This window comes from Prionailurus bengalensis, chromosome A3 (genome assembly GCF_016509475.1).
Source record: "Prionailurus bengalensis isolate Pbe53 chromosome A3, Fcat_Pben_1.1_paternal_pri, whole genome shotgun sequence".
NCBI classification, from domain to species: domain Eukaryota; kingdom Metazoa; phylum Chordata; class Mammalia; order Carnivora; family Felidae; genus Prionailurus; species Prionailurus bengalensis.
The window spans coordinates 127,062,691-127,185,742 of record NC_057354.1 but is presented as its reverse complement, the minus strand read 5'-3'; the positions used below and the strand labels follow the sequence as shown (position 1 = coordinate 127,185,742).

At 37.2% G+C, this 123,052-nt stretch overlaps 2 protein-coding genes and 1 pseudogene across 2 annotated transcripts; 1 reads left to right on the top strand and 2 right to left on the bottom strand.

Moving 5' to 3' along the window:
- Window positions 1-5,566: 5,566 nt before the first annotated feature.
- Window positions 5,567-83,692, bottom strand: SMC6 (structural maintenance of chromosomes 6). Its single transcript, XM_043604489.1, is given in 28 exon segments — window positions 5,567-6,077; window positions 6,925-7,022; window positions 10,952-11,104; window positions 13,816-13,921; window positions 17,444-17,569; window positions 21,333-21,478; window positions 22,473-22,610; window positions 36,217-36,387; window positions 37,722-37,802; window positions 39,273-39,408; window positions 45,161-45,321; window positions 47,218-47,332; window positions 50,627-50,831; window positions 52,150-52,328; window positions 52,666-52,783; window positions 52,786-52,829; window positions 53,009-53,097; window positions 53,370-53,516; window positions 56,311-56,409; window positions 56,512-56,631; window positions 59,480-59,581; window positions 60,545-60,625; window positions 64,495-64,556; window positions 65,185-65,321; window positions 71,197-71,302; window positions 73,427-73,544; window positions 75,460-75,602; window positions 83,472-83,692. Coding segments are annotated over 27 exon segments (3,291 nt in total). The 5' UTR covers window positions 75,598-75,602; window positions 83,472-83,692; the 3' UTR covers window positions 5,567-5,962.
- LOC122497437 lies at window positions 25,627-26,809 on the bottom strand (annotated as a pseudogene).
- Window positions 83,693-91,637: 7,945 nt separating the features above from the next.
- On the top strand, window positions 91,638-116,608 carry GEN1 (GEN1 Holliday junction 5' flap endonuclease). The gene is made up of 13 exons (XM_043604488.1): window positions 91,638-91,932; window positions 92,617-92,803; window positions 96,601-96,777; window positions 98,155-98,265; window positions 101,075-101,148; window positions 103,595-103,686; window positions 105,610-105,760; window positions 106,063-106,099; window positions 106,191-106,271; window positions 107,909-108,039; window positions 109,389-109,450; window positions 110,807-110,947; window positions 111,709-116,608. Exons 1-13 carry the CDS (start codon window positions 91,772-91,774, stop codon window positions 113,022-113,024), a joined length of 2,721 nt encoding a protein of 906 aa, XP_043460423.1. The 5' UTR covers window positions 91,638-91,771; the 3' UTR covers window positions 113,025-116,608.
- The last annotated feature ends 6,444 nt before the right edge of the window (window positions 116,609-123,052 follow it).

Below are 123,052 nucleotides of genomic sequence, written 5' to 3'. Positions count from 1 at the left end.
AATTTATTTGCCACATGTGGCTAATAGTTACAGTATCAGACAGGGCAGTGCTATATATTATTCACTTTTTATTCCGTGCCTTTTTTTTTTTCTCTAAGTACTCTTCCTTTGTCTGTCTTAGGATCATTAAGTCAGACCAGAGACCAGGGCCTAACGATTTCATGCAGCCATTCAACAAGAAGCTGTGAGCAAGCACACCTCACCACAAACACTCGGGACGCCGATGGTACCTGAAACACTGATAGAACCGTCCCAAGTGCTAATAGAATGTCCTTCGCCCCTGTGCTTGGTGAGTCCAAAGTGGGGGCAGGGAGAGATGGGAGAGCCTCGGTGCCCCCTCGATATTCTCTCCCCCTACTAAGTGACGGGGAGGTGGGGTGAGGAGCCGGGGAGGCTCCTTAGAATGGTACTCGGTTAAGTCAGACTCTGGCTATGCATTCATAGCAAATCTTCATTGGCCACACCCTACGCACCCAACGCCCTTCTCACGGGGGGGAGACAAATGATACCCAAACACCACACACACACACACACACACACACGTCCACCTGTAAGAACAGCGAAGAAAAGAACCATGAGCTGAGAAGGATGGGCAGCGAAGGCACGTAGCAGTAACTATTTGTGACGGAGTAGTTAGGTGACATGTAGAGGAAGACCTGAAGGAAGGGAGCCCCCGAGATGTTCAGGGCAATTATGGAGAGAGAAAAACACCCAACCGTCCAGCAGCCCCACTCGTTCTTTTCATAAATACAATGTGGGGACTGGGCCAGCAAGTGAACACGGCACCGGTAGTGTAGACGGGTGCAGCCGAGCTTGGCTAGAGCAAGTGCGCGGGCGCTCTGGGAGGCAGCATGCTCACTTCTGGGTGTATTGCCCGAAGAAGTGCTCACAGACCTACAGGGCGCCGTAAGGGGACATGTCCCAGGATGTCTGTGACAGCATGTGGGGGAACTGCAGGCAACCTGGCGGCTCATCGCTGGAGGAATAGGTAAAGTGTGATCGATGCATCCTAGGCGAACTACAAAGTGGCCAGGAGCAACAATGCACGCACAGCAACATGCCGAACAGGGAAAAGAGAAATAAAATCTCTTGCAGGGTGTAATATATAAATGTCAACAACGCATTCTCACGGTAAGAACACTGAAGTCATGTTGAAACAAAAGGAAATATCACATCAGAGTAGCTATTGGGGGTGGGGAGTAATGGGAGTGGTTCAGTCACCAGTGTTCCGCAACACCTCACCCCCAACACCTGGTGGCTTGAGATAGAAGCAATCATTTTACTATTTCCGTGGTCTGTGGGGCAAGGGTTTGAGAGAGGTGTGGAGGATTCTGGCTCGGGGTCTCTCCTGCAGTTGCAGGCCTGTGGCAGCTTGAGCTGACACAGGGGTCTGGAGCAGCTGGGGGTTCTCTTCCCATGATCTCAGGGCTCCCCCCCCATCTGGGGCCAGTTTGTGCTTTCTCACACCGCGGTGGCCTCAGCGACTTTCATGGTGGTTCAGGCTCCAGCTCAAGTAGTCCTAAGAAGAGGCTGGACGTTTCATAGTTTTTTCTGACCTGACCCCAGGTCATGAAATACCACTTCCACAGATAGCATTTTACTGGTGACAAGAAAGTCAAAAACCCATCCAGAGTCAAGGGAATATGATTCCATGTCTTGCTTTTTACAAGGGAATCCTTTTGTTTGAAGAAATTATATTTCCTATAATTCACTCATTTGGGATAACAGTCTCTGGATGAATAATATGAACTTTCTTTTCTTTTTTTTTAAAAAAAAATTTTATGTTTATGTTTATTTTTGAGAGAGAGAGTGTGAGCAGGGGAGGGGCAGAGAGAGAGACAGAATCTGAGCTGTCAGCACAGAGCCCGACACACGGTTCAAACCCACAAACCGTGAGATCATGACCTGAGCTGAAGTCAGATGCCTTACTGACTGAGCCACCCAGGTGTCTCTGAATTTCTTTCTTAAAGAGCAGAATTTTCTCCACACGGTTGGAAATAATGTCAAGAAGTAAAACACATGCTTAAACAGATGTGTTCCGAGAGCCCTACGGCAGAGGATGTGTAGGGCTATGGCGAGAAACTGATAGTCAATTAGAGCCTCTAAATACAGTAGCGTGGGGTTCCCGTAGGTCCTTTCTTGCAAGCAATTACGTTTCTCCAGTATTCTGGGCACACAGTTTGGATTTTTCTCAGCATCTTGCAGGTGAACTATAGATCTTCAGACTCTTAAGTGGAGTTTTCCATTTTCACACTCGCCAGCGTGACTTTCCTCATCAAGTAGCAGTGTGCTGGCCTCCTCGTCCGCTCCTTCGCCTTCCTTGTGAAAGGCACCGTATCACCTTAGGTTTTAGGCCCCAGGCCAATTATCCTTGATTCTTCTCTCACAACTCCCCAGTATTACCAGCAACTCCACTGCCTCTAGATCTCAAATTTATTTAAAAAAAAAATTTTTTTTTCAACATTTATTTACTTTTGGGACAGAGAGAGACAGAGCATGAACGGGAGAGGGGCAGAGAGAGAGGGAGACACAGAATCGGAAACAGGCTCCAGGCTCCGAGCCATCAGCCCAGAGCCTGAGGCGGGGCTCGAACTCACGGGCTGCGAGATTGTGACCTGGCTGAAGTCGGACGCTCAACCGACTGCACCACCCAGGCGCCCCTAGATCTCAAATTTAAATGCTGCTCCTCCCATTACTTTGGCCCAAGTCCCCATGACCTCTTACCTGGACCACCGTCAGGGCTTGCTTTCTGTTCACCACGGCCCAAACCCTACTCTATTCCCACAGCAGCCAGGAGGAGTCTTTAAATAGGTTTACTAGACCAGGTCTGAAAACTTCCTTAGACGTCAAATGATCTTTCTTCTGCCTACCTCTGAACCTCATCCCCTTTGCTCATGAAGCTGTATCAACATGAGCCTTTCGATTCCCGGACATGAAGTTCATTCTCGCAAGAGGGCCTTTGCCCTCATTTCCTCTGCCTGGAACTGCTGCCCTAGGTCTTCCCATAGCTCGTTCTCTCGCTCGTTTCAGGCTCTGCTTAAATACCTTCTGCAAAGTCTTCCCCTAACAGGGCTTCTGAGATACCACTCCCCTCCACTGTTAACTCCTTACCCTGCTTTATTATGCAAGCAATTACAGTTACCTGGAAATTATAACTTTCAGCTCCATGAGGGCAGATTTGGTATTACTCACAGGAGTGTCCCCCGTGCTTTAAAGTGCTATAAGCACATGGCAGGAACTTCATCATTTTTGCATGAATTAATCTCTACATTCGTATACTGCAGAAAATCAGGGAGCAACAGCCCTCTAAGCTTGCTGATCAGTGAGTGTTCTCAGGCCACAGTTGTTTCTATGGATTCTATCCAGATGCCCCGGCCAAAATGTAATAGGGTAGGTATCAATATTATATATAATTAGGACAGAACATTTCGTTTGCTGACTCAAAGAAACAGCGAATTTATATCTACCCTATTAGTTTACCACTCTTTAATCAAAAGCTATTCCTATTAAATACTGTTTTGGTGAATCTTCAAGTCCACAGCCATTTAGCTCCTGTCATGAAGTATCTGTTACCCTATGAACTCATAGAACTCTAAGTTTCAAACCAGTTCTCCAGAAAGTCTGAGCTGGCTGAGGTACATCTATCTGTGTTGACGTAAAACCAAGTCCTAAATCTAACCGGAACATTACTGACTCGGGACACAATACTTCGTACTAAGTTGTGTCACACCTGCCTGTACAAAGGAAATCGGGATCCTTGGGGCTCCACCAGTCGAAAACACTTCTGATTCAGCCCAAGTCCTAGACAATAGTTTCTTACTCAGAACTGAGACATTTTGGAGACATGTGAAGGAAAGAAAAAAAAAAAAAAAAGCAGCACTAGAGAACGGGAGAAGTGAAAATACTTAAACAAGAAGGCAGTGACTGAATCTTCAATATTGAGTAACTATTATTTATATCTTGGTTTACTAAAACTCATCGTATTTGTCATCTTGAGACTGGTTTTAATCACGTCCACCCCACGGATTTGAGAAGGTAGGATTGAAGAGTCCGAGGGAGTATGTGCCCCTTGTTTCCCGGGATTTCATTCCTCAGTTCAGCCCTGATGATAAACCAGGGGTCGAGGAACCCTCTGATGTAGTGAAGTCACCCCATACATATACGTTTTAAGCTTTATTTTTAGAAGTTACGTATAGTTAATTTTTTTTCTTCTTTTATTCTAATTAACCAATGTTACTATTAATTAGAACATTAATTGAGATTATTTTCACTTATGATAGTTGAAACCAAAACTTTGTGAGGCTAAAGCAATGAATAATCTTCAACTCTTAGCAAAAGATATTCAGATACTTGAGGATTTTATTTCCCACTCTGCACTCAGAACCGTAACATTCAAAAACTATCGTTAAGGATTTAGATGCAAAAATTATTTAGCTAATCTAAGTTTATGCATTTGGTATATTCTTCATTTTTTTTATTTGAAAAAGCACATGTATGTTAAAAAATAGTTTTGATACAAATTAGTTATAAACATAACTTGAAAAGGTCAGACTTTGGTTATGGAGGATGTTTAAAACTTTCAGCATACATCTCCTCTTTCTATAAATTCTTAGATTAGAAAAGAAGTTTGCCAACTGATCTCACATTAAGGCTAAATCAGACTCCCTTCCCTAAAATAAAAAAACAAAATCCATTTTTTCTCAGTAACAATAGAAGTGCTGTTGTTTTTTAAAATACTGTTTTTCTTAAAATACGTCCTTTTCAATTACATAAATATTTATTGCTGGCAATACAGGAAGTGCTTCTTGAATACCCATGTCTGTCTTAAAACTTTAGCACTTACCCTAGTATCAAACACAGAGAATCCAGGCAGAAGTCCTATTCATGCCTTCTTAAAAAAGATTAAAAAAAAAAAAAAAAAAGCTGATAAATACCATTTCCTACAATATGCTAGATTTTATCATTCCAAGGCCAGCTCTAAAATCAGGAGAGGTCTTTGATAGCACTGATGTCAGTTCCCATCAACAGGCTGGCCTTTGGCTCTGGGCTGCTTTCCTGCTCCACAGGGGCCCCCAGTTCTCCCAGACCTTCTTCCCAGCCTGGGTCCTCTCAGCTGAGCCAGAGCCCAGGAGCCCCAGGCAGCGGACTGAGGGTTCATAAACCAGGCAAACAGGCTGCAGGTCAGGGTGCAGTGCTGTGTCACAATCCTGTTGTGACACAGGTTAGACGCTTAGCTGGGTGGACGACAGGGGACTCTGAAAGGCACTGTGTCAGAGCTGGTGGTGTTCCAGGGCTCCTTCAAAGTGCCATACAGACAGAGGGCATCCTCAGTTTGAATGAGATATAGTAATTAAAAGTACAGCTCAAATCTATAGTTGTATCTCTAATGGTACAAAGTGACCTGTACAGGGATTCTGACCAAAGCTTTATACTCCTGTGCAGGCCCCTCATCATTAATAAGCACAGACAGACAATAAATCCACTGTAAACTGGTCCCCGTCCCCAGACCACCTGTGCACCACCTGCGATGAGAATGTGATATTCGGGAAAACAAAACTAAATATAATCAGGTGCTCAAACTTTTATTTTAATTCTTACAAAATACTATAGAAATGAACCCAAACTAAACAGATATGTACATGTACATATGTACAAAATTTTACTTCTGAAAAACAATCTATAAAAGTAGATGGTTAAAAAAAAAAACTTAAAAAAAAAAAAGATTTAAAACCAGTACTATGAAATTAATTTTCTCAAAGTAAAGTAACAGTAATTTTAAATTGCTGGTTGTAGTAGGCTTTCTAGATTTATTTACACATTTTATTGGGGCCAGATGTATAAAGGAGCTTCTTTTATTTCAGAATATCTTCAGTTTCATTTTATTTCATCACAGACTCCTGAACTGTTTCCCTTTACAACTCTTCCACGTGAGGATGCAGCCCGTGGCACCAGCGGCTACAGATCAGCTCCGGTCTTCTTCCTCCTCATGAGTCACAGGTCGGAAAGGCAACGTAGTCTGTCCTCTTTCAGGGTCAGACATCCGAAGAATTCTAATCAGTTTACTAGATGGAAGTGAACTAGAGGAAGTAAAATTAATTATTCAAAACGTCTAGGAAATTTTTTTCACATTAAAAAAAATTCTATTCCTACCTCATGAAAACACAAATCTACCCTATCTACTAATGTGGGATATGTTGAATATCAGGAGTTCTAGGAGAAATATAATTTGCAATCAAGAAATAATTTGTTTTCATTTTTAAAAATTAACTTCCTGCTAAATGCCAGGGGCTTTCAGTTTAGAAGAAAAAGAAAATGAGATTTATATACCAGCTCTTTCTAACTCTTGTTCTTCTTGTCTTGCCAGGAAATTCTGTCTACCTGAAAATTCCCAGTCACAAACTTAAATCTTGTCTACCTGAAAATTCCCAATCACAAACTTAAATCTCCCTAGGACCAAGTGACCGCTTTAGAGGCAGAGTATCAACTCTAAGTAACACCATGCCGACTGCCAGCAGGGGAGAGCTCCTTATTTAGAAAGACTGGTAGCCGTAAGTCACCGGGAAAAGAGCCAAGACTAGGGAAATCCTGAATTGTGTCTTTAGTCTAAACAGAATTAGTAAAATTAAATTGCTTTATTAGTTGGTCATGATAATCACAAAGGAACAGAGTCAAAATGGAAATAATAACAAGTCAGTACTCATATTTAAATCAACTTGGTTTTGTTATGGAAGGGAGATAATAAAAATACAATTTTAAGTACCTAAAAAGGAAAAATTATCTTAGATCTCCTGACACAGGAACTGATTTATTTCTTAATATTGGTGATTTCTGTGTTTGCATTTTAAAAATTTAGATTATAAGAGATTTATTTTCCCCCTTTATATCTTGATGTATATATTCACAGAAGAAGTTTTTCAAAGTTACCTCATGCTTTGAGGGGTAAGCAAGATGAACTGTCTGAAACGCTGGGAGTCCGCCATCTTGAGTATCATATCCATGGCAATTCTCCGGTTAACCATGTCCTAGGGAAAAAAGTTAGGGTCACTGCTGCATTAATCACGTTCCTGCAGAAGCAGCATTCTGCTGGCTGATACCAACTGCTGCATTTTTATCCAGGGATCATCTACTACCTTATTGATGATGCCAAACTATTCTTACAGGGAAAGATAATATCCAAAACTATGAGTGGAAAATGACAATACATGTCTCTTCCAGGTAATTTCTATAGTCAGATTGTTTTAGTAAACATAGCTCCCTACCTCAAATATATTTAGCAATTAAAATAATCAACAAATATCCCAAAGACACAACTAAATGTTACAAAATGAATCTAATTTTTACAGTAATAATAATTAATACCTCAGGAGAACAACATAAAAAATGACTAGCTATAAAGTTACTAATTCTGTCAAAATGTCCCTCAATGATTAAGGTGTTTTAAAACCTCTGACCCTGCCCCACCACTTTCTACAATGTGTGCAATTTGAACCAATGTAAATTTACAAACCAATTCCTCCATTCAATCTTTAAGTTGAATAGCATATCAGTGTATAGAAAAATAACGCTTCATTATAACAGGGATTTTTTAATTAATTTTTTTTTCATTGTAACAGGTTTTGAAACTAAATTAAACTGTGTGCTTACATTTTCTGAGTTCAATTATCAGAGAAAGAAAAAAATCAAAGTACTGCTCCCTACCTTGAAAATTCCTGAAAAGTTGAAAACATAAACAAATGTTATTATAGGCATATATTTTTAACGGTCTATTTGAAAATTTATGTGGCAGTACAGCATGGTGGTTAAGAACACAGTGTTTGGGGAGCGCCTGGGGGGGCGGTTAAGTGTCTGACTTTGGCTCAGGTCACGATCTTGAGGTTTGTGGGTTCGAGCCCTGCGTCAGCCTCAGTGCTGATGGCTCAGAGCCTGGAGCCTGCTTTGGATTCTGTGTCTCCCTCTCTCTCTGCCCCTCCCCTGCTTGTGTTCTGTGTCTCTCACTCTTTTCAAAAATAAATAAACATTAAAAAATAATTTTAAAAAAAGAACACACTGTTTTGGAGGCAGACAGGTTAGTAACATCCTGGTTGCATAGCTCAATGGCTTGTATTATATAAATTCTTCCCTCAGACATATCTGTAAAGCAACCTAACTTAAAGTTAACAAAAATAACGAGAGCTTGTTCAAGTAGAATGCTTTCCTTTCAAAACACTGCCCTGGGGAGGCCTATCATTTGATAACAAAGCCACCAAACCACCAAAATGTCTGCATTTGCTTCCAATTGGTTTTCAGGACTTAGGTACATTTTTCTGAATAGTTCCAATGGGGCAAAATGCCATTTTGATTAAGAACCTCTAAGTTTCCAGGGGCGCCTGGGTGGCTCAGTTAGTTAAGCGTCTGACTTTGGCTCAGGTCATGATCTCACAGTTCATGGGTTCAAGCCCCACGTAGGGCTCTGTGGTGACAGCTCAGAGCCTGGAGCCTGCTTCGGATTCTGTGCCTCCATCTCTCTGTCTGCCCCTCCTCTGTTTGTGCTCTTTCTCTTTCTCTCTCTCAAGAATAAATAAACATTAAATTTTTTTTTTTAAAAAGAACCACTAAGTTTCTAAAAGAGAAAGAACAGAATTAAATTTGACAAATAAGAGATAAGGCTGCAAAATGGCATTTTGGACAAAATCACTGCATGGAAAGAACAATCATCTTCTGCGATTTGTGAATTAGCTCTGAAGCCAATTCTCAGAAGAATTTCTAAGCAATCACAGCAATGTTATCACGGGGAAAAAATGACACTGAAGGATTAAACAGGATTAAAATGTTCCATGAATGAGCATTTTCTAAATACTTATGGGCCAGGCATCAGACAGGTAGAAACATGATCAAGCCATAGTTGGTAACTTCCAAAAAAGGTATAATTTGGTAGACGATTCAGACATGAGAATAGGAAATGGCAACAGAATGAAAATGTACAAAAATCGGGGCGCCTGGGTGGCGCAGTCGGTTAAGCATCAGACTTCAGCCAGGTCACGATCTCGCGGTCCGTGAGTTCGAGCCCCGCGTCAGGCTCTGGGCTGATGGCTCGGAGCCTGGAGCCTGTTTCCGATTCTGTGTCTCCCTCTCTCTCTCTCTGCCCCTCCCCCGTTCATGCTTTGTCTCTCTCTGTCCCAAAAATAAATAAAGAACGTTGAAAAAAAAAAAAAATTTAAAAAAAGAAAATGTACAAAAATCTATGTAATAGTAAATGTATACAGTACAAATTACATAATAATATATTCTATAATATAAAAAATAAAAATAACAGTGTGAATTGGTGTAGGGTGGTGGCAAAGGAGTTCTGAGGGTTCCTAATTCTGCCTGGTGTTCACAAAGGTGACATAAAGGTGACATCCGAACCAAGCCTTGAAAGGTGAGTAGACAAAGGGGGGCACAACACGCAGAGGCACAGTGTTTAAAAATCGTAAGTAGTTAGGAAAGCCACAAAGTGGGTAGATACTCCATCAGGAAGGGTCTCACAGATACCCAAAGAACTAAACCTTTATCCCAGATAATTCACCACCACAGAGTTCCAAACAAGTGAGTGACCATAATCAGATTCATTTTAGAAATATAAACCTGGCAAAACAGTGAGGGAGGAACCAAGGAAGAAGCAAGATTAAAGTCTGGGCGTCTGTACAGGAGGCAGTTATGACAGGCAGGGGGTGAGGAGACAGGGACAAGTAACAGGAAGGAGCAGAGACTCGAAAGGTCAGATGTGACTGTGACAGGCAAATGAAAAGGAAGGGAGGATCACAGATACATCAAAGGTCTCCTAGCAAGGTAACTGGGCGGGTAATGGCTATTGGCCACCAATCAAGGTAGGGGATTCAGGAAAAGGAAGAGGCTCTGAGTGGAAGACTTGCTGAGTGTGAGGCGTGGTCATGCCAGATGACATCGAAACTGTTGGGCATATGGGTCTGGAGTGCGAGAAAGGGGCCAGGATGAGACACTCAGATTTGCTGGTATCCAAATGTAAGTGGTAGTGTTGGTGGCTGTTAGAGTGTGTTTGTGTGTGGGGGGGGTGTTGGGGGGGGTGTAGCGTGAAGACGTACGCAGGGTATGGTATCCAGGAAAATCAACAACAGTATCAAAAACAGACAAAGAGGACCTCACACATTTCAGGAGAACAGCAGCTTGGAACACACCAGAACCAGGAAAGAGGAGAGCAGAAGCTGGCCAGAATGTACATTGTAAGAGATGCAGGATAGGTCTGTGGTGTCAACTCCTTCAAAGAATTAAAATAATACTAAAAGTTCATTTGTGATCTTTGCTAAACAAGTTTTGCTAGAGTACTGTAGTCTAAACCCAGATTATAGTGGGTTTAGAGGGAATGAGCCAGGAACCATACAGAGGCCGGTTAACAGCCGGTTTGGGAGGGCCTACTCCGTGCCTCCACCTTTGTAAGTGCATTTCCACGGAAGACCTCACTGGAGTCTCACCATAACCCTCTGAGGTAGGAAAGATGAGTAATATCATTTTATACATGAAGAAATTGAGACCCCCAAAAGGATAAATAGTTTGCCTCAAGTCCTTCGGGTAAGTTAAGTCTTAATCTTAGGTTTTTAATTTCGAAGTCAAATGTTCCTGCCCCTTGTGTTATATCTATTGCTCTTCCAAAAAGCGTAGCTGTGAAGAGAGGGAGAAAATCAGCAGTGGCTGCCGTTCGTCCAAACAAGGAATTGCTTGTAACTCTGTGTTAAAATGGAAGATGGAAATAAACTAGGGAAGACGCTGACGGCCTGGATGGGGTCTCTAGGGCAGCAGGGAGAACACTAAAACTCTTTGTTCCTTCCTACCACCTATCACGGACTGAAGTGTCAGGCAGGATCCCTTCTACTGTGGGTAAAACTAAACAAAACATTGCTTCCTTTCAAAATACACATTTCCAACAACAAAGATTACAGAATTCAAAATTTCACACTACCATATAGACATCAAATTCATCCAAGCATCTGAAAGGAGACTCAGCAATGGACCACAGAGAAAGAATGAAGCAAACTGTGGAAAAAGAACGTTCTCCTCCGGATAAGGCTCTCATGTCATTGAAAGCAGCCCTGTTTCCCTCTCCAGGCTGAACCTGCCAAGAATTAACAAAGAAACAAAGTACAGCAAAAGTCAGACTAAAGTCTTTACAAAAAACATTGGCTAGAATTAGAAAGAATGAGTTTATAGTAAAAAAAGAAAAAGAAAAAAAGAATAAAATCATTTAGTGATGTGACATCTACTTAACAATATTAATTCTGATCCATGACTGTGGGATACCTTCCCACTTATTAGTGTCTTCTTCAATTTCCTTCATCAATGTCTTGTAGTTTTCAGTGTATAGATCTTTCACTTCCTTAAATTTACTCCTAAATATTTTATTGTTATCGGTCTTGTGAATGAGATTGTTTTCTTTATTTCTTTTTTCCAACATTTCTAAGTGCCAAGATAATCTTACATTACTTGAATTACAGTGACATCTAGTGGTTAAGCCGCTTTAAAAGTAATTACTGAATGTCAGAAAGGCAACAGGACCAACTTCGAGGCTCACACTGGCCAAAGAAGAAAAGCAGCAATGATTGAAACATAAAATCTCTTCCAAAAGAGATTCAAATGGGGACGATAAAAAAGCAATTAATAAAATTAAAAACAAACTCTTTTACACAGTATGCTGGGAAGACAGTATAAAATAACATTAGAGGGGTGCCTGGGTGGCTCAGTTGGTTAAACAGCCGACTTCATCTCAGGTCATGATCTCACTGTTTGTGGGTTCGAGCCCTGCGTCGGGCTCTCTGCTGCAGCTCAGAGCCTGGAGCCTGCTTCAGATTCTATGTCTCCTTCTCGCTCTGACCCTCCCTGGCTCACACTGTCTCAATCTCTCTCAAAAATAAACATTAAAAAAAAAGTTAGAAGGAATTCTATTTTCATTTGGATAGAATTCCAGACATACATATATACCATACCCACAAGGTAAAAAAGCAGAGCACCATCAGGTTTTCTATCATAAAGTTTTATCATGTGCTTTAGCAGACCTGTAGCTTCACATACTTTCTCTTCCACTCTTTGAAAAATCACCTCTCAAGTAGCATTCATATCAAAGGGTTATAAAAACATTCTGAAGTTACACACACTGACATTTTACATTTATTATCCATAAGTCTGAATCTGTAAAAATCCAAATGAAAAAGCAACTAAGTAGTAAAAAACCAAACCCACCCAACCAAACAAAATGCCCCACATAAAAGCAAGAACTAAGTAACTAGATACTGTCTTTTGCTCCCAAACTGCATTTTACATCAATCTAATAAATGAAGCCCTAGATTAATTGTGGAGATCTAAATTTTACCCCTGATCCATTACTAATTAGGTTTTAGTTTCCTTATTTATAAAATGAAGACTAGAGAATTTAAGGATTCTTAAAACAGTAATATTCTTTTGAATAACAGGGATGATGATGCAGAAGGAATAGCTTCAGTTGTCCTGCACAATTAGCTCTGGGGATAAATTATCCAAACACCCCTAATATTTTCTCTTTTTCATTTTTATTAGAGTATAATTCATATACAGTAAGGAACATAAAGCTTAAGTTTTCTGCTCAATTACCCGGGTAATTACTCAGATCAAGACCTAGAACATTTCCACCATCTCAGCAGATCCCCTGTGCTCTCTCCCAGGCACTATGAAATCCAAAAGGTAACAACTATTCTGACTTTAATCATCACCATTCAATCAGGCGAATTTTATCAGTTTTAGAAGAGTTCTGAAGAGTGGAATTGCTTTCACAGACACTGTGAGACAGGTTTCCAAATTAGTTCTATCAAATTATACTCCCACCAGCCAGGCATGAGGGTTCCAAGCCCACAGTCTCACCAACACAATATATGATCGGTGTTGAGTTTTAGTCACACTGCTAGCAGCAGGACAGTCATTGTTTATGACATAAATTTGTATTTTTCTGATGAAAAACTATATTGGACACTTTTTCATGTACTTATTCACCATTTGGATACTTTATGAAGTTTCTATTTAAGCCTTTTGACCATTTTTAAATGCACAGTCATCCTTTCTCTTAATTATTATTATTCTTTAAAAATTTAGATAAGTCTTATATACATGTACTGTAAATTATTATTTATCCTAAGTATAAAATGAAGTATAATTTTTTTAAAAATGAAGTACAAATTTATGGCAACTAAGAGCAGTAAGCAATTACTTAAAAATTTTGCCCCAATTATCTGGTTGCTCTTGACTTGGCCACACAATTTTTAATGCAATATCCCATACTTCCTCTTTCAATGCATGCAACTATGAAGGATCCACAAACACAGACACCACAAAGTTGAATACGGTGGCTTTGCTTATCTAATTGAGGCTAGATCTACAGACGCATTCAGAAATAAGTAAGTACAGACAATTACATGGGGTAGAACATTCTTCTGAGAAATCCTTTCTTGGATTCCTATAGTGGCTTCCAGAGAATATGGACTTTCTATAATATCCCACATAATTTAAAATGCTGTATGAGTTTTAAAAAGAAACCTGTGGAGTGGAAAGAGGGTAAACATTTGTCACTGAAAATAAATTTCCTAATTATCTTCATAGTGGTTTTCAGGGGGGATGTAGCTAACGCTACAATGGCAGCATTAGCTAGTGATCAGTTTAATTTTCAAACCTCTGGCAAACACCAGCCTTAAAAGTAAGTTCTTTTGTTTTCCAAAGATAATAGATTAAAACTATTAATGTATTATCAAAAGAAATGCAGCAGCTAATTCTAACGATTAGCATACAAAGAGTTAAGATACTTACTGATATGCTAAGAGTTTCATTCTTATGGTCAAAATTCATTTTCCCACAATAGGCCCGCTGAGATAATAAGTTGTCAAAGTATAATTTGCATCGTAAAGTCAAACATCTTGGAATAAAGAAATGGGGCACGTTAAGAAGAATATAAAGATATAAAAACTGTATATTCAGCATTATCTTTAAACTAGCACGTAAGACCAGAGAGGGATATGCCGAAATGTTAACACTGGTTGCCCATTTAATAGGTAGGATTCTAAGATTTCCCCCCTCATCTTTATGTTTTATTTGTGTCTCCACATTTTTACCACTTCATTTCCTTTTACAATAAACAAACATCATAAAATGAATAAAGATGTTATCCCACATTTAATATAGGTCAGCGAGTCCATATGAATATATCAATCATTTAAGCAATTTACATGAGACATCACCCTAATACAGAAGACATGAATCTTGCCCTCGAGAGATTAAACTCTAGTAGTGTTAAGATAATAAATAAATGGCCTATCCATGTACTTATCTCCTCTTAACTTTATGGTGACAAAAAAGGGCTCAATCATTCTGTACCTATAATACTTTACCCACAGCCTGGCACAATGCAGACTCCATTAGATCACATGACATTCCACTGTAAGGAAAACTTTTCCCTTCTTTCTCAATTATTTATTTACTTATTCACTTTTCCATTCATCGGGATGGAGTCACAGATTCTTATTTTATTCTCTGGATTACCATATTCTTGCCCTCAAACAGGCAGGCCCAGGTTTCGCCAGTGGGAGCCTCTTCAGGCTGCTTCCTACAATCTTTTATCATGACTCTGTTTCTTCCAAGCACCTCCTTACTTTCTGGCGTAGCAAGAGGCTCACGTTTACCTTCCCTGCCCAGCTCTGGAATCAGCCATTTCTCCAAGGAGGGAATGGTATTTAGAAAATAAGATCTAGATGAAAGGAAACTTGGTATTTTTCTTAACAACTCTGTTCCCTTAATGAGTCTAAGGCTTGCTTCTTCAGAGTAACTATCAGTTTATTATTATCTCTCCTAATTCCCTTCCTAAATTACATTCAATCTCCATCCCAGAAAATACTGATAGCTTGAGTTTTCTTTTGTGACACAGCAATGACTGCTAGCTGGTTTTCAAAATTTTGTGTTGACATTTCTTTCTTTCACTACTGATATTCATCATGGGATGTCTAAGAGAGATCGTCCTCATAAAATGGCAAGGTTCTTGCTATTTGGTGCCATTTTGGTGGTGAGGAAACATATCAAGGTAATAGACTGTAAGACGAAAACTTTTACAGAAAATATTTTATTTTATTTTTTAAATGTTTATTTATTTTTAAGAGGACAGACAGAACGTGAGTGGGGGAGGGGCAGAGAGAGCGGGAGACACAAGCCAAAGCAGGCTCCAGGCTCTGAGCTACTGGCACAGAGCCTGACACGGGGCTTGAACTCACGAACTACGAGATCACGACCTGAGCCAAAGTCGGACACTCAACCGACTGAGCCACCCAGGCCCCCCCACCCAGAAAATATTTTAAATACAATACAAAAACAAATCCTACTGCTACTGGAAAAGAGGCAGAAGTAGGCACTGGATTTACTTAGCCTGAAACAACCAAAACATTGTACAAAATAAATGAAATAAGTTTTCAGACTGGACATGAGATAGTGCAGGCAATTCCAGTCAAAATGATCTCTAAAATATGGGAAACAAATGAATTGGGCCTTATAGATGTCCCAAGTCACTACTTACAGAAAGAGTGAAGGGGGGCGGAAACCCAGGCGGAGCCCAGAGCTTTCCCTGTTTGAGAAGATGGAGCTGGGAGTCTGGGGAGGCCAAGGCACTCGCGTTCTTAAAGCCTAGAGAGTGCAGCACAGGGAGAATTCTAGAGGCTAGACACAGGGTGGACAGAGGGCGCACTAGTCTCAAGCTGACAACTCTCTCTGCATATGTGAGGTTGGAGCAAGAAACATCCCAAAGCAGCAGAAGTGATCCCCACAGACTGTCCAGAGCCAGAACAGTTCACGTTCCCACAGGCAGAAGCTTCCTACCTCACAAGGTACACTGCAGTGGAGGTCTCCGAAGGGCGCTGCCTCACAGGCAGGAAAGAGCTGGCCCTCGACTAAAGGCTGCTCTGGTCCCACTTAATGGAACTTACAAGCAGCCTCACAAAGATAAAAATAAATCCTACATAATTGAAGTCCTAATAACATGCTTACAAAACTGAAGCACACATCTCAGGGGCACCTGGGTGGCTCAGTCGGTTAAGCGTCCGACTTCGGCTCAGGTCACGATCTCTCGGTTTGTGAGTTCAAGCCCCGCGTCGGGCTCTGTGCTGACAGCTCAGAGTCTGCAGCCTGCTTCGGATTCTGTGTCTCCCTCTCTCTCTGCCCCTCCTCCACTCACGCTCTGACTCTCTCTCTCTCTCTCTCTCTCTCTCTCTCTCTTTCTCTCTCTCAAAAATAAACATTAAAAAAAATATTTAAAAAAAAATCTGAGGCACACATTTCAAAAACTAACCTATAGTTTAGTTAAGGAACACAGGCCAAACGTGCAAAGCCTATTTCTCTTTATGGAATTATCTGAGTTTCCTCATATGCACTAGAACTAGATGTATTTCTTTAATTCTATAGTCTCATGGGGCTGGCTGGGTGGCTCTGCCAGTTGAGCATCTGACTCTTGATTTCGGCCCCGGTCATGATCTTGTGACTCATGAAATCGGGCCCTGCGTCGGGCTCTGTGATGACAGTGCAGACCCTGCTTGGGATTCTCTCTCTCCCTCACTCTGCTGCTCTTTCTCTCTCCCAAAATAAAGAAACAAACTTAAAAAACAAAAAAAACACTCTGTTAATTCTATAGTCTCAGGATTATGGAGTTTGGGTATAAAGACTGGTAAAAAGCAGGTCACTGAGGGAATACCACTGGGGAAAACAGAGGTTAAGTGGAAAAAGACTAGGACTGCCTTGGATACCAGTAGGTCAAGAGCCATCCCTTCCTACAACCTATCCTCTGATTTATTTCTGTTGTTTTGAATTTTTGTGTGTGTGTGTGTGGGGTCAATCTATCCCTGAAAGTATGAATATTTCTAGGTAGTACATCCATTTTTCTGATCCTGTGTTCATTCTTTGAACCAATATATTAGCAACTTCCTATTATATTTCAGGCACAGTAGTAGGTCCTGGAGACACAGCAGTAAACAAAACAGATTCTACATCCATGGAGCCACATCATTCAATCAGATCATAAACTGAGATACTGCCTCAACAGGTCCCATCAAAACTTGTATCCCTTAAGAACATGCAGTGTCCAAAAGTAAAAGAGGCTGTTTCAAAGCCAGTGAGCTCCTATTCAAAGGACCTACATAAGCAGTGACTGAACAAGCCATCTCGAGTTATCTAGTAAAGGGATCTAATAGTGGAAAAATTGGATAAGCCCACTATGCAAATCCCTTCTAAGCCAGAATTCTGATTAAATCATAGGACTCTATGTATCAACCAATACAGGAAGCACTGCAGTTTCTTCTTTAACTGGATTGTATAAAGTTCTTTCAACTGAAATTTATTTATAAAGGACAATGTGAAAATGAAAGTACAAAATTATATATGTGGTAATATTTTTAAATGCACCTACCGTCTAAATTGTTGATATGTTTTGTATCTATGAGTCATTATTTCTTCCAGCAATTTAATAAATCTTTTTAAAGTCCTTACTTTATTATCCAGATCAAGATAGGTTTCTCTTGCTTCTTGGTACAGCCTATTTTATGAACAAAATATTAAGTCAATAAATGCCATTCAAAGAATCACAAAGAAAAGTAAAATCTCAGATGTATTTAATGGGAGGAAGGGAGAGTGCAGGGATGCCCAGGGGATCAGCGATTGCAGGTATCCTGTCTCCAGGCACAATACACCCCCAGAATGAGCATGTGCTGCCCTAAAGTGGAAGAGCTGTTAGCAGGGCTGGGCAGGAGAAAAGTCCAGGCCTTGCAGAAAGCAGAGGAAGTAAGTGAGGGAAGTACCCAGCTGGGGCCCAGCGTGGCAGATCTTAGAAAATGCCAGCAAATATACACCTTCTAAAAGTGAAGTGATCACACTGGAAGGCAAGAAATGTTTCCCTTAGTGACAGATGGCAGTGCAGGTACAGAGAACACAGGGTGAGTGTTAGCATCCGCCAAGCCCAGTCTGAATAAGACAAGGTCAAAGAGGCAGAGAAGGCATGGCCACTCAGCAGTGCTATCACAGAGCGCGCCCGCTCACTGCTACAGGAGTCTGAAAGGCCTGGCCAAGGCTCCACAGCTACCCACCCCATGTTCATTCAGATGCTCAGACCAGGAAAATCCAAGTAAAAAATGACTAACAAAAAAGGCACAAGCACAGAATCCACATGCAGATATTTATAGAAAAAAAGCTTGGGAAAGAGCAGAGGACACTCCCAACAAAGAAAGCACATTAGTACAACGTGGTTACAAAGCAGACAAAAGCTATAATCGAAAATCATGAATTAAAACAAAACAGAATATGAGGTAAGTGCTACCAGGAAGGGATGCCCCAAAGCAGAAATAAAAGAACTGCAATAGACAAATCACTCAGAGAACAGACAGGTAAATAAAAGAAGGTGATAAGCGGGTTAAGAGGAGGCGGTAAGCAGGAACCTGCAGAAGCCACGATGGGGCAGGGGACACGAAGACAAAGTGAGAAGATGCTGCACAGAGACAAGAGACAAGAGACAAATGCAGAAAACACTGACAGACACAGAGATCGGGAATGAGAAAAGCAAAAAACTGGGGAAAAAAGATAACATGGGTCAGACAAAAGAACTAGAGAAGACAAAGGACATACAACACCTGTGCAACAAAGGCCTAAACAAAGACAACTAAACAAGAGAACAGAAACTATTTAAAAGTAAAATACAAAAAAAGAAATTTTAAGAAATAAGATAAGCCTACAGATTTAAAAAACCACAGCATACACCAAGAAAAGGATCACGGACTCTGACTCATCAGAAACAGATACTCAGGAGAAAAAGAATTTTCTATCAGGCTGAACTATCCTTCAAATTCAAAAGCTACAGACAAACAGTTCTGAACATGCAAAAACCAAACATTACTCCACATGGCCATTCTTAAGGAAGCAATTATAGGAGAAACAGAATTTCAAACGGCTACACAGCCCTTCAGAAAGAGGTAAAATACAATCTTCACACCAAAAAAAATCACAGAAAAATGAAAATACATAAAAAGTTCGCAGAAAAAGATATAAATAAATGGTCCTTAAGACATAAATAGATGTTCAGACTCAACATAAGTGAAATGGAAATTAAAATTACATTGAGCTATATTCTTAAGGAAATCTACCTGTCAGCAGAAAGAACCAAAGGTTGTCACACACTGTTTACGCTGAGGGGAAACCAGCCTCAGATACACCGCCGATGCCAATGGCCGATGGAAGTGCAAACACGCACAGTCCAGGGGGCGGGTGTGTGGGGGTGGAATCTTCCAACATGGAGTTAATCCTGTTAAAACACCCTGACTACACAATAAGACACATGTGTGCCACCATTTATAACAGCAGATTGGACTTCAACTACCCATCAGGAGATGATTAAATACCATGTAATTACAAAAAGCAATAAGAAAATGCCTATGTACTGATAAAAAAAAGTCTCCAAAACATACATTAAAGAAAGCAATTTGTAAAACAGTTTGTTTATTTAGTGTGCTACCTCTTCTATCTGGCAAGAATGAAAAATAACATACACCACTTTGCACTTCCGTAAACAATGAAAGCATATTTAATACATTAATTTATCAAGATAAAAAGAGACAAAAGTGCTGCAGATGATGAGACCAGAGAGGAAGTCAACACCTATCATGGCCTCTCCTTTACACTGTACTTAAAACATGCGAGGTAACACTCTCTCAGGTCCTCGCTTCCAAGATGAGCAAGAGGAGGACTTAATCATGGTCATGTCACACAGGGCCGCGGCTGCCTGCTACCTATCCGCTGCACCCTGGGACAAGGCCAGGAAGAAGTTGGTTACTCAGAACATGGCAGGCGCCACTGCCATCAGGGACATTTCCGAAGCCAGTGTCTTGGACGCCTGCATGCTTCGTGAGTGGTGTGTGAAACCGCATCCTGCGGGAGCTGGGCCATTCACAGCAAGGGAGCCTGGCGCCGTTCTCCTGAGGCCCCACAGGGCTGAGCACCTCCACCCCAATCTGGGCCCGCGGGTACTGCCCCACGACCTCCCGCAAGGCCCACATGAGGAGCCAAGTACTTAAGGACTGAAGAGAAACTGTTTTCTGGAAAAAAACTAAACTGGAGATTATACTTTAATTTTTTTTTTTCAACATTTTTATTTATTTTTGGGACAGAGAGAGACAGAGCATGAACGGGGGAGGGGCAGAGAGAGAGGGAGACACAGAATCAGAAACAGGCTCCAGGCTCCGAGCCATCAGCCCAGAGCCTGACGCGGGGCTCGAACTCACGGACCGCGAGATCGTGACCTGGCTGAAGTCGGACACTTAACCGACTGCGCCACCCAGGCGCCCCTATACTTTAAAAACCAAGCATGTGAGGTACTATTTTAAAGAAAAACTTCCATTTTTGTGTTTCTTCCCATTGGTTCCCACTGTTTTTGAAAACAGGATTGAGATCACTCCTGTTCCTGAACTATTGTATTAGGAAAAGCTCTTCATAAAGTGTAATAGCTGTAATTTTCTCCATAATTCAATCAGCATCCTACAGTTGTACACAATTCCTAATTTTTCAGCTTTATAAATGACGCTACAATAAACATACCTCAGTACAAAATGCTTTTCTGATTTTGGATTATAACAAAATTACTTGGCCAAATTGAAATTTTTGAAGGTATCTGACAAACTGCCTTAATGCTTTTCAGAAAAACTTTAATCATAATCACATCTAACGTTTTAGGAACCCTACATATTGTTTTATCATGGACTAACTCATTTAATCTTTATAGCAACCCTATAACTGTAAGTACACATACGTTACACGTTACAGATGAGAAAATGAAGATTCAGAGAGATTAGGTAATTTACAAAAGTAACATAAGTAGGTAGTACAATTACAGTTCAGACCAAGGTACTCTTGCTTGAGAAACTGTGCTCTAACTATAGTAGAGCCTCCATTCTTACCAGTAATATGAAAATATCTATTTCACTGAAATCTCCCTGACATGAGACTATTTTTATCATCCTGACATATATGAAAATGGCTTCTAATAGTTTTGGTTTGCATTTCTTTTAATTGCTTGTGAAACTGAACATTTTTGTCTATATGAATCTTAAAGGTATAAAATGGCATTTATGCTAAAATATCACTCCATAATGAGTTTTGTTTCGACCCAGAAGAAAAAAAGTTATTAATGACACATATGAAAAACTAGTTTGACCTGTAGCTATATCCCATAGCAATACTATGTTTATAAACATAGATTTTTTTATGTCTTAATAATATGTATGAGTAATAAAGTAGAAAAGCTACCAACCACGTACCTCATTATTTCCTCTCGATCTCCATGACTAGCATGTTCAGCTTGTATCTTTTGTCTTAATCTATTAATTTCTTTGTCCAGAATTGATGCAGATTTTTTTACTTCAATCCGTTCTGGGCAGATTTGTCTCGCTTGTGACATTTTCTCCTAAGGTAACAGATGTTTAGTATCTTTAAAACTTGTCTTTGACATAATTCATTGTACTACTTGTGTCCACAAACACAAAGTAAAGTTCTGAACTTAGAATCAGAATTTTAGATGTGTTTTAATTACATTTAGTATCAATGTTATTTCTTTACACCTTATATTGAGACTAGTCTAGACTCATTATAAATCTTCAACAGAAAATTGCATTACTATACATGACTTTAATAATTTATAAGAGCTCCATATGTTCCTAGGGAAACAAATTTCAAGTAACAGTAATGAAAAGTTTGGCATTTTTATGAGCGAGGTCAGACAGCTTTCTGTATGTTTTAGGATGGCCTCTGAACACCAAATAGTACTGAAAACACAAAGAAAAAGATCTTTGTATTCATAAATAAAAAAACCAAAGCACTTTTACACACAGTAGTTTATATTCATAACATTCCATGTAATAAGTCATGAACAAGTAAGATAATAGATCAGAATTTAAGCGTTCTCCTAAGAAAAGTTAGAATTTATCTCTTCTAGTTAGAGCAACAGTGCCCTCAGCTTCTCTAAAAGCAGAACAGGGCTGCTGCTGACGGCTGTTAACAAGGGTATGTAGTAAGTAGGGGCTGAATTCCAGCCCAGCCCACACCCAAAGGAAGAGGTGCCTTTTTCTGACATAAAGCTGCTAACCACTTGCCAAGCTGGGCATTTAAGGAGCTATGTTAGCTGAGTGCGAGTCATTTTCCAAATCACTCAAGAGGCAGGAGATCAGGCTTGCAGACCAAGCCAAAGTCCTCTTTGTGGTAGGTGGTCTGTTTCAGTGTCTACACCCTGAGAGTTTCCAAGACTATTCCTTTCCTTGATTCACTGAAGCACCTGTTATGCTACATGAAGTGGACAGCCATCGGACTGCTGGTCTATGTTTGGAAATGTGACATTAAGGAAAACACCTGAAGAGCCGTGACTAAGGTTATAAACAAAACATAAAAGAAAAATGATGGATAACCTCCAGTTCTTTTTCTTTCATATCCAGTTCTCGTTTCTTTTTATTTAAAGTATCCAAGTGCTCCTTCTGCTTTTCTTCATAATGCCGCTTCCCTCGTTTTTGATTATCCACTTCAGAATCAGCAAGGTTTAATTCATCCTGTTTGAATAAAGCCAAAATAATCTATAAAGAAAAGACTGTTTTGAAAAAACTGCCAGCATAGGTATAAAACTAACTGACAACTCAACAAAGTGGACAGGGTTATTATGTTGCTTGCAGAGCCAAGTGTCAGAGCTCATATCTAGGTGTATGAATAGAAGTGAGGGGTTTCCCTAAATTAAGAAGTCACATTATTATATTCAAATCCTAACATGAAGCCTCCATATGTTACGGTGCTTTCGACCTTTTTTTAGTAAACAAGGTAGTTTTGTGGAAAGCCACATTAGCCTGAAGAGACCTAAAACAAAGAAGTGTTGGATATTTACAGAGGTAGTCTGGGTTTTAAAAAGGTGAGTCAGAGTGGAAGAGAAAAGGATGCAAAGAGATTTACCACTAAATTATTTAGTCATCATTCTGGAAATATAACCTCACAATTTTGGCACAAAATTTAACTGTAAAGAAACTATCTCAAGATCACCTTAAAAATAAAGAGTAGTGGACTATGAAAAGGTAAAGATGCATATTATAATGCACAGTAACCACTGGAAAAGAAAAGAGTTATGGCTAAAAAAACTACTAGAAGAGATTTTAAAAAAGGAACACTAAAAATCACTTGGCTAATTCCAAAAGAAAAAAAAAATAGAGAGGAAATAGGAACCAGAACAATTAAAACATAAATAGCAGCTAACCATTACTTTCAAGATTAAATGCTCTCTTTTTAAGATCAAGTACAAGACAAGGATGTCTAGTTCCATTGCTTCTATTCAACACTATATTGTAGGCTCTGGCTAATTCAATTAAAAGTTAAAAGAGAAATAAAAAGCAGTGAAGATCAGAAAGGAAGGGTAAAACCACAGTTAAAAAGAGACATTATTTATGAAGAAATTTCAAAGGAAAAGTTTTTAAATTAATAAGTTTAGAAAACTCACTCGATACAAAGCCAAAATAAAAATCAGTAATATTTCTATGTTTGGAACACTTTAAACATTAAAATCTATAACATTTACTACAGCACCAAAAACATCAAATATATCCCTGGAATACATACAAAACTCTTAAAACTCAATAAGAAAGGCGTACAATGCAAGTGAACAAAGGGCAAAGATTTGATCAGACATTTCTCCAAAGAAGATATATAAATGAGCAATAAAAACATGAGAATTTGCTCAACAGTATTAGACATAAGGAAAATGCAAATCAAAACCACAACAAGAACATTTCACATTTAACAGGATGGTTAAAATAGAAACAGCATACAATAGCAAGTGGTGGTTGGCAAGGATGTGGAGAAACTGGGACACTCAAATGTCGATGGTGGGAATATAAAGTGGTGTACTTTTGAGAATAGTTTCAAAGTTTCTCAAAACATAGGATAAGTGTGTAGCCTAGCAATTCTACTCCTAGGTATCTATCCAAAACAAAATCATGTACATGAATGGTCATAGCAGCAGTGCCCAAATGGCTGTCAACTGATGAATAAATAAATTCAATGTGATATATGATTGTGTTTCATTAGACAATACAAAGGCACAAACTACTGATAACATGTTAGAACAGGAATGAACGCTGAAAACATTATACTACGTGAAAGAGGCCAGTCACAAAAGACCACATATTGTATGATTTTATTGACATAAAATGTCTAGAATAGGCAAATCTATAGAAACAGAAATAGTGGTTGCCAAGTTGTTGTATAGGACACAAGTCAAATCACCTCTTTTGAGGAACTGTGAATGGCGTTGTTTTAATTTCAGCCTCCATGTGTTCATTGCTAGTGTATAAAAATGCAATTGATTTTTGTATGTTTATCTTGTATTCTGATACCTTGCTGACCTTATTTATTAGTTCCAAGAGTTTTCTTATAGTCTCCTTGAGGTTTTCTAAGTAGAGAATCATGGCATGTCAAATGGAGACAGTTTTATTTCTGTTTAATCTTATTTATAATCTGTTTAATCTTATTTCCTTTTCTTGCCATATTGCATTGGCTAGAACTTCCAATATTAACTACATTAAGTAAGTGTGGTGAGACAACCATTTTTACTTTCTTCATGTTAACTAGGTTTGTTGATGGTCTTTAATCTGTTGAAGAAATTCTTTATTTCTATATTTTTGAGACTTTTAAAAAATCATGAATGGGTGAATATTATCAAATACTTTTCCTGCACTGATTGATATATGATTTTCCTTCTTTAGCCTATTAATATGATGGAAAGAGTCTTGCATCTCCAAAATAAGCCCCATGTGGCCACTGTGAATAATACATAAAAAGGATATGTATATTATAATTTGTTTTGTTTGGTTTTGCAATGCATTCATTTAATCATGAAATGTAGACAGAGACACATGGATGTAATGGTATCAAGGAAAACAGCCTATTAAAATCTTTTCACTTTTATTAAAGGCTCTGACAACAACAGCTTCATAAAATGTTATGAAACTCTATTTGCTATACAATGAACATCTATTTCTGAGGAGACATATGTCATATAAGCAATGATTTAATGTGTAAAATAATCCTGAATTCTTACTATAAAAATATTTGGCTAAAACATGAAATATCTTTGCAATAAAAATGACAATGTAGCTTAAATGAGACTTCAGAAATGTCTCCTGGAAAAAGTGGGAATGTTTCCTTTTGCCAGGCAAACTCTGAACAGTTAAGGTTAAGGTGCCATAAATTAGACAAAGCTAGAAAGGAACTCCATGTTTCTAGAAAAGAACAGCATGCAACGTGAACTTCTTCCAGGTCAAATTGGCAACCACTTAACAACAACTTATCATACATAGGAAAAATACAATACACTCATCAGAAGGAAATGGTATTACAAGATATAAACAAAACTCTTACTGAAGTCTTGAATAGCTTCAGAGAACATTATCACAGACTAGGTAGAGGCAATTTTTATGACATTAAAGGATTCCTTTATATTATGATAACTTCCTTAAATATAAATACAAGTCAAACAGACCTGTAACTCTGTGATCCTCTTAATCAAATATTTGTTTACAACCACACTCAGCTACTAGAGACTTTTGGATGTAAAGGTTTAACTCATTCTAATCTCGACAAGCCAAGGCAGAGATTCTGATTTGGAGCCAGTAGGCTCCTGCTACTGTTGCTGCTGCTGCTTCCAGGTATCACTGGTGGGATCCACTTAGGTTTTCAGCTTTCAGTTGATGGATTACGTATTTGGAATGGTTTCCCAGTGGCCTCTGAAGACAAAGAAACCTTTTTGGATGAAGGCTGAGATTCTGATTTCACAGACCTGGAGCAGAGTCTCCTGAAGTCACTTACAAAGAATTGTATTCGGATTTATGTTTCTTCTTCAACTGAGGATTTAACCTTTACTTCTTTTTTCTTAATTTCTTTCACTTTATTTGTCCTCCTGGTGAAGACTTCATCATTATCTTCCCTCTCACTAAAATCAGACTCTTCACCAGTTGCAAAAGTCTGGTTCAGAGTCATTAGCGCTATCGCCATTACAGCCTTCCAACCCAACCATCTTCCTCTATTGTATCACTGCCTTTGATGTTGCTTTTCTTTTCCCTTGAACACCATGAAAATCATCTTCCCCAGTAACCTTAATCCAAATCTAAATAATCACTGGCTACACTGCAACTGGAGATACGCAGGGACTTACTCGTTGCTTCAGTTTTGCCACTGCCACATTTTTCAATGCTTTTATCGCCTTGTCCACATCAATGGTGACTGTTGGAAGTTCCTTCACTGACTTCTAAGTCTCACTGGTAGAGCTTGTCATCTAAAGTCATCCTTTTTTTAAGAGGTTTTCTTTTGTAGTGGAATATCTTCTTTCTGGAGATTCTTCAGGTTTGGTTTCCTTGTTTCTAGTTTTAACTCCTTTGGTGTTGTTCTGGGTTTCTTATTTAAAGGTGTGGTTGCAAAGCCCTCAAACTGAGTAATTGACTGGTTATTTATGTATCACAGGCAGCACCATAGCCCCCTCCAAAGCTGAAAACGTGCAGCTTTGAATTTCTTGTTCGCAGCAGTCTGTATATTGTTTTTATAATGAATTGTTTAGTGTCATAAATTTCCTTCTCAGCAATGCTGTATTTATCCATAAATTTTGATAAATCATCTTCATTTCATTTGGTTCAAAATATTTTAAAATTTCTCTCAACACTTTCTCTTTGGACCATGGGTTATATAAAAGGATGTTAGTTTCTTTTTTTTTTTTTTTTTTTTTTTTAACATTTATCATTGAGAGACAGAGCGTGAGCAGGGGAGGGGCAGAGAGGGAGGGAGATGCAGAATCTGAAGCAGGCTCCAGACTCCGAGCTGTCAGCACAGAGACTGACACGGGGCTCGAACTCACGGACCGCGAGATCATGACCTGAGCCGAAGTCAGACGCTTAACCAACTGAGCCACCCAGGTACCCCAAAAGGATGTTAGTTTCACATGTTTGGAGATTATCCTTCTATTAAAAGATCTTTAATTGAGGATCTATTAAAGATTTCTAGTATGACTGCATTATGATTAGGAAACACATTATATAATTTCAATTCTTTTAAATTGTTGGGATTTTTGTTTTGTTTTGTTTTGTTTTTAATGGTCCAGGAGATGATCTATCTTGGTATACATGAAACAGGCACTTGAAAATAAGGTGTATTCTACTGTTGTTGGTAGTCTTCTCTAAGCATTGATTAGGTCCTGTAGTTTGATGGTGTTGTTCAGTTTTCTAAATCCTTATTGATTTTCTGCCCTATCAGTCATTGAGGGAATTCTGTCACATGTTGCAGCTCATCTGGTTGGTGCAGCTCTGCTGTTTGGTGCATACATTTAGGATTGCTGTGTATTCTTGGTGGATTAACCCTTTTGTCATTATATGATGTCCTTCTCTACCTCTGGTAATTTTATTTTGAAGTGTACCTTATCAGATTTTAATATAATAAATATAAATTATATTTATATTATATATATATATTTATATATATATAATATAAATATTGTATATTTATATTATATATATTCCACAACATAGTCTACAAGTCATAATTTTACCAGTTTGATAAATCTTCCTTTCCAGCTTTTCAGGCTTCCTTATTTTAATATAATTGTCTTAAATATTTCCTCTACATATTTTATTTTATTTATTTTTATTTTTATTATTTTTTAACGTTTATTTACCTTTGAGATAGAGACAGAGCATGAACGGGGGAGGGTCAGAAAGAGGGAGACACAGAATCTGAAACAGGCTCCAGGCTCTGAGCGGTCGGCACAGAGCCTGACGCGGGGCTTGAACTCACAGACCATGAGATCACGACCTGAGCCGAAGTCGGACGCTTAACCGACTGAGCCACCCAGGCGCCCCTTTCCTCTACATATTTTAAAATCATCTCAGATATTATAATTTCATTTGCTTTCTGAACATTTTAAAAATTCAAGAAAAGAAGAAAAAGGCTACTGAATTTGGCTGTATGTTTAACTTGTTTTTCTTCTTTCTTGGTGTTCCAAAATTCCTTCTTTTATTGTTTTCTCTCTATGTAGAGAACTTTGAGCCATTCTGTTAAAACAAGTCTGCTGGCAACAAATTCTCTAAGTTACCCTTCATCTGAAAATGTTTCAATTTTTCTTTAACTGCTGGAAGATATTTATGCTGGACTTAGATTTTGGGTTGGCTGGTGTCTTCATTCAATACTTGAAAATGTGCTACTTCCATATGGTCTCTATGGTTTCTGTTGAGAAATCAGCTATCATTCAAATAGTGTTTTTTCCCATATAGGTGATGTTTCTCTCTTGCTGCATTTAAGACTTTTTTTTTTTTGTCTTTAGCTTTCAGAAGTTTGACTATTATGTGTTTTATGGTGGGTTATTTTGGGTTTATCTTGTTTGGAGTTCACTCACTTTCTTAATCTGTAAATTCAGACTTTTTGCCAAATTTGAGAGGAGTGTGGTTATTCTTTCTTGGAGTACTTTTTCAGCCCTGTCCTCTTTCCCCTCTCATTCGGGGACTCCAATGATACAAATGTCAGATATTTTTTTTTATATAATTTCACAGGTCTTTAAAGCATCATTTATTTTTCAATCTTTTTTTTTTTTTTGGTTTAGTCTATTTTCTCTCTGTTGTTCAGATTTATAAAGGACAAAAAGGAAAAATTATGAACTACATGTTCAATACATGTGATAAATGTCAATGAAACAATATAGTCCCTAAGTAGAAAACTTAAATAGCTCAGTATCAACTAAGGAAATTGAATTCATAAAGAAACTACCGTCCACAAAGAAAATTACAGGCCAAGATAGCTTTGCTGGTAAATTCTATTAAACATGTGAAAAAGAAGTAATTCCAAATCTACAAAAACTTTCAGAAGAGGGAAGGGGAACACTTCTAAACTCGCTCAATAAGGCCACTTATAGGGGAACCAGGGTCACTCAGTTGGGCATCCAACTTTGGCTCAGGTCATGATTTCAGTTTGTGAGTTAAAGCCCTGTATCAGGCTTTGTGCTGACAGTGCAGAGCCTGCTTTGGACTCTGTCTCCCTCTCTCTCTGCCCCTCCCCCACTCATGCTCGCTTGCTTGCTCTCTCTCTCAAAAATAAACATTAAAAAAAATTAATAAGGCCAATATAGCCATAATAAAAAAAAGCCAAACATATCACAGAGAATCAAAGACTAATGAATAAACATTCACTCATATGTGGAATTTAAGAAACAAAACAAATGAGCAAAGGTGGGGTGGGGGGAGAGGGAAATCAAGAAACAGCCTCTTAATTACAGAGAACAACTTATGGTTACCAGAAGGGTGGGAGGTGGGTGGGGGGATGGATTATAGGTGTTAAAGGAGTGCACTTGTCATGATGAGCACCAGGTGTTGTACGGAAGTGTTGAATCACTATACTATATACCTGAAACTAATATTACATTCTATGTTAACTGGGATTTAAGTAAAAACTTAAAAAAAAATCTTCACTAAATTTTTGGCAAATAGAATTGAATCATTTATAAAAAGGAAAATAATTATGATCATGTAGGGTTTGCCAAGCTTTGTTTAATGGCTGGCAAAATAAAATCAATATTATTCTCCATATTAATGAAAAAAGAAAAAGAAAAACTAGATGATTATGGCTTTTAACAGCAATCCCACACCTAGGTATTTAACCAAGAGAAATGAAAACTTCATTTCACATAAAAACCTACACTTGAAGGTTTATAGTAGCTTTCTTCATAACCATCAAAACTGGAACCATCCAAATGTCCTTTAAGAGGTGAATGGATAAGCAAGCTGTGGTACATCCATATACATTTCAAATACACTACATTACATGAAAGAAGCCAGGCTCAAAAGATTACAGACCATATGATTCCATTTATATGATGTTATGTAAAAGGTAAATCAATAACGATGGAGAACATGACTGCCAGAGGTTAAGGGTGGGGGAGGTTTAACTAGAAAGGGGCAAAAGAAGGGAATTTTGAGGAGGACGACAGAACTGTTCTATATCTTGAGGTGTTAGGTACACAATTCCGGATTGTCAAAATATGTTAAGTGTACGCCCAAAGAGTGAGTTTTACTGTTTGTAAATTAAAAGACTCATTTTCAAAAGTACTATTTGTAAAATAATACAGATGAAAGAGGAGATCAGGAGCTCTAGAAAAATGTGTTACTCAACTACTGTAATTACTCAAAATATAGCTCTGTCATGATAAAGATGTCAAGGTTGAGGACACATGTGAAAAGTTACATAAAAGTAGTTCATGAAATGTGAACACAAACCAAGCAGTATTTCTAGTATTTCTAAACATTAAATATAACACTTACGTGATTCTGAATTCACGTATAGCTAAAAGTTAATAAACTGAATGTCATTAAGTTTGCATTTACTTACTCCCCCTCATTAATTCATGTGAATGGTGGCCAAAACACATTCTCCCTGGTTATTGTGAAAATGGAAATGTGCCTTATATTAGGGGATGCCTTATATGCCTTATACATATAACATGCAATTTCTTCAGAGAATGTGTAGATTGGTGAAAGATTTTAGAAGATGATATATGCACATAGCCATTAATTATGGCAGCTCTCTTAACAGATTACATTCTAGTCAATTTGGACATTTAAAAAAATACAGATTTCCAGAACTCACCTCTGGAGATTTTATTTTAGTTGGCCTGGAATCCATGAATCTCAATTTTTAAAATGGCTCTTGATTTAAGAACCCCCAAAAGAAAGTTCAGACTGGCAGACAGTGTTTTCATTTAGTTTGATATACAAAGACTTCTACACTATTCCTCATTGTAATAGCTCCCAAACTGGACACCCATATGGTCCATCAATAAGTAAATGAATAAAAAAAATATGATATATCAAATACAATGGAATACTACTCAGCAATACAAAGGAGTGAATTACTGATTCAAGTAAAATATGAATATCATAGTCAAAAAGAATAATTTTTTATTCACTTTCAAACTATAGTATAGACATTATGTGCTAGACAGTGTGTTATGTTCTGAAAAAGGTCAAACCCCCCAAAAAGTAAGAGTACATAATGTGTGATTCCCTTATATATAATTCTACAAGATATGTAGAATTACACAGAAATTATACAGAAATAGTAAGCAGATTGGTAATTGGGACAAGGGGTACGGGTAAGGAGAGAGAGATGACACATGAATATGGGGAAACTTGTGAGTGTGAAGGACACGTTCCTTTCTCTAATTGTGTGGCTTCACAGGTTATACACGTGAAAACTTATCAAACTGTACACTTACATGTGTATTTACTATACATCAATTATATCTCAATAAAATGTTTTGTTTTTTTTTAATATCCTGATTTTAAGAACCACCAAATTAAACTCCACTCAGTTGTTGGTTTGATTTTTGGGCCCAGCATTGGTCATACACACTGTGATTATCATGGTCAGCCTCAAGAGTGACAGTTATAAACAGAGAAAAAACACAAACTAAGACAGCAATAACAGCATCATGAAAGACAGAATATGTGGAAGTATCCCAAAAAGGAAAAGAACTTGTGAAATATCTTAAAAATTGAAAACATTTGCCCCATATAATGCAGGATTTAGGCTACCTTCTATCATAAGAGCACAATTTACTGCATCTTGTTCACACTGCTGAATAACTATCACCCATGGTAGATGTCTGATTATAAAAGAGTTCTAGTAAAACTTCCACGGAGGATGGAGATAAGCTGTTCATTTACTTCAAGCAGTTTATTTGAATTTTTATGTTTTACGTAGTAGGAGACATTACAATTAGAAAATAGAGTAACTTATGAAAGAGGATGGTTGAATGCTAAGTTTTCTACTCATTTGTGGTAGGAACTTTGAAACGGTCCCCATATTTGCTTCAGGGAGCCAGAGGGGTAAAATGACCATGAGATCAAAGTGACCTGAGCTGAAGTCGGATGCTTAACCAACTGAGCCACCCAGGCGCCCCGTAATTTTTTTTTTAATGTTTTATTTATTTTTGAGAGAAAGAGCACAAGTCGGGGAGGGACAGAGAGAGAGGGGGACAGAAGATCTGAAGCAGGCTCTGTACTAAAAGCAACAAGCCTGATGTGGGGTTCAAACTCACCAACTACAAGATCATGACTTGAGCCAAAGTCAGACACTCAACCAACTGAGCCACCCAGGAGCCCCTTATCTTGGAATTTTTAAAAGAAGAATCACCTTTGATCCAAACAAACTCTCTATATCAGGCCACGTTTGTGCTGGTTAATCTTCCCTCCTGGCAACTGTGGAAAGTTACACACTTAACTCATAAAACAGGATGAAAACAAACTCATACGATGTTACTATCCCTTTCTCCACACTTATCATAACAGACTTCTCTTATGTACTTAATAAATTTATGTCCTAGGTACCATCACATTTAAAACTAAAAGGGAAGCAAGAGAGTATTTTATTTCATTTCATCTTATTGATGACATGAAGATCAAGAGATTTGAACAGTTAACATTCACCCTGGGTTAGATGAGAACTAGGAGGGATTAGGTCTAAAATTAAAGGCTGATGTAGCCCTAAGCCTATAGCATTTCTAAGCTTTAAGAAATTACAGCCTTTTAAAAATAGGCTGGGGTGATAGAAGGAACATAATCCTCAAAAAATGTCATTCTCTTGGATGTCTAAGTAACCAGTTTTATTCGGCAACATTGGACAAACTGCTACAGCATTATTACTGCCACTTGCTTCATACAAATCTATATTCATTATGAGGTTTTAAAAACCTATGAAATATTATCTTGTAATTTTTAAATTTTATTTGTTTTTTTAAATATGTATTTTTCAGAGAGAGAGAGAGAAAAAGAGCATGAGTAGGGGAGCAGCAGAGAGAGAGGGAGACACAGAATCCTAAGCAGCTTCCAGGTTCTAAGTCAGCACAGAGCCCGACACAGGTTTCCAAACTCACGAACTGTGAGATCAAAGTGACCTGAGCTGAAGTGGGACGCTTAACCGACTAGCCCACCCAGGTGCAATTTTTTGGTAATGTTTTATTTATTTTTGAGAGAAAGAGTACGAGTGGGGGAGGGACAGAGAGAGAGGGGGACAGAAGATCTGAAGCAGGCTCTGCACTGAGAGCAACAAGCCTGATGTGGGGCTCCAAGTCACGAACTATGAGATCATGACCTGAGCCGCAGTCAGACGCTCAACCAACTGAGCTATCCAGGTGCCTCTTACTTTGGAATATTTAAAAGTACAGCCACCCTTGATCCAAATAAACTCCCTATATCGGAAACTGAGAGCCTCCTACTCCAATAATGCAGACCATCTATCTTTGCAGGCTCGATGTGGGCCACACTCCTTGTCTGACAAATTTAACTTGCAACTAAAACTGAAGCATCAAATTTGCAGTGTAAATCAAAACAGACTGTTTAAAGTGAGAAAAATATTCCTTATACCAAAATTTCATGACCATATATCTAAACAGAGTACTTTACCCCTCACCACCCTTGACACAAAATGAACTGTCCTACAAGGAAGAAGATGACATCTTGAAGCTGCTAATATATCACGATGGCAGTGTCTCAGGAATTAAATTATTTTGTTAGCCATATCCTGTTGGTCCTGCCGTTATAGATGGCTAACGTGACATGATACTGAGGAGGAAAAGCCTCCTGGCTACCAGCTGACTGCATGCAAGTTCACCGAAGGACTCGCCTCCTGGCTTTCAGTTATTTGCAGCCAGGGCAAAGAGCTAAGATCAAGAATCTTTACTGCGTTCTGCCCATATTTTCTGCTCTTAAACTTATTCAAACTCCCAATCCCAGGAGTTGCATTAGCCTAGAGATAGATACCTACAAGAACAGAACACAGCTTATTCCTCATCATTTCTTGTTTTGAATTTTAAGTTGTCTGGGATGAATAATTTAGGTGCAATTTTACTTTTTCTAGATTAACATATTTCATCATTTTGATTTTAAGTCAGCTTGTTCAATCCCTTACCCATTTAAAATATCTTTTTAATCTTACTTTTGTTGTAACTTCATTGCTCTAATTCCTGAATTCTGAATTCTACCTAGTCTATTCTTGATGATTTTAATATTTATCTTACATCTTATCATTTTCTTTTAAAAACTAATTTTGTCTTTTTTTTATCCTTTTGCCTTTTTCTTATTTCCTGTATGTAGCAAATGCTTTCTTAATTATTTTTCTCAATATTATCTTTAATACATTTCTCTTCCTCACAATTTTAATATTTAAACTTTATATTCTTCTTCATCAGTTAACTTATCAGTCTGTTTTCCGATTTTTCATTCGTATCGCAAACAGAAAAGAGGTAAGCCACCCTGGGTTACAGAGGCAGGCAGGACCCCAGCTCCTGGGCAGCATCTCCAGAGAGACCACTGCAAACAGGGTGTTTGCAGGCAGCACATGTTGCACCTTCCTTTAATATTCTCCCAACCCTAAGTGAAGTCTTCCAAAATTTTCAATGGAGACAAGTAGAGTAAACCTTACATGCACAATTCTTTTAAACTATTAAAATACCTAAATCCATTTTGATTCAGCATACCCCCTTCAGATTCTTTTTTTTAAGCTTATTTATTTTGGAAAGTAGAGAGAAAGCCTGAGGAGGAAAGGGGCAGAGAGAGAGGGAGAAAATCCCAAGCACGTTCTGTGCTCTCAGCTCACGGTTTGTGAGATCATGACCTGAGCAGAAACCAAGAGTTGGACACTTAATCAACTGGCCCACCCAGGCACCCAAGATGCCTCAGCCTCTTAAAATACACTATTCCTTCTTCTCAGACTCTTATAAATAACATTTAAAGTTCTGAGAACAATTGAGCTATTTGTAAAAATGATAATGACAATAATCTATTGATAACTAAGCTAAACAGGGAAAGGTATACTATTTAATTGTTAAATAATTTTATTTCCCTAAATTTGGTTTCAAAGAGAAAGTGTTTAAAAAAAAAAAAAAGTTTTTTTTAAAAAAGACCAGTTTGGGGCGCCTGGGTGGCGCAGTCGGTTAAGCGTCCGACTTCAGCCAGGTCACGATCTCGCGGTCCAGGAGTTCGAGCCCCGCGTCGGGCTCTGGGCTGATGGCTCAGAGCCTGGAGCCTGTTTCCGATTCTGTGTCTCCCTCTCTCTCTGCCCCTCCCCCGTTCATGCTCTGTCTCTCTCTGTCCCAAAAATAAATAAACGTTGAAAAAAAAAATTTAAAAAAAATAAAAAAGACCAGTTTAATTCAGCCTGGAACATAATAGAAACATGTCAATAAACAAGAATTTAGTAGCATGCCATTTCAAGTTGGCTTTTAAATCTAATCTACAACTTTAAAAAAAAATTTTTTTTTTTAGCATTTATTTATTATTGAGACACAGAGAGAGACAGAACATGAGCATGGGAGGGACAGAGAGCGGGGGAGACACAGAATCTGCAGCAGGCTCCAGGCTCTGAGCTGTCAGCACAGAGCCCAACACGGGGCTCGAATTAACTCATGAACTGTGAGATCATGACCTGAGCTGAAGTCTGACACTTAACCAACTGAGCCACCCAGGTACCACTTTAAAAAAATAATAATAATGTTTATTTTTGAGAGAGAGAGAGAGAGATAGCGTGAGTGGGGAGGGGCAGAGAGAGAGGGAGACAAAGAATCTGAAGCAGGCTCCAGGCTCTGAGCTGTCAGCCCAGAGCCCAATGTGGGGCTTGAACTCACAACCTGTGAGATCATGACCTGAGCCGAAGTCAGACGCTCAACCGACTGAGCCACCCAGGCGCCCCTAATCTATAACTATTTTTATACAACTAATCCTTGAATTACTGAAGGAAAGCCAAGAGAGACAACAGAGTAGGTGAGCACAGAAGCAGGGTGGATGGACAAGATATCCCTGCTTCTGGTTCTAAACAAGGAAGAAAAAAAAAAATTCATCACAAAATAAAGAGGAAACAAAAGCTGTAATCTAGGAGAAACAGAAATTTTTAGCAATTTATTTTCCTAAAGACATGAACAGAAGTGTTTAATTCTAATTGGCCTACTGATGAAAATTTGGTTTGTATCCCATTTTATTTGGTTGCATTTACATTTAACCATAAATTCTGTTAGGGCAGTATCTAGCAAGTACAGTGTGGATACACAGCTGAAACATAAAATACACATATAACAACAGAGTAACAGTAACATACCTTAAGTGGTTCTGCTAGGTCTGATAGCTGGTTAATTTTCTGTTTAATCGCATCATACTTGTTTTCTGCTTCTATTTTCAGATTTTTAAGATGTTCCATATTTTCTTTTTGTTGTTCCATATTTTTCTCAACCATTTTCATTTTGATTTTATTTTCTTGAGCTTCATCTTCCTGGTCACATTTACAGAACGTAAGGAGTTAATTAAAATACTTAAGTATGAAACAGAAAAACAGTGCAAATGATTCTGAGAGAAGAGAAACTACAGGCTCCAGGCGATCCACTGAAAGACAAATACAAAGAGCACTAGCAAATTTTCATACCCTTGGTGGTAAATCAGAAAGTAGAAAATGATTCAACAGTAAGAAAGACTGACATATGGGAGACAAGTGAAACTATACTGTGCTTGAGGTCATAATCGTAAGTAAGATTTATTTTATCTAGTTACTTTTTCTTTCAAAATGCAGTGTGCATATATATTTATCATGTGCTAGACAATATGTTAGATACTGAGTAAACAAAAATAAGACATAGCCCATACCTTTAAGAAACCTAAGGAATTAAAGCAGAAAAATAAAAAATGGAGAATAAGATCACTAATAAAAAACGAAGACAAATAACTCATTAGCTTAAAGCTCCATCAGTGCCAAGACTTTGTCTGGTTCACTGTTATATCCCCCAGCACTTAATATGGTGCCTGGTGCAGAGTGGACATTCAATATACATTTATTCATTTTAACAAGACGGTAATCTATCTACTGCACTGCTTACTGTAACTTAGAGAAGCTAAGCTGAATGTAATAAACAGTTGTCTGAAAAATAAAAGACTAACAAATGTGTGATAAAATGAGAACCAATGTCTTAGGGGGAAAAACCTCAACAATGAAGAGACCAACTGCAACTGACTAAAAGATATCCATTAATATTAATGCTGATTAACTCTGAACAAAACTATACTAGGCAGTCTGGTTTGAAAGGCCACTGTTTAGAAGCATGCTGTTCAAGTTTTGATAGCTTTATTACATGTAGTAGAAGACAAAATCAATTATCATGCATGCAAGTTGCACATACAAAACATTAAGGAACTTGAATGCTACAAGCCAGGTAGTGTTGACCTTATTTGGAAATAAAGATAGCAATTACAAAAGGTAGCATCATATAAAGGATTTTAAAAAAAGCTTAGAGTACATGTTATTAACCTAAATGACAGCTTTGTATTTCATTTTATTTTTAATTTTTTTTAACATTTTTTATTTATTTTTGAGAGAGAGATAGAGAGAGAGAGACAGTGTGAGCGGGGGAGGAGCAGAGACAGAGGGAGACATGGAATATGAAGCAGGCTCCAGGCTCTGAGCTCTCAGCACAGAGCCCAATGTGGGGCTCGAACCCAAGAACCGCGAGATCATGACCTGAGCCGAAGTCGGACGCTTAACCAACGGAGCCACCCAGGCGCCCCTGGCAGTTTTGTATTTTAACATTACATGTAAATCAAGGAAAAGAATCTTACCAACGTTGCGATATCTACAGACTGGTGTTCTTCTATATTCTCAAGCTCCCGAATTTCAGAAATACTTTCTGTTATTTTTACCTGAAAGAAAAGTATTTCGATTTTAGTAACATAAAATAAATGAAACAGGCATCTGGCTGGCTCAGTTGGTAGAGTACACGACTCCAGATCACAGGGCTGTGAGTTCGAGCCCCCACACTGGGTGTAGACAAAGGAAGGAAGGAAGGAAGGAAGGTCCCCCCAGAAAGGATGTATTAATCCACAAAGTCCTTACTCTGCTTTTGTTACAGAGGATTTTGTGGCAAATGACAGAGACACATTAGTATTGAATGAACAAAAGGAAGCTGCGTATAGAGTCTGTCACGATCATCCTTATTGCTAATCCAGTCCCATGAAAAAAGGATGGAAACACTCCTCCTTAGCGTTAAAATGATGACAGTGTTGACCCTATTGAGAAAACCCTTTTCTGAAAGGTGGAGGTTATGGCAAGATTACTTCAATACGCTGCTTCACAAAGTACAATCCAAGCATCCCCTGGTGCTTCTGAGATTCTTTCAAGGGGTCATGAGGTCAAAACTATTTTCACAAAAACACTACATTATTCACCCTTTTACTATCACTTTCTCACGAGTGTGCAAAAGGTTTACAACTATATGATGGGTAATTACTGCAAGAGACTGACTGCAGAAGCTGATGTGATGATTCAGTTGAGTTTTATCAAGCCAGATATTAGAGGTTTACAAAAATATAAAAATGTCAAGTTTCTCACTATTTTTGGTTTTGGAAAAATATAGCTATTTTCCATCAAAACATTATTTTTGTGAACACATAGTTGTTGTTTTTTTTTTAAAGTTTATTTATTTATTTATTTTGGAAGAGAGTGAGAATGCACAGGAAGAGCAGAAAGGGTGGGGGAGGGCGGTGGACAGAGAATCCCTAGCAGTGCTGACAGCTGTCAGCACAGAGCCCAACACAGGCTCAAACTCACGAACCATGAGATCACAACCTGAGCCAAAATCAAGAGTTGGACGCTTGACCAACTGAGCCACTGAGGCACTCTATAATGAGTTTTGTTTTTTGTGTGTGTGTGTGTGAACCAATAAATATTCTTAAAGTTTGTTTTAATTTTTAATAATTAGGTAAAACCCATATAAATGAAAGCTTTTTTAGGGCTGTAAAGGGGCTTGAGGCCAAAAAGTTTGTGAACTGCTCCTCTAACTAAATAAATGGTAGGCTCTTAAAAATAACTTGGAAGTCATTAAAAAAAAAAGGGGGGGGGTGCCTGGATGGCTCAGTCCGTTGAGCGTCTGACTTTGGCTCAGGTCATGATCTCATGGCTCATGAGTTCAAGCCCCGCATCAGGCTCTGTGCTGACAGCTCAGAGCCTGGAGCTGCTTTGGATTCTGTGTCCCTCTCTCTCTCTGCCCACCCTTGCTCATGCTCTGTCTTCTCTCTCTCTCTCTCTCTCTAAGAATAAGTAAAACATTAAAAAAACCCCAAAACTTGGAAGTGAGTAAGTTGAGCAAAACAAAAGGACATTTTTTTCCTTACCTTTAACTCTCTATAATGTATTTGGCGCCTTCTAAGAAATTCTTCATTGCGTTTAATGTCCTTTTCAAGGGTAGACAAATGTTGCTGAAGATTTAGTATCTGAGCCTTCTTATTTTCAACTTCATTCTCCAAGTCACTAGACACAGACAAGAGGATAAAAAAACACCTCAAATCTGTTTCTGAATATTACAAATACTTTAGATCTTTACAAAGGAGAGCTTATTTGTGATAGTTTATTTGCAAAACTCTATCCAGTTAAACCAGTTCTATATTCCTACTAAGTTATTAATAACATGAAAATACAGAGATTTCAAAAGACATCTAAACTAGTCATATTTCTCTTACTTCATTAAGAAATATTTTTGACATGATTTGTGTGGCACACATCATGCACAGTGACAGGCAGAAGTGGAAACAGAATTTTGATGTGAAGGAATCAAACTAAAAGGAAAGAAAAATCAGCAAATAAGCTGTAACGTTAAATTGTGAACAGGACACTTTACATCCACAGAACTATGGAAACAGAGGAGTGAGTCTGGGAGAAGTGACAACTGAACTGTGTTCTCTAAAGCTTTCCTCAGTTGGACCAACTAGGAGAGAAGACGGAAGGACAGACACAGAAGCACAGAGCAGTGAAACATAAACCCAACAGCTCAACATTTACTGCTGGTAGATGAATGCTCTGAATGTGTGGGAGTGAGAGGGATGGAGAGAAGACAATGAAAAGGGATGGAGGGAACAGCAAGTAGAGGCCAAAGCTATCCGTGACAGCGGTCACTGTCTTCAGAAGTCACCTCTTCCTGCCTCACTGACCCAAGCACCTATCTCCCAAAATCGTGTGCCTGGTGGGAGAGAACCCCTTTGCAGTTAAAAACTGGTCTCGAATTGATAAGATGCATATGTTTCCCACATTTTAGCATCTCTGAAATCACCTTCCACTCCACGGTTGAAATAACAGCACTTTTTCTTTTTTAATAACAGAGCAGCTTAAATTTGATGAAATATTCTGGGGCGCCTGGGTGGCTCAGTCGGTTGAGCGTCTGACTTCGGCTCAGGTCATGATCTCACAGGTTGTGAGTTCGAGCCCCACATTGGGCTCTGGGCTGACAGCTCAGAGCCTGGAGCCTGTTTCAGATTCTGTGTTTCCCTCTCTCTCTGACCCTCCCCCGTTCATGCTCTGTCTCTCCCTATCTCAAAAATAAATAAACGTTAAAAAAAAAATTTGATGAAATATTCTAACTGCACTACCTTGCCAGAATCCTCAAAATTAGAAAACGACTCAATAAATGTTAGCCGAATGAATGATGAAAATGAAGAAAGAAGGAAAATAATGATGGTATTCCTGGTAAAAATGGGGCGAGATACAAAAACTTAAGATGGTTCCTCAAGATTAGTAAGAAATATTTGTTTTATCATATATAAATCTAGACCTTTATTAACAGTAACTTTGCTAAAAAACCAAAATATTTACCAAGTAAACAAACTCTGAAACCTAGAGTCTAAAACAAAAATAAAAACCGATGAAATAAGCACAGAAATAAGCACCGATGAAATAACAATAATATTGTTATTAAACAATTTCCTGCATATTTAGAATAAACTTAAGCAATCAACATAATTTATATAAACAAAACGGCTAAATTATACAACTTTTTTTTGCAGGGGAGGGCGAATTCTGTTACACACTTTCATACAGTGTTCCTCCTTAGTTTTTAATTAATTTTTCCACGGAGCGAAAAACCTGTGCTACTAAATGAAATGTGCGAGCACGTGCACGTGGTTTGTGTGGGATACACACATGCCCCGGAACGGCCAAAGTAGTACACTCCTGGGTCTGCAGCCCTCACTCTGCTGTGTTTGTCTCCATAGCACTTGGCCTAGTTACAGTATTCATCTAGTCTATCTCCCCCTTCCTAATATTAAGCTCCAGGATAGGGAATTTCTTGTACTTTATTTTGTGCCATGTCTTGTGCCTCGATCAGGGCCTGGCACAGTAAGTATACATGCGATATCTGTTTTAAAGAACAAAGGAAAGAATAAATTTGAAAAATAAACTTTGGAAAATTATATTTAAGCTGTTAAAATACTTTGAAAATTCAAAAACCTACAGGTACATTTTTTTTTTAATGATCTTGTATATAAGCAGTTACTGCAATGGAATTATTCTGAGAGTTAACTTACACATTTCTTTTGCTCCTTGCTTTGTACTTTCATCATGGGAAACCACACAGGGGTAATCAAACCAAGTCAGTACCTGTACTTAAAACTTAAAACCCTTTCCCTGTTAAGAAGCCACTCTGTTCATTATGAAACTGTGAAATAAATTATAATCTCTTCATTTAAATTTCAGAGCCATTTTTCATCAACAGGAATCTGTCAGTGATGAGCTGATGAGGGTATAGAGAAGCACCCTTCACGTATTCCTAATATGATGGGAAACTGGAGAATCTTTCTGGAGTCATCTAGCAATCACTATTAAATGGTCAACTTACATAAAAATAAAATGAAAGTGTTGAATTATCTATTTTAATAACTATTAGAGCTCATTTAATATTGTACATATTAAAAATATTAGTATTGCTTAATATTATTAAATATTTAAAATCAAAGCATTACTTGTATAGTAATACATCCATTACAGTCATTTGGCAACAGCTATTAAATAACTTAAAAATTCACATATCTTTTTACTTAGCTATTAAGAATTTAAGCTATATACTTTCAAAACTATGCCAAGATCCATGTATGTGTGTTCTCACTGCAGCACTGTTATAAGAGAAAATGGCAAATAACTCTCATGTCCATCAACGGGGAACTGGTTAACTCCTGGGGAGCTACCAAGAGGTAGTTCTAAATGTGCTGACATGGAAAGACTGCCCAGATTTAACACTGAGTAGAAAAAAAAGCAAGATACAGAAACCATATGCATACTTACACACAGCTCACACTTAAGTGGAAGAAGCCAGACACAAGAAGTTGCATAGTGTATGTTTCCATTTATATGAAACATCCAGAACAGACTAATTCATAAAGACAAGCCCAAAAGTGGATTAGTGGTTGCCAGGGGGTTTGGGATTGGGAGAATAATGGCTTATGGATATGGGTTTTCCTTCTGGTGTAAAGAAAATGTTCAGGAATTAGCTTACACTGATGGTTGCACAACCTTATGAATATAATAAAAATCTCTAAACTGTATGCTTTAAAATACAGTGAATTTTATAGTATGTGAATTATGTCTAATTTAAGTCACTGTACAAGGATTCAAACTATTTTGGGAACACATATAAGAAAACACGTGTAAGAAACTGCTAAACTGTTACCTTACTTTTGAAAGAGAGATGAGAATGGTCTCACTTTGTATACTTTTCTGCGCTGTTTGGACTACCTCACCATATGCACAGATTCCTTCCTTTCTTTTTCTTTCTTTTCTTTCTTTCTTTCTTTCTTTCTTTCTTTCTTTCTTTCTTGGACTATCTCACCATATGCACAGATTTCTTCCTTTCTTCCTTCCTTCCTATCTATCTATCTATCTATCTATTTTTGAGAGAGAGAGTGAGCGAGCAAGCGAGCATACATGTGAGCAGAGGGAGGGGGTGGGCAGGGGAGGGAAAGAGAGAGAAAGAGAATCCTAAGCAGACTCCATGCTGAGCGTGGGGTTCAATCCCAGGACGCTGGGATCATGACCTGAGTCGAAATCAAGAGTCAGACGCTCAAATGACTGCGCCACCCAGGTGCCCCTCTTCTAATTATTTTTTAAAATATCAATAAGGACTATGGAGAAACAGGATCATGAGCTACTTTTGTTTCCCAATTTATACTTTTCTATATTTAAAAACCACTAATGAATTTTTTTAAACTTGCAAATATACTGGTTTGGGTCAAAACAGATGACACAAAAGTCATCTAAATATCATTAGAACTTGGTATATTCTCTTTCTGTCTTTTTTTTTTTTTTTAAAGCTTGGCTTTTTTAAGCTATTAGCTGTTCTCTCTCTTTTTGTAAATTGAGGTGTAGTTTACATGCAATATTACATTAGTTTCAGGTGTACCACAAAGTGATTTAATATTTATATACATTATAAAGTGACCTCCACAAAATCTAGCAGCCATCTGTTACCAAAGTTAACATATTAATATACTATACATTACATCTCTATGACTTACTTACTTTCCCACTAGAAGTCTGTACCTTTTAATCCCTTTCCTCTATTTCACCCAACCCCTCATCCCTCTGCAGAGACACTGTTCAACCACCAGATTGTTCTCCATATCTATGCATCAGTTTGTTTTCTTTTGTTTGCTTGTTTTTGTTTTTAAGATTCCACATGTAAGTGAAGTCATACAGTATTTGTCTTTCTCTGTATGATTTATTTAAATGAACATCATACCCAGAACTTGGCATATTTACAATCAATAGTTTATTGATTCCCATATTATTTAATAGGGGAAACGATTTTTGAAAAACCGGTTCACCTGACTTTTAAAACAAATGACGTGTCCACTACACATTAGTACAAATACCGTTAGCTAAAAATTGAAGCCAAATATCAACTCGAAACCTTTATTACTAAAATACTGGAATACACAAAAGCAAAAAAAATAAAATAAAATAAATAAACTGTTGGAATCAGAGATCCCAATTTGCTGCTGAGGCATACTTACAATCTTTTCCAAAAATGTCATCCTTTTTTTTTTTTTTCTTTAACACTTGGGACATAAATACATGAGGCAATTTTTATCGAAAGAAAAGTGTGAGCCATACAGAGTAACATCACTATGGTATTTTTATATATTTTACACTAGTGTCTATTGAATACCATATCATTTAGTCTTACCTAGTTAAGAATCAGGAAGGCTTGATTTAACTGTCATGGCACAATGGACAAAAACTTACCACTTTACAGGTCACGTTTATACTGGCACATTCCCACATCTATCCCGTCAGAAAGACTTGGTGTCAATACAAAATGTGCATTCAGTGCCATGACACCAAGTTGCTGGTCATTCAACTTTTCTCTGTTGCTAAGAAAGAAGTTTTACCAAATGTTCTGGTATCTATTATAGCTATTTTTCTTTATGCTGCTCTCATGACATAAAAATGACTAATACTATTTGAAAATGAGATCTATTTTGACGAAACTCTCATTTCCCCTACATATACAAATTACTTAGAATACTTTCACTTTTACTCAATTTTCTTAGATATTTATTTTACTTAAAGTTTTTAGTTCTTCTACTGAAGGTTTTCCAGGTCACTAATTCAGTTCCAAAACCCATCAATTCATCAACTGAATTAGTTTGGAAAATCATGGCTTTTTGGTACCCAAAATCCTTTCTGCATGCTTGTGCATCTCATTGAATACACTTACTAGCTTGTCATTCAACTTCTCACTTAGTCTCTTCTGGATGCTCTGTTTTCCTAGATTTATGTTCTAATTCTGCCGACTGATCCTTTTAGAACAGTGCAACTCAAAATACAGTAAGAGATGTTAACAGGGAACTTGAGCCAGAATGTAAACCAGCACACCTATACGCTCACTGAGCAGAGTCACAGCTGAACACCAGAACAGTGGTGTAGCTGACGGACACTCTGGGTTCAGCTCTCATCTCCATGCAGACAGGCAGAAAACGATGTGCAGACCAGCTGGTCAAGGGAACACACTTGTGTTCTCCGTCCAAAATACTGTTGTCAAAGTGATGATGGGAAACAACCATCAACCCAGAATTCTACATCCAGCTAAATGATCTTCAAAGCCCGAAAATATTCACAATCCTTCCCTGAAATAACTGCTGCTAGAGTAATATGAAAGGAAGCACACTGCAGGGCGCAGACAGAATACCACAGGGAGCAGTCAGAATACCACAGTAAAGCTTGCATTGACACTAACCTTATCTCAGAATCCACATCTTTGCTTAGGAATTTAGGTCTTGTATTTTCAGATGAATAGTAACGTCCTGCAAAGACCTGATCGCCATCAGCAGTAAACGCTTCTCTACAATTCTTGGGTGGCTTTTGAGACTGCATTACTGCGCGAGCTACAGAATTACTCTAAAAAAATAGAGGGAAAAATACATTTTTTAAATTATGCCATAGCCTTTCTGATGCACAATTTCAAAATGCTACCTATCATTATAAGATTCAAGTATTTTTACTTAAACATAAATAAAATCATTCCAGAAAGTTAAAAAAAAGAATTTCAAAAACAACTCAAGATTCAAAGAATTAAAACTACTGAGAGTCTTTAGAACACCATAGTAGGGGTGCCTGGGTGACTCAGTCAGTTGGGAGACCAACTTCAGTTTAGGTCATGATCTCATAGTTTGTGAGTTTGAACCCCACATCAGGCTTTGTGCTGCTGACAGGGTGGAACCTGCTTCAGATTCTGTCTCCCTCTCTCTCTGCTCCTCCTCTGCTCAAACGTGCCTGCTCTATCTCTCGAAAATAAATAAACATTAAAAAAAAAAAAAAAAAAAAGAGGGGCGCCTGGGTGGCTTAGTCGGTTCAGCGTCCGACTTCGGCTCAGGTCATGATCTCACGGTTCTTGAGTTCAAGCCCCGCATCAGGCTCTGTGCTGATGGCTCAGAGTCTGGAGCCTGTTTCAGATTCTGTGTCTCCCTCACTCTCTGACCCTCCCCCGTTCATGCTCTGTCTCTCTCTGTCTCAAAAATAAATAAACGTTAAAAAAAAATTAAAAAAAAGAACACCATAGTGCATTGTAAACAATGCTTTAGGACAAACTAAGTTCTAATCCGTTTAGAATTAAAAATTATTTTATGTACATTTTCATGTGGGAATATTCATTTTAGATCAGTTCATACAAATCTTTTTCTTTTCTAAATGACTTTTACAGCCTGGAAAGATGTGAGTGAACAGCAAATTACAGTAAAAGATTGGTATACTGAATTACGTGGGGAAGCCTAGAAATATTTAAGCCCTAGAGAAAAGTAAAAAAGGGATTAGACTTAATGGAGGCCTAGCCAACCTCTAGTGACAGACAAGAGGACTTCATTATTTTCTTTCAAGTATCCTTTTCTTTTTTTTTTTTAAGTTTATTTATTTATTTTAAGAGAGACAGGAACAGCATGAGTGGGGGAGGGGCAGAGAAAGAGGGAGAGAGAGAGAATCCTAAGCAGGCTCCTCACTGCCAGCCCGAGCCCCACGTGGGGCTTAAAATCACGAAACCACGAGATCATGACTTGAGTGGAAACCAAGAGAGGGATGCTTACCTGACTGAGCCACCCAGGCGCCCCTCAAGTATCCTTCTAAAATATGAGGGAGCCAAGCCCACAAATAATTACAATATTACTTTGCAACATATATACTATATATACATTTAAATTACTGACACCATTACTTCTCAATTTCCAATAATGAGAAAAACAAACTCTACTATGCTTATTTTGGTTAGATCTCTGTTTTGAATTTCCTTGTTCCTTCTTAGCAAATTTATGTCAATAGATGAAACACAGTTTGGTGATTTAATCCAACAAGTACATAAAAATACATACATAAATGAAAAATACTGACTTATTTTACGATACTTTCAAAATTTTAAGAAAAAGAACTCATGAAATATCAAGTAGACTATTTGTTTAAAAAATAGAATAATAACATACTTATCTGTAAAGGTAAATAAAAAACGGATCTGGCAACCAATCAAGAAAGAAAGAAACAAAAACAAAATTATAGCATCATTCACCAAAATAATATGTATTTGTGAAATGATTTACTGAGGAAAAGCCAAAAGTTAAAAAAGTTCTCTCAGGCAGAAAACACACAAACCACCCAGTTCTATGTTATTCTATAGTGTTCTATGAGGTAAAAGCACAATGGTAAAACATATTAATAACTCCAGAATACAGAAGGGGAACAGGAATTTATATAACCAATTTCAATTCTGGAAACTGAAAAATAATACAAAATACAGCAAACATCTTATCTTACTTTGATCAGAAGCACCGTCTCTATGCTTCTCATGTCAATCAGGCTGTTTGCAACAACTGCATTATCTATTTCTAAAGCAGTCAGGACTGTTGGAAAGTCTGGATGATAAGCAGCTCTAGAACACAAAAATATAGAAATATCAACTTATCAAACTTTACTATTATACATATATATATTTTTGAGAGATGAAAGAGAGTGAGCACATGAGTGTACGCGTGGGGGAAGGGCAGAGGGAGAGGCAGAGAGAGAATCCTAAGCAGGCTCCATGCCCAGCACACAGCCCGATGATGCAGGGCTCCATCCCGGGACACTGGGATCATGACTTGAGATGTAATCAAGAATTGGACTCTGAAAGGACTGAGCTACCCAGGCGCCCCTTATGTATATGCCTTTTTAATGTGTGACTATAGATAACAATGGAAAATATCTGATAACATTTGAGAACATTTGTAATAGATTTATCTTATTTAAACAGCAAACGTTTATATTATGCGCTAGGCATTCTAAGAATATTATAAATATTAGCTCACTTAAATCCTCAGAGTAATTACATGCGATTGATAATATTACTCTCTCCCTTTAAAGGAATTTTTTTCTTTAAGTTTATTTATTTATTTTGAAAGAGTGTGCGAGCAGGGGGGAGGGGTGGAGAGAGAGCCAGTACTGTCAGTGCAGAGCCCTACATGGGGCTTGACTCTGTGAACTGTAAGTTCATGACCTGAACCAAGATCAAGAGTCAGGTACTCAACCGACTGAGTCACCCTGGTGCCCCAGTGAGTTTACTCTTAAGATGGAGGAGGAAAACCACTGACCTAAGATGTTTAAAGGGGAGAGAAGTCAGTGGAGTAGGAACATTTAAAGTTCAGGAGAGAGTTGAAGTAATGAAAAGAAATGGTTCACAAATCAGGGAAGAAAGCATGTAATTCAGAGCCTACGGGGATTAATAAACAGCTTTAGAGAGAAAGAGCATCTCCTCTGTTGAGTGGGAGAAGACGTACAGACGCAGACAAGGTTGTGGGTGGTTAGCATGCTAAGCAGTTCCATATCCTCTATTTCCTCTGAAAAGAGGGAACAAGGCCATCTGCAAAGGAAAGGAAACTACTCCGAGTATCTCCTGGGAAGCTATGCACTTTCCCGGGGAATCTCTGTTGAGGTTCCTCAATATAAGCCTAATATTCCTTATTCATTCTAATATTCCAATAGTGTTTCACTGTTCTTTTCTGCATTAAAATAACATGGACAATTTTAAAATTTAGCATTTGAACCACAATATATACTGATAAAGTTCTTCACAAGAAAATCATCCCTCCAAAACGTCTGTAAGGCAGCTAAAGTTGAGAGAATATTACATGTACCCAACTTGTCAATACTCTGTCAACACCTAAAAGTAACATCCAACTTCCTCTAGTACCCCACCAACTTGAACTTCAACATAATACCCAACTACTCTGAAAGGCAAACACGGACTCTGTCATACTCTGGAGCCACTCCATTACTCTAACTTCCCACTGTTACCACGAGCTACAGCCTTCCTGGCTGACCATGCCTGTCAAATCTGCTAACTTCCTGCGGCCCACCTACAGGTTTTCTCCCAGGCCTCACTTGCTTTCTTCTCCAGCCAAAGCCGCATGGCCAGTCATGAACTACTTTCCCAGCAGCACTCTCAACTGCTTCTCTCTTCTCCTGCAACACCTACCCACTCTAAAAAATTCTAATGCAGTATTAATCCAACAGTACACATTCTCTCTACTCAAACCTACTAAAAAATAAAAAATCCTGCAGCTACCACAGGTGTCTGAATCCTGAGTAGACTTTGGTTCAGCTTCCTCTCTCACTCTCTCAAACCTACCCAACTGGTGAGGCCCTCATTCTCAGCACATGGATTCACCTACTTCTGAGAAGTGACCTCAGGCTGCACAAACGTAGCTCTCACTCTGCACCACCTCCCAGGATGTGCTATGCTGCTAGGAGCCAGGAGCCACAATCCCTGGGGAATCTCTGGGGACACAGCATGCCAGTAGGGCAGCACCAGGCTTTCCTACTCATGGCAGTCCTCACAGCAGCTCACGGAGCCATCCCGACAGTTCAGGACCCAAGGTCCTGGTCCCCAAATGACAGTGCCAGTGAAAGAGGATATTCCTCACAGAAGTCAATCCCCCAGGGGCAGTTTCCAAGGTCCCCTCAGGGAAACGCCCAATTATGAGTCACCATGCTGGAAGACCAGGTGCTCAGAGTTGTCCCGCTTCAGATGCAACTAACCTGTCAGGGGTCATTTTTTACCATAAGCAATGCTGTCTGGTAGCACACCGGAAATTTCACTTTTATCAGGTCTTAGAAATCAGGAATCAAAGCTAGAAACTAATGTAGGGTCAAATTTTTCTGCAGATTGAGAAAACACTTCACTTCCAACTCCCAAATCCTTATACCTAGCCTAAAAGCTCAAAATGGACAGTTCCAAAACAGGACTTATCCTCTTTTGACAAATCCACTTTTTCCTTGTACTTCTCCTGAACCACACACCTGCTAGGCACTCACTCCAGCCAGAGACCTGGAAGACATCCTCAATTCTTTTGTTTTCTTACATTCAAGTGACAGGGTTTATTGATTTTGTCCTAAATAACACTTTTAATCTGTCCCTTACTATCCATAATGCACACGCTATTTTTTTGCAGAATAATTTATGATGCCGTGCCACCATACGTTTTGCACATAGAATTCTATTTGCCCACAAAGCAATTAACCCTTGTCTGTCACTAGACAAACTCATCAGTTCAGGAGACTAATCATTTGTCCTCTTTTCTTGAATTTCTTCCCTAATCTAGCTACTAACATCTAACGTGTAATTACTTTCTCATCTGAACTACATCTGCATTTTGTGATCTAATTTTATCAAAGCTGAAGATTAAATTAGAAAATATGTATTATATTTAAAAGTAAAGTGAGTAGCTAGTCAGCAGTTATCAAAGAGGCCAGTTTGGGTACTGGGCCCTTGAGGTTTATTAAGGTCATCAAAGAAAACAACTATGGTTCTTTAAGGGATCTGCAAAGCACCTTGAGAGTTGAACCGTTGAGTAATGAGTGTCAAAGCTCTTTGTTAGTACACCCCCCACATACCCCTTAATTTGCCTAGGTCTGTATCACTTCCCTCAGCATTGGTTCTATGCCACACTGCATCTCTCTCCCTGTTCTGGCTCCCACAACACACCTCGTGTAAGGAGCTCAAGGCCAGGGAGCAGGTCTTATTTACCTATGCATCTCCAGTGCCTAGGCTGAAATTAAAGAAGCGGCTTGATGAAATTTCATTAAGTCAGTACTACATATTTGGTTAACATAAAATTTTTTTAATTCTTTCTGATCTTGGACACGATTAAGCAATTCCAGAAATGGCACTTAACTAGTGATACTTTACCTGTGTCTTACATCGTACATCTCATTCCGAAACTCAGAAACTATTATCTGTGGCCGTGAGGTCCCTCGTGAATAAAACTTTTCCATCAGTGCCTGAAGGACTCTTTCATCAGCATGGTTATGGCAACAATAGGCTTGCAGAAGTCCCTTTAAGCAAGATTCGATAGCCAAAGCAAGCTCAGGGTCCCGAAGATGAATGCAAGCTCCTAAAAGTGAGAAAATTATTAAAAGGCCCATAAATCCTTACTTTGAAATATTAATGTAACTATCTTTTTATAACAGTTTATAATTGACCTCAAAATATTTTCATATAAAGTATAGATGACATTACAGATCTTTTCTTAACTAAATGGGAAATCCCCACTTATCCGTTGGATACACTGGAAAGACAACTCATCAAATCCTATGAAAAGAACTGTTCCACTCATTCCAATGTAAATCAGCAGAGGCCTTTCTATGTAATCAGATACTATTCCAGCCTCTGAATGGCATTTTGAATATCAAACCAAAAGGTTTACATACAGATCCTTTATTATTTTCTGTAAAACTGATTAACATTGGGATTTAAAAACAGAGAAGAAATGCCTCATCCATTGAAACAGATCCTGGTACAGAGGTACATATCATTTACATGAAGAGACATCACCATAATATAGTATGTAATGCCACATTTCCATAGTAAATATATTTAGTAATAAAATATATACATTTATCTTTACAGCATCATTTTCCCCTAATGATATTACAGAATTAGAGATAACTTCTCAGGAGAATTCAAAAGACATGTATATATTTTTAATCTTCTGTATATATGGGGATAATGAAATAAACCCAGGTTTTCCAGTTGAAAAAGGACTTAGAAACAATCCTAAATAGAAACTAAGAAAAGATAAATCATTGTATAAAAGTTACACAAAACTCAGGTGGTGAGAATTCTTCTATCTTGATGTCACTGGATTTTCCAACTAATCAATTATATTCAAATTAGTTAACTCATTTATTCATTCATTCAGGAAAAAAATCTGAATCAGATTATTCAACTCTATAGTTACTTTTCCTAAGTTATCTTGCTTTTGGCTATTTTATGCTTTAAAGATACAAAAGGAAAATTATAAAGATTTTTGTTATTATTTCTTAAAATATATACAATTAAAATCCACATACAATTACATAGCCCTTTGATAACACTTTTAAAACTAGATTCAAGAGGGGTGCCTGGGTGGCGCAGTCGGTTAAGCGTCCGACTTCAGCCAGGTCACGATCTCGTGGTCCATGAGTTCGAGCCCCGCGTCAGGCTCTGGGCTGATGGCTCGGAGCCTGGAGCCTGCTTCCGATTCTGTGTCCCCCTCTCTCTCTGCCCCTCCCCCGTTCTGTCTCTCTCTGTCCCAAAAATAAATAAAAACGTTGAAAAAAAAAATTAAAAAAAAAAAAAAAAAAAAAAAAACTAGATTCAAGAGAACCTTTCCTGAAAATAAAACCTTATTTCTAATGTTCCTTGTGTCCTGACCAAATGGTGACAAATACCTAAAGGGCCTATGGGTTTACAGGTAAAACGCCCACGCCTATAGGCATCATCTATTGCTTCAAGAAGAGCTGGCACATGAGGCCCAAATCTTTTCAGTCGATCGGTTTTACTATCTTTCAGTTCTTTCAGTTGCCTCTGATTATAGCTCAGTGTATGCTTCACATCTAGTTCTTCTCGCCTACAAAATAAAAGCAAAAAACCAGAATAAATATGTGCTACAATTATACAGGAATATCCAGCCTTTCCCCCCTAACACCTGCCTACCAGTGAATGACCCAGCTACCCAAAAGACTAAAGGCAGATTTATTTGAAAATGACGTGTTACTGGAGAAAAATCATCACAAGTCATCAAAACTTCTCTCTCTCACACACACACACACACACACACACACACACACACACACCTTATTCAGTACATGAACCAACAATGAAACATGTTTTCTGTCTTCACAAACACCAAACTACATGATTTTCAAGTGATTAAAAATAATCATCCTAAGGATATTGAAACTTACTTAATTCTCACCCGTTCTTCTTTGTCCTTTTCTATGGCTTGCTGAAACTGTTCAATCTCTTGATTGATTGAACTTTCCTGATCCTGCAAGGCCTTTACTCTCTCTTTTAACCAAGATATTTTTTTTGCCTTTCCAATCGTTCAGGTTCCAAAGATTGATCGGTACTAACAGTAAATAATCCAAAATAGAAAATGTTATATGAAAACTTGAATGTTTAGAAAACCACAAAGCAATGTAATAAAATTCCTTTAGAAATAGTACGGAAAATCTGATACTCCATTTCACTGAGGGCACTGTTGTATAAAATGAGGTAATCATGCACAATGCAAAGTAACCATCTTACCTTTTCTTTAGTTCTTCAATTCTTTTGCAAAGCTGTTCATCATCTTTCATTAATGCTCTATACTCATTTAGAGAACGGTTATATAAAACCTAACAAAAAATAAGACATACTTTGATAAAATAAATATATATATCCTATTCAAATCCACTTTTGCCAAATCTTCAAATCAGAGGCTAACTATATGCAGAAATATATTTTTAAAACAAAGTACATAAATGGCCACATGAAACTTACATTTTTTAAAATCTGTAAGCAACACAGATCTTACTTAATTATAAAACCCCTCCTTTTAAAAGTAAGTGAATAGTATTTGTATTTGATACATAGTATTTAATATTTCAGGCTGGAAAATTTCTCTCACCTCAGCTTCGTTATAGGTCCTTTTCTTAGCAGTAACATCTGTTTTCAGTGCCATACATTCTGGTGCCCGTGCATTTGTCTCTTGACTAATCTTTTCTAGTTTATCTTGAATATCTTTGTATTTTTTTTCTGCCTCATTAAGTCTAACCTTTAAGAAAATAACATTTTGGAGTGTATTTTAATTTTCTTCAATAAACAGAAAAAAATTTTAAGTTATATATAGTTCACATCCAATAATAAACTTGGTTTCACTCTGACTAAATAATCTCAAGACATCAGGTAAGCAAACATAATTATATAAAATACTAGAATATAATTTTTTTATTTGAGAGAGAGAGAGAGAGAGAGAGAGCGTGTGAGAGGAGGAGAGGGTCAGAGGAAGACAGAGAGATCTAATGCTCAGCATGGAACTTGACACGGGGCTTGATCCCACAATCAGAGTCAAAAGCAAGAGTTGGATCCTCAACCAACTGAGCCACCCAGGTGTCCTCTAAAATATAATTTTATTTCCACATTTCTTTATCCAACAAAAGTGCTATCTTCTGGGGATTCAAAGATACAGTAACAATGGTCTTCAGGTAACACATAAATGGGAGAGAGGCACAATTTATCAGAGAACAGACATGGAAATTGATCATACAGTTTGGGCGCAATAAAGCTTAAGTAGGCTATATCTATTTAGAACTGTGGAAGCACAAGAGAAAGAACCTAGAGGTCTGCCAGAAAAAGTCAAGAATGCCTTCAAAGCAGAAGTAGCATTTGAGCTGAGACTTGAAACATTAATCAAAATGTCCCTGGAGAAAAGTTGGGGAAAGGTGTTAGAGGCAGATGGAAAAGCATGTAGAAACGCACTAGTCCTACTTTGGGAAATGAAAATATTTAAACTAAGAACGTAGTGGTGAGAGCTGAGCCTGAACAGTCAAAGAGTGTGAATTCCTAACGATCAGCTTACAACTTAACCCTCCAGACAACAGGGAGAGAGGACATTAACCAAATCTGTATGTTAGATCACTTTGAAAGCACATGCAGGGTGAAGGGAAAATTACAGGAAACAACATCAGTAAGGAGTTAATATTCCAAAGCAAAAAGGAATGAGAAACCAAAGCAGGGCACTGACAAAAGGAATGGATTAGAAGGGACAAATAAGAGAACTATTAGATCAGGGATCAGCAAACTTTTTCCAGCAAGAGCCAGATAGTATAGTAGACACTATTTCTTTGCAATCCTCCCATTCAATAGTTATTCTATAATCTATGACCATGCATACACTACACAAGAGGTTTTGTGTAAGACATGGTGGGAAGGATACAATTATAAAATAAGATTGTTCTTACCCTCCAGAAAGTGCCCAAATGCTTAAGTGGGACAAACGCCTATAGAACTGAAGTATAATGAAGCCTCAAGATCCTCCTTTTCCCATTTGAAAAAAGGTGAACATCTATTACTCAGACTAGATTCCATTTTTATTTTATTATTTTTACTTTTATTTCTTTAAAGATTTTATTTTGAAGTAATCTCTACACCCAATGTGGGGCTCAAACTTGCAACCCCGAGATCAAGAGTTACATGCTCTACCTACTGAACCAGCCAGGCACCCTTGGATTCCATTTTCAGATTGGAGATTATCTAAAGAGAAAAGTAACCTAAAGTCCTCCACTATGATAAGCTAAGAAGTGAGGATGAGGAAAATCTGGTAAAATAAACAATTCTAGGATATTCTCGCAGAAATGAAAATCCAAGGTAAGAAAAGTAGGTGGGTTGAACTTCCATTTACTACCTGAAGAGGGAGTACGAAATTCAGCTTATTTCTGTTATTGTTACATATTTATCTCTGTTTTGATGGATTAATGTCAAAATTCTTAAAACGGAAAAACATATCTGCATACTTGGAGGAGAGACAGGAAAAAGCAAGGTGGGGGATATTACGTCCTATACTACAAACTAAGCTTGGGGGCCAAAAATTCGTAAGTAGAACAAAATACTATGAGGTTAGGCCAGCCACACTGAGCAGATGGGGCTTCTATAAAAAAGAAAAGGCTAGGACTTCTACTTCTGGCATGACAGTGTGAGGAATTCTGCACTGCTGGCTACATACCCTTGGGAAAATACTAAGAAACCACTCAAGTGTAAATTTTTAATGTGTGAATTGTATGGTATATAAATTATATCTTAATAAAGCTGTTAAAAAAAAAAAGAACGAAAAGACAAGTATAAAGAGTGGATCTGCTATATGGTAAAAAGGTCTACATGCACACCCCCAACAGAGAATTACTGCTTTTATTTACCATTCAACCAACTTCTACTTCTAGGCCCAAGTGGAAGACTTGTGGTTTTTCTTGAATCTTACATAAATAGCATAGTTTCCACCTGGGCTCTTAGAGCTCGGCTTGAAATTAACTTCATAGACCTAACAACCTGTCCCACATGTGTTCTACCTACATGGAATCCTCTGATGGTTCTGGGCTCTAAACTTCAGTTCCCTGTAAGTTATGGTAGCAGTCTCTGGGTATTGTGTTCAGTTTTGAATTGTTACACTTCATGATACTTAACTTTAATGCTATTCTAATTCACTATTATCCTAGCACCTCAAGACTTCTTATGTTGCCACTGCTAATGAACCCAGAGTAAAAGCTTCAGGCTGTAGCATCTCTAGTTGGTAACAAAGTACCATTGTCTGCAAGCATGAGCTCAGAGTGCGACATCACTGGGCTCAACTGGCTGATCATGTCCAAATAAAACACTCTTTTAAAAAAGAGAGTTGCCACAATAGTCCTTGAACAAAAGTTTAGGTCAGATTCACCTAATAAATTAGGTAATAAATTCACACACAGACAGATATATAGGTTGACACTTCTACTTTTGTTAAGTCTTTTAAAATAGTCTAATATGAGTAATCTTGTATGATTAAACTACCAAATATGTATTAGAAAAACTACAATTACCTGCTGTTCTTCCATCTTCCTGTCAAGTCTAGCAGCACGATCTTCTCCGATTTTGATATTATCTCTGATAGCATTCAATTGCTTTTCAATTTCATTGACCTACAAAGACATTACACAGTAAATCATGTAGAAGACTAACTGTAACCAAACATATTCTGCATATTAAAAGTATAAGTGAATAAGTAATTAAGTAAAAATTACCACTGCCCAAGCCATTTCATGTTTCAAATATTCTAAATTAGTCTTCATTGTACTTAAGCCAGCAATACTTTGAAAACGTTCTTCTTTTTCCAAACACTGACGTTTTAGTTCAATAAGTCGCTTAAAAAAGAAAAAAAGGAAATATTTCTTACTGATATTAGAAAGACACATTTTACAAATGTATTTCTTTTAAGTGTACTGCCTTAATGGTATTAAAAAAGATATGCAAAGAAATGTCTTCTTTTAAGATGAAAATAAAAATACTTTTGGTTCTTTGATATGCTTGGATGAGGTACAACTATTTTCTTAATTTCTGCACTATAAAAATGGCCAAATACTATTCTAATGATGATCAAAGGCACAAAGGGTTTAAGACCTCACAAGTGCAGACAAATCAAAAACTCAGTTTCCCGCTTCTCTTGACACCATATCTGAGAGACGGAATGGTCTGTTCTTCTGGGCAAAGTACACCCAGCACCCTTTCCAAAGATAATGGAAGATGTAGAAGACATTTATTCCTAAAAGCTAAGTAAGCTACAATTTTTAAAATCTAAATTCTCGCTTAACAGTAAATGAAATCATTAAATATCAGACAGAGTGACATTACAACAGCTTCTGAAGTAGCTCCTAGACTTCATATTCTGTACACCAGGGTAGATAGATGGCCTCTCCCATTCACTGGTGCTGACCATCTTCAACCAGGGCCTCACGCTGTAGATCTACAAGGGTGTCCCTACAAGTCACTTTCCCAATTTCCAGGATTATTTCAATCCATTATCACTCTCTTCACACCTCACACACACGCCCCCGCGCTAATCCTCACTGATTCTCCCTGCCTCCTACCTCAGGGAATTTAGTGGCCATCAGATGGAAACTCCAACTTCCAATAGCCTTATCTACAAACCTAACGCAGTCACAGCTTCCTTACACTGAAGAGGAGGGGGCTTCATTACACTGAAGTCCAGTCCCCATCTATCTATACCTTTCGCAGTCAAATGCTCTACCCCTGAGCTATACCCCCTATCTATACCTTTTGGATGCGACCACTTGCTTCTGCCTTCTTGGGAGGTCTAAATTACTTCATTTCTCATCCCATCTTTTCATCTTTGTTTCCACTTTATCCTCTTCACTGACTCCCTTCCACTATCATTTTTATTTCTTAGAGACTGCTTCCCTCCTCTCACCATCCCTCTCCTGGCACTGTTCATCCTTCATTTCTCATCTTAGACATAAGCCTTAACAAATCCACCCTTCCCGAGTCCCTACACCCCAGCACTAATACCCTATTAAGTGCTTTTGCACAAACCCAGTCACAAATAAGTCCTTTAGTAGTGACCACCATACTCAGTTATTTACCATCTGGTTCCTGCTGAGTAGTTAGGTCTATGACCCCACGAGCCCTCAAGCCCTGGTATATATTGGCTGTTTATGGCCACGGACAAAGCACAATGCCAGGAGGCACACAGTGGAACTTATTATTTGTTGGCCGAATGCTTTCTAGTTTCTAACCTTCACATACTGTTTCCTATAGATTTAGTTATTCAAATTCGGAGTTTATTTTGAGAATATAAAGTTCTTCCTATAGATTTAGCTATTTAAATCCAGAGTTTAAGAATACAGGATATTTAATTAATATTTAATTAATTAATTAGAAAAAAGTTCTTATTAAGTGCACATTATACATACGGAACTCTGCTACATGATATAGGGAAGTGCTTCTTTAACTTCATAATTAAAATATCTTTACTAGTTGATAACAAAGTATACCATGGAGACAGTGGGTGTTTAACCCCCCCCCCCCACTGTCTAAAGCAAACAAATTTCTTCAAAGTCCTGACTTATTATTTTAAAAATAATAAATGTAACATATACTTTTACTTTTTTCTGAATATGCAAATATTTCCTTTCCCCAATAACACTGATACTCCAAGAAAGTGTGCTATATTAATTCTGTGGTTTACAGTGCCTCCTTGTACACTACCACATACCTGGGGTTTAAAGGGACAATGTGGGGAATAAAAATAAATATACCCATCCTTGCTTTTTAAGTTTTCATACAATCACAGACCTAATTTTACATATGCAATCCTGAAAACTTGAAGTCAAAGGGCCAGTGTGACATCTAACTAAAGGTGACTGGATCAATCATTAGTACAATTCTGTGTCAAAAGCACAAGCTAAGAAACAGCTGAAAGCTGAACTGGTTGTATGAAACTGACTAACAAAAGAATAAGATACAGAATCACACAAAAATTGGTGGACTTAATGTACTGGACGAAAGGCTCAAACGTAAGCCTTATGACTTTGAGGTCTCTGATTATCAGACAGAAGGTTGGATCTTCAGGAATCTGAAGAAGACAGTACAAAAACAAAATACAGCAGATGTAAAAACAAATTTAAGTAAGTCACGCTGGCTTGAGTAATTTCAAATTCACACAGATATGCACAGCTGCTAACCTGGCAAGTTCAGATGTGACAGTTGCTACCAAGCTATCAGTGCTTAATGAATGTTAACAATTTACCAGTGTGATGAAATACTTATCTACCATATATAATTACATGTGCATTTAATACGTTTAATATCAGCTTGAGGCTTGTGCTTCTTTTGCCATCATAAAAAATACTACAGTTTTCAAACAACTTATAGTGAGAATTAGTGATACCTTATTGTAGAACCAGTAAGTCATATATCCAGGCATAAGTATGTAAAATATTGCCCTGTCCTCTAGTTTATAACTTAACAGAGGAAAATGTGTACATGCCCATTATTACATAACAAAGTAAAGGCTAATAAAATACCTTGAATATAAAAACCACCCTTCATATATTTCATAGAGTACCATGAAAGTGCTATTAGTTTTCTATAGCTACGTATTTATATATAAGTATATAATTTTACAGTACCATTTATCTTATAGGTACTATAGCAATTTGACCTCAAAAATATTTGCATCAAGTGTTTACAAACCTCTTCTCCTTGATTTATCTGCTCCTTTGTTCTTTCTTTTGTTTCCATAATGTACGAATAATCTTCCTTCATCTGCTCAAGTTGGGTTGCTTTCATAAAGAACTGTATCAATAAGGAAAACACAATTAGGAGTCTGTAAACTTCCATGAACTGTAAAAAAAAAAATTGTGGACTAATTATGTAAAAAGACACTAAAAACAATCTTGAGCAAGTAAACATATACACAAAAGAACATGTTTTCAGACCTCAAATTTATTTCACTTACTCTGTTCACATCTACACATTTACTTGAAAGAACTCTTAAAAGCCTATGTAAGAAAACACTTTTGGTGTGATAATAATACCATCTTAAAAACTCACGTTCACTTATTCTTTCATTCTTTAAGCAAGTATGAAAAAAAGAGAAAACATCCATATCCTTGATCTTTACACATCTTAAATTTTTAGAAAAGGAAATAGTGAAATCCATTCAAAAGTTACAGCATAAGTTTTAGTAGAAGTCAAATACTTTGCTAGCTTTATAATTTAAGGTTTAAAGGTTGTTATGCATGACCAATCATTCCTTTTAATTTTCTTAAAGATTAATTTTAGAATAATCCGTTCTCTCTCAGAATTCAGAGCCAAAGAGTGAAAGCAAGAATTTACCATGAAAATTACATTTCTATCATACCTACTTAGAACTTTCCTAAATTAGCCCTACACTATTACTGTAAATCAATGGCTTTAAAAAAAAAAACAAAAACAACTCAAGGGACCCCTAGGTGGCTCAGTTGGTTAAGCTTCTGACTCTGGATTTCCTCTCAGGCCATGATCTCACGGCTCTTGGGTTCGAGCTCTGCACCAGGCTCTGCACTGACAGTGCTAGGCCTCCTTGGGATTCTCTCTCCCTCTCTCTCTTTCTCTCTCTCTCTCCCCCACCCCTGATCATTCTCTTTCTCTCTCAGAATAAATATTTTTTAAAAACTCAGTATTTATAACATGAGCAAAAGTTATATTCAGTATATATGCTTAATCTAGAAATATATTCTTTTTTGATAAATTCATATTTACTTTGGTGTTCCTTACTTTGTATTTGTCTCCCTCATTTTTAGACTGCAAGAACTGCTTGCTCATCTCTTGTGTTAAAACAGAAACCGGATTATCCACCTGAAATAAATAAGAAAGATTATTTCTGATTATTTCATTTTAACGACTTAAGATAAACCGACTGAAATACAGAATACAATTCACCCATGGCATCATCAAGAAGGCTAAGGTTAGGCTATTAGGGTAAATACACAAAGAAAAAATGTTAGTTATTAATGTAGGGAAAATATTTCAATATTTCATGATACTAAAATAAATAGCATAGTCAAAATTATTCTGCCACTATATGAGGACACAAGAAATCTCTGAAGAAGTATTTTTATTAGAATGTTGTTACTTCTTTCACCTGTTTTATAGAATATCACTCCTATGCTACTGGTTAACAATCAGACAACAGTGAATAAAGCTCTCAGCTGACTTGGGTTCTTGTCTCTCACCCCCTATGTTGCCCTGGGCAAGTTAGTTTCTCCAACTAAATACAAAAGGTCCAACTTTGTTATTTCTTGATGTTTATTTTGAGAGAGAGAGAGAGCAAGAACACAGTGGGAGAGGCAGGGAGAGAGGAGAGAGAGAGAATCCCAAGTAGCAAGAGAATCTCAAGTATAATACAGAACCTGACGCAGGGCTCAATCTCACAAACAGTGAGATCATGATCTGAGCCAAAATGAAGAGCTGTCTGCTTAACCGACTGAGCCACCCAGGCAGCTCCCACCTTGGTTATTTCTAATAGGAATTATGATGACAAGTAGTGATTATTTTTCTTTCAGATTTGTTATTTCTTCATGAAGATATTATAAAATGAATCAAAATGCTGGAGTTATTTCTACCTTTTGGAGGAGGAGTCATTTAAAATAAGCTATTGCTTGAATTAAACTATCTGTAACTAGCAAGTTAAAGTACGGTTAAAGTAACAGTAAAGTACAGTAACTCATCAAAGTACAGGTGAAAAAGTTTACAAAACATATAACTTGCTTCAGAAAAATTCAAGGTCATTACTCATTTATGTCTTTGGCATTAATAAGAAAATAATTTACATACTAGAAAATAATACAGTTTTAAAGTTATGGAATATGTAGGACCAGTATAAATGAAAAAAATTTTAAACTCCTTCATTTTACCATCTGTAAAATTTGGGGTCTTCTAAGATAACAAAACCATTTATGCAGTTATAAAGAAACCTCTACAGGGGTGCCTGGGTGGCTCAGTTGGTTAAGTGTCTGACTCTTGATTTCAGCCAAAGTCATGATCTCAGGGTGGTGAGATTGAGCCCCGCATTGGGCTCCACACAGGGCATGAAGCCTGCTTAAGATTCTCTCTCTCCTTCTGCCCTTTCTCCACTTTCTCTCTCTCTCAAATTAAAAAAAACAAAAAACAAACTTCTACATGCCACTTTTTATTATTTTTATCACTACTATTGTATAGGTAGGCCACACAGACTGCCACATATTTTTTACAAAGCTTGCCCTATATCTTCATTTCACATTCCATTTGACTTCTTAAAAACAAGACCTAATGTGCTAGTCTTTATTTATTTTTTTTTTTAAATTTTTTTTTTCAACGTTTATTTATTTTTGGGACAGAGAGAGACAGAGCATGAACGGGGGAGGGGCAGAGAGAGAGGGAGACACAGAATCGGAAACAGGCTCCAGGCTCTGAGCCATCAGCCCAGAGCCTGACGCGGGGCTCGAACTCACGGACGGCGAGATCGTGACCTGGCTGAAGTCGGACGCTTAACCGACTGCGCCACCCAGGCGCCCCTGTGCTAGTCTTTATTTAATGACAAGACATTTTAACCAACTTTGAATCAGTTAACTTCACCAAAACTTACATTCTTTTTTTTTTTTTCAACGTTTATTTATTTTTGGGACAGAGAGAGACAGAGCATGAACGGGGGAGGGGCAGAGAGAGAGGGAGACACAGAATTGGAAATATGCTCCAGGCTCCAAGCCATCAGCCCAGAGCCCGATGCGGGGCTCAAACTCACGGACCGCGAGATCGTGACCTGGCTGAAGTCGGACGCTTAACCGACTGCGCCACCCAGGCGCCCCAAAACTTACATTCTTTTGTCTACAACTTTTTGATTGTTTTTGAAATGGGATTCCTAGTTCCTACCCTACTCTAGGGATTATGTAAGAACCTTGTAGCTTTACCTGTCGAGACTCTAGAACAAACAAAAGGCAAGCACAAACAGGTAAACTTCAGAGAAAGGATAAGAAGAATAGGCACAGGGGACAAAATAATCAGGTACTTAAAGACATTAAATATTCTCCCACTTGGTTATTCTAGGCCACCAATGTCTAATAGATACATAATGCAAATCACACAGATAATTTTAAATTTGCTAGTGGCGATATTAATAAACAGGGAAAATCAATTTTAATATATTTCTAGTCTAAAATATCAATTAACATATAACCTATATAAAAATTGAATTATTCCTTTGCAGTAACTCTTCAAAATGTCATATGTATCTCACACTATAGTACATCACAATTTGGACTACCTACATTTCAAGTGCTTAATACCCGCACGTAGCTATGGTTATTATACAGGTTAAGTGCAGCTCTAGACCTTCTATATTTTGATAAATGAACCTTTAGCAACTGCATCATACTAGAAGAGGACTAGAAGAGTTGTAACAATCTTTACATATTTCAAAAGAAATAAACATGTTTTTACATTCCCCAAGGAAGCGGGAACTTAAAGAACAGGCTTAATTCAACTTTCCCATAATTTTTCTTTCTGATAAATAGAGTTGTCCACAGAAGGAATCAGAAGCTTCAGGCAGAAGTGATTCCTCCGTCACAATCCACTTAGAAGTAGTTGCTGAAGAGTGAAGGATTCCACACAGGTAAGTACGGAGTGCGAGAAATCTACTGGATGCCCTCCAAGATCCTCCCAAACATCTATGATTCCATATACGTTTGGTTTTCCTGATTTTGCTTTAAAATTGTCCTGCATTCTAGCCTCAAATTTATTTGATGTGTCTGCTTTTCTTCAGATTTTAATAAGTATTTTTCTAAATTTCTGTTGCCTGACATGGAAGCCACTACCCACATGGAGCTTTTTACACTTAAGTAAATTAAATAAAATCAAACACTCAATTTCTCAGTCGCACATTTCAGGTGCTCAAGAGCAAGATGCCAGTGGCTACCCCACTGAATAGCATAATACAGAATATTTCTACCATCACAGAAAGTTTTTCTGGATAGCTTTGTTCTGAACCAAACTGGCAAAGATACCTAGACTTGTAATTGTTCTTTTCCCTTGGTGACTAGTCTTGGTGTTCTTCGTCCCGGAATAAGGCAGGGTAGTACATCAGAATGTAGCAGGGATGCCTGGATCCCAATCCAGGCTCTACCAGCAAGCATGCCTAGACGACTGTAGGTGTACATTTACTTTTTCTAGCTCCTTCCTCACCTACAAAATATAGGTGAATCAGATGACCGCCTAGGACAATTCCAGTGCTCACATCATAAGACTACATGCTCTATTTCTAATTACTCAAAGTTATCTTAGCAGAAAGGACTTGACACACCTCCTGCAGTTATGATCAAGAACTCCAAAGTACAAAAAGAAACGCTTTATTTTTTTGGAATAAATTTCCTTTCTATAATGACTTAGCAACTGAGCTTAGGGAGCCTAGGGCAACAGAAAGCAAAGAAACTGTATAGCTTTTATGAACATCAGTTCTATCCCATACTGGTGCAGACTACATGTTCTTGACTGCTCTGTCAAAATACGAATGTGATATTAGGCATTGAAAACTCCCGCTGAATTCGCAAATTTTAAGCAATGTCGCTAACAATAGTTGTATATGTTCCTCCTGTGGTCAATTTACTCATATGAGCCCATCTGAATTCTTTCGACATTGCAAATGACAGCTTATGAAAAAGTGCATCAATCAGGAATGCAGATTTAGCAATTACCTGTATGTTAAAATGATCAAGAATTGCAATCAGCTCTTCTTTTCTAGTAGAAACCACGGTGCCTGGTTAAGAGAAACACATACAAATGACCAGACTGTTTTTAGGGCAAAAATACAGAGAAAAATGAAGCAATTATTTACCAATATAAGCATTACTATTTTTGTGATGTCATCAAGAATACGCACGCATCTAAGAGAGCCGGCCACTACGGTAATCATGACCCAAGCACACAGAGGAAGAAGCACGGACACCATGACGGTGCTTCTCTTCTTCCCATTAGCTAAATGCTTGCTCTTCCTTCTCACCTACCTCTTTGCCTCCTATTCCTTTTGCGAACCTTTTCCCCACCTTTTGCAAACCACATCTTTCCACATGTGCTAGCAACTACAGGGGTGAAAGGAGGTCTGCGGGTGAGGACGAAATGGCACAGCCTGTTTCAAGTGGACCCAAACTCTGATAATCATGGTTCTGCTGTCCAATGTCCTGGGATGAAACAACTCTGTGTATATATGTACGTACATAAACATGTGCATGTACACATACATGCAACCAACCCATGATCTGACATGAGAAAGGTTTCAAGAAATTAGGAAGAAATGCCCTTTTGATGAATACCTGAGCAATCACTTCACTGTTTAACTGAACATTTACTAATATTTTATATGAAATGAAAAGACATTCATAACAAACCTGTTTCACTTTTTAGTTTATAAGATCGACTTCCATCCATGCTGATGTGTTGTTGCACAACTATAGAGTTACCGTACACGTTTGCTCTATAGGCATCATCTCCTCTGTTCCTTAATGTTATTGAGATATCTGCTGAGCTAAAGCAAGAAGGTTAAGGTAAGTCACATGAAGGTACAGTGCAATTTCAATACTAGGTTACTAGAATTTTCAAAATCTCCAAAATAATTTGCCTAATTCATTTGAAAAGTAGCTTTATACCAGTAGTTGATGGCTGATAGGCTACTACAGAATAATGCTGAATATATCATGCCTAATAAAAAAAAAAAGAGAGAATAAGAGTTATGGAAATACTGACTATTCTATGCATAATAGAAATACCATGGTCACATAAAACCCATTAAAATTTTGGTTGTTTCAAATCATGCAGATAAGTTATACACCTTTTATAGGCAACATGGAATACTACACTGACTATAAAATAAAGCATCATGCTGACAGCAATCCCTTAAGAATGATGAAACAATTATGGGGAAATAAGAACATCTTCCAAGAACATTAGAATCAAATGAAGCAACTTTCATCTTTCAAATGTATGGCAATAAAAAAATGAAAGTATTTGATACCAAGAAATGTAAACGGAAGCTCAGAATTTCTTGAAATTCTATTGATATTATAAAGGAATTATTTTTAAAGCTTTAAACAAGTTTAGAGCATTTATAGCCATGCACATTTTTATACAGGAAAAAAAAAATCAATCTTTATTTTTCTACTTTTTTTTTTAAAAATAAGACTTGGTAGAAAAACAAAAATTAAGGAAGTATATTACTATATACACACTCATAATTTCCTTAAACGTAAAAGCAATCAATTTTTTCTGATTCAGGTGAACATCTCCCAAAATGCTAAAGCCCTTTAATGCAAAACTGCTTTAACTAGTAATTAAATGAAATCTTTAATAGAACTTGTTTTCATGAATTTATAATCAGATTCCCAAACTGTTCCCATCTGCAGGAAATGCAGAAAAAAATACTCAAGATAAACTTCACTGTAAACTGATATTACAGTAGACATACTGAAGGGTTTTGTTACCTCCTGCTCCAGTCACCCTCTTCTTCACCAGAGCCTGAGCAGAAAGACAGGGCTTAGTAGCCTGATCAGTCCTCACCCTGCCCTCCAGGGATGGAGCTAAATATAGAAATCTGATTCGAACTCAGAAAGAGTAACCTTAGTTACTTGAGAGGTCAACATTAAGGGAAATTAGATGAAGGGTATAAAAAAGTGTACTATCTTTACAACACTTCCATAAATCTAAATTATTTCACAATGAAGTTTTAAAAACAAACTCAAATGAAGGCACAACCACGTTAAGAGCTGGTGATTCCCTGAAGCCTCTGAGGACTAGAGAAACCAATTTGGGGCTTTATACTCGGATGAACAAGCAGAACATGTGCAGAGGCTACAGAGAAGCAAGAGCACACAACAGATAACCTCTTAGAAAACCACCTAGACCAAGTGAAAGAGACACACTCACAGATATTGGCAGTAAATCAGACACAGAGAACGTACACAGCCCCAAAGACTAAGACAGTTAGATGTGGATGACTGGATGACTGCACAAACAAAGACACAGAGTAATGAAGACTTGGCTAAGTTGTAAGGTAGAGAACACACACTCCTCACAAACCCACACACCTGTCATAAGGAGACAGAGGGAAGGGAGCACAATACGGTACAGCCCATTATACAAGGGGGTGAGGGAGGTGGAACAGAAGGGTTGCCGCATGGACCCAAAGGAAGGGAGAGGCAGAGAGAGGCCTAGAGACAAAAATACAGAGAAAAAGCCATAGACACAGAAAAGAAAGGCCCAGAGACAAAAGATCCTTGGTTCTGAGGTCTCTGAGTACCAGTTACTCATGAGACCCGACTATACTTCTTCACTCCTGCAGCTTCTAATATACAAATTCCTGAATTTTTACAATAAATCTCCCTTTTTTTTTTTTAAATGTTTATTTATTTTCAGAGAGAGCTAGAGAGCAGAGAATAGGGGCAGAGAGAGAGGAAGAGAAATCCTAAACAGGCTCTGTGCTGTCAGTGCAGAGCCTTATGCAGGACTTGAACTCAAACCGTGAAATCTTGACCAGAGTCGAAATCAAGAGTCGAATGCTTAACTGACTAAGCCACCCAGGCACCCCTAAATCTCGTTTTCTAAAGCTACCCTAAGTGGGCTGGGGTGTGTGTATTTTGTTGTTGTTTTTTTTAAAGAGAGAGAGAAGGCGTGCGTGCACAAGCGCACATGAGCGGGAGAGGGGCAGAGAGAGAGAGAATCTTAAGCAGACTCTACATCCAGCACTCATGCGGGGCTGGATCTCATGACCATGAGATCATGACCTGAGTCGAAATCAAGAGTTGGATGCTTAACCAACTGAGCCGCCCAGGCGCCCCTGTGTGTGTGTGTGTGTGTGTGTGTGTGTGTGTGTGTGTTTAAATCAGAAATACCCAATTAGGACAGATATACTCCAGACAAGTTGTAATTAATGGGAGGGTTTTTTTTAATTTAACATTTATTATTGAGAGACAGAGACAGAGCATGAGCAGGGGAGAGGTAGAGACAGGGAGACAGAGAATCTGAAGCAGGCTCCAGGCTCTGAGCTGTCAGCACAGAGCCCGACATGGAGCTCGAACTTGTAAACCACGAGATCATGACCTGAGCCAAAGTCAGACATTTAACCTACTGAGCTACCTAGGTGTCCCAATTAATGGAATTTTTAAAAGCTCGCCAGTTGATTCTAATGAACAGTCAAAGTTGAAAACCGTTAACTAAAGCGTAATAGGGGAAGGGCAACTGCCCACAATACGGAATAAAAATATTTTTTTTTCATTAACTTGTATGTTTACCTATATTAAGTGAATGTACTTCATGAAAACGTTTTAAAAATAAAGTGATTATATATGTTTCCTCTCTGAATCATCAAACATCTCTCTTGATTAGCAAACATATATTTTATTATTTTCATTCCTAGCTACTCTGTGTATTTAATAGCTACCTTTAGTATTGTGAGAACTTCGGAGGCACTGGTATTCTGTTGCGATGTGAACTGAATAAAGAAAAGCAAGTTTTTCAAAAAATTAAGGTTTAAGAGAAAAGCCTCCTAGTAACTGTACCAGGAGACAGGGACACCTTTGCTGGGCACTAACTGCTGTCTCTTCAGCTACTGATGTGGCTAATTCTCAATTTGGGTCAAGAGCCAGGGAGCCCAACGTCTGTAAATACAGGAAATCCTTAAGTGAAGAGTTCTTTCAGAATGACATCACAAACAAGCAGTGCCACAGAAAGAATTTGGCTTCTTTCTCAACCCTGGAAAAGTCTATCTGCACAGAGGTACCTGGCAGCAGCACGAACATAGGCACGAACAAGGCACGAACCATACAAAAATATGATGCATCTGCTGTCTCTGAATAGCCAGCTCATCTGCAGTTAAGTTCTGTAGCCTTGACTAAATACATCAGCAATGTACAGCAGGAGTAAGAGTTTTTGTCCCTCCATAACTCACTCCCAATGCTGCAGCTGTCAGATCCCAAGGCAACCAGGGCTAGTATTAGAAAGCCAAGGGAGGGAACAGTGAACTAAATATGTTCAAAAAGAACCTGAATAGTGAGGGTCATGAGACCTTGGGGCACTGACAGAGGTTGCCATTGGAGAAGTTGTATTAGGTGAATTCATTCACCACCACTGTAAAGAGCTGGTAGCTGACAGAGAGGTGACGCCCAGGCAGAGTGTCTCAGGGCAGGGTTCTCTGGCTTCTCCAAATCTCACTAGGCAAGACTGCTACGGAGAGCTAAAACCCCAAACAAGACAGGACTGAGCCCAGGTGCTACCAACGGGGAGTGTAATGTTTGACATGGGGGGAAGGAGAGTCCCAAGGACTCTCCCAAACCTGTGCCAGACAGACTTCCTTCAGGGAAAATGGAGCAGACACGCAAATTTTAGATGTAAAACTGACTTAAGACTAGAACTGCAAAGCTCCATGAGGTGAATCTGTAAAAAATGATGACAGAATCAGAGACTATAAAATATGAAGAGATTCACAGATATCAAACATTTTAAACAGAAGGGGATGACTAGGGAAATAGTAGTGGGTTTTGGAAAAGCTGTTTTTAAGCTACTTTTCAGTCAAGGTCTATAAAAAGGAGACTGAGCTCAGGTTAAGGCTTTTAACTGTTATTAACTATTTAAAATATATTAATTTCCTCTAGGCAGGTGTGTCCTTAAAAGTTGGTGATCTGTGTAAGCTGGCCTTTTCCTTTCTTTTTAAAAATGGTATTCTGAAGACAAGTCTCAGAAAGAAGTTTCTGCTTTGGTCCAGATACTTCTCAAATGGAAAAAAACAAAACAAAAAAACAAAAAATTATTTAATTGGGATATAAAACAATTAGGGCTACAGAAAAAAATTATTTCTTTTCCTGAAGCTTCTATCTGAAAGATCAATGTGTTATCTGACTAGGTAGACTAGGTGACTGTTTAGACTACTAAGAAATGTATAGTTAAGTACAATGAATTGAAACAGAGCTGGAGCCATTAAAAAGGCTGGAATAGCTAATTTTTTATTTCAGAGATCATTTGGTTGGGGACTATGGAAGGGGGAGAAGGCCTTGCTGAGCTGCAGCCCAAATAAGATAAGGAGAGACAGAAAATATGCTGGAGAATTGTTACCGAATAGTTATTTTCCATGGCCATACAGCGTGGGGAATGTTTCCCGTGTATCTTTACCTCCCTTCTCCTGAGTCCACTTGGAACCCTGGCTTGGGTTAATATTCCTACAGCTTTCTGAGAAATACATGAGAAAACTGCAATCCTGGTTCATATCCCGTCCCTATTCTGTTTTTTAGTAATAAAATTGAAGTTAAACGGAAAGAACATTGAGCAGAAGGAAAGTCTGTTATATGAGAAAAAAGATCTCACTGCTAATTAAACAGTTTGGGACTTCTAGTTTTTAGGAGACGCAAGGACCCCTTCGGAGTTATTCGAGGCAGTAATAAGAAGAATAAGGAGACCGGCCTGAAGAGTGCTCCTAATGGGCAAAAGGCCCTAAGTCTATGATGATGCAAATTGGGCAATTTATATGAAGTTACATGAAGGCAAGTTATATCAAGAAGAAATACAGGTGTAGAGTGAATGAAGGCAGTTTTATGACCATTTTCCAAGAGTCAAGATGGACCACAAACAGACGTGTGGGTGTAGTCCTCAAATCAAATCCACTTGCAAACCACCTGAGTAAAGGACAGAAAATCAAAGACACCAGAATACTTTTTTGGAATTCTTAGTGAACTGGAGGCAGAAATTTTGTGCGGGGACCCTTGGCTGGTTGCTGACTCTGCTTTTGCCTGTAACACACAAACATGAACTTGTTCAGGCTGGGTTTGGATCAAGAGCAAGGAAAGTCCAATGTTTATAAATATCTCTTTAAGTAGAAGTACATAGTGGGGCGCCTGGGTGGCTCAGCTGGTTAAGTGTCCAACTCTTGATTTCAGCTCAGGTCATGATCTCATGGTTGAGACTGAGCCCCATGTCGGGCTCTGCATTGACAGCATGGAGCCTGCTTGCCATTCTCTCTCCCCCTCTCTCTGCCCCTCCCCAGCTTGTGCGTGCAACTGCGTGCACTTCCTCTCTCCCTCAAAATAAAAGAATAAACATTAAAAAAATAAAATAAAATAAACAGAAGTACATAGATTCATCATTGCTTGTTCTTTCTTCCAAAAAGGTAACAGAAACAAGAGTGTAAGAGGGCAGGCACATGGCAGTACTTTACACGCGTTTTCCTTCTGGAGAGCTGAACAGGCAACAGTGGGCCATACTGGCAACAGGGAGAAAAGAAAGGAATGGAAAGATGGGACTCTTCCGTTTCAGTTCTGGGAAGCCAACTCACTTCCTATCATGTTTACATGAACTGGGAATCTAAAGCAGCCGCTTCTTACTAAGGAACTGGAAAATACATGTAGAAAGCAAACACTTACTTCTGTCCGTCTTTCACAAAACCTTTTAAAGAAGAGCCTCTATTGGTAGCGACTGCTTTTCCGCCAAGACCAACTATGAGAGCTGTGAGCACTGCACTCTTCCCACCTACGGAAACAGGTGTTGATGAAATCACATTCATTAAGGAGAGAGAAAAGAAGAGGCTGACTCCCACAATTTGATGTAAAAAGATTTCTGAATGAAAATGTAAATTAGTTCTAACCCTGAAATGAAGTGTTACACTTCGATTACCATTTTCTTTCAGCAACCTTAAAAAAAGAATTGTATATATCATGAAATATTTAGCTGTTGCAATTAGAAAAAAAATTAGTATAATTCAGGACTCAAATTTTTGCCACTAATAAGAAAATTAAAAAAAAAAAAAAAAAGGTTGATATCTTTCCAACCTAAAATGCTCATTGTTTCATCTTGGTCCATCAGCCTATTAAATGAGGTTATCTTTTTAATTACACATAGATACTGAATTTATCTAATCTTTATCACATTCTAATTTAGGTATGATTTACTTTTCCACAAATTCACAGAAGCCAGAAACTATTTTTAACAACCGCTGAATGCAAGCAAGCCCCACAGGGACAGGATGTTGTCTGTTTTATTCAATGTGATACAGCCAATAGTGGCCCATAATAGGCACCCTGGTATTTATTGAAGGAATAAATAAACTTCAATATGAAAAGAAATCATCAGTCATACAGATAAATGTTTCTATGTAATATTTTGACAACTCTTATTCCTAATTTGATTATTCATTTGCTAACTTTCTGAAAAGTATACTTCTTTTGACTCTAACATATAAAATAACACAAGCTGAAATTTCAATATCTAAACAATTACCCAGAATATGCAATCATTTTCTGAACTCCACAATCAACCAATTCAATCAACTCTTACCAGACCATCATTTCCCACAACATACCCTAAATTAACCAAAATTCACCACTGGCTAACCTGATTTAGTTCCTCGAATGCCTTTCAAGTCTCTGTTCTAAATCTCTCCTTCGTTTCCAAATTCACTGCCTCCACTATTTGCGTTATTTCTTCTTCTCTAAGTTTTATTAATAAAATAACTATTTCAAAAGTTAAAAAAGAAGAAAAGACCTAATTGCAGAACCCACAAGTTTTTCCTTACTTCTTGTCCTGTGGGACCTCCCAGTAGCACTAATCCCTCTGTCCATTCTCTCCTTCTGAAAACACTTTCCTCTGGACTGAATATACAGCAGGGGAAACAAAGAACAACTAAGCAGAATATGGAGCTGCATTCACCTACTATCCTGTTCTAGCACCGTCACCAGCCATAGACTCTGGCAAGCTTCCTCTCCATGTACTGGTCAGTCAAGCTGTCGACAGCTCATGCCTGGCTGGTCCATCACAAAAGCTGCATAACTGGTCTTTCTAACCCCCATGCCTCTCCCCTTCTAATCCATTCTCCACAATGTGGCCACTTTGTTTCACAAATCTTGACCATGTCATCCCTTACTGACAAACTGTAATTGGTTCTCCACTGACTTCTGAATAAAACACCAAAATCTTTATCGTGGTATTCAAGATCCTCACCAGTATCACCTACGACAGGCCCCTCCAGCATCAGCTTCTGCCCCTCCCTACCATGTAGGATATGATAAAACCATATGAGGCTGTTCACCATCATCCATGCACATCTATTTCCGCCCCTCCAAACCTCTGTTAATAAGCAATCTTTGCCTGGAACATCTCAGCCTCCTATTCCCCAATGAGGCCTAAAGAATCTATAATTTTCATTCAAGTGCCACCATAAATACCACCTCCTCCTTAAGCTTTCATTGGCCACAGTGAGAAATAGTTTCTTTCTTGTCTGGATTCCCATGGCACTATATTTGTGCTCTATTATAACATTTAATAGATGTAACACACAGGGCTGCCTTAATCACAATGAGGCTAGTCCTCTCTTGTGGAAGGCTTGTCCACTCTTCTATGGTATGAACACCAAGGTAAAAGGAGTCAAAACAATAAGTAGGAAATGTTTATTCCTACTACATAAATAATGAACCTAGAGTTAACTTATTATTTTCTTTAAGTACAGAATAGCAGCAAATACTGAAAATATTCATGACCAAAGTTTATAGATCCCAAACTTAGATTTATCAGCATGCACAATCACCTATTTTAAAAAGTTAGTGCATTCTAACTTCAAAATACTACTCAAAATAAAGTAAAGAGGGCAAAAGCACTTACTTCCATTGTTGCCAACAACAAAGTTGACATTAGAACCAAACTTAAAGGGTCCAAGCATCGAATGACACATGAAGTTTCTTAGCTGAATACTCTCAATTATTCCAACTTCTGCTGCAGTCTATTAACAACAACAAAAAAAAAAAAAAAAAAAGAGAGAGAGAGAGCAAGAGACAGAGGGAGAAAACAATTAATTATTAATCTGTCTAATAAACTCATTATACTCATCCAAGCATTTGGAGAAAGATCAGCAGTGTTACTAAAGAAAACAGTTATATAATAAGTGAATAATCTTAACTTCAATGAGTAAGATGAAATTAAATGGGAACCTTCAATGAATAACTACTCATTCTCAAGTCCTTAAAGGATCTAATAATTGTATTACTTAGTTTCTTAATATGGACGATACTAACCTTTTGAGTCAGGTAATTTTTTGTTGGAGGGGGGCTGCTTTGCGATTTTGAGAATTTTAACAACATCCCTAGCCTCTGCCCAGTAGATGCTAGAAGCACACATCTACCTAAGTTGTGCCAATCAAAAATACATCCAGACGCTGTCCCCCATGGGACATTTAAAAACTCTTAAAAAAAATAAAGTCTTTAAAAACTCCCTGGCTGTCTTCTTTTGGATGCCATCTTATTAAAAACCAGAAACATTTATATCCTTTTATAAGTAGAATATCAGAAATTATGGTTGAAGGTTTTTTAAAATAAACTTTTATTTTGATCTAATTGTAGATACAGTTGTAAGAAATAATACAGAGAGATCCTAAGAATTCTTTATTCAGTTTCTGCCCATGGTAGTATCTTAAAAACTGTGGTACAAAATCACAACCAGGATACTGACACTGATACAGTCAAGATACAGAACATTTCCATCACCACAAGGATCCCTTAGGTCACCTTTTATAGCTGATCCACATCCCACCCAATCCACTCCCACCTGAACCCCCAGTCCACTAATCTGTTCTCCATTTCTAGAACACTGTCATTTCACAAATGTTATAGAAATGTCTATGGGGTACCTCGGTGATTCAGTCGGTTAAGCGTCTGACTTTGGCTCAGGTCATATCTCACAGTTCGTGGATCCAAGCCCCGCATCAGGCTCTGTGCGGACAGCTCAGAGCCTGGAGCCTGCTTCGGATTCTGTGTCTCCCTCTTTCTCTATCCCTCCCCTGCTCCTGCTCTGTCTCTCTCTCCCACACACTCTCTGTCTCTCAAAAATAAATAAACATTAAAAAAATAAAAATTGAAAAAAAAGCAATGTCTATTGTCACCTACATCAGGAGGTCACTGCTAACTAGTATTTCATGGTATGGATGTACCACAGTATTTAACCATTCACTCACTGAGTGACATCTGGGTTGTTTCAGTTTGGGCTATTACAAATAAAGCTGCAATAAACATTCATGTATAGAATTTTGTGTGAAAGTATATCTTCATTTCTCTGGGACAAATGCTGGGTTATGTGGTAGACAGGTGTGTGTTAAATTAAAAAAAAAAAAAAAGAAAAGCCAAGCTATTTTTCAGTGTGGCAGTATCATTTTACATTCCCACCAGCAATATATGAATGATCTGGTTTCTCTGTATCCTTGCCAGCATTTGAAGTTGTCGTTGTTTTTAATTTCAGTCAGTCTGATGGGTATGTTATAACATTTCATTGTGGTCTTCTTAATTTGCATTTCCTCAATAATAAATGATGTTGAACATCTGTCACGTCATTGTCATTTTGAAGCCTGCAGGGTCAGTGGTCATACCTACTGCTTCATTCCTGTTATTGGTAATGCCTTCTTTTTTTTTCCCTTTGTCAGTCTTACTAGAGGTCTGCCAAATTTATTGATCTTTCCAAAGAACAAGCTCTTTGTTTTAAGGGTTTTCCTAAATGTTTCTAATAATTCACATAAACTTCAGAATTAGTTACATTATTTTACCTTAGTTTTTTAAAAACTATACTGCTTTTCCTGACATTGAATTATCAAGAATATGACATATAAGCCAAACATGAGAATCAGGCCAATCCAAAAATTTTGCACTTACCAAAGTAGAGGTACCATTTGTGAAAGAAACCGTACATTCATCTTCATCACCATCTTTGTCAAAGTCATCCAACTCTTCTTGTCTTGGTCTTTTGGCATTTTCAGGAGAGAAGAAATTTTCTTCCTTTCTTTTGGCCATCAGGTCTGAACATGTATTAGAGTAACAATGAAGTAAAATAAGACAAAGCTTAAGTTTTAAGTACTACGTCCATTCGTTTTTAGTTAAAAAAAATAAACATATCATCTGTGCAGAGGAAGAGGGCCATGGGACAAAAAACACAAGTGGCCACTTGAGGCTGGAAAGGCAACCAAACAGATTCACCCCTTGAGTTTCCAGAAAGGAACAGCCCTACCGCCACCTTGATTTTAGCGCTCGGCGCTGCAGCAGACTTCTAACCTGCAGAAGTGTAAGACAAAAAGTTTATGTTGTGGCTTTTTAAAATCATGTGCACATGCCACACTAGTTGATTTTACTTCAGAGTTATTCACAGCCAAGATTTTATGGATATGGGCCTCCCTAAATGTTTTGACTACTGAAACTCACAAAAGGTAAAAACTCTTATTTGTGAGACTCTGTTTTCTAGTTTCCTAGATCTATTAGTAGAGATGCCATGTCTTCTGAAAGTTTTCCAAAGCAATCATCCAATTTTTAGATAAAAGCATTAAATTAATTTCCCAAAGAAGAATATCTTGACGCCATGTTGCCTAGTATCAGTAGTTTCCCTTAATTGTTCCCTAAAGAAACAAGCCATGCTATTTTTTTCCAATGTACTATAAAATTTATGCCTAGAAAATTAATGTATTTAAAATTAGACAAGACTTTTTGAACATATAAATACTGCACCTCAAGTCAAAGCTGACGGTCTGTGATTAAAATTAAATGTTATGAGTCATTTGGTTGTTACTTTCATTGTTCTCTCTAAAATACACTTAAGACTTATAATGATACACACCTAATAACTATTTGCTAAATAAATGGAGAGAAAATCCATAACATAGGTAATCAAAAATGTCTAAGATTCAAGGAAAGAATATGAAGAATGGTTCTAGTCTCTACCTAAGTCCACCAAGGACTGTATACCATAGCAACCAGGTTTGCACCAGGTACCTGGGCAGCAAGAGAGTAAATGAGGTTTTCTCTCTCTTGATTTCGGACTGAAGGATTCCAGTCAGTCCTCACTACAGATGATAGCCATATGTGATGATATATGCACACAGGGTAACAAAGTAGTCTTTGTGTGTGTGTGTGTGTGTGTGTGTGTGTGTGTGTGTCAGAAGGGTGGGGGGCTAGTGGAGTGGTGTTCCAAAGAGAGTATGAAGTAGATGTGTAGGAACCAGAATGGGGCCTCTAGAGAAAGAATGTGAATGACAAAAGGAGGGTAAGGGAGAAAGAGATATCCATATATGTGTTTAATTTTTTAATCCACTGCTTTCCAAAATTATACTGACAGTACTGATCTGGCAGAAATATGAAATATCTATACATATTATGGAGGAACTGGTTTGGGGAACTATCTTTGTTAGGCTGTGTTATTTTGATAATGTATACCTCGTTAAATGAACTAAGTGGTTTTCCCATCCTTTTAATGCTCTGAAATCACTTCAACTGCATGACACATTAAATGTTTTTTTGAAAGTAAGAAAGAACTAGGCTAGGGGCACCTGGATGGCTCAGTTGGTTAAGTGTCCAACTTCAGCTCAGGTCATGATCTTGCAGTTCATGAAATTGAGCCCCATCCCCCAGCTCGCATCAGGGCTCTGCTGACAGCTCAGAGCCTGGAGCCTGCTTCAGATTCTGTGTCTCCCTCTCTCTCTGCCCCTCCCCCGTTTGCACTCTGTCTCTCTCTCTCTCTCTCTCAAAAATAAACATTAAAAATTTTTTCTTAAGAAAGAAGTAGGCTGAAAGCTATTAGAAAGTAGAGCTATTAGTAAGTAGAAAGTTTGAACGCTAACTTTATGAAATCATTTACATTTCTTTCTTGTATACTGGTTTTAACAGGTTTACAATAACCTCTTGAATCAATTTTTCTGTAACTTTATTTTCAAAACATTGATATAATGTGAACCCTCACATTTACGAGACAAGATTACCTTATGTTTTGTAAAATCCTCATCAGTAGTCATGACTCCTTTCATGCAAATTATATTTAATTAAATTTTGAAATATTTTCTCTAAAAATGAAGTCTTTATCAAATCAAGGTTTTTCTTTAATGGGAATATTTTAATGTTTATTCATATTTCTTATACAACCAAATGTAAGGGATATTCAGTGTGAGTCTAGAGTTCAACCTCTCATTCTTTCTCCCAAAATGCAAGTTAAAAAAGAAATCAGAGACTTCCACTTCCAGGAAAATGGAATAGATACACTTTTCCCTGTTTCTCCTGCTTAGTAAAACTAAAAACTTTGGAAATCATATATAAAACAAACATAAGACAACTCTGAATGAGAAGGAAGTAGATTGGCTAGGAACCTCAGGACCCAAGGAATGACATCAAGGTAAGTTCCCAGAGTTTTTGTTTTGCTTTAAATATCCCAGACTTGGAGAAGACAGCAACTGGGGAAATACCAACAGGTGCATGGGAAAAAAAAGACCTAATAAAAGCTTCCTCTCTCTAGCCAAAGGACCAGGCAGCCTGACAAGACAGAAAGCTTTTAGACAATAATTGCTCTATTCCAGCCAAAACCACGAAAAAAAACTGTGGCGCCTCCTTCTACTCCCCCAATGACACACACTTCAGCAAAGGTCAAGTGGGTAGCCTGGACCTTATAATGCCATAAGAAGGCATCTCCATATCCCATTTGGGCCAGTGTCAGAGAACGTTATGTAGGCCAAATAGGGAGTCATGATAATGGGTGTCCATGGAGCCCGCCTAGAGAGCCTAGGTGTCCACCTTGATCAGGCAGTAATAGGTTGCTACTTACTCCCACTCCCGGTTGGATGGTGTCTCATGAGACCTTTTACTACCACCCAGAGAGGTAAAGAGACCACCCCCCAAAAGTGTACGAAAACCATGTGGAGAGCCAAAATTCCCACTCATACCAGCAGTCACTGTGGCTAAGAAAAGAGCTCTGGTACAGTTCTACACCTCTGAGTCTTAGTGTCTACAGCTTAATACCACAGGGCAGAAGTTCTCAAAGGTTGTGGTCAATCTCTTCAAAAGTACTAAGGATCTCAAAGAGCTTTTTGTTTACACCTATCAATATCTATCATACTGTAAATTAAAACTGAGAAACTGTTAAGCCAAAGAACACACACATACACATTCTGTCAGTCCTCAAAGCAATGACATCACCACATGTCTCATAGCCTCTGGAAAACTCCATTCACTCATAAGTGAATGAGAGTGAAAAAGGCAAATAATATCTGACTATTATTATGAAAATTGTTTGACTTTGTTGACCCTTTGAAAGAGTCTCAAGGGTCCCTGGGCCACAGTCTGCAAACTGCTTAGTGCAGACGATACTGTAAGTAATCCATGACACAATGTCATAAATTACAAGGCATAGCTTGCAAGCAATTAAGTTAGAGCAGCAGAGAAGAAGCCAACCATCAAATAACTTATAGACTTGATATTCAATGTGTGGTCCAAGGACCAGCAAGTAGCATTTACATCTCCTGGAAATGTATTAGATATCCAGAATCTCAGCCCCCTTCCTAAATCAAATGAATCAGAATCTTCATTTCTAACACGATCTTAGGAGATTCTAAAGAAGAACCGTTATAAATAACATTTAAAAACTTGGCCTTTATCTTATCCTGAAGGCAATGAAGAATTTAATCATGATAAAACAAATACCATCTAAAAGGTGTATTAGATAATCTGAAGGACATTTAACCTAAACAAATCCCTGAGGTAATATTAGCATTAGTCACAACTACATAAGAGTCAACATCTCTTTTATAAATAATTGAATGTTAATGTTGAATCTCTTACACAAGTCAAAACTTGAAAATCCAACATATTTCTCAAACTATTTAACAAGAGTCAACGTCTGTTAGTTTCAGCTTGTTGCTAACTTACATTTCCTGGAATACCACCATGCCATTATTTTCCCGAAAATATCTCCTTTTCTCCCACCCGTCCTCTATCTCCTTAATTACTGAGCAATAATTTATTTATTGTAGAAGAGCAAAAATGAAGCATTACTGTTTGGTTTTCCCCACATTAAATGTCCCTTTACATACTGTTTTTATTAATGCCCAATAATGATCCTGCAGTAAGCAGGCGCTCAGACATCAGCTGACTGATTTTTAGTATTTTACCATTAAAAAAATGGCAGTTTTTTAAGTAAAACTGGGGGAGGGAGATGACGTAGGTAAATGTGATAAGCTTCTTACAATGAATGTGAGATTCTGTACTACACAGAAGATGGTGTGCAACATGATGACGATGTGTTTTATTTGCTGCACTTGGCCTAGGATTTGCAGTTTGCTATTAGGTTGCCATGGTAACATGCATCAGACACCAAAGGATTCTACCTTTTAAAATAGGAATCACTTTGTAATTTAATGATAATGAATTTTTAAAAACATATGAATGTCCTGAGCATTAGATACAAGTTAATACAATAAAACTGTTTCCAAAAGGCTAAAGAGACATAAAAACAGATGCAAAGAAAAATACTTCTAATATTCTGATATACACACAAAATGGAAAAAATCTCCTCTGGGACTTTTAATACATCCATAAAAGCTCATTATGTGTTTATTTACAATCAAAAAAAGTCAGAATTAAGGAACATCTCTCTCCCTCACAGGAAGCAAATCAGAGTAGAATAGTAACAAATATGCAACTATCAATAAAAAATAAGTTCAAGAAGAAAAATCAATAAGCAAGAGTTCATTATAGAAAATAAGTGAACTGGAAATCTAATGGATCAAATACACTTCAACAGGATTTTAAATTCCTAAATTTTAGATTTTATTGTGATCCATATAATAATTCATACTTCTCATTAATATCCAAGTAGGGACTAACAGCAGTGAGTACAGACATAACAGAACTGAAATTATCAATAGGAAATAGAGGTTAAAAATAACGGCAGAGGTGCCAGGGTGGCTCAGTCTGTTAAGCATCAGACTCTTGATTTCCGCTCAGGTCAGTGATCTCAAGATTTGTGAGATTGAGCCACACACCCAGCTCTGCATGGACAACACAGTGCCTGCTTGGAATCTCTCTCACCTGTTCTCTCTCTCTGCCCCTGTCCTACTCACTTGCACACACTCTCTCGCAAAAATAAAGTTAAAAAATAATTTAAAAAATAAAGGCAAATTGCTGCTATATCTGAATCTGCAGTGGACTGTGTTTACCTCATCACCAATTCTGCCCCTCTCACCACCACCAACATCCTCAATTCTGCATTAAACAATCTCATTTTAAATGTAATGAACTCATTAAACACACTGCTTGGGATATATCATAAAATCGTAAGACATGATAAACATTTAAGTGAAAAAATTCATACATCCACCTATCAAATAACTCAGATCAGCAAAACTGGGAAATACTAAGCACAGCATTTCAGATAATAAAATGTGAACACTCATATATATGTTTTTAAAACATCCCTGTGGCCTCAGTATAAAAGGAAGATGAGAGAGGGAGATTAGAGGCAAAAGAGACAGCCTCGAAAGGATGAGGGGCACTGAACAAAAGTAGTGGCAATATCAGTAATGAAGGAACAGAAGAAATCAAGAGATTTAAAAGTATGAGTAAAGTGGGGAAGTAGAAGTAACATTTGTTGAATATCTCCTTTAATCCCCAACATTTTTTAAGTACTGTCCTTATTTTACAAAAGGGGATATTGAGGCTCCGTAAGACATTTTGCCCAGGTCTGTCTAGCTATAAATTATCAGAGCTCAGATCTAAACCCAAGTTTGTCAAAACCCAAAGTCAAACCTCTTCAATGCCCAGGTTCCTCCAGGCATGAACAACTGAGTTTGTTTATAGGTAGTGAAATTGGATATTAATCTACCCATCTTCTTATCTATTTTTTGTTAATGTATAAAAACTACAAAAAGGATTCTATTGTGATGTGTCCTTCTAATGTTGCTATTTGAGCCAATTAAAAATTGGGCTCTATAAAATTTCATCTCGTGTTTCATTTTTGGAAACAATCTTCACACAAGGCTAAATGCCATTATAAGTAGACAGAGCAGATCTGGAAAGAAAAGAAGTAAACAATACATTTATTTTGTTTGGAAACACTGAGTTTGAAGCCATCCTAGGATACTGAGATGGTGAAGCCAATAGACAGTAAAATATACTCTGCAGTAGGGGTGGAATTGGAAGTGTTGCTAAGAAAGCTACAGAAATTATTTTGAATTTGGTCACTAGGGAAAGTATGTTGAATGAGAAAAGATGTATCTCATGTACTAGTGAATCAAAATGCTAACATTAATATAAGTGACTATACTTGACCGTCAGTTACCTGGACTTACGAGTGTATGTGTATACAGAAGTGTAACAGGTAATTATGCCTTAAATATAATGCATACTACTATGGTAAAATTTTGAGTTACTTGTTTATTGATTCCTGAAAGTAAGTCAAGTATAGCTTTGGTTAATTTTCCTAACTTAGGTCTAAAAACGGTAAGTCAAGATTTAGGCAGGTTTTATATAAAATTCTACATCTAGACACTCAGTAAAATAAACCTTTGGGGAATAAAAACAGATTCTCACTTTAACAACTTTAATGTACCGTTTGTAGTTACTTTTCTGCCAGGCTCAATACTAAATGCTTTATATTCATTACATATTTAACACACATATTGAAGAATCTGGCCTATTGGGTACTAGAGCTATTTTCCTCCAATTACAGAATAAGAAATAAAACTTAAAGAGGTGATACCAATAAACTCTGGGTCACTCAACACTGGTTCTCTCATACAAAAACATGTTTTTAAAGCAATATTCTAGTGATCTCCAAACTTTCTGTACGCCCACCCATTCAGGAAAAGAAATTTGGAATACACATTTTGACATAAAATTATCACTCTGTGTATTTCACACAGTACTAGAACGAGATAAAGTAAATCTAAGTAGAAGTTCTATTATGTTCCCTCCCACCCACACGCCCGTGGAACTACCTGCAGTCCACTGTACAGGATACTGAATTTTTTTTTTAATTTTCTTGCTATTGACTACTTTAAAAGACTATATAGCAGCCATCTAAAAGTTAGGGAGTTTGGGCGCTCCCCCCCCCCCCTTAGAATATACATTCCGGAATACCTTGCCTTTAAAACACTCGCTGTTAATGAAATACACACAAAATATACACCAAGTAATACGTGCTCACATAAATTCTGCCTTCAGGGTTTAAAAACAAAATAGTTGATTTTTCCAAGAATTATCAGTTTTATCTCAAGTCGTATTGGTCCTACAGCCCTTTCTCTATCCTTGACTCTAGTATTCCGCAATTCCCAGTCGCGATTCTTCTCCAGTTTATTTCCACAAGAGGGAAAAGAAATGCCATCATAAAACCTCAAAACGTTACATTTTACTTTTTCTAGATAATACAGCCTGCGTTGTCATGAAGCTGGGATTTAACAACAAATCCAATTAAAGTGCTATTTGCATACATCTCGTAAACAGACGAAGTTGCTGCCGGTGAGTGTATCAGATTCGCTCCAAGAGCCGGATGTCCGAGCCCACCCTCCCTCTTGACCCCATCCCCTCGAGCAAGTCTTCTAATGCAGCTTGGGGCCGGGCGCCGGGTCCAACAGCCAGGGCCAGGATTTCTCAGCCCCGCCGGCGGAGCCGCCCGAGGAGGGGCTCAGCTGCAACGGGCAAGTTTCCCGCGGTTCAGGGGACCTGTGTCGCCCGCAGAGACAGCCCGAAAATCCGCGCCGGCCGGCTGGTCCGCTCGGGCCCGCGGGGATACCCTGGACACCGCAGCAGCTCCGCTGACCGAGCCGCCGCTAGGTGGGCTGTGGGGCGCCGGCTAAGGGGGTAACGACAGGGGATGGATCCGGAGCAAGGGAGAGCGACAGAGCGCGCCCTCACCTTACCTCGAACAAGTCGAAGTCTCCCCCAAGGAACACGATCAGCGCGGCTATCGCGGTGCAGCGGGACGCTAAGGACACCCTGGGTCGTCTCGGCCTCGGCTGGCCACCGTTGGCCCGCCGGGAACCGCGCGCCCGCGGTGGGAGAAGGCAGGAGCCTAGCTGCCCTGGCGCCCACCGCGGGACACTACGCGCCTGCGCCCCGCCCCCCCCTCCCTCCAGGGCTCTGCCCGCGCGTGCGCGTTTCAGGGTTTTCGCGCCACTAGCGTCTAAGAGGAGGGGCCGGAAGTGCTCCTCGGCGGGCGGGGAAGCTGGTAGGCTCGCAGGGCTCGGCTGCGGCGAGACTTGGGGGGCCGGGTGATTTGCCTAAGTGAAAGGGAAGAGAACTCGGAGTACCCCGGCAACAGTTCCAAGCATGCGTAGAGCCGACCGGCTAAAAGCCAGAAAAGCCTAGAGAGAGACTGGTCGCGGAAAGGGGACGGTTACTTCCCGGAAGAGGCGGGGCCATTGAGAGAGGGCGCCGAATTAGAAGTTGATTGTGGCGGCTTCCCGGGTTGGGGTGCTGAGTCCCAGACGTTAGTTTTTGCTTAGCGAAAAAGGTAGAGAACTTTTCCTTTTCTTTTTTTTTCCACTTAAGTTTTTAAATTTTTTTATTTTAGAAGAGAAAGTTTGGAAACTTGGAGGCAGCAGTAGTTAGGATTCAGGCCAAACTAGTAAATGACGGAGGGGCGTCTTCCAAAACCAAGGAGAAAAGGTTGTCCGGGTAAGTCCCGCGGACCGTGGAGGGGCGGCCCCGCCCGCCTTCCTCTGGCTCCTTTGAAAAGCTGGGTTAGGGGCGCTCCTGCGAACCCTGGTCAGAGGCTCGGCTGGGAGTACGGTGGGAGAGCCGCCTGACCACGCTCTGGCCTTGCGTGCCTGGCCGCTGGCGGCTCCGCAGAGGCGGATGGCCCCTGGATGTCCTTCCTTCCCGCACACTGGAGCAAACGCCCACGCCCGGTTCTAGGCCGAAGCGGGCAAAGTCACACTGGAGTGTTCCTTTTTCCTTGTTAACGTTGTGCTCTGAAAATACATGATAGCAATTACCTGAAGGCATTGTAGTTGTTTACAGCCTTCCCCCCCCCCCCCGCTCCGCACTGGCCTATTATTGTAAACCCACCCAATAAATATCGGAACTAAATAAGTTTTAAGTTCCTTGAAGTAACTTTCAGGGATGTTTTCAGCCCGTCATTAAACCTATCGCTTCTCTTCTGCCTTTACACAGCTCTTCAAGAGTTGGGTTGATCTAGTTAAATAATCTACTTTATTTACTCCACAGCCTCCCGTTGTAGATAGGAAAAAGTGGCATTTACCGCTACCCCACTTCACCCCCAAATAGATGATAAATTTCTCAGCCCCAGTAATGAAATTCTTTCCATCGAAGTCACCTTTTGCCTCTAAAGGTAATCAAATGTATATCATATTCCCAGTGTGGCCCTTGCATGAAAAGTAGGACCTGGTCAGACTACGCTAAAACCCTACAGTCTGGTCCAAGAGGTCCTTGTTGGTAAACAATAGGAAACAGTTGGGAGGGTTTTGCTCAGATGTCACTTGATGCCCAGTATTACGTAGGGTACTTTATATACTCCTATAGCTCACTCATAATACCTCTGCCTGTACTTGACACATTGTTGTAATTCTCTTTTCATCTCTACTCTCAGTTGCCCTCCTGGGGTCTTTAGATGCAGGGCTTTATCTTTCATTATTGTATCTCTAGCATCTAGAGTTCCTGGTACATAGTGGACATTTAATAAAGATTTATTGATAACTATAAGTTAAGCCGGGTATATTATCCTTCAAAGTTTAAGCTAAATTCATATGAAAATAAAACTGAAGAAAATTAAACTAGCATCAATTAGTGAAATTATGTAGTAAACCCATACAATTCAGTCTTGTACTTAAAGAAACTATTTGCCTATCTTTATATGAAAACAGTCTTGAAATGGGAATTGGGAAACTTAAAGTATTTTTTGCTTTATTGCTACAAAGTTTTTTCCCTAATGTTTTTGCTTAAAACTTAAATAAAATTGGAAAACTGTTGGCCTAACAAAATGTGTATTTTTGCATAAATCTAACCACTGACCTCTGTTTATGTTCTTTAAAATTTGATTCATTAGTGAAATTAGCAAGGTTCTGTGCTTTTCTCACCTCATTCAGTTTTATAATTAACCAATAAAAGCTTATTAGCTCTTAAGGAAGTTTTAGGAGCATAAATTGATTTATGGGCACCATATGGTTACATCAAAGGATTTGTTTTGTTTTAACCTGAATTGGATTCTTGAGCCCTTTCTTTAAATTAGAAATTCATGTTCTTTCTGTCAAGCAATACTAACGAATATCGAGTGATTTTATTTTAGTACCAGCTTACCCAAAATTGGTCATGAGATTCAAAGGATATTAGAGTTTTATAGTTCATCTGGTTTCCTACCTCTCATTTTGTAGATGGGTTGGTTAAATGTCTTCCAAGGTCATACAGCTTCAGTATCCAAGACCAAAATCCTAGGTTTCCAATCCCAAGTCTAAGGCTCTTTCAGTAAATTAAGTAAATTGAAGCCACTAATACATTATAAAGTTATTTGCTAGGGTTATTCTGATGTTTTTGATTCATGTAAGTATTCTTGTGTCACTTTAATTCTTAGCAATTGTTAATATGTTAAAGAGACTTTATATGTAATTTATATTGACTGCATGATCAGATTGATGTCAGTAAGATTATCACATTATAAAATATGGGAGTAGACACCAAATCCCACACCACAAATTTTTTTAATTGTACCCTATTAAAAAATAAGGGAAAATTATATGTAGTTTTGGGTGAGTTTGATATATGTGGTATTTAAATTTTACTTAATGCTGAGCTATTTTAGAGTAACCTCATCAGGTTGATCATGACCTCATTCAAAAACCATCTGTTCTATCTTTGAGTGTAGTTGCACTTGAATATCTTAAAAACTGTTGCGTTCTGTCCCTTTTGAAACTTTACATACGTTTACAATCTTCCCATTGCAACTTAGTGTTCAGAGGAAGCATTGGTGCAAAGAAGTGGAAAACAATAGATGATTAGAATAGACATTTTGTATTAACTACATTCTTAAAACATGTTGTGGTGTTGTTTTTCATAAAATACACATTTCACATAATTTTGCCCTTTCAGAACTATTGGGATATTCTTTTTATATATTTGATTTTATGAGTGATTTTCAAAAAACATGCATTTTAAACTTAACCAATTTAGATCATAGGTCTAATGAAAATAATCCTAAAAATAGTATTTTAAAATAATGTACTGCATGTAGAACACTTAATGTAATTCTACATTAATATTTTTTGCATTGTATAACTGGCTATAAGATAGCAACATAAGTAAATTAACATGTACAAACAGGAAGATGATTTTAAAGCATATGCTTTAGATTTTCAAACAGGATCACTCTGGCTTCTATGAAAACAATCGTTTTCATAGAAGTGGAGGGTTGTAAAAAGTAGAAGCAGGGAGGCCAGTTGGGTGACTGTTACAGTTGTATACAGGAAAACGCAGGGCACGGAGGGGGACTATCATTAGAAATAGGGATTTAGGATATATTTTGGAGGTAGAGGACTTGCTGATGGAATGGGTGTTGGGGAACCAAGTAAAGAGGAGAATCAAAAAGGATGGCTAGGTTTTTGGCCTAAGCAACTGGATATTGTGGAGAGATAAGTAAAACAGTTCTGAGGAGAGATGAAATCAAGAGTTGGATGCATGTTATGCATCCATGTGAAGGTAAAGTAGGCAATTAGATGTTCTAGTTAAGAGCTCAGTGGAGATGTCCGATGAAGTGGGAAAAATATTATTAGGGAGAGTTCATTATATATTATTAGAAGAGTTCATTATAGACTCTTCAAAGGACACTCAGCAGTAATGTCCTTTCTGGTGTAGTCTGCCTCTAACTGATTCTAAAAATATTCTTCCTATAATTCCTTTTGCTCACTTTCCATATCCCATGCCCACTCCCAATCCTTTTAACATGTTGCTTGGCATAGTTCTAATTTATTATTATTATTATTATTATTATTATTATTATTTAAAAGTAGTCAAGGCTGTGTAGAGCCTTGCAGTAATTCAAGAAGGTCTAATAGAAGTTCATTAATGTAAAGTTACTCAGAGAAAAAAGATTTGTTGGGGCATGTCTAGCTCCTATAAAAATGTCCCCTTAATTCCTGTCATTCAGAGAAAATGGTCAAAAAGGCATATTTCACAATAGCAGCAATTCTTCCATGCTTATGAAAGAAACTGAGAGCATTACTACTTTATAGGAGTGTGCTTGGGGAGCACAAGAGAGATTCACCTTTTTCAAATCCATTTCAATAGATACACAGGGACTGTAGGTTAAGGGATCAAAGTGGTTTTAAAAGCTTTGAGATGGATTTTAAAATACGGTGACCAAAAAGATTGGCAACGAAAGAGACATTTTTCTGGAACATACCACATAACTCAGGAAAATTGGAGAAGAGAACACTTTAGCTCAGAGATAGTCAGATTTTGCTTTTCTGGAACCAACAGATAATTCTGCTACTCTTTTTCTTTTTGCCTACATTGTTCTTAACAGTTGTGTTTAAATAGCTGTAGTTATATTTTGTAGTCTTCACTCCCATTTTAATAAAGGAATAACTAAAACATGTTCTAGGTAGACATTACAGGTATCTGTTCAACTACCAGTGCTGGTTGTTTTATGACATAACTGTGATGGTCATCCTTTAAACCAGGTTTATTCTGACAAAAGAAAATAAAATAGCATGAAGAATTAAGTTTTAAGCATAATAATTATACTAAAAATACTATTTATGGGCTTAGTTAAAAGCCCTCTCTATGTTGCTTAAGGGATCCAATCTGTGGAATTTTAATGTTTTAGTAGAATTAATTCCAAGCTTACTTTTTTCTAGGCATGGCTGCCCTAGTGAATAATATTCCATTAAAGTCTTTGCAAAACGTTCCTAATGTGCTTGAAATATTTAGAGGACAACAGTGTGTAATCAAGAGGCTGCCTCATCAATGTCTCTTTTCTTTCTACAGCCTTCGGAAGGAATACAATATGCATGGCAGTCCTTTACATAAATGTATGCTTATGTGTGCCACCGTAAACAACACTGCACAAGATGGCAATCTTTGTTCATTACATATATACTAGTAATATTATGTAGTGAATAATATTATGTAATATTAGTAAAATCATGTAATGAAGCTTTAGAGGTAAGACAAAAAGGAAGGAACTTGCAAACTGGAAAGGCCAGAGGAAAGGATGCACCTTGCCTAAGTTTTCATGACTAGCTCCTAGATGGTATGACAGAAACCGGAAAATGTGAGTCTCTCATCCCTAAAAAAGCCATACTGAAGTCAGATTTGATATCAGGTATTATATATTTGCAGAACTTTGCTTTTTGACTTGACCCATGAACTCTAGCCATATTTGGTCTCGTAATTTTTAGGCAAGATGCAAACCATCTAAAGATTTCTTGTTTTATTTCCCCAACCTTTTACAGATAGGACCACATTAAAAAAAAAAAAATGTTTATTTTTTGAGAGAGAGAGAGCAAGCTGGGGAGTGTCAGAGAGAGAGGGGGAGAAAACTCCCAAGCTGGCTGCACACTGTCAACACAGAGACTGACATGGAGCTCAAACTCACAAACTATGGGATCATGACCTGAGCCAAAACCAAGAGTCAGATGCTTAACTGACTGAGCCACCCAGGTGCTCCAGATAGGACTACATTTTTTAAAACTTTTTTTTAATTTGAGAAGTAATACATACATATGATTACTTAAAAAATTAACACAAAGGAGAGTATACTTTGAAGAGTAATTCTTGTCCCCATTCCTGAACTGTAGTCATCCCTGAAATATAATCTGTGTTGTACCTGTTTTCACTTTAAAACTTGGAGATTGTACATGTAGATATATCCCATTTTTTTGCTGCATCATCTGTTCTATTTCAACCTACCATAATTTATTAAAGATACTCCTCTATTGATGGACATTTGGTTCTGCTCATTGTTTCACTGTTATAAACAGTGCTACGGTCGATATCTTTTTATATAAATCTGCGCACAGCTAAGAGATATCTTAAATTCCTGGGAGAGCTTTTGCTAATCAGAAGACCTGCATTTAAAATTTTGAAGGCTAGAACCAGGGGTACATTTAAATGAAATATGATCAGTTATAATGTTGCGCCCGAGAGAAAAATCTCATAATTTCCTTCAGTTAGCAATTCATTCCAGTGTACAACTTGAATCATGAAAGAAAAGCAACTGTCAAAAGAACTTCCCTCTCAAACTTGCTGCTTCTGAATTTTATGCATTCTGATGTTTAAGACTTAGAAGCCTTGTTTCCTTTCATAATAATGAATTAGAAAATATATATGTCCCCACTCTTTCCAGAATTAGCTACAACTTTTCACATTAACAAAGAGATAAAACTTATCTCTGAATTGATGCCACAATGCCACATTCAACCAGTGAGACTTCTTACGTGAAGTAGACGATATTAACACTGAGGTACCATTCACTACCTAATGCTTTATCCTTTGCATTTAAATCTGTATATTCTTTGTAAGGTGACATATCAGCAAATATTGGTGCAGTTCTTCATAAAAAATAAATGCACAAAATAATACCTGTGGCACTGGCCACATTATAAAATTAAGATTCAGAGAAGTGCAGAGAAAGTAACAATACTTCCAGCCTTTATTTATTTATTTTTGCAGCCATGTACAATTTGAGAAAATTTGCTTTTTTTTTTTTAATTTAGAATGGCTTTGCATTGGTTTTGCATTTTGCATGGTGATAGCCTTTTGTAATATTTTTTATATCCTACTTTGTGTTTCTGGAATGAATTAAGGTCATTTTCAGAGGATGGTAATCTGGATTATGTTTGTAGAGTCAAACTGAATTTTCATTGCAAATACTACATAATACTCTTATCAAATAATAGCAAAGTAAGAGAAAAAGAGATACAGGTGTTTAGTAAAGAAAAACAACTGTAGAAAATACCAAAGCTAGAATAGCAGAGTTCAAGCCACTTTTGTCTTTAAAATGTCTTGTACACAGAAGAGTTTAACATTAGTTTGCTTTGAATAGTGGCACTATAGGTGATTTAAAATTCTTTGTTCTTTTAGAAGACTTTATTTTATTTTTCTACAATGAGTATGTGTGGCATTGCAATTTGAAAAGCCAAAGCTCTTTTTAAAAAGATACCGCATATCCTTCCAACTCTCCATTTTCTGTCCACACCCCCCCCCCCAATCTTCCATTGACTTTTCCTGCAATGACCCCTTGGGATTTTTTTTTTTTCTTTACTTTACTTTAACATGCCTGCTTTCTTGCTTTTGTTTTCTTATTTTTCCTGATTATGGTAGGGGACTAGTCCTACTCTTGCTTTGGATATGTAAATCAAGGAGTAAATTCTCAAGTAGACAGATATGATTTACAGCATCCCCAGTGCCCATGGCTGCTTGTGTTATCCCTTGTTAACAGCTGGAACAAAGCCAATTTTACCATTTTGGGGTTTTTTCCTTTTATTTTCTAAGTTTCATTTAATATTAATGTAACCATGTGAAAAATATTCTCCACCACTGCTAAAGAGAACATAGAGAAGAAGAAAGAATGAGGAAGGACGAGACCATTTACATTTGGGTTACATTAAATTTTAAAATAACTTTATTTTTCAGTACTACAGAGAAACCCATATTTGTTAATGAGTGGATTTTTAAGGATAGATTTAGCATGGTACAATTTGCAATAGCTTTTACTCCGTTAGTTACATCAGTATTTTTGTAGCTAGTAGGTCAGTTACCACCATTGTTAATGTTTCAGATGTTCTTGATTCATTTGGAAAAGCTGACTTGGGGTTGGGGTAGGGGGCAGTTAGAGAAGGAGGGAGCCAAACCATAAGAGACTCTTAAAAACTGAGAATAAACTGAGGGTTGATGCGGGGTGGGAAGGAGGTGAAGTAGGTGATGGGCATTGAGGAGGGCACCTGTTGGGATGAGCACTGGGTGTTGTATGGAAACCAATTTGACAATACATTTCATAATAAAAGAAAAAACAAAGGAAAGGCTGACGTCTGAAATAAATAAATAAATAAATAAATAAATAAATAAATAAATAAATAAATAAAAGAATTCTTTATTTATGAATTATCCTAAACTAACATATATTATTTGAATTTCTATTCTGAGCTTCTGTGTCTTTTAACAGTCTTTTGAAGTGTGTTTCAAATAACAGCAGACAATCACCAGAATGGGAGTGAATGACTTGTGGCAAATTTTGGAGCCTGTTAAACAACACATCCACTTGCATAATCTTGGTGGGAAAACCATTGCAGTTGATCTGAGTCTCTGGGTATGTGAAGCACAGACAGTCAAAAAAATGATTGGAACAGTCCTGAAGCCCCACCTCAGGTAGAGTAAAAGTTCTTAGGATATAAATGTATGATTGTATCAGCACATGACATCTTGGTTTTGTTTCCACTTTGTTTATTGTTGTTGCTTTACGTTTTGAGATTTTAAAATATATTAACATGTCTGCCTCTGCCATCTCTAAATTGATGACTCACAAATTTGTACTTCTTACTCTTTGAGCTCCAGATTCAAAGACCTAGCTGCCTGCTTAACATAGCCACTAGGATGCTTTGGCGACTAGAAGCCAGAAAATTGGGAGCCATTCTCTCTGTTTGACCCCTCCTCACATCCAATCTATCAGAAAGTCTTGCCAGCTCTACTTCCAGAATATACCATGTGTTCATAAACTTTGGTCAATGTCCAGAGGCACCACCTCACTGCCACCACCCTCTCATCTGTTCTGAAATGACCTCCTCATGAGTTTTCCTCCCTCAGTTCCTGGCCTCCTCCTTCTCCAAACTGTTTTCCATGTAGCACTTAGAACAATCATAAATCTCTCTTGCTTAAAAACATTTAGTGTTTTCTCAGTTCACTTAAAGCAAAATGTTAATAAATAAAATGTTATTGCATGTATGTAACCTTTTTGATACTAGTCTGATGTTCTTGCCATTATGTCATTACTGCTGTGTAGACTTTCACTATCAATGTATGAAGATTAATATATTATTAATTTTTATATTTAAGGAACTTATTTTTTCGTATCTCATATTTAACGCTAATGGATGTAAAACTGGTGTTCGTTATGGAAGGGGAACCCCCAAAGCTGAAAGCTGATGTCATAAGCAGGAGGAATCAGACTCGGTATGGGCCTTCTGGAAAAACATGGTCTCAGAAAACAGGGAGATCACATTTTAAATCAGTCTTAAAAGAGGTGAGCATTTAGATATGATTCAATAATTGTGATATGAAGTGGTGAGTACATTTTACTCTGATAAAGGTTGTTATATAATTATCTTTAATACTCACTAAACTTACTGTAAATAGAAGGCCAGTGTGTATAGAGACAAGTTGATATTCTGTAGTGAAACTGACCAAGTTCAAGCCCTGGCTCTGGCATATAGAAATTCTGAGATGTTGAGCAAGATTTTTAAATTATATCTGCCTCATTGCCTATCCTGCGCAATGAGGAAAGTAGCACTTTGCAGGGATAGGGTGAAAATTAGAAAAATTAAAAATATCTGATATTTAAAGCAACCACTGCATAGTAGGGAGTTAATACATGTTACCTGTTGTGACATCTTCAGCACTTAAAGAATTCCCAGAATAGAGATCTAATTAATTCATACTTCACTCATTCAGAATTAATGATAGTTCATATATAGAATATATATTTAGGACTTTCTAATTTTTAAAAGTACTTATTGTTATATTTTAATACACTTATATATTACAAAATATGTATTTTTATAGAAGTTAAGAAATGGAGAGATCATCTATAATGAAATATATAATGAAAAAAATAAAAAGCAACTATTATTTTGCCTCTCTTCAAATGTATATATTTTTTTAAACTTGCCTTTAATAGTGCACAAGTGATTTTTATCTTGGACTTTTTTTTTTTATGTTTATTTTTGAGAGAGACAGAGCATTAGCGGGGAAGGGGCAGAGAGAGAGAGAGAGGGAGACACAGAATCCGAAGCAGGCTCCAGGCTCTGAGCCATCAGCACAGAGCCCGACACAGGGCTCAATCCCACCAACTATGAGGTCATGACCTGAGCCAAAGTCGGCTGCTTAACCGACTGAGCCACCCAGGTGCCTCTATCTTGGACTTTTAACTTATCATACCCTTATATGCCTGTTGCCACATTCTTTCCAAATCCATCACTTGTAATAGTTGTGCAACATGTATGAAATACTATAAAAAGCTCTGAAATCATCCCTCATCATTTCATATATGGTTTGCTTTTCGGTTCTCTATTACATGTGAACTTATGAAGATTTTTTTGTGTACATAGCTTTTATTTGTGATTTGGGATTTTAACATAATTACCCAAAGTGGGATGGATGGATAGATAGATAGATAGATAGATAGATAGATAGATAGACAGACCAAAGTTTATGAATGATTTTATAGCTCTCGCCAGTCACTTTCCATCAGCACAGATATGAGATAAGCAGTTTCAGTACACCCAAAGAACATCAGGTGGTAGGAGGTTTATCTTTGTATTATTTAGTATATAAAAACAAAAGATATTTCTTTGTTTATGTAATATGTAGGAGTACATATAGTATATATTTAATATATATTGGTCTTTTTTTTTTAAGATTTTTTTTTTAATTTTAAATGTTCATTTATTTTTGAGAGAGTGCAAGATGGGGAGGGGCAGAGAGAGGGAGACAGAGAATCCCAAGTGGGATTGGGACAGCAGTGAGCTGTGAGCCCGAGCCCAAGCCCAAGCCCAACATAGGGCTCAAAATCGTGAACCATGAGATCATGACCTGAGCCAAAGTTGGTTGCTCAACCGACTGAGCCATCTAGGTCCCCCAGATTTTATTTTTAAGTAATCTATATACCCAATGCAGGGCTCAAACTCACAACCCCAAGATCAAGAAATTTTTCTCTTTTGTTTTCTTTATGTTAAGGATATAAACTTTTTATTATATTTGCTTTTAATTCATATCCCTGTTTTCTTTTTAATTATGGGTAAAAAGTTCATTTCTTTTAAACAATATTGTATAAATTAATCATTTTTTCTTGAAATTTTATTTTCTATTCACATAAGATTTAAAAAAATAGTTTTCAGTTGGTGACTTTTTCCACCTTAATGACTATCAGTAGTTGAAGAAAATATCTGTACTGGATTCTAATTATTTCTTGTATAGTCTGTTCCTAGAAATATCCATGGTCTGTATACTCAGGGCATTAATACCCAGTATAAAACAAAAAGATGTCCATCTCTTCTTGAGAAAATTGTTCCATTTCTGTTTCTTTATTGCAGTAATTGTGATGTCCTTAAGCATTTTGTGTGAGTGTTCAGTATTGCCTGAATGAATAAAACTTTCATTTTTATATTTCTGTACCCTGTTTCTAGGCCCTACTTCCTGCTAACCCACTGCAGTCTTTTAGGTATAAGCATGAAAACACAAATTAGTCTTCCTCCAATACCACCCCACGTGACAGACACTTAGGGTAGCAAAATTTACAACCAGCCTTCCAAATTCTGTGCTGGTTTTTGAAGAATTGGAATGACAATGCAGGAATCGAAAATAACTTCCAAATTCTTTTGTTTATTATGAAAAGGTAATTCTTATTTAAAGGAAGGCAGAAGCAACCCCTGTAATAAAACGATCTCCCTAAAGTCACCCAGCCAGAGTCCTGGAAAGTACTCGTTTTTTCTAACACAGTACTTTGTCTTTTTGAACCTTGTCCACCTTGGGCAACATCTAGCAGAGGTTTGCATTGTGTAATGTAGCATGCAAGCAATCAGTTAAAGCAATAGATGATATTTACTTTATCATTCTCTAAAACTACCGGTAAAAAGGCATTTTTCCTCACCATACCCAGTATTTCTCAATGTGGAATGTGAAAATGACAAGAAACAATGCAGTAGGCTATAAGGCTAAATTACAAGCTGTTCATCCAGATTCAACTCATAATGCAAGGAAAACTCACAGAGGATTGTTCATGAGTCAGCAAATTGATAGAAAGAAATCGCTTGCACAGACAATTGACTTCTAGGAGCAAATCAACAACTGGCTCCTACTTGGTTTCCCACAACATGAGAGTTTCATTGTACAGACATGATAGAGGAAGAAAAAAGAACCTTAAGGTCTCAAGTAAAATTGGATAATAGTATCTTCTTTGGAAGAGCTCATGTAAAGAGCTCCCATCATGGGAGAAGAATTTTTGTTATTTTGCAGATATTAAATCTTACTGTGATTAACTATTAATCATTTAGAAGATATTTCTCTTTAATCTTGAGATAACATTGACCAAAATGCAAATTGAATATTTTTAAATTAGTTTTTAATTGAATGTGGAGTGCTTTTTTAAAGTTTATTTATTTCAAGAGAGAGAGACAGCACAAATGGGGGAGAGGCAGGGAGAGAGGGAAAGAGAAAATCCCAAGCAGGCTCTGCACTGTCAGCACAGAGCCCAATGTGGGGCTCGAACTCACGAACTGTGAGTACCATGAGATCAAGACCTGAGCCAAAATCAGGAGTCAGACACTTAACTGACTGAGCCAACCAGGCATCCTGAATATGGATTACTTTTTAATGGATGTTAAAATTTTTTAAGTTTTCATTATAGAAAATTTTAAATCAACACAAAGTAATTAAACAATTATCATCAATCTTAAACAATTATCAACTCTTGTTTCACCTATGTCCCCACTCAGTCCCTTCTCCCATGTCGTTCTGGAGGAAATCCCAGACACAATATTGCTTCAGTCTCAATATTTCATTATCTTTGTCTAAAAGATAAGGGCTCTTAAAAATAAACAAAAACATAACCACAGTACATTTCTTATCGTCACACCTAAAGTTAAGCAATCATTCTGTAATGCCATAAAGTATTCAGTATTCAAATTTCCAGTTATTTCTTAAATATCAGAATTTGTAAAATACTTAAATAGTTAATATTTGTCATATAGAAATCAGTTAAACACTGAAAGAAAGAACAATAAAAATGGTCTTAGATATCTTGCTCCTACGTTTTCTTTCCAGTGCCTTGATATGCTGGAATGCTTAGGAATTCCCTGGGTCCAAGCTGCTGGGGAAGCTGAAGCCATGTGTGCTTATCTTAATGCCAGTGGTTGTGTGGACGGCTGCCTCACCAATGATGGGGATGCTTTCCTATATGGAGCCCAGACTGTTTATAGGAATTTCTCTATGAATACCAAGGTACCTTTGTTTCTTTCTGCCAGCATTTGTTTCACAAAGTACCTTTTTAAAAGGGATTATTAAATGATGAAATGAAACAATATGTGTAAAATGATTACCACAATACCTGGCACACAGCAATTGCTAAATGAAATAAATGTTTACTGTTGTTACAAATATCATTGACGCATAATTCATTTTCTTTGAAATGTGCATTTCTCTCTTAAGGGTTTGATTTGTTTCACATGGTTTAATTCTAAATGTTTTGATAATATATTATAAAAATGCATATGAAATGTTTTGCTTTGACCCCAGATTTCTATTTTTAGTAATTTGTCTTCAACAACACCTCCAAATATGCAAGAAGAGATGTATGAGGATGTTAATTGCAACATTATTAGTAATTACAAAAATGTGGCAGACAACCCAAATGCCCATTTCTAGGGAATGGTTGAATGCCATGGTTCTCAGAGAGGTCAGGGGAAATTTTGGTTGTAACTTTTCAAAGTTGGCCAAGACAACAGACATTTGGTAGATTGGAGCCCGGAAAGCTAAAAACCTCTTGCCAGACAATTCTGTTACCTCTCTGAAAATGTTCATTGTGTGCTCACTGAGAAACATTGCCTCAGAGTCCATTATAATGTAATAACAAGCAGTCCTTAAAAAGATACGTATTACTGATATTAAAGATATATTAGCAAGCAAAAACATGTTACAGAGTAGCACTTCCATATAATTCTATTTTTGCTTAAAAATATAGCTAATAATAAATATTTGTATTTATGCGTCAAAGTGTTTTTTGAAAGAACATGCGCTACACTATTAATAATAGTTAATTTTTTAAGTGTTTGTTTATTTTTGAGACAGAGAGAGACAAAGTGTGAGCAGGGAAGGGCAGAGAGAGAGGGAGACACAGAACTTGAAGTGGGCTCCGTGCTCCAGGTTCCTCACTGTCAGCACAGAGCCAGACACGGGGCTTGAACTCACGAACTGTGAGATCATGCCCTGAGCCAAAGTCAGATGCTTAACTGACTGAACCCAGGGGCCCCAATAATAGTTAATTTTAGATGATGCACTTACTGAGAATGTTTAATTTTTATAATATACACTTTGTGTAATTTTGTAAATTGAAAATATTTTGTAAAACATCAAAAATAATAAAGAGGAACATTTTGACTATAATAGTTTATTTTTTAAGCCATTTTTGAAACTATGACTTTATTTCCAGATATTGAAGTGTTGGAGTCTGAAGATCCTGGTGATCAGCACAATTTTTCCCACTTAACTTTAAGGAATAATTAAGCATTTAGAGACAACTCTGACCAATTAGTTTTTGTAATGCTTAATGTATAAATGTTTACTTTTTGAAGATGAAACTAAATCCGTACGTTCTTCCAGGATCCACATGTTGATTGTTACACAATGCCATCTATCAAGAGTAAACTAGGTTTGGATAGAGAGACTCTGGTCGGACTGGCAATACTACTTGGCTGTGATTATCTCCCAAAGGTACACTTAGATTGTCGTATTTACTTACTGGTCACAGTGTATCTTTTTTGATGTCTTACATGCTGCATAAATATGAAAATAATATGGCTATATGATTAATAACCTAACTTAGAGTATAATTTTAGGCATAATAAACAACTCAGTAACTAAAAGAACCAGCATTTCAAGTGGCATTAAAAAGCTGGTTCCTTGTGACACTGAATGTTACAAATGAGAATGGAATAGTAACTAGTCCCACAGCTTGAAGATCAAGACTTTAAGACTTACTCTAGACTAAGAGATTCACATTCAAGTTTTACCACCATTTGAAAAATGTATAGGAATCACTCTTTCCTCATATCATACCAATATTAGTTTCTATCACTGTTTTGTCTATTTTGTGGTTTTCAGTCTTCCTTCCAGCTTTCCAACTGCACATGCTCAATGTTATTACTGTTGCTAGGCAATATAATTATTGGGGTAAGCCATTCATCCCTCCTTGCTTCTTAGCATTGCACTGAGTTTTATTCATGAAAACATTTTATTTAAGATACACAATAAACAAATAGGTATACTAATAGGTGAGTGATAAATTAAGCATTACAAGGATAACCCCATTCTTAAGTATATTTAAAAATATTGAATGATTTGTCTTGTAGTTCTTAGTATGTAGTCCTGTCATCATGTCCTTACTGATCATTTCTGTATTCTTACTGAATCCCTTGTTAGACTACATATTCCATCCCCAAGAGAAGTCTATAATTTTATTTATTTTTTAATGTTTGTTTATTTTTGAGAGAGAGGCAGAGTGCAAGCAGGGGAGGGGCAGAGAAAGAGAGGGAGACACAGAATCCAAAGCAGGCTCCAAGCTCTGAGCTGTCAGCACAGAGCCTGATGCAGGGCACGAACTCACGAGCCACGAGGTCGTGACCTGAGCTGAAGTCAGATGCTTAACCAGCTGAGCCACCCAGGCACCCCAATCCCCAAGAGAAGTCTAAAGAAGAACGACATATATATTCTATATATGTATTATATATATATTCTCTCTCTATATATATATTCTATATATATGTATATATATATAGAATATATATTCTATATACTATATATATTCTATATATATATTCTATATATATTCTATATATATATTATATATATATAGAATATATATATATTTTTATCAGAGCTTAGGGGAGAGGGAAAAAATAGGATACTAAAATTATTAACCCTCATTTCTAACTTATGTCCTCAGTGATCAGAGAAATCACTATTTTTAAATTTATTTTTAATATAATGTATTGTCAAATTGGCTTACATACAACACACGGTGCTCATCCCAACAAGTGCCCTCCTCAGTGCCCATCACCCACTTTCCCCTCTCCCCCACCCCCCATCAACCCTCAGTTTGTTCTGTATTTAAGAGTCTCTTATGGTTTGCCCCCCTCCCTCTGTGTTTGTAAGTATTTTTTGCCCCTTCCCTTCCCCGATGGTCTTCTGTTAAGTTTCTCAAGATCCGCATATGAGTGAAAACATATCATATCTGTCTCTGACTGACTTAGAGAAATCACTCTTTTAAGTAGTAACTAAAGGAAGGAGGAGGAGGGAAACTTTTAAATAACACAAAAATAATTATTTCATTATAGTTCTCATTCTGAAATAGAAGATTTTTATTTCCCGTATGTCATTATATAATAATTAAAGTCTAGAAACAGCTGAATGTTGAAAGTAAGAAAAAATTCGCAAAATTAAACTCACAGAAACCAATTTTAGCTATAGTGGTGTTACATTATGCATTAACCTTAGCTATTTTGACATTTTCTATCCTTTGTAACGAAACCACTATCCATTTATATTGTTCTACTTAAAGATTTATAAGACTTATGGACTAACATGATTTACCTTCAAAAAGCTTAAGATGTAGCTAAATGCTAATATAAGAAGGGTGGTATACAAAATCTGTAGCAACCTGTATGCAAAGATATAGGCTGTAGCCATGAAACAGACTTCTGGGAACCACTCTTATGCCAGGTGTGACCCTTTTAGTAGCTGATCCTGACTGTAAGTGGGTTGGGAAGGAGATTCAGACTGGAGGGGAGACCCCTTTGCCAGCAGACACTTAGGATGCTTGTGCAATGAATATTTATTAACTGATTAGGAAGTATTCTTAACACTGGTATATCTGTCCCAGTGCACATTGCTAAATGGCAGCCCTGCTTATGAGGATACATGCATAAACTTCTCTAGGAACTGGACGACTCAAACAAGAAATTGTCCTGCAGATGTACATTTATTGACATTTTATTGTGTGTCAGACAGTTAACACTTGTTTTCATTTTTCTTAAGTTTTCATTTCAAGAGTTAACTTGGAAGAACATTGTTCTCTTTTGATATCCGAGTTTTTAAATATTAAATGTTCATCAGAGTAAATGAACATGCTTTTTCTGATTACAAATATAACTTGAAGTAGATCAAATTAAAAGATTATCAAAGTAAAGTAATTAACAGAAAAAGTAAAAGCCTTCTAAAATTCTTTTCCTCCCTCCCTTAAAATAAGTGCTGTCAGCAGTTAAGTATATAACCCTGTGACTTTGTTGTTTGCATAGATTAATGGATGATGTAGTAGTTATTTTACTTACAAATTTAGATCACAGGGTGAGCTATTCTGCAATCTTTGTTTTACACATGGCAGTGTACCTTGCACGTCTTTTCCTATCGTGACCTAGTTACCTTATTCTGTCAGCTGCACTATCTCAGACTGCAGGATATGCCATACTTTATCTCTCCATTCCCCTGTGATTAACATTGGCATTTCTTTTCCACTTTCTGAAAGGGAGTCCCTGGAGTTGGAAAAGAGCAAGCATTAAAACTTATACAGATTTTGAAAGGGCAAAGTTTACTTCAAAGGTAACTAAAACTTTCTTGTGACATTAGACATTTATTCTTTTTGAACTGAATAGTAAATATTTCAAAAAGTATTATGCTTTCTGAGACAGAGTTTTGTATTTTTAAGCTCCTCTATATTTTCATTTAAAATCACAGATTTAAAAAATAATAATAATAAATAAACAAAATCACTGATTTTTATTTATTGTGAGGTTTTTTTAAAGAAAGGATGAAAGTATGTGTCCTAAGCCATATTGTATTTTTTTCATTATTAGGTCACTACAAACACAAGTAGTAAGATGCCAAATGTGTTTATTTATAACCTCGGGCTTTTACCACAGGCTATTTTAGACTATTTTGCCACCAAGTAAAGGTAAACATAACTGTGAAATAATTTTTATTTAAAATTATTTTCTATATAAAATATTTTGATATCATATACTCTATAAGTGAAATGCCTGACATATTGCAAATATTTAATAAGTAACACTTGGTCAAAATTTTTCCTTGAGTGCCCTTTCTTCTATAGCCACATATTTAGTAATATATAAATTCTAATTGATTTAGTCTATACAATTTGAGGATTCAAGACAATTAAGGTACAGAATATATGGAAGTTTACCAACTGTGCTATTTAGTTTTGAAACCATGTGAATTATGTTTACTTAATGAAAGCAACAGTCTATGTTAATATTAATTATTTACTATTTATTTTTAAATTAATATTAATGATAAAGTGTCAAATGAATAAGAAGGAACTGGGATACTAGGAGACTTAAAGCAGTCTTGGCCTCCAATAGGTTTGAGATGGTGAGTGCATGAAAGGAAACATTAAGTTGTAGAAATCAAGAAGGAATGACCATGAAAAAAACTTGAAATTGTTGTGCTCCTTCGAAAGCTATAAAGCTACTGATAGATCTAAGACTTCAATATATCCATTACTGGTATCAGTGAATATGATGCCAAAGCAGGAAAAAAAAGATATACTTTGGCCTGGAATCATTTGGGAATGTGAAGAATAATATAAAGAATAAAAAGCAAGAAGGTATGGCACTTGACTAACTACAGATCATTCTTATTGTAATAGTTTCAGCAAGTATGTATTTTTGGCAACATTTTATGAAATGTTTGAACACTTGAAGAGAATAAAATTATATTTTATTACATTACATAAAATTACATTATCATTATGTGCCATTCTAACTGATTAATTTAGACTGACTTTCCCCCTAGGTTTTTTTTTCTTCCACATTTGAAGTTTCTGTGTATTTAACCAGCATCTATTAATGCTAATTTTTAGCAAGCTTATACTTGGTCTTTGTAATAAATGAATCAGAAATTCCAAAAGCCAAATAATAACTCCTAGTGTCAGATCCTGCACAAGGTACTAAAGAGATAATTCAGCTTTTTATTCGAACTTTAACTTCTATAAGCAGAGGAATATAATTCAGAGCACTTATGTTTTATGATGAATACTTAACTATCCCCTTGGTGGTTTTATGTTACCTAGAATTTTGGCCAAAAATAAAATTAACTTTTTATTCAGTGGACATTTTAGTTGAAAGCATTTTCTTTAAAATCACTCATTTAACAGGTAATGTTTTTGCTGCTTGCATAAGAGATTAAGAAAATGATAATTTCTTTTTTTTTTTTTTTTTCAACGTTTATTTATTTTTGGGACAGAGAGAGACAGAGCATGAACGGGGGAGGGGCAGAGAGAGAGGGAGACACAGAATCGGAAACAGGCTCCAGGCTCTGAGCCATCAGCCCAGAGCCTGACGCGGGGCTCGAACTCCGGGACCGCGAGATCATGACCTGGCTGAAGTCGGACGCTTAACCGACTGCGCCACCCAGGCGCCCCAAGAAAATGATAATTTCAAATGGTCTAGATTTTTTAAACAACTTTTACCCAGAAGTTTGATGTTCTATTTAGTTTTATCCTTTACCCTGCTCCCAATTCCTGATACAGGGTAATGTTCATGTACATGATTCTATTTATTTTATACTCTGGCACACAGAAGAGAGATCAAACAGGTATATACATCTCATTCTCTCTACATATTGCTGCCTAACTTAGGATTCTTTAAAAAAAAAAAAATGAATACAAGAGTATACACATGAACACATATACACATACTCTTTTTCTCTCTTCCCTCACCCTTCCTCTCTCTCCTGCCTCCTCCCTCTCCTCCCCGTCCTGTGTCCTCCTTCTCTTTTCCTCTGTGACTGTCTGGTTCTCTCTTCCCCCTGTTGCAATTCTGTTGTCTTTGGAACCACATTTTTAAATTGAGGTACATAGACTGAGAGTTTTCAGAGGCTGGGCCAGCAACTTCATCTCCTGCAAAGGGAAAATGAGACAGGTGATAAAGGAACAGAATAGCCTGACCTTTGAGAGCATGGCATTTTGGTGACCTTGTTTTTGTTTTGTTTTGTTTTGTTTTCCTTTTAAAATCATTTTCCTTTACAGATTTACTCAGTGGAATGAAAAACCTTCTTTCTCTGATCCACAGCCAGTAGTTATTAAAAAACTGGCCCATTGTTCTGTGTGTTCCCATCCAGGTAAGCAGACATAGGGGGTGATATCTCTAGAATATAAGTGTCTGATACCCACATCCTGTTCTGGTTTTCTTGTTTTTAATTTTTACTTTATTTTGAGAGAGCGTTCCCACGCACACACACACACACATGCACACACTCACATGTGCCATTTGGGGAGGGGCAGAGAGAGACGGGGAGAGAGGATCCAGTGGGGGCTCTCTGCTACAGCAAAGAGTCCATTGTGGGGCTCAAGCTCATGAACCTTAAGATCATGACCTGAGTCGAAGTCGGAGGCTTAACCAACTGAACCACCCAGGCACCTCATCCTGATCTTATAATACTTCTTACATGCCTACACATACATACCTGTCTTCTTCAGTAGATTGAAAATTCTTGGTGTCAGGAGTTGTGTCACATATACATAGTAGGTACTCAATAATTGTTAATTGATTGAAATAATGTGATGTAAGTGATAAATACAGGGTAAGTGAAGTTTTAAACTATGATACCAAATTACTTAGATGTTAAAATTATGTTTTGAATGTAGAAATCCATTTAAACAAAAAAATATATCCTGCTAAGTCTTAGGGGAAAATCGAACTGAAAGCATTTGTTTTTATTGCATGAAGATAGTGACTTAACACTAATTTCTAATACATGTTCATTGTTATTGAAAATAGCTTGGTTCCTCTTCATTAGTCTTGTTTAAAAAAATAAATAAATAAATAAGATGTCATTACTGTATACTGGATCAGAAACACCTTTCACTCCCAGGAGAGACTAGGAGATCTTATTAGCTCATCTTTTAAAAGAAATTCTTTATCTATTTGTCTTAATATATGTTCAGAAACATTGTTAAATTAGAGACAAAATCATAGAAGAAATAAAAGTTTTATAAGATGTTTTATAAAATTCCATTCTGTAGTTTTTTGATACTTTATAAAATGACAATTTTAGTTTCTATCAATTATATGTGCTCTTCTGTATACTCAAACCAATGTTAAAGGTGGTCATGCTTTCGTTCTAAGGGAGCTAGGGCCCCACACCGGTGCCACATTCATAGTATATTCATGTTCCAAGCAGTTTAAAAATAGCTGTAGAGGGGGGCATCTGGCTGGCTCAGTCAGTGGAGCATGTGAGTCTTGATTTCAGGATTGTGAGTTTGATCCCCACAGTGGGTATAGAGATTGCTTAAAAATAAACTCTGTATAACTAGATGGCTCAGTCGGTCAAGTGTCCAACTTCAGCTCAAGTCATGATCTCAAGATTCATGGGTTCAAGCCCCCACCTCAGGCTCTGCTCTGACAGCTGGGAGCCAGGAGCCTGCTTCAGATTCTGTGTCTGTGTCTCCCTCTGTAGCTCCTTGCCCCTCCCCCACTCTCACTCTGTCTCTCTCAAAAATAAACATTAAAAAAATTTTTTTTAATTAAAAGATAAAATCTTTAAAATAAATGAATAAATGAATAAAAATAGCTGTGAGGTAACTGAATTAACTAGCAGAGGTAATTAACTTATATTCTTTTAATATTCTCATTAAACCATTTCATGAATTATTCTATTAAGTAATCTTTTTTAATGCTAATAATTATATCCCATTTTTCTTGCATATAGCTACCAAATAAGCCACAAAGTTTTAATTGTTGATTATTGTAAATGTGTAACTTCTGGTTACAAGTTAACGCTTGCAGATAGAAGAGTAATTTATAGAAACAAAAATAGTGTCAGGTAAGTGTAATAGCTCAGGATCTATTTTGTCTTAAGAATTACTGTAGTGTTCATTATTCTGTTCAACCTAAATGTATTGGAACCTTTCTATATGCTAGGCACTTTGCTAGGCAGTATTCGTTTTTAAAAATTTGGATAAGGGCAAAAAAAAAAAAAAAAGATGTGTGTAGAAAGTAAATCTAAAAAGCAGTGAAAATCATACTTTGTGTTTCCATCAAGGTTCACCTAAGGATCATGTACGTAATGGCTGCAAACTGTGTAAAACTGATCGATATTGTGAACCACATGATTATGAATATTGCTGTCCTTGTGAGTGGCACCGTGCAGAGCACGATAGACAACTAAGTGCAGTAGAGAACAGCATTAAGAAGTAAGGTTTTTTTTAACTTATTTTTTCTGTCCTTACCTATTTATACACCTCTACTCAAATTACTTCCACATAATCTTCCCCCATGTCTAGATTAGTAACATTTCACAAAATCCTTTTTTTGATTTGGTTCAAATATTGGGCTATCTCAGAAGATAGTGATTTAATAGTTACTCAAAGAGAAGCTTGAAGACTAGGATATTATCCAAGAACATTTTTCACTAAATGAGCAGAAATTGGATGAGATGAATTTAGAGGCTGAGTTGCCTGATTATATTAACAACATGTATATAATTTATTTTCAGAAAAGCTTGCGGTTGTGAGGGATTCCCTTTCCATGAGGTAATAACTAATAGCTCAAATGTGTGTTTTATTTCAGAAGTTCTTTTAAAAAGTTTGAAATCTGAATTCCTATTTTATTTTCTCTTGCTAGGTTATTCAAGAATTCCTTCTGAACAAGGATAAGTTGGTGAAGGTTATCAGGTACCAAAGACCTGATTTATTATTGTTTCAGGTATCAGAAAATACTTACCTTATGGTATGTAGTGGGATACTAGGAAGATAAGGGATACTCACTTTGGTCTAAGAGATTTAAAACAGCTATTGACTGCCCATGTATTTTTCAGCATTTATTTCTAGTTTTCATTCCTTTGCCACATAGGGACCATACTTTGCAGACCACACCCAGAAAATTTGAGGATTGAATATGTTGTTATAAAAGGTGGTATAGGGGCGCCTGGGTGGCGCAGTCGGTTAAGCGTCCGACTTCAGCCAGGTCACGATCTCGCGGTCCATGAGTTCGAGCCCCGCGTCGGGCTCTGGGCTGATGGCTCAGAACCTGGAGCCTGTTTCCGATTCTGTGTTTCCCTCTCTCTCTGCCCCTCCCCCGTTCATGCTCTGTCTCTCTCTGTCCCAAAAATAAATAAATGTTGAAAAAAAAATTAAAAAAAAAAAATAATAAAAGGTGGTATAGTTTACAAGGTCAATGGAATTTTTTTTTTTTTCAGTATAGTTGATATACAAGGTTACATTAGTTTCAGGTGTACAACTTAGGAATGTGACAAGTTTATACATTATGCTGTGTTCACCAAAGGACATTGGGATTTTTAATCAGTGACATAACTTTAAATTTGGACAGTGTATCACTTACTCTGTGACCCTGGATATGTGTTATCCTCAAAATAGAAATAATATTGCTTATTTCATGAAGTCACTGTGAAGATTAAATGAGATTGGGGCACCTGGATGGCTCAGTCAGTTAAGTGTCCAGCTCTTGATTTTGGCTCAGGTCATGATCTCATGGTCGTGATATTGAGCCCCACGTCAGGCTCCACAATGAGCACGGAGCCTGCTTAAGATTCTCTCTCTCTCGGGGTGCCTGGGTGGCTCAGTCGGTTAAGTGTCAGACTTCAGCTCAGGTCATGATCTCATGGTCCTGTCCATGGGTTCAAGCCCTGCATTGGGCTCTGTGCTGACAGCTTAGAGCCTAGAGCAAGCTTCAGATTCTGTGTCTCCCTTTCTCTCTCTGCTACTCCCCTGCTCATACTCTGTCTCTCTCTCTCTCAAAAATAAATAAACATTGAAATTTTTTTCTTAAAAATTCTCTCTCTTGCTCTGCTCTTCTCCCCCACTCATACTCTCTTTCTCTCAAAATTAATAACTAAACATTAAAAAAAAAGATTAAATGATATTATTTATAATAGCCCCTAATACAGTGACCAGAGAAACAGAGTGGTTCAATAAATTGTAACTACTTGTTGCTTATCCCTACCAACCTCAGTAGTAATAATGGCAGCCAACATTTATTGAACATTAAAATTTGCTGTGATATTTAACCCATTACATGTAACTTCACTTAATCTTTGTAATCTCTGAGCTGGGTTATATTTTATGATGGAAATCCTGAGGCTAAAAGAGGTTAAGTAATTTACCCAACATCTCAGAAATATCATACTAGGGTTCAAATTGACAACCCTCACACTTGATCATTGTACAATGTTGCCTCCTTAGGAAACTCCTTATTCTTTCCATGAATATTCTCATTGATCCTGCTTTAACTAATGTTAATTCAATAGGAAAAAAATAATACCACTTAAAAGTGCTATTTGTCTCCAAGAGATAACAAAATCTTGTTTTGTTTTATATTTACAGCGATTTACTCTTGAAAAAATGGAGTGGCCCAGTCACTATGCATGTGAGAAATTGTTAGTGCTTTTGACCCACTATGACATGATAGAAAGAAAGCTTGGTAGAAGGAATTCTAATCAACTACAGCCAATTCGGTAATATAAAGAATTGAATGAAGAAGTCTGTGTGTTTCCATTTGAGTATCTTATGATCTAAAATAATCTTCTTAATATCTTTAATAGTGGGGTGTATAGCTCTCTATTATATAAAGTTGGAGTAAAGGTCTAGTAGAAAATATTAAGAGCTTATTCAGGGCTTATAGTCAACCTAACAGTAAGTTTGTGCCTTCACACACTTTTCTACTCAAACAAGTAGTGATACCAGATTATTAAAAGAAATAAACATAAAGTGATATAGCCAAGCTTAACCATAGAACTATTTCAATGGACCAGAAAGGGAACAAAAATGTAAAGTGAATGAGGAACAAAAACTAAGAATTGGTGAAACTCAGTGAAGGGTATGTGAGTGTTCATTGTGTTATTCTTGCAACTTTTCTAAAGGTTTGAAAATTTTCAAGCTGAAAGTTTGGCGGGGGGAGTATCAAAGAAAAAAGATAAACTACAAAGGAATGTCAATCTGATAACACAAATCTTTCATGACACTAATAGATGCCAGAAGATGATAGAGTAACATTTCAAAGCTTTGAGTAAAAATAATTGGCAACCTAGACATCATTAATGCATGATTTACTGGTTGGTGAGTAAATCACAGATCCTCATTAAAACCACTGTTAAAGGATGTATCTAAGCAAGAAGAAAAATGAACCTAGAGGGATGATGTGGATAACAAAAAACAGTGGTCAATCAATAAAGAGAAATCAATAAAATGTATTAGCTAATTTAATAAATTGGAAAAATATGTATATAAATAGCTGCATAATGCTTGATGATTAATGTATGATGATGATAATAAACTAAAACTTCCAAAGTATACATGTAAACACTGAAGGGTAACCACTAAAACACCAGAAATACGATCTCTGTCTTCAAAATTAATACATAAAATAGGAAAGTAAAATTGTCAAACCAAAAGAATACAGGAAGGAGGAGAGGGGAAGTACCACAGAAAAAGCTTGGTAACAGAAACACAAAACAAGATGTACGAATGTGTCCAGCTAAATCAGTAGTCACAATAAATGTAACTGGATTAAACTTCCTTATTAACAAAAAATAGGCTTTAAAAGAAAGATCATTATTATGGAAAAGAGGAACACTGAATAATAATGAAATCTGATAGGGTAAAACAATTACAAACTCTGTACACTTAACAATAAAATTATCTTTTGAATAACTAGTCAGAGGAATAACTATGTCGTAATTCTTTATAGTATTTTTAGAATATTATAAAAATAGAATAAAAATCAATGGAAATTGAATAATCTACAAATTGGAAATTTCCAAACACCTACTGCAGTTGGACCTCATTAGAAGAATTTGTTTTTCAGAATTGTTAAAACCCGAATCAGAAATGGAATTCATTGCTTGGAAATAGAATGGGAAAAGCCTGGTATGTATTCACCTTAGGCAAACTTTGTAACATTTAATCATATATGTTTAGCAAATATTGTATACATATATAGAACATGTATGTATGTAAAAGATAAAGACATATCACATTCACTGAGGATTGATTTCATAGTTTACCTGTGCTATTTAAATAAGTTTTGATGAATAGTAAATATTAAAAATTTCAAGTAATTTTAATACCTTAAGTTGACCTTTATTTTGTAATGTTTAAGAATATAATATAGAAGCAGTTTTGATTTCTATTAAGAAAATGCTGCTGTCTTCTTCTTTACTCTGTTTTGTTTTTATGGGGATGTATAGTTGTCAAATTACTCTTATTTTGCTGCAGACGAAAACGCAGTGAACTCTGAGCTACCTCCAAAACTGAAGGCAGGGAAAGCACAGATCATTTAAAATGGAAAGTGATTGCAAATTCATTTCTGTCTGGCTTTGAAGTTAGATTGTGTGACTATATGTGAATAAGTGAGGCAGTAGATTTGTCAATGAAAGTTTAAGTTGTAGATGATTTTGAAGAATGAAATTATAAAGAACTAGATAAACTACTCTAAGCAATAACAGGAAAATAGCTGAAGAATTTTGAAGACTGTTTAGGAACAGTTCCACCAACTGTCGTATATTTTCAGGAAAGAAAATAGCATTGACCCAGTTCGGCAGTACATCTCCTCTGTCCAAATCAAGCATCGTTCTTGTGGGTTCTGTTGCTTAAGGGAGAAGATGTAAGCAAGCTGTTTAACTAGGAAATAGTTTGTTACCTGTTTCCTCTCTTTGTACTTTAAACTCATCAACTAATATTTTCACTATAGTGTGGCTTCTCATGCAGCTTTGCACTCATGTAGGATAAACATAAGTACCTAACCTACTATTTATATACCTTATTGTAAATTCAACATGCAAGCATTCTCATTTTCATGTATCAGCCACTTGTGAGTCCAGTGAGCCTGAGTATATCCTCAATTCTGTTCTTTTCAGAAGCCACCACTAAAGAAAGTTAATGTTGTGGTTTTAGGAAACTGTTCCCACTCTTTTTCTAGAAATTTTAACACTCCTACTGAATTCAAACCAACTAACCTTATCTAAACAAAGTTTTCTATTCTGTAAGTACCATCTTTAAAGCAAGAGAATTTAAAGTTCTAATTTTGAAAGGAATCATTTTCCAGGTCTTGCAAGGCAGAAGAAAATCAATTCTGCACTAGTATCAATAAATTATTAGAATAGAGATATTGTAAAGCAAGATTTGTAATGAATCGTCGATTTGCTCATGATTTAGTTACCTAGAAAAATTGAATTTTACAAACCTTCAGTTAAGGCTGTTTTTACTGCATTTTTAATCTTTTAGAACATTATGCTATGGAAGATAAACATGGAGAATTGGTTCTAAAAACAATAGAAGAATTATCGTTGTTTGAAGCAGCTTATCCCGAGATTGTTGCTGTTTACCAAAAACAAAACTTAGAAATGAAAGAGAAGAAACAAAAAAGTAAGTATCACATTTGATAGCTGTTCATACCACACACAAATGTTTAATGTTCTATTTGAATCTATCTTGTCTATATTTTGCTGAAAGTTCTATGAAATCAAGAGCTAGGATTATACTCTTGCTTCTTTGTCTTGAAATACTTCTTTTAAAAAAATTTTTTAAAATGTTTTTAATGTTTATTTATTTTTGAGAGAGAAAGCGTGAGCAGAAGAGGGGAGAGAGAGAGAGACACACACACACACAGAGAATCTGAAGCAGGTTCTGGGCTCTTAGCTGTCAGCACAGAGCCCGATGCAGGGCTCAAACTCACAGACCATGAGATTATGACCTGAGCCAAAGTTGGATGCTTAACTGACTGAGCCACCCAGGCACCCCTTGACATATTTCGTTTAAAGCCATGAGTAAACCATTCTACTCTGTGACTGCTAAATAAACCAAGTGTTAATAGTAATTGTATTAACCACTTAGCGAGCAACTAGTATGTATAACATCTTTTGGATTATAAATACATTTTCTTTATTTCCAAGAACTTGATGAGAAAAAAATTCAATTATAACATTGTTTCCAAAAGAAAATATTTTATAATATTTTGTTAATAATTATTTTGTTATGATTATAATATAGTTTCTAGGAATACACCGAGACAAGAAAAGGCAAAAATTGCTCATACAGAAAATTTCTGATCTGTACTCTTTATTTATTTACTCAAGGTAGGGAAAATGAAATTGATTTTAATAATGCTGTATTTTTTTTCTTTTCAGGCTTGAAAATTAAGCATAAAGAAAACAATTGGCCAGAATCAGATAATAAGAATTTCCAGTCACAGATGACTTTAAACCCCACATGTGACATCTTTTCTAAGCAGAATTCCAAGTTAAATTTGGAAATTACCCCTCATTGTCCATTATCCCAGAAATCTATTTCTGCATCATTGAATAGCTTGCTTTTACCTGAAGATACCCCTTGTTTGAATACACAAGAACATTTAATGTTTTCTCCAGGACCTTTGCCTATGCAGCAAATTACAGCTGTCAGTAAGTCTTTAATTCCAGAATCTACTCAACCTAGTACCTCATCCTATAATGTATCGGTGATTGCTGATCTACACTTAAGCACCATTGACTGGGAAGGTACTTCTTTTAGTAATTCTCCAGCTATTCCAAGAAATACTTCCTCTCATGGTTTAAAATCAGAACTTGAAACAGCCATCGCTGAAAATTTTAAAAATATCCCAGAACAATCGTCCTTTGCATCAGAATGGTGCACCACAGACATTAATGAAGTATTGGATAGGGAACTTCAAAAGATTGATGATACTGAAGAACATCTACTTTCTGGCATTACTGATTTACATCTTCAAGATTTGCCTTTAAAGGAACGAATACGTATAAAATCATCATATCCTCCGGATAATGCACAACCAAATGTCGACCTGAAGACTTTGTCCCTAGTTACCATAAAAGAATCTTGTATTGCTAACAATGGTTCTGATTGTCAATCACATCTTTCAAAGGATCTTCTAGGAAATCATTTGCAAAATGAATCTAGAAAATCTAAAGTTCTAAAAGGAGACTATCTATTTCAAGAAAACTATAAAATGAATACTTCTGTACCTTATTCTGTCAATAACCCAGTAATAGTAAAGACCTCCAGAGTTGGACCATCAAATACTGCTTTAGATTATAATAGAAAAGTTGATGTGCAAAGCACTCAGAAAAGTGTAATGAAGAAGAGTGTTTGCCTCGACAGACACTCCTCTGATGAAGAAAGTGTCCCAGTGTTTGGGAAAGCTAAATACACAACTCAAAAAATGAAGCCTCGTTCTCAGAAGCATTATCCAGCCCCGTTCAAGAAAGATGATGCCAACAAGTTGAATAATCCTAAAATACATATTAAAGAAACTGAACAGTGTGCCCAGGCTTATGACACAGCTGGAAAGGAAGACTGTTTCCCAGATGCAGCTAAAGGTTCTCTGGGTTTTCTACAGCGTCCTAAGGACAAAGGTGACTGTGGTACTTATTTGGGTAGTCCTCTTCCTTTATGTCAAAGATTAAAACTAAGGTTCCAAAACTCTTGAAATGAAATTAAAAATATTTAAATATAACGTAGTATTTTAGTACCATAAACACAATCTCTGCATTTGGCATAAAAATGTAATGTGCTTCTGTATGTCATGAGACACTCTTTTCCATTTTTAATTAAAATTGTAATAAAAGACGTTACCTAAAACTTTGGTTTTAAAAGGTGATCCTTGTGAGAAAAACTTCAGATAATGTACACTTCTAAAACATACTTTTCCATTTTTATATCGTTCTTGATTTTTCTTTAGTTAAAGCTTTAAAATGTTAATACAGTACTAGGAAGATGTTTCCTCTATTTGCTCACTTTTATTCATTTTGTTCACAAACCTCTAAAGTTTTGTTTTTTTTATTTCAGCTTGTTCCCAAGAGGATAACTCTTTGTAATTGCCTACTCTCTCTCAATGTCTTCTGTTGTGCTTTTCCTGAGAGTTGTATTTTCTCTCAATATGAAGATACATTTAGGGTGCTCTTCCAGTTGTGCTAATCTTATTCTTTTCATGAGGGCAAAAATGGAAAAGGAGGAAGATGCTCAAAATAATTAGGAAAAATCATGGTTATAATGGCTGACTAAATTGAGGAAAGCTACTTCTTACATAACCCCGGGAGTTCACAGTATGCCAAATGGAAAAAGATCTGCAAGATAGAATGTATAATGAGAAGAGACTTAGAAATTTGCTCAGTATCACACAACTAATTAATAATGGTGTGGGAACCAGGTTTCTTTCCTCCAATTTATTGGCTTTTCTGTTTTCTTTTTTTTTCTTTCTGTAGCACTTTATTTCCTTTCTTTTTAAAAAATAAAAGTGAATTTGTACAATATTAACTTCAATAACCCTAAATATTGTTTTACATAAATTTATTTAGCATTCAAAAACTCTAGAGGTAACCAGGTTGGAAAGCAAAAAGTAAAACTGTTGTTATTTGCAGATGACAAGATCTTGTATCTACAAAATTCTAATGAACTCACTAAAAACTATTAGAACTAATAAAAGATCAATATGCAAACATCAATTATATTTCTATATACCCACAGTGAATAATACTAATGAAATTAAGTAAATTCTGTTCACAATAGCATCAAAAGGGATAAAATACTTTGGAATTAATTTAACAAAAGAAGTGTAAAATTTTTACTCAAAACTACAAAATACTGTTCAAAAAAAAGAACACCTAATAAATGGAAAGACATCTCATGTTCTTGGATCAGACCACTTGATATTAAGATGGCAATATTGCCCAAACTAGTTTCCAGATTTGATGCAATCTCCATCAATTCCAGCTGATTTATTTGCACCAGAGTACAACCTGATTCTAAAATCCATATGGAAATTTAAGGGACACAGAATAGGTGAAACAATTTTTAAAAAAAAGAAATGAGAGAACTTTCCCTTCCTGATTCTGATTTCAAACTTACTATAAGGTTTCAGTAATGAAGAATGTGCTGTAATGGCATAAAGGTAGACCTATAGATCAATGGGATGGAATTGAGGGTCCAGACATACACCCTAACATTTATGTTCAATTGATTTTCAACCAGAGTACCAACACAGTTCAATGGGGAAACAGTTTTCTTTGAGAAATTCTGGTACTACTGGATATCCATATGCAAAAGGATGAGTTTTGAGCACTACCTCATACCATATTAACTCAAAAATGGATCAAAGACCTGGTTGCAAACTACAAAACTCTTAGAAGAAAACATAGACATACGTCTTTGTGACTTTGGATTAGGTAAAGATTTCTTAGATCTGGCACCAAAAGCTCAGACAACAAAAGTAAATACATCGTACTTCATTAAAACCAACAATTTTTGTTTTTCAGAGGATACCATCAAAATGAAGAAACAACCCATAAAAAGTATAAAATATTTTCAAATGATAAATGTGATAGAGGACTTGTAACTAGAAACGTGTCTCAATAGCTCTTACGACCCCCAAAAAACAAATGAATAAATATATCTGAATAAACACTTCTCTAAAGATGTACAAATGGCCAGTAAGCACATGGAAAAACTCAAAGTCATTAGTTACCAGAAAAATATAAACCAAAACCACAATGAGATACTACATTACACCTAATAGGATGGCCAGAATCATGAAGACGGATAACAACAAGTGTTTGTGACGACGTGGAGCAATCGGAACCCTTCTATCCTACTGGTAGGAATGTAAAATGGGGCAGCCATTTTGGAAAAAGTTAGGTGGTTCCTCAAATGGTTAAACATAGTTACCATATGATGCAGCAGAACCACTTCCAAAAATATACCCAAGAGAAATGAAGACCTGTGTCCACACAAAAACCTTTACACAAATGTCCATAGCAGCATAGTTCATAATAACCCCAAAGTGGAAACAACCCAAATGTCCATCAACTGATGAATGGGTAAACAAAATGTGGTATATCAATACAGTGGAATATTGGCAATAAGAAAATGAAGTACTGATACCTGTTACAATATGATAAACCTTGAAAGCATGCCAGTTGGGAGAGGCCAGTTGGGAAAGATGGCATGTATGATTCAATCTATGTACAAAATTCCAAGTAGGTAAATAGGTAAATCTATAATCTGTAGAAACAGAAGGTAGACTTATGGTTACCAAAGGCTATGGGGGATGTGGGAGAGGAGGGGAGGTTGAGGATGGAGAAGGGAAAATGAATGCTAACTGGATGGTTTTTTGGGGGAAGTGGGTGGATAAGGAAAATGTTCTAAAGATTGATTGCAGTGATGGTTGCAAAATTCTGAATTTACTAAAACCATTGAATGGTGTGATTTAAATAGATATATTCTGTGGTATGTGAATTATATCACATTATATCACAATAAACAAAAACACATTAAAAACAAAAAGGAATTGTACAGCATTATACCTGTCCAAACTCTTTAATATCTAAAATGTTTATACTCTAACCTCCCCATTTATACACTGGCATCATTATATTATAGATTAGAAAACAAGTCCAGAGTAACAAAGAGGTTTTCCTAAGACTGGAGATGAAATTGTGGCTTATTTATCTAGTATTTATTACATTATGCTGTTTTAAAATTAAATTTGGAATACTTGTGAATTTTTGTGCTTTTTCTGAGGTTGTGATTTTATTTTTTTTTGAACATTTCCTTATATATATAAAATGCTTTGAATCAAGTTTACCTGTTTTAAAAAAGTGTCATGTTTGTAGAGCACTCACTATATATAAAATCCTAGGCAAGTGGAATCCTAAATAAAGGCAATCAGTCCTCTGCTCTCAAGGATCCCACCTAAGCCCAATTCAACAGATTGTGTGTGTGTGTGTGTGTGTGTGTGTGTGTGTGTATATATATATATATATATATATATATTTAAATAAGTTATTTTTTAAGGTAGGAATTTCAATGGTTAATTAAAAAGGTGAAATAGTCCAAAAGTATAGAGTGAAAAAGTCAGTCGGCTTTCTACCTTAATGACCAGACTCCAGTTCTTATATAGAGGCAAGTACAGTGTCTAATTTCTTGTAGATCCTTCCGGAGGTGTTCTGTACCAATATATTAATGTATCTTAGAAATTATTCCATATCAATAAATATGATGTGTTTTACTCTTTAATGACTCATGTCACTCCATGTGTATTTTTGCCCAGATGCCTAGAGATATGTCAGATGTGAATGTCATGTTTGATTTTAACTCTTGGTAAATGTACATTAGTTGAAGCATTTTTGAGTCTCTAAGGCCATCTAAACTATGGAATGTCAAATCTGTGAACTAAATCAGCTGAGTGCTTCTTAAACACATTGATTTTGTTGTAAGTTTCCTTTTAAGAATCCTCCAAATATCCTTTAATAGTTTAAAAAATTATAAATGATATGCATTTACTGTACACATGAAAATAGTAAATTTGCTTCGAAGACCAGACATTAGAAAAACTTGACAGTGTATTTACCAAGAATGGCATTTTTCCGGTAAAATAACCACAGTTTAAAGTTTGAGCTAGCACTCACATATTTTAGTAACCTAAATTTTAAATGCCCATACGATGTACATATTTAATTTTTTTTCAAGGAAACTATACTTTTGATTTTAATTGGACCTTATTGCACAGATGTGTGTACAGCTGTCTCTATGTTCTGAGGTTACAGTTGCACAACCCGGGACTACTATTGAGCTGTCAGCGCAGAGCCCGATGCACGGCTCGAACTCACGGCCTGCGAGATCATGAACTGAGCCGAAGTTGGATGCTTAATGGAGTGAGCCACCCAGGCGCCCCCTCCCAGGACTAGTATTGAAGGAGATGACGGTGAAATTTTTTTTAATTAATTTATTTGTTGTTTAATTTACATTCAAGTTAGCATATAGTGAAACAATGATTTCAGGAGTAGATTCCTTAATACCCCTTACCCATTTAGCCCATCCCCTCTCCCACAACCCCTCCAGCAACCCTCCGTTTGTTCTCTATATTTAAGTCGTATATTTTGTCCCCCTCCCTGTTTTTATATTATTTGCTTCCCTTCCCTTATGTTCATCTGTTTAGTGTCTTAAATTCTTCATATGAGTGAAGTCATATTTGTCTTTCTTGACTAATTTTGCGTAGTATAATACTTCCCAGTTCCATCCACCTAGTTGCAAATGGCAAGAGTTCATTCTTTTTGATTGTTGAGTAACACTGTATATATTTTTTTCTGTATATATGTATAGATATAGATATAGATATAGATATAGATATAGATATAGATATAGATATAGATATAGATATAGATATAGATACAGATAAAGAAGATGTGGTATATAGGTATATACCATATATGTGGTATTTAGGTGTAACCACATCTTTATCCATTCATCAATGACGGTGAAATTTTACTTTGGAGTAATTGATTTTGTTTGGAACTGCTCACCTGATCCTACACCCCATGCTAATTATCTTGATTATGTTCTCAGAGATCTAGCTAAGGACTCAATTCCTTTTTCACTTAACTGACTTTTTCCTTTTTTGAAGTATAGTTTATGTACACTAAAATCCACTCATTTTCAGTGCAAAGTCTGATGAGTTTTGGTTAAGTGTATACAGTTGTATAACTTCCACCATAATCAAGCTATAGAAAAGTCTCATCGTCCTCATGTTTCCTTCTTTATGCTCCTTTGTAGTTAACCCTCTCAGATTACCTTGATCCCAGACAACCACTGATACTTTCTTTCACAATGCTTTGCCTTTCTAGAATTTCTATAAATGGGACCATTCAGTATGTAGTCTTTGTGTTTGACTTTTACTTAGCACATGTTTTTAAGACTTATCTATGTTGTGTATATTAATACTCTGTTCCTTTTCTTGCAGAATAGTATGTCATAGTGTTAATATGCTGCCATTTTTTCCTCTATCAGTTGATGAGAAGTAACGTTGGTTTTTATACTTTGGTTATTATGAATAATATAACCATGAATATTCAGATACAGGTCTTCAGATGGACATTTAATTTCTCTTTGATAAACATCTAGGGATGTTTGGGGATGTAGGGATCTTTGGTCAGCATTTGTTGAAATTGTTAACCTACTGCCACACTCTTTTCCAAAGGTGCAGAATCATTTTGTGTTCCCACCAGCAATATGTGGGAGTCCTAGTCACACCATATCATCACCAAAACTTACTATGGTTAATCTTTTTCATTTTAGCCATTCTAGTAAGTGTGTAGTGATATCTCCTTTGGCTTTATTTTCACTTTCCTGAAAACTGGTGACATGAAGGATCTTATGTCCATATTACCCATTCATATATCTCTTATGAAATTGCAATTTTTTCTGGCCAATTTTTAATTGGGTTATTTGTCTTCTTGTTATTAAATAATAAGGGCTCTATTTTTTCTAGATATAAGCCCTTTGTTAGATATGTGCTTTACAAATATTTTGTCTGAGGGGCGCCTGGGTGGCTCGGTCGGTTAAGCGTCCGACTTCGGCTCAGGTCATGATCTCACGGTCCGTGAGTTCGAGCCCCGCTCAGAGCCTGGAGCCTGCTTCCGATTCTGTGTCTCCCTCTCTCTCTGCCCCTTCCCCGTTCATGCTCTGTCTCTCTCTGTCTCAAAAATAAATAAACGTTAAAAAAATTAAAAAAAAAACAAATATTTTGTCTGAATCTGGCTTATCTTTTCATTTTAACTGTGTGTCTCAAAGACTGAAATGTTTTAAACTTTGATGTTTATTTTATTAATTTTTGTTTTCAGTAGCCTATTTAATATGTCTTTGTCTAACTCAGTGTCCCAACTAATTTTCCTGTTTTTTCTTCTACAAATTTAATGGTTTTTATCTCTTATATTTTGGTCTATGATTCATTTTAAGTTAATTTTTGCATGTGAAAAGAGGTAATGATTGAAGAACATTTTTTTCTCCATACAGATACCCAGTTGTGCCACCACAGTTTGTTACAAAAACATACCTTTTACCTCATTGAATTACCTTGGCTCCTTTGTTAAAAATCATTCAACCATGAGTGCAGGTCTATTGCTGACCTCTCTTCTTTCTGCTGATCTATCATTCCAGTACCACACTGGCTCAATTACTGTAGCTTTATAGCAAGTCTTGAAATCAGGTAGTTTATCTTTGTTCATTATTTACATTTTCCTGTCAAAGTCACCAATTTGGCTTCCATGTTACTAAAGTTAAATAGTCTCAAATTTACCTTTCTCCAGAGTTTGGGACTATTGAACTTTTTGAAAGTTTCTCTTCTCTTACTTTTCATTTAACCTTTGATGTAGTTCCAGGTCTTGCTGTAACTGGTACCTGGTTCCAAGTGAAGTCACTTGGATAGTGCACATTGACTGACCCCAGCAATAGTTATTCAAATGCCAGGGACTGCCAGGAAATACAGGGTGGCGTAATACCCAATTTTTACTTGCAAGGAATTGACAAGCTAGAGCAAGATAGGGAAATGTGGCATATTTATATACAAGAATAAATTATATTGGCTAGCACAGAATTAACTGTTGAATGAATGGAATAGGCAATCTATACTACACCAGTCTTCCAGAGGAGGGAGGATTCTTTTAGCAAACATGAGAATTGACTGGGCTTTGAAGTATAGGCAGAAATTTGATTGGCAGGAGCAGGATTACAAGCAGAAGATGTTTCAGGGGATGAGGGAATAGGTTGAAGTAACCTGGGCTTGGAATAAAGGGTAAGAGTCGGCATGCTTATGGTGAACAATACATTTCAACTGTGGAGTCTCACTTGGAACTCCAGTGTCCATGGAACAAATCACTACGCAGGCAAAGAAATGGCCAAGGATGGAGAAGTGATGAGGAATCTGGAGCAGAAAGCCAGCTAAGATATATTAGGGCAAAGGGAAAAATGAACAGGACAAAATGTAGCAAAGAACCTGACCAGGATGCTAAAGGATTCTGACTGTATAAGTCACACATGGATAGTTTAAATGCGAGTTCAGCAATTCACACAAAGTACCAAAGGTGCCTCTGTGACCCAGCCTGGTCATAGAGGAGGAGGAAGACAGTGAATTTAAAATTGCTGGGCAAGAGGGAAAAGGAACATTTCTTGAGCACCTACTATGTGCAAACTAGGTTTTTCACAAGCTTTTTATTCTCTTAACAACTCTGTAAAGACTATATTTGCAATATTTTGAATATTCAGAAGCAAAAGTAATCCTTATTAAAACATTCCTCCAGGGACCTGCTTATCTTGATCTGTTCACTCCCAGCATCCAGAGCTGTTCTTAACTTGGGATTTTATAAGCTGGAAACGAAATTAGTTCAGAGTCACTGATCTGGGTTGCTTTTGCTCAATATCTAATATAGGCATGAATGGATGAATTTGGATGTCAGTTTTCAGTTTCTCCTCCTGAAGGATTTCTCCTCTTTCGTTATTCGGATTCTATCAATCCTTTTTAGAGCCTTCCATGTTGTTCCTGTTCCTTGCTGATTTGGTCTATGATGTCACTTGTAATATAGACTTTTATAGGTTGTGTACGTGTTCCTCACTTCATAGACTGTCTTGTTAGAGAGGCCTTGCTTTACTCCAAAATGCACTTTCAAAGAGCTGCCTCTCAGCTACCGGAATCCCAGAACTGGTTTCAAACTAAGGTCCTATTCTGGCGTAACTAGTCTGGGCTTTGTATGATCAGTCTTTAAGTTTGGGGGTTTTCTTCCGCATCGCATAATGAAGAGGACCCTGCTTTTTGAGGGGTCACATGGATCATGTTTTTGGACATGCCTATTTTCTTCTCTGCTCCAGATTTTCTATGTGAACTTGGGGGCATTTCCTAACTTTTTTGAAACTCATTTATTCAAATATTTATGCAACAACTGTTATGTGACAAGCATTATTCTGGGTCCTACAGACACAGTGGTAAATGGTATACTATAAGATTGTTTCAACATATTGTAGATATTGTAAAATGGCTGCCATCATTGACACCTTATGGGCTGTCAGCTATGCACTTACCATCATTTGGAAGGAGAGCAAACTTTCAGATTTGGATTTAAGCTGAGTGTAAGCAAACATTGCCCTTCAGGTAAAAAATGTGGACACCATAATACTCTGCTAAGAAGCAGTGTGAATGTGGGAGAAATGGTTTCAGAAAACGGAAATTCTGTCTGTATGTTAGCATTGTCAGAAAAGGGATCCTAAAAGATAATGGCATTTAAGCTAAGGTTACAATCCTGGAAAAAAATAATGTGCTTGTTCAAATAGAATTGGCAATTTGTGTATCATTTATCAGCCACTTAACATAAGCCACTTAACTGAGAACCTACTTTGTACAGGATTTTCTGTGTATAACAGCTAGCTGGAGACCTATGTAGTTTAAAAATAATTTTCCCAAACCACCCAGATGGAAAAAGCTTAAGCTGGGACTAGAACTCAGGTCTCCTAATTCCTTACAGAACGAAATGCCCTATGTTTCCTTACTTCATTGAGTTCTTTACTCAAATGTCAGCTCAAGGAGCCTTTCCTGACCTCATCTAAAATTACTTCTTTTTACACTTAGCACTACCTGACATTATAAACATTTTTAGGGCCTTTTTCATTGCTTCTTTTCCAAACCAGAATGCACACTTGATGAGGGCAGGGGCTGAGTCCTTTTTGTTCACAGAACACTGGAACGGCGCTCAGCATAGTAACTTCTAGCTGTGTGCATGGTCCTCCCACCGGGAGCCTGTGCCAGCAGTGGCTTCACAGTCCTTGCAAAATACGGTCTCAGAACCCCAGCCTGGCCCACCAGGTTGGGGCAGTCTGGCCCCCACCCATCTCTCCAGCTTCAGCTTCAGGCATTCTCAGCCATGAACCTTGGCTCTAGCTGCCTAAGTCCACTTGTTATTCCCCAAACATATATTTATGTCTTTACTCATGAATGTCTCACTGCCTGAAATCCTTGCTCCTTCCTTATTAGCTGGATGACTTCCCTTCATCTATCGATGACCAACTCAAATGTCATAATAACTTCTGATTCCAACCCAAACTAGTTGTTCTATTTGTGCCCCCCAAAAAACTATGCATACCTCCATGAGAGTATTTATCACATTTCATTGATTCATTCAACAAATATTAGTGGGGTGCCTTCCATGTAGGAGGCACAGTATTCTTTAAAAATGTGTCCATCTTTTTCTAAGGCAAGACTGAGAACTCTTTCAGAGGTCAAGTCTTATTTATTTTTGTAGCTCTCAGAACTCTGCACAAAGTTTGACTCTGCTTCACCAACTCTCATTTACCCATCAAGATTCACTGTGAATATGGTATTCTCTAGAAAAGTTTATATAGCTTGTTAGGGATCCCTACAATTTCTGATAAACTTCTAAATTATTACCTGCAAATAGGTGTGTGTTGATTCATTTGCATTTTTGTCTGTGGCACCAGCTGCGAGCACCTGTTACTTTTGAATCTGTAGCACCTAACAGAGGAGCTGGCACAGGAAGCTTCAATGAATGGGTGTGGACTTCCTGGTGGTGAATTCAGGGTCTTAGTGCCTCCATTCTCCGTGGAGAAAGATCATATCTGGTTGGATGGCTCCCTTCATCAGCTTGATCCCTAGTCCCCCTTAGTCATTTTAAGATGCCA

Excerpts from the sequence above, each read along its gene's own strand:
- GEN1 (XM_043604488.1), top strand. The coding sequence starts at position 91,772 with ATGGGAGTGAATGACTTGTGGCAAATTTTGGAGCCTGTTAAACAACAC. Across the intron at positions 101,149-103,594 it reads GGGCAAAGTTTACTTCAAAG|ATTTACTCAGTGGAATGAAA; the intron begins GTAACTAAAACT and ends TTTCCTTTACAG. Across the intron at positions 106,100-106,190 it reads AGGGATTCCCTTTCCATGAG|GTTATTCAAGAATTCCTTCT; the intron begins GTAATAACTAAT and ends TTCTCTTGCTAG.